General features: G+C 37.5%; 4 protein-coding genes and 1 pseudogene across 5 annotated transcripts; 3 read left to right on the top strand and 2 right to left on the bottom strand.

The window, feature by feature from the left end:
• Positions 1-3,764: 3,764 nt before the first annotated feature.
• Positions 3,765-21,979, bottom strand: LOC140139878 (sodium- and chloride-dependent neutral and basic amino acid transporter B(0+)-like). Its single transcript, XM_072161640.1, has 14 exons — positions 21,775-21,979; positions 17,465-17,612; positions 15,803-15,934; positions 14,944-15,147; positions 14,100-14,244; positions 12,926-13,058; positions 12,471-12,605; positions 12,152-12,255; positions 9,572-9,696; positions 8,031-8,143; positions 7,248-7,379; positions 6,459-6,683; positions 5,302-5,466; positions 3,765-4,115 (listed from the first exon to the last, which is right to left on the bottom strand). The coding sequence occupies exons 1-14, from the start codon at positions 21,787-21,789 to the stop codon at positions 3,894-3,896; spliced, it is 1,998 nt and encodes a 665-aa protein (XP_072017741.1). The 5' UTR covers positions 21,790-21,979; the 3' UTR covers positions 3,765-3,893.
• Positions 21,980-24,544: 2,565 nt separating this feature from the next.
• LOC140139874 (sodium- and chloride-dependent neutral and basic amino acid transporter B(0+)-like) lies at positions 24,545-47,491 on the top strand. Of its 2 annotated transcripts, XM_072161634.1 has the most exons (13): positions 24,545-24,904; positions 27,862-28,021; positions 28,791-28,922; positions 36,448-36,790; positions 37,387-37,519; positions 37,742-37,876; positions 38,572-38,675; positions 39,300-39,424; positions 40,529-40,641; positions 41,291-41,422; positions 43,031-43,246; positions 43,747-43,911; positions 44,823-47,491. In XM_072161634.1, exons 1-13 carry the CDS (start codon positions 24,842-24,844, stop codon positions 45,108-45,110), a joined length of 2,109 nt encoding a protein of 702 aa, XP_072017735.1. In that variant the 5' UTR covers positions 24,545-24,841; the 3' UTR covers positions 45,111-47,491. The 2 variants fall into 2 exon arrangements, with proteins under 2 accessions (XP_072017735.1, XP_072017736.1); XM_072161635.1 differs by lacking the exons at positions 24,545-24,904; positions 27,862-28,021; positions 28,791-28,922 and adding an exon at positions 28,935-28,992.
• Positions 47,492-62,600: 15,109 nt separating this feature from the next.
• Positions 62,601-79,164, top strand: LOC140139579 (uncharacterized). The gene is made up of 13 exons (XM_072161283.1): positions 62,601-62,799; positions 68,812-68,900; positions 70,234-70,423; positions 71,117-71,264; positions 72,304-72,439; positions 75,033-75,158; positions 75,551-75,676; positions 75,845-75,970; positions 76,369-76,494; positions 76,922-77,047; positions 77,451-77,576; positions 78,614-78,739; positions 79,142-79,164. The coding sequence occupies exons 2-13, from the start codon at positions 68,813-68,815 to the stop codon at positions 79,162-79,164; spliced, it is 1,467 nt and encodes a 488-aa protein (XP_072017384.1). The 5' UTR covers positions 62,601-62,799; position 68,812.
• Positions 79,165-88,354: 9,190 nt separating this feature from the next.
• On the top strand, positions 88,355-118,938 carry LOC140139873 (WD repeat-containing protein 76-like; annotated as a pseudogene).
• A 5,757-nt stretch (positions 118,939-124,695) lies between these two features.
• LOC140139872 (uncharacterized) lies at positions 124,696-128,002 on the bottom strand. Its single transcript, XM_072161633.1, has 3 exons — positions 127,503-128,002; positions 126,187-126,330; positions 124,696-125,346 (listed from the first exon to the last, which is right to left on the bottom strand). The coding sequence occupies exons 1-3, from the start codon at positions 127,887-127,889 to the stop codon at positions 124,927-124,929; spliced, it is 951 nt and encodes a 316-aa protein (XP_072017734.1). The 5' UTR covers positions 127,890-128,002; the 3' UTR covers positions 124,696-124,926.
• Between the last annotated feature and the right edge of the window lie 5,721 nt (positions 128,003-133,723).

Here is a 133,723-nt window from a genome sequence, read left to right as displayed (position 1 = left end):
TTTTTTGCTCTTCACTTTTTCAAACCATTCAAAAAAATCTGGGTCAACAAATAATAACTTCCGTCGGCAAAAAATATTTCCGTCGGTACATTTACAAAATCCGGGCTACGCCACTGATTAAGCTCATATTAACGAACCGATAGAATTTTAAAAAAATTAAGAAAACGAGTATAACGGGCCATTTGAAATCCACATTCCCCCTGTGGACGATTTAGCTCAAGTCTTTCCATTTAAAATACTCACTCGTGGAAGATATAGATAAAGCATTATACAGAGGGTATGGGTTTCAAAATAACCCTAGCCAGTTTCATTTGAAAAACATACTCCCTCTGTAAAAGAAATTCTGAACTCTTCCACACGGGTATGGCAAATTTCAAATGGAATGACCAAATTAGGGTGCAATATTGTATTAAAGCTTAGTTTTATATTGCATGTATAGAAGCTTATAGAGTTTTATATAGCATTCCTTATCAAGATCACTTTATTTTTGAAATCCGTAATAAAATGTTGTACACAAAGACTACAATGTTTATCATGTTGATAGTAAATACCAGAATTAGCCCAGTCAAGACATACAGTGCCTGTAACATAAAGAATTGCTTGCATGAATCTCTAAAACCTCCTGAACAACATACCATAGATAATATACATTTCATCTTGTCAAAACCAAAAGTTATTTACTGACAAGGAATTTCATATATGCAGTCCGTGGTACTCATGGGGTCTCTTTTGTCCTTTGGATGCACCAACATTTTTCTTAAAGTGGTGTGTGGACGTACTGCAGTGGCTATGCCGTGTTTTCTGAAAATGCGAGTGGCTGTTTCTGTCATTTTTTCAACATAAGGTATGATCACAAGTCCTTTGCTTCTTTCCGTGGAATTTTTGGGCTGGTGCGCCCTCTGTTGGTAAACAGAAGGTGGAGAGAAAAACATCACTCTGAAGATGATCATCGTCCAAGATGGTCGAAACTGTCAGGTCAGTAAATAACTTTTGGTTTTGACAAGATGAAATGTATATAATGAGTTTCTACAAACCTAATGAACCTCTTCAAGAACATACCAAGAAAAAAGAAAAGTTAGAGGGTTATTTTCCTTTTAGATGTGGCACAATAACGTTAGTTTAGTGGAAGGAATGTTCTGGAAAAGAATGTCTTGGAAATTGCATACGATGAACAGGCGTCTACAGAACAGTCATGCAAATGTGTGGGGTAGGCAAATAATAATCAAATTGTACACATACATTTCAACACAGGTAACTTTATTTATACTGAAAGACATGGTATAATAACTAACATAGATAGTATTCGAACACCAATGTCGTAGCCAAGCGGGGCAAGGGGGTAGCTTCCCCTCTTGTGAGAAGTCCCCCCTCCCGTGATATGCTGGCCGCACTAATAATAGATTTGTAGGTCTTCTTTGTACGTTTTAGCCCACTTTTGACCATTTTCGTCAAATTTCCCACTCCCCTTGAAAGTTGCCCCCCCCCTCTGAAAAACCTCTTGATTACGCAAATGTCTTACACAATATGAAGTGCTTAATAAAATAATTTGTAGAAAAAATGTTATTGCGTAATGTATACACGTTCATTCCTGATATATATATATACGAGCGTACATCTGTGACATTTCTTGAATTGGTTATAACATATACTTTGAGATATGTTACGAGTTCAAATTTAAGAAACACAATTCCGTTTCTTTGAAAAAAATGATGAATTTATAACTTACAACAAAACATCAACGTTTGTTCCATCTCTTCATAACATGCCGCTATCACGAATTCGTGAATAGTTTTGTCGCATCTGTGCAATACTTGTTTTATCTAGCATTTTGGGCTTTAAAATGAGGTAGATTAAAAATTCAAAATGAGGTAAACGAGCCAATTGTCAAAACTTCGTTGATGGAGTTGTGTAATACATGACTTGATAGGTATAGGCTAACTTTGAGTATGAACTTTTTATAATTATAATACCCAAATTTGTATTGAAATTAGTTTGAGTCACCAAAAATTTACCATTTTACCACAATTCGCTACTTGCAGGTTCCGCCATTATGCACTATGTGCGGGAGAGCCTCGAACTGGCAGCATACATGAAAGGAAGAATTATGTAACCTTACACAGAACGTTATGACTAGTTCAATTCCCATTCATGTATGCTGCCAGTTCGAGGCTCTCCCCGCACATAGTGCATAATGGCGGAACCGTGCAAGTAGCGAATACGTACCTTTGCATGAAACACCTCATATATTACTTTAATAATATTACCGAACGAAAAATTATGTTAAAAATTGGGCGTTCCAAAAAAACAAGAGTTGTCATTCATGAAATGGACTATTCAAGTTGAAATACATACACCCCCTATGGAAGACATGATCTCAATTATGTCCCATACAAGGGGTGTAAATTTTAAATAAGTTACCCATTCAGGTATACAACTCCATTTAAAACTCCCTGTGTGGAAGCTTAAGGTAAATTGTCTACCATGTAGATGGATGGATTTCAACTACAATAGCACAACTCTCGAAACAGATTCATCAGGATCGTTCATAGTTCAATAAAATAGAAAAGGTTCTTTTTCAGATCCAATTATGCTGGTACTTACTCAGAAATATTTCAATTCCCATCAGGAATTTTGATCACTCTGTTGTGGTGTTTCTAGATGTTTGATGATACGGCAACACTGTTTGTTCTTGATCATGTTAATGACGTTTCCAAACTTCCTGATTGCCGTTTGTTGATGAGTTGATCGTAGATTTTGTCGAGTTTCATCAAACATCTAGAAACACCACAACAGAGTGATCAAGATTCCTGATAGGAATTGAAATATTTCTGAGTAAGTACCAGCATAATTGGATCTGAAAAAGAACCTTTTCTACTTTATAGAATAGCACAATACTCTAATTTTCATTAATAGTATACAACAGCATCCAGGGGCGGATCCAGGAATTTTCAATAGAGGGGGCGCCGAGCCAACACCGCCGCCGCCACGGCTCGGCGCCCACACAAAGTCAGGCGCTGCTCTGCAAAAATACACAGAGTCAGGCGCCGATCTGCAAAAAATAGAGGGGCGCGCCCCCTCTAAATCCGCCACTGCCGCCATCCAATGCCTGAATGGCCTAACTTCTGAAGATAGTATTTCCTTCAATTATTACCGGTATATTATATGGCGCTTAATACCTATATTATATGGCATATGGCACGTAAGAAGAGTTGAAATGCTGCATCAAATGTGTGGGAAAGGGGAAGCTGCCCCTGTGAGAAGTCTCCCATTGGCCTTTCCTCTGCCCATCTTGATATTTATGATTTTAGACCTTTTAAAAAACCTTTTAACCCATCTTGACCTTTTTTCTACGTTTGCTCACATGACGGTTATTTTGCCCCCGGGGGCACATCAAAAATTTTGGTGGGTATGCTCCCCCAGAATTTTGAGGTGGTGGGTCTTTGGGAGCTGATGGCGTACCGGTAAAGGGGTCTTTCGGAGCTGCGAACCGGGCTGCGAACAAGTAAAATGGGGTCTTTTGGAGCTGCGTAAAGTCAAAATCAAGGGTCTTTCTTGGCTTTCTGGTTGAAAATCGCCTGAAAAAACAAGAAATTTGAGGAATGAGCAATTTTTGGGTCTTTTAGAGCTGAAATTATCAAAATCAAGGGTCTTTTGGAGCTGTATTTTGGTCAAATATAGGGGGTCTTTCGGAGCTGCAAAACCCAAAAAGGGGGGTCTTTCCGGGGGAGCATATCCGTATGGTCATTTGTGTTGAGTGCCCCCCCGGGCCTTGCCCTCCCCGCCCTTCTGAAAAAAATCCAGGCTACGCCACTGAATGGATGGAGTGAATTGTGTAACATTAAAGCAGGGAAACCCACCACAAACTGCATAAAAAATAATGCCATATAAAAATATCAGCCTATACATATTGAGCAAAGAGCTACGGTCATTCGTAAGCAATATTTTCTAGTCCAACTTCTCCATCTGGTGTGTAGTGCACAGGCATTGCTCCAGGAAGCTTTAGCGCACCACCCATTAGTGGTACCATGAGCCTTGTGTACTTCCCAAGCCTCGTCTCGGAATTGTTGAAGAGCTGGTCCCCAGTTATCGGTGGGTGATGACATTGCCTTCCAACGCTGTAAAACAAAGTAGCAATATTGATCTTCATTATTAACTAAATGCAAACTATAGATGGTGCTATTTATCCTAAATCAGGTTTCTTTATTTGCAAGAGTTGGGTGATTAATACCGTCATTAAAACAGCGGGAATAGGTGAAACAAGCAACAAGGACATTTTATAAACATATTTAATCAACAATAAAAGGAATTATTTGTATTAAAAGCTTGAAAGGGTAATTTCCAGTAACTAAATAGCGCCACCAATTTTGGCATTAATACATACATTTTATATCCGAAAAAGCTTTAAAAAATACTATAAAAGTGAATAATTTTGTAAAAGAGGGGAAATTAAAGTTGAGAACGACTCAAAAGCATTTGTATACATTAGCACGACATCACTTTTAACTGTTTAAGCCTAAAATTTGGTTATACATGATGTTTTGTTTGAAAAGCTAATAAATGATCCCATCAAACAACCGTGTGCACCAGGGACATATTGCCCCATATCCCTGCTTGCACGTAATTTCAAATAGCTTCAAATGACACTAAATTCCGACGTAATTGGTAAGCATGGTAAGGCGAAGAACTAGTTGTCCACGTCCAACTTTGTCTCGTCAGTACAGACATAGACTGTTACCATATTCTTGTTTTACTCTTTAGACACATATGCGGTGGGGTGTTCTTTACGAGCGAAGAACATACCGCTTAGAGCTGCTTCGGGATTATTCACATACCACTGTGGTGACCACTGATGACTTGTAACATATATCACTTATAGCTAGGGACAGTTACAGTTTATTCAGATGGGAATGAGCTACCTAAATAATCTTGATGCAAAATAACCGGCAAAATAACTAGAAAAAGGGTGTGGTTGAAGCTTGCTGTTCCAATGGTTGCGGACACGCGACTCTTCCCAATGTTCAACTGGTGCATGGTCATATGCTATAAACATACAAATTTACCATAATAATAACACCGCCCTATAACACATAATAAAGCTCGTGTGTACTTGTGTGTAAACTTTAAAACGAAGCAATTGAGCTAGCAGCAAGAAGGCCCTACTTGCAATAGCTGCCCTATAGACATTTGACAATTCTGTATTCTGTAGCCTATTATATATTGTACATATATGACACCTGGCAGCTATTGCAGATTGAGCCTTCTTGCCCTAAACCCTTGAAATTCTAATAACCACAAACTAACCTGTTGTAGATTTCCTTCAGCTCGGAAGAATTCATACACCATTATGACGGGTATCCATACTACACAGCTAACAGATATCAACCAGCCTATGATACGGGCCCATACTGGGTATGGTCCATTATATTCCGGTTCCTCCCAATTCAAGAAACTGAACATCAGCACAAACTAGGAAAAAAAAGACAACGAAAACATTGAAAATAAGCATTATATTTGGTATCAATGAAGTCATCTAGTATACATATCCTTAAAAGTTTTGAAAGCAGATTTTGAAAGCTGACAGCTAGAATTTCTACTAGTGTATTCATACCATATGGCATTATTGACTAGTTAGCAACAGGTGGGTGGATCTATACAGTAGAGTTCATTTTTGATTTTCCATTTTAGGTAGACCTATTTGGTGGGTCTTATATTTAGGGCTGGGTGACCGGTGACTGACTTTTTAAAAAGACGTTTACAAGACGCGCCCCACTGCTGTTCGTGCGTATGTTAGACGAGGAATGCATCATATACCAGCTGCATGGTAACCAAAACAAATCAAAATAGTGACCATTTAAAGTCATCTCAGGACCGCGACACTCCGTATCCGGCACTTGTTGGAAGACATCTAGTACAGCAGACAGTACATGTACAATGTGATTTTCTCATTTATAATTAGGATTACGTCATTGCCAGAGCTTGTTTATTTGTTCATTAGAATGATTGACAGCGGTGGGCGGACTTATACTCTTTGTTTTGTGAGCGGTACAAAAATGTGATTCTCTAATTAATTATAGGTCAAGGTAGGTCAATTCGGACCGTCTCTTCCCCAGACCTCTATGTAGGACTCGATGGTATCTTCTCATTACACGTTCGTAGTAAGACTTGGCCGGCGACGACGCTTGCGAATTGCCTGTCTTCAACTGCGGTATAGCATGGTATAGGCAGTTTGTAGAGACTGTCTTATCTCATTATTATAGTATCTCTGGTCATCTGATGAGGAGGTGATATCATGAGCCTGATTCAGGAGGGCACCGGTCATCATTTGGCAGTTTTAAATGGAATTCCCGCATTTTGCACTAGGATGTGTAAGAGTTCCCCGTTCCTATGACGCTACGTGTGTGCTCCTATTCTATTGACATTGTGCTCATTTGAAAGTTTACAACACAAAATAGTCTTACCATTAGAATGGCTGGCGTTATCATACTCCACATCAATGGCCACACTTTAAATGGCCATCCTCCTAAGAAATCTATATAAGCATCACCAACCATAGACCTGATGTCATTGGTGAATCGTTTGGCACCATAAATCCATGATATTCCAACAGATTCCAAGATGGCGAACACGATGATTGGAAAGCCGGCTGAGTAACTGTCTAGTAGCGATGCCCAATAACCTCCCGCCTGGAAAAGAAATATCGATTTTAAATATTACCCCTATGTCATTTACAATTCACGTTTTTAGAGCTACCTGACTAAAGATTTTTTGTACTTGCAAGGTATTGCAGATGATTGAGCTATTTTGGAGATACTTCATTCAAACACCTGCGAGCAGGGGCGTAGCAAGCGGGTGGACAGGGTGGACGAAGTCCATGGGCCCCGACGGTTCCAGGGCCCCGAGCAAAAGAAGTTTGTTAGGGATAGGGCTGATAAAGGAGCTGTTAAAAGGACCCCGCACTGCTCCTTGTCCATGGGCCCCGAAGCTCTTGCTACGCCCGCCCCTGCTTGTGAGATTGTTTGGAGCGGTTCACTGAAAATGGTCTATGAACGTTATCAGAAATATTCAAACGTTGTGTCTGTGATTTTAGTCTATCTACCCCGAGTCACCGGCACTAGCTTTGAAGTTCAGCGTGTTCTACGTTAATTGATCCATATTTGCCCGGCATATTTGCGGATCCTGCTCTCAGGTGGAGCATCATTGCTTCCGCTTATTCTGATCAAGCTAAGACGTTTTATCTAGAAACTTACATTGGTGACACATATTAGACCTATGAGGTAACCAACAACACAGGCGCAGAATGTAACCTTTGTCTTATGCTTCCGTAATTTATCTGGATAATCGTCAACTATTGCGGTAACTACTGATTCGATGATTACAAACTGTAAGAACAAAGACAGATAAATGATTAGTATTCATATCTTGTGCCAAATTTATAGCTTTTTATATTTTAAAACTCTAAAAATGGTATAAGCAAACAAACAAACAGAAGAAAGCAAGTGTCGAATAGTGAAACGAAACTTTATTTTAGGTATGTGCGGGGTATGTTTAGACGTTTGGTTTGTGACTGTGTGGATTACAGGGTTGCCGCTATACTACGGCCAAAAAGGATCGAGTCCAGTTAAATTGGATCCGATAATCTGCACAATTTGATACCTGTAATGTCCCAAAGAATTATGTGTCTGTGGACACAAATTCTGAGATGGTCATCAGTGTCAAATTATGGGGTCCAGTCCAATTGGACCCAAGTTTACTGTGCATAAAGACTAAAAAACACAAGAACACTGATTGTGGGTGTGTGTGTGTAACGTGATTGGTACCGTATGGGACTATAATGGGTGTGAGCACGGGGTGGGCATACGTACATAATTTTGTGATTGTGTGGGGTGTTTTCTCAAGGCTGTTGGTGGAGACGAGATATGAAATGAATAGTACAACTCATGTTAATGTTATCACTAGAATTTACAATCGATTCTGTATTTAGTCATGTGTTTAAAAAAAGGAAAGGGCAAGATCATGGTTGCCGTGCTTACCTCACTATCGAGTCCTAATGTTAGCAACATAAGGAAGAACAGAATAGCCCACAGTGGCGAAATGGGCATGCGCGCTACGGCCTCCGGGTAAGCAATGAACGCTAACCCAAAACCTGCAGGAAAGGAAAACGAGAACACGATTACACTTCAAGTATTTCTACGCGTACGCCGTCGATTATCACAGTATCGGCGCAACAGGTCTCTGTGTGAGTGGTCGAGCTTATCAGATGTGTCTCTGACTTCATCTGGACTCACACAGAGAACGGTTGCACCGGTACTGTGATAACCTTAGCCTCGGTTCGAGGCTTCTGGGCTCTGGGATGGTGTTCCCCCCCCCCCCCTTTTTTTGCTTCTCGATTTATTTTTTATTCTTGTGTCTTCATATCCTGTCCACTCACCTTTGATCTGTACATGATAATATCAGATTACTACCTCTCTTTGTTGTCATGGTTCTGAGAAAATAACCAGAGAAAATTGCTGATTCCAATCAGTTTTATGTCTTACTCACAACACTGTTAAGTTCTCAGTGTATTATAGGCTCCTTCTAATTCTTTCTTGTTGCCCTAGTTTGAGGCCACCAGAAAGATCACTAACGGAGCCAATTATAGATTGAGAACTTCTTGTAGTTGAGAGCAGTTTAAGTGATGAAAATTGGGATCAACAATTTTCTCTATTATACATATACACATCCCTGCCTGTTTAAATCATGGCAAGCAGGACCTCTGGAGATCAGAGGTAGGTGGATCGACAGGACAACACTTAGAGAGATCAGAATAAAAATAAATCGAAGCAAAAAAAGACAAATGAAAGACAAAAAAGAAAAAAAAGATAAATATATCAAGAAGCAAAAAGGAAAAAAAACTATCCTAGTGCCCTAACGCCTCGAACCGAGGCTATGATAACCTACGGCGTACTCTTTGATATACCTTGAGCACATGGATAGCCTTACAATGAGGGTCCGATTTCCCCTAGGCCACCAATACGCCATACAATAGGCAACATAGCAGGACTAAATGGGATGTTTTTGACTACAACTTTACACATGGCTTTTAGCAACGCGATTCTCGAGCAAAATCTTGGAGGGAATCCGCTGTGTAAACTATCTTGAGGATTCCAATTCCTATTTTGTTCCCAAATTCATCCCCAAGAAATTTAGTGGAATTCCCCGATTTACCCTAGTGGTCTTCGAGTGCCGTGTGAACATACCATTTTGCTATTCTCGAGTGCCGATCTTAACCTATATAGATAGATGACAGTAAGCTTCCAGTTGTAATTCCCGAACTGACATCAACAGGCATTGCAAAACGGTCTTCAATGGAGTCGTGTTGGCACGCAGTCTGGAATTGGCTTAGGAATCACAATAACTCTCGAGTAAGCCAATCCTCGAGATTTCTATGACCGTCTGAATAAGCCTTATGACAGATAGGCCCGCAGATAGCAAATCTCAGATGGTACTAAAATGTGGTGATAATGAAAGCTTTCTTTAAGGCAAGCGCTAACGTAATGTCATGCGTATTAATTAATGCAGATACCATACTCACCACTTTCAGCCACTTCTGACACTGGAAGATCCAACTCATGCGCCATAAATCCAATAATGGAAAAGATGACAAATCCAGCCAGAAGACTTGTACAAGAATTGATAGCGGGGACAAGTATCGAATCGCTGAAAAGGATTGGTGTTTAAAACAGGTAAAAATCAAATCAATATAAATTTTGAACAGGGCACAAAAACATTCCGGATTCAGACTACAGAATCAACGTGAGAGGCGCATCTTTGTTTAAAAAGGTGTGATCGTAGAAATTATTATACAGGATGAGGTTTTTGTACAAGGACGCTGTACACGAACGTGTGACGTCATTATTTGATGCGACTTTAACTCTTGTATCATCGATACTCCTGAAACAAATTGACGTCACGCGTTAGACCAGAGAAGATGATAAAAGAGGAGGTCGCTCGCTGCCCACATCAAATAAATAATGTGTGCATCCGCCTATTGATGGAAATAATGATCTAATCCGATTGATCAACTAATACGATAAGTGGCTTTGCGAGTCACGACTGTCTAGCTCTAAACAGCGCATGCCCGGATATCAATTTGTTACGTCAGTTGACCGCGAAATATAATTTCTGTATTGTTTGGCATGACCGACTGCTAAGGTTGACCTGAGATCCCTGTGAAAAAGACCCTCATTTTGGATCCAAATAGCATTTTTGGACACGTTTGGACACAAAACGGGAGTATATGGAGAAACTGACACGAGTTTGAATTACTGATTACACTAGTTTTAAGTTTCCGTAAATTGCCGCAAATATTCAAATGCTTATCATTTAAATTTCTTTTCCTTTGACCTTATATTAATTTTACTGGAAAATTAATTATGCCTGACTTTCCATAACGTAACAAAACTTTTGTTTTTTTTAATGGGAGTTGAGATATATATGATGCTTTTTCACTCGTTTAAAATCCTGGTCACCCTGGTTAGTATTATTTTTCTTTAAAGAAAAAAAGCATGATTTGACTGCAAAATTGGGAATTTAACGATGTACTTCCGTGTGTGGATTATTTTCTCCACTAAGCAGTCCAAGAGAACGCCAAATATGGATCAGGAGTATTACATAATAATACCCTGCTATGACAATAGCTGCACTTAATCGTATAATCTCCTTATGTGGTTAGCATGGATGGGCCAGGAAATCCACAAGGTCAGCCAATGTATATATACATGTATTCGGTACATGTGCCATATCTTTTACAATGGGTGATAAATTTCTGGTTTGTTTTATTTCAAAACGCAACATTCGATATTCTAAAGCTTGGTCCAAATCCAAGAGAAGAACCAACTCTAGTAATTTATGTGGTTTCAAATTATATCAGATGTTGCCTTTTTGATAGAAATTGTGTTTGTTGATGTGCACAGTTTCCCATTAGATCATAACATGCTGTTGTACATCCAAGGTCAAAGGTCTTTTAATCCATATTTGGCGTTGTTCTGGGACTGCTAAGAGAACTACCGAATCAGTCGTGCGTGTGGCGGATGAACAGATCACCACAAAGGAAGTTTCAAGTGGTATTTTAAGTACCCCAAACAAAGAAAAGTGAATGGAGGTTAACTGTGGGTAATCGGATTATATGTTCGAGCGATCTCCTCTTTTCTCATCTTCTCTGGTTAGACGCACAAAATCCTAATTCTGTCTATTATTTATAAGGTTAATATATAAATTCGTATCACTTGTTTAATGATATGCATTTATTAACTTATAATAACAAGAAAAAAACTGCATCGTAAAATATCACTTGTGTTGTTTCAGACTACAAGAACGTAACAAAAATTTCATCCAACACTAGAGGTTATGAAAATGTCAAAAATGAAACTAAAACTAGGCGACCCGCTGTAGTGGGTACGCCCAAAAGTAGTTTCAATTGCTCAGATCCATTGCCAGTGAATAATCATGCAATTGAATACCTAAGAGGAAGAAGAGCCCAACTCCATCTCCATAATATTCCCAATATTTGTGGAAGAAACCAACTCCATGGAGTTGGGCCTTTCTTCCATGTAAACCATGATTAAAAGGGCATTTCGTGATCCACAGCCTCATCCCCCACTTTTCTCAAAAAAGTTGAGATTTTTATATCACTGGAAACCTCTGGCTACATGATGTTTATGTACAAAATATTTCTTGCAGATTAATTCGTTTAGCAAAGATATCGTGAAATTTGAATTGCACCAGAACGAAATTACAACGCATTGTATGGAGCAGTGTAATACACATAATCATGCATAACTCGCTAACGCAAAATCGGAATCAACTGAAATTTTGGGAATAGGTTTTTTCGTGGATATCTAATGAAAAATGACATAAATAGAGGATGCTAGGATCACGAAATACTCCTTTAAGTGTACTTGGAAGATTATTTAGAGAGTTGATTTGTTCCCTTCTTTCACACACAAGGATGCTGGCAGTCAAATGCGATGCCCAGGTGTAACTCATTTTTTGTAAAATGGTGGAGTTGGGCCCTTCTTCCTCTTAGGTATTCAATTATTATCGTTTATTTGAAATGTATTTACTCGATCCACCATTCCACCGTATATCTATAAGATATTTTGTTCAAACTCACAAGTAGCAATTGTTGTGAAATTTGTTATAAGAAGCTAACGTCAAGAGACCACCCCAGGCAGCACTGAGTGAATAGAATATCTGTACTGCAGCATCTAGCCAGACCTATAGACGAAACATAAAATAGTCAGAAAAGATCGTTTGTAAAAATAATGTCTGATGTCACAAAGACATAAGTAACAGTGTAAATTACTGACCAGTTTATCATTAAAATCGTAATTTTGATCCACCAGTCTTTCAACTGCTACGCGCGATCATTGTGCCGCCATGTTTATTGTTTTGAGATCGGGGCCGAGGGACTCAGGCTAGATTCTACTTACACGTGACTCAGCGAGTTGAGAAACATCAGGTGTGATGAAGAACTTGATTCCTTCGTAGTATCCAGGAAGAGTTAATCCACGGACAAGTAAGATGATGAGAACCAAATACGGGAAGGTAGCAGTGAAATATACAACCTGAAAGAAACAAATAAATAAATAATGAACTCACCTCGATTTGATTAATATGATGAGACAAAGAAGGACTATGACCAAGGCAGGAGGAAGGTAAAAAAAACCGGTCGTTATTAGTTTCAGTCTGGTCGTAATTGGGTCGGTCCTTCATGTAGTTATTTCGTGTAAGCTATTCCTATATCCTAGTATTGGAGACCAAAATTAAAACGACTAGTGTTGACGTTCTGTCAACCAGGCCGAAAATGTCGCACTGTGCAGGTTAGCAACCAATCACGCCGCGCCTTTGATCTGACGTCAGACGCTAATTTGATTATAAATACTACCTTGCCAGATGACTTGATTCCCTTGATGAGACACAGGAAGACTATGATCCATGCCAGGAGGAGAGTCAATGCCAGCTGCCACACAATGGTACCAGTCTCATTCATACTAGGGGATTCACGTAGTACACCATTTCTGAATGAACATGAACATACAAAAACTCTATTAGTGGTGACAGGTTAGATATAAAGAGCCAGTCTCATTATTGCGGGTGTGCATGGTGTGTGAGATCATGAAAATGTCCTAAAAATATATTTTTCTCATTTTCTCTTTCCTATTTTATTCCCGGGACTTTATTCTCTGTTTGTACGTTTGTTTATCGTCTCCTCCAGGTTTATTATTCTTTCTTCATCATCCTTCTTTGCTCTTCTTTCCGTTCTCCTCTTCCATAACAATTCTAAGTGCGATTTGATATTTTATTTGCTATAGGTTCAATTGGCCGCAACAGATTGTCAATGACACTAATGAATCTGACAAAATAGTAATAAAATCATACCGTAGAATTCCGTCCACAAGCATGCCTCCAAATGAGTGTTGTTATTGTTGTTTTTTATGAAAGAGCAGGGGCGTAGGCAGCTTTCTTGGTCAGGAGGGGCAAAATAAAATTTCGGGGACACAAACGAAAAAAACTTGCAGTTGCATCATACAATTTTATACTGGTTTTGTTTTTAGAGAGGCTTTATTTATTGGGACGATGTGCCGGTGTAGCGCGATAAAATTTTGTACTTTGCATTATTTTCGCTCATGATTGGGATGAAAAGGGCTTTAATGTGACAATGTTTTTATATTTTACACTATTTTGGCCCATGATCGGGGTAAATTTTGGTGGAAAAGGGGCTCCTTGCCCCTTTTCTTTTCCTTTGCCCTCCAGATTTTCTCTTTCATTTTTTGTCAGAGGGGCACTTTTTTCTTTCATTTTTTGTCGCTACTGTGAAAGAGGCGAAAGGCAGACACCATCCACAAAAACAATATCTGGAGTTTGGGCAGCTGTTCAACGTGTATTTAATATTGTATGACCAATATTGTAATGTTTTTTGGAGGGTGCTGCCTTTTATCTCTTTCGTCAAAAAAACACCACTCATTTAGGGGCATGTATGCGTGCAGACAGAATTCTACGGTATATCATAAAGACACTACATTTTGGCCCGGCTTTTTGGTTTTTTGAAACATACTCACATCCAAAATTCTTCTACGGATCGTTCACGACCGTCACCCAGTGGATCCATATAATTTGAAATATCATAACTTCCATTGGGTAAAACAGATACTTTGTAGTAATCACGTGATGTGTCATTCAATGAATCCAACGGAACACACGTACCTTGAAGAGAAACAGTGGAGCAGATGATTGATATTGTTATAGGGTCAAAGGTCAAATGCAGAAATAACTAAGTTATGAAACTGATATACCAATGGAACTTATGGAAGGTACAAATTCAAAACGTGCAACCCTATTGGTAGCACAAAGAGGTACGGGGCAACCTACTTTGCTGCAAACTATCTACAGTTGCATCAGGTGATAGGCGAGGTTTGCTTGTTATCTATTGACAAAAGGCAGTCTTCAGTGAACAACTCTTTCCAGATCCACCAAACCTTTAAATTTAGCAGATAGGCGCTAGGCGAGGTCTACTTGTTCTGTGTTGACAAGTGGCAGTCTTCAGTGAACGGCTCTTTTCAGAGCCACCAAACCTTTTACATTAGTAGATAGGCGAGATCTGCTTGTTCTCTGTTGATAAGGGGCATTCTTCAGTGAACGGCTCTTTTCAGAGCCACCAGTAGGCAAGTGGTGGCCTATCACATTCTTAGTAGCTCTTAGTTACTTTGTCCTGAAAAAGTCAGAGCTACTCCTGACGAAAGCTTGACAGTTCTAAACTTGTCCAACGGCAAACCCAATAAAAACTTACTAATTGTTATGAAGTCCCGTCGTAAAAGCTATCCCACAACCTATTGGTTTATACACATCATGCATCGCTTGTACCCTTTTTACTCATTTATTTTTTTCTGATGAACGTTTACATACCATTATTTACGATGATGCTGGTTTTATTTGCAACACAGTCGTCAAATAGGTCACTACAGTATATGCTGTTCCATGAGTGATTGCATCCAACCCACGGGAGCATAGAGGTGAACGATGAGAAGAGGTAATACAAGGAATAGGTGATGATGATGTTATATGAGATACCACCGAAGTAGTTGGCAAGGAGCATGCCGTAGCCAATACCTGCAATAAAGGTTAAAGGTTCAATCAGCGATTTAGTCATTCGGAAAATCGCAAAAATCATCAAAATTTAGTGTTTGCGCCTTTGTTAGTGTGTTTTTGAAAAGCCCGCCTCTTCCAAACGCACCTTCGGATTCTGAAATGGTTACTCAAAAAGTCTGGTTATTTCAAGTAGATTAAATTGTATGTCTGGAATAGGCAGGCATTTGGAAAACACCAAAAACGGACGGGTACCAATGATTTTGATACACCCTGTAAACCCTCTTCTAAATTGAATGCAGCTGTGCAATCTCAGAATTGCTTGAAGTCAAAGTGCCCTAACTTTTTTAATTATTCACACACGATATACGGTATAAATGAATATATTTTTAGAAAGGAAATAAATCGTGGAATCCGATTATAAACACATTTGGTGTAAAAACAACTGTTTGGAGAAAATCACACCTACAAAAAAACAAAAACAAAAACAAAACATTTTTGACAACATCAAAAGAGGGATTCTTCTACAAATTATGTAGAACAGTCACGCCACTTGCACACATGCATTGTTATTACCCAGTGTCTATGGGGTGTACAGAGATTTGGGGTCAAAGGCAATTACGGGGTCACTTCCGGTATAAAACGAAATACCTTCAAAAAACATATATTTAGTACAAACCTCTCATCATTGGGACCGATTTCCAGGCAGTCACTGGTCCTTCACTGCAATACTGTCCAAAGCTTATTTCGAGAAAGAATATAGGTAGACCAGCAAACACCAACATCACAAAGTAGGGTATGAGAAATGCACCTGTCAAATGAAGAAATAATGTTTTTAATAATACGGATTCACCAACATTTGCTCCCGCATTTGCTCCCACCAACTTGAAATTTTTTTAAGCGACCTTGTAAAATTTTTGCTTTCACCCATTGCTATTAATTTTGACCAAATCTTATGAAAATCCATCATCTTTACTTATTTGACCTCAGATGACCCCGGATGACCTTGGAATCAATCAAAGCTTACGATCGTAATCGTACAATTCGTCGGTGAGGTACAACTTTCTTGTCATTCAAGTTATTTAAGAGAAAAGCATAGATGTGAGTATTTGAAATATGTGGAAAACATGCAACTTCTGCATCAAATTTCATAAATGGCTCAATTTTCTTTTAGACATAAAAGTACCTCACATTAAGGGATCTAAAATGAGCGTTTATTGCGTTTCTACAGTATTTTTGTGGGACATGAGAGCACCTCAGACCTATCGAATTGCATTCTGAATACGAAGCATGTCTTTCTGATATCAAATAATTTTCATTTTTGAAAATCACAATATAATACAAATTTTATGACAAATTATAAAAATTTGATATTTTTCAAATTTTTGATATATAACAGTCCTCGAAGTAAATTATATAAATCTAATGTTATATTCTTAAAGTGTATGTAGCAGGGAGGAAAAGCCGACAGTCAATTGAAAATTTTGACCTTTCATATTGAAGATATGGATTTTTTTCCCAAAAAGACCTAATTTTTGTTGGTGTTTTGGGAAAAAAAATCCATATCTTCAATACGAAAGGTCAAAATTTTCAATTGATCGTCGGCTTTTCATCCCACCTACATACACTTTAAGTATAAATCATCAGATTTCTAAAGTTTACTTCAAGTACTGTTAAATATCAAAAATATCAATTTTAATGATTTGCCATAAAATGTGTATTAAATTGCGAATTTCCAAAAATCAAAATTATTTGATATCAGAATGACATTCTTCGTATTCAGAATGCAATTCGATAATGTCTGATGTGCTCTGATGTCCCAAAATAAATACTGTCCAAACGTTCATACCCCAGCCCTTAATGTTTATCTTTTCAGTCTATGTTTCACACTTTAAATCAACTTATGGGGCCTTACCTATTTTAGTTATACCCAACTTTATGAGGGCACTTACATTTTTGCGCTACCCTTGAGATACATCTGACTCATTTAGCTTTGACAAGGGTCCAACCGAAGTGCATCTCTCTTCTCATTCTCTCAGAGGATTACTAGCTCCCCCTTACTGTGAGACAAATGAGGTATAAAACGCCTTGCCCATAGTGTACAACACGTTGCCGCTAGAGGGAATCGAACCCACACCTAAAGCTAAAGCGATTATGAGTCGGACCCTTCAGGGATGGCTATAAAAACTCAACTGCCGGTTGCCCGCCGGTCCCGCCCGGTTGGAGCCGGTTCCTATTGTTCTAAACAAAACAATATAACACGGTTCAACCGCTTTCAACCGCCGGTCGACTGAGTTTTGAAAGCCGCCGTTACCCTTTCCAACTTTAAATTGCAGCTTACCTCCGCCATTTCTGTAGGTGAGGTATGGAAACCTCCATACATTTCCTAAACCGACAGCATAACCAGTACACGATAGAATGAAATCAAGTTTACTGCCCCAATTACCCCTCTCTTTATTCTCGTCATTGGCGTACTCCTTGATTTGGACCTGTTTTAGCACAAATGGAAGAATATCAGCATTATAATTTTTCACGTCCCTATCCTTTTACATGTTCCTATTACTTTTCTTCAAAAATATTAGCAATGACAATGACAATTAATGACCATGACCAATGGTCAATATCAACTATTTTTGTTATTATGATAATAATAAGATTAAGGTACAAAACTAATATGACCTCTTTCCAGGCTATTATAGTCTGCAACATTAACAGCAGAAAGCTTTGGAGCATATTACACATAAGAAGGTACTTGTTAAAAAATCTTCTTCTTTTTTTGAGCAATATTAGAGAAAGCTACAATGTTAAGAAAATCACTTTTGAAATTAAAAAGGCATTTTTCTTGAACAATTGCTACCAGTAGAGAAAAATACTATTTTATCCACATCTTACGAAAAATGCACTCTAAACAAGAATATGTCTTTAAAAAAGACAAGTTCACGGATCAGGTGTATAGTACATGTACTTTGAGCTACTTTGGTCTAACATTCAATATTCATATCTGACCTACTCTGCACTTATTCAACAATAAATAAGTGATATGAGGCTTAATAATGATACCTGCGTCTTGACTCTGGAAAACAATATTTTTTTAAAACCTCATTTTGCATTTAGTTTTTTTAAGCCACCTCGGGAGCCACCTGCAGGATCTCGTTTTGCATTTAGGTTTTTATTTTGTTGCAAAGTAGCAAAACTTTCTTTATATATGGCCCAATTCGTGCCTGGAAAAGGCTATCCCCTCTTACAACCTATCGACAGGTCTGATTTCTATAATGAGGTGTCACCGGGTTTGCAAGAGATAATAATACCAAATCTAAACACCATGAAATTTACCACATCACGACCAAGCTCACATTGGGCGCTCCATTCCTTTTTAAAGGATTTTTTATTAAGTCACCTACTAGGAAACAAATTTGGCTATAACTATGAAGAAAATTGTATCTTATCACTAAAGTAAACAAATTACACAGCTTGCTCTTGCTAGCTTTTGTCAGGGTCAGGGATATTTTGTCTCTTTATAGTCCTGCTTTAATATGAACACCAATATTATACAGGTTTATACACATGGGTTATTTATACAAGAGTCAATAAACATTCAATTAACTATAGATAATGGACTTAGTTTTGTGCAATGTAGTAATTTTCTGAAGTAAATCGTCTGCTGCACAGTTATCTATACAGAATGATATGTTTACTTTGTAATTAGTTATGTGTATTGTCAGCATGTGATGGCTATAAGCCAATTGCAAACATGTTTCTAAAAAAGGCTAAAAAATCCCTACACTGGATAGACTCTTTTCCGGGTTAGGGCTAATTAGTAAGTTGTCATGTGCGGCAAGATTAGATAAAGGCATACAAACTAGGGTATGAGATATTAGGAATTATTTCCTAGACTCTTAACCACAGGGCTAGTGGGCTACAATACCTATTCATGACACATGATATGTAAGGGATAAACTGTGCATATGAGATGTGGGGGAAAGTGGCATCATTTCACTGCCGTGAAAAAAGGCACGTTTCTGGCCGAAATCTGCTTAGAGTAAAATTCATAACTTTGAAATCACATAGTGATAAGGGACCGTTCAATATTTACGAGGGTGAGAGTTTTAATTTTTCTTTTGATGGGGGAATCTGAATATTTTACTGTATGAATCATAATGGAGAAGGAGGAATGTTACGTTTTAAGTGGAGAAAAGGGGGAAACAAGGGAGAATCCAAAAATTTGAGGGGACGCAAGAGGGTAATGGGAACTTTTTTCAAAACTGTGACTCCCCCATGGCGTAAATTTTGAACGGTCCCTAATATGTAGTAAACACTTTGACCATGCCATGTCACTATACATTTGGGTGAAATTGGGTCAATTTCATCCATTTTAGCTAAATTATATTATTTTCGAATTGCCCAATAGCTCCGAATAATGCAAAAATTCCCCTGTCAGGATATATTTCGGTGCTGCTCGATTCCCGATTGCATATAGACCTATAGGACACTCCTGCACTATCCGAGTATTCGGCTATTTCACCGTCCCGCAAAAGCTCGCAAAGTCTGGCAAAACCAAAAGAAGCTAAAAAATACTTTGCTATTAATTACAAATTGAATGTAAGCCTAGGTCAGACATTTAATGCTAAAATACAATTTTAATTGAATAAATAACCTTCTTGAAAACTATAGCCTATAGTTATGACGTGAACAAAACGAAGGACTTCAAGACCTGCAAAGTTACAATGTAGGGGCTGTACAATAATCCCTGGAAAGAATATTTTGGCAATGGGATGTTTTTACACAATAACATGCTCAAAAAAGCTTAGGAAAACAGTATACGCGTACGTTCAAATGCACAATATATCCTTTAAGTTTGCAAATTTGGGAACCAAAATATTAGGCATAGCCTATATGATTGAAGGAAAGAGATTTTTTTTTTTTTTTTTAGGGAGAGGCCCGGGGAGAGGGCAATAATTTGTTGGCCAAAAGGGGGGGGAGTAAATTTTGGCACGCCGTTTGAAAATATTACCCCCAGCCCTTATGCGTTTATAAATGTATTGGCCTCCGGGATTGGTCTACTTTCCATACGGCCAATGCCATACATGAAGTCAAAACCCTTGGCTAAGTTAAAGCTGCCACAAACAAAGTTTGTATGTAGGCGTGCACGTGATTGGGACAAACCACAGAATTCTGTGGGACAAACACATTTACATTTCAAGGTCACATTAAGGTACTTTAATACGAATTAATATACCTTTATTGTGTCCTATGTTGAATTTTATGAGCATGATAATGCATTCCATTATATCGTCATATTTCTTCACAACTTGTCAAAATGTAATTTCATCCTTGGAATACTATGCACATTTTTCATCAAATGAGTGTTTTATGTAAAAATTCTTGGCAAGTAAGGCTTAAATAATTAAGATGAATGATTTGGCTCTCGTGGTCAGGGGATGTGTTCCTATGTTGCGCAAAGCGCGGAAGCCAAACTATTGGAGTTCCAAAACAAGTCAACAATGTCGGTAACAAAGGCTGGACCCTTTTAAAACAATTTAAAATTATTAAAGAAAAGTGGACACAAAATGTGAAAAAGTGGACACCGCATTATCACCGGAATGTCCTTACTTTATTGTTTTAAAAATTTAGTGAACGGAGACGCTCAATATGCATTGAATTTACCTTAGGATATGAACGTCACCATTCATTAAAATGTTAAAACTATTCAACTACAGACAGTTGGGTGAAAGTACAGTGTCTATTTTTCAAATTTTGTGTCCACTTTTCTTTAATAATTTCAAAATGTTGTAAAAGGGTCCAGCATTTGTTATCAACCACACTTGTTTTTGAACTCCAATACTATTGGCAATAGTTCTTTGGCCAAAAAAAAAATACGTTTACACATTAGCTAATTTAAGATTGACAGCCTTACTGCGTATAGGTAAATCTAAGCCATCATGCATACATTTTGAATTAAATACTATCTGGTGGTAACTCTAAGCCATCATGCATACATTTTGAATTAAATACTATCTGGTGGTAACATGGTGTTACAACATAATTAAAACTACTGTAAACATGGTAAATAATATGCTCAGTTCTCTTACCCCTGCATGTCCCGTTCATTTGAACAGTGGAATTTGTTTTAATTGGCGACCATCTTGATTTTTTTTTACTTGGCCTTGTAGGATCTAACATACAATTCCAATGGTATATATTACCACGTTTATTATTTTAATACCATCTTTTCTATCTCTGATATTACATCTCAAACAAGTCCAAACTGGAGGTGCTTGAGAAGTCGAGTCAGTCATGGCAGATCATTGTCGAGCTTATACACACCAAGTCCATGTAGAAATAAACGATTTCATTAATATAAATAGTGTGATATAGTTATATTTGTAAAATGGAACCGACTATCTCACAATCATGAAAGATGTTACAGTTATATTTTCAATATAATACGTATCACTATCAGAACCATGACAACTACCTGTGGGTTAATTAAAGATAGTATCAAATATCGTATTGCTTAAAAGTTACAACGTATCAGTATCAAACCGTGCCGCCCAAAAGTGCATACACCAATCATGCCAATCGATCTAATAGTTGGAATGGTTGATGGTAGACCGAAATAACGAAAAAACACAAAATTATTCTACAACTTACCCCGTCTTCAGCCATGTTGGACTGTCCAAAGTGTTATCTGCCCACCTTAATGCATAAGTTTGTGTCCACTTTAGTAGCTGACCAATGACCACTCAAGCAACAAAAATACAAAGAGGGCAAAAGTTATGTCCAACTTTGGTGAACCACAGCCCGTTGCTTTCTAATACTAGTTTGTTTTGTCGCCGAAAAAATTGACCAAGAAGATTTTCCTTTTCACAAGATTATTCCAAAATGACCGCTTTCGAGCTTAAGTGGCAAAGGACACTATTTCCTATTGTTAAAGCGACTCCTGCAAACATAAAATGTTTAGTTTATGCATACTCAAACAAGTAGGCAGTTCCCAACCCGTAAACTATTGTACTTTAACAACTTACAAACTTCCACCATGAGTGTTTTCACGATGTTCTTTAACGCTTTACTTGCTGGTACAGATTTGAAACCAGATTTGAAATAATTAAACCAAATCTGAAGAAGTGGCGCAACAATTATTATACTTGGTTATTTTGTTTTTGCATCTATTTGAATAACTAATATCAGCATCAAACATATTGCTTTAGTTTTTGTTCGGTTGTTTACGCATAGACCCACTTCCATGGTCTATGGTTTACGTCACATGGCGGTGACGCAATTATTGGACCCGTGTCGTGGAATAATTTGCGCAGATATTTGGTAAAAGCAAGAAACCCACCTTGTGTGTTTTCTGAGCAATTGTTAGAATGCATTGAGTGGAACGAAATCTTTAGGTGCTTAAGATTTAAATCAAAATTATGACCTCAGATTATCTTGAAAATACTATGATTAACATATAAATGAGTCATATTTTTCTCCAAAACGAAGTTCTCCTGAAATCAGGTAATGTTGTCCATGTCCAAGACGTCCTTCAAGTCACCACCATACTGTAGTCCCGTTAATTCTATGGGCTATTCCATTTAGAATTCACACTCCCCCTGTGGAAGATTTTGGCAATATCTCCCACAGGGGAGTATGAATTTCAAACGGAATGAATACATTAGCAGCTCCATTTGAAACTCACTCTCCCTCTGGGGAAGATTCAGGTTGAATCTTTCTCAGAGGGTGTGTGAAATTCAAATGGAGCTGCCCAAAGTGCTTATTTCATTTGAAAATCATACTCCCCCTGTGGAAGATATTTCCAAAATCTTCCGCAGGGGTAGTGTGGATTTTAAATGGAATAGCCAAATGAAACAGCAAAATGCAAATATCACAGGATCAAGTTCCCAAAGTAGGCCAGCCAGTGACACTGAGAAAACAATAGGTTGGCATTGTCTTGATTAATTGAACATTGGTAAAATGTGCTGAAACAGGTGTCGGAGGTCTAGATACCAGCTGAGCGAGGTCTGGTTGCATGAATGGGGGTCTTTTACATCCAGGGTCTGGATTTAAATTATTCGCATATTAAATTTCTGTTTTAATTTGAATATTATAAAGTTAAACTAGTGCGTCTTGGTAATCCATAATACTATACTAGCTGCAACAATATGATTTAAATGTCATAGGTCTACCAAAATAGTGTTTGATAACTGATAATTAAAATACTAATTTTTATCGTTATTGGACCATTTTTTTATTGCATTTTACTAGGCCACGAAGCATTAAATTTCTGAATTTTTCAAATGACTAAAATAAAAACTAAGTTCCAATAACTTGAGAAATGCGCTAAATTTTAAAGCTACGCGCGCGGTCTCATTTTTTGTTGTTTTTTTGGCCTGAAATGAAAAAGATAAGGCTTCAAATCTCTTTTCTTTTTCAAGATTCAAATATGCGTCAAATCCATTTATTATTATAATAATAATATGGAAATTTAATATAACTATTTAATATATTAATATGTCCGTCAGAGTCGCTCACTGCGCAACAACAGAAGTATGAGTTAAATGAGAACATGATGAACATCATAATTGTCAAATCAGGTGAACAATAAATGTGAAAACTTAGTAGAAGAACTTTTTGGGAAATTGATTTGAAATCCGTGGTAAGTTTTTGATTACATTCGCTTGTAATTGCACAGCAAGTTAAAAATATTTTTAGGAATTTTATGCTGTTATGCAAAACCAAACAAACAAACAACAACACAAAAATTAGAATCTGTCGTAAAATGCGTTCCTTCCAACTTTTATCATCATTTTTATCATTTAGATTAAAATAAATAATAGTTTTATTCATCAGTTTTTTATTTAGCGCATAGACGCTAGTTAATTACACGATGCGCTCAATTTATTGTTATAATTATTATTAATTATTAATCTATTTATTTGTCACTTGGTCATCATGATATTCACTAATATTTGAAGAAAAAAACCTAGACAAATGTTGAAACTTTTGCATTGCCAAAATCAAGAATAAAGACACCAACATAAACAATATGTTCTTTAGATAACGTTTGGTAATTTAGAAGTAATTTATCAACTTTGCTCACAAGTCAAATTTTGTTATTTATCATCAGGTGATTCTTTAACACAATTTCCAGAAATCAAATTCCCATTTATTCACGTCGCACTATTGAAATAATATATGAACAAAGGCCTTCTGGAATCGAGTTAAGCATTCCAATTATTAACATGACAATAGCGAGACCTCTCGCAATGATCCCCGGCTTTCAATCATGCTCAATTAATTCTACCCGTAGGGTATATTACTGGTAAAAGAATACGGGAATCAACAAAAGGCAAAAATATAATAATAGTGGTTTGTTCGATAATGCGTCACTCCCCATGTATTTTGAATACAATTTATCTTGGTAGAAAAATACACATGTATTTCTGTGGGTTGCAAAATTCAATAGTCGGCCATCGTATTTACTGACCCGGACAAAATTGACCTCTCGCCGCCGCATTCCGTTAATATGTTTGCATGAAAATCACGGAACCACTGTATTCTTATAATTTAACTGACCATGGTGGTATGAATGTTTTAAGCGTTATATATAACAATACATGACTGATGGCAAAAATGAAAAACTAAACACTAATGCAATCCATAAATATTAGCGATTGTCTAATGCATGTATGACAGTTATTAAATTTTAGTACACGGAAAAGGTAGTTCAATCATGACGGCCTACGCATCGTCTACAGGGGATCTAACAGCAGCGCCTAGTGCCTCAGAATTCAAGGTAAGAGTTCAGGGATTTGTTTTAGAAAATTACGTTTCATGGTTGTTTTGAAATATAATTAATTGTCACATTTTGTTAGCAGAGTATTTTCGGTAAATCTATTCGAATTTCCATTGCATATTATAACGGTGTAGTACCGTATTTTATATGAAATGCTATCAGCTGAAGATAGCAAAATAGCTTGCATGCCGTATGACGGACTTGACGGGTTTTTTTTACAATGCAGTATTGTATTAGTATTGTATTGTTTTGTCATGCAGCAATGCCATCGCATAATAACAGCATACCCTTGTGCCATACAAAGCTCAATAGATGGAATTGAATGGGCAATGACATGCATATTATATCGTAAATTATATTGGTGACAGTTTTTCAATACTCCCATCGAATGTGAGTCAGTATTCAACACGCCCAATCGATGAGACTGAGAGTTCTCTTATTCATAATACAAAACGCATTTATGCATTTATCTGTAATTAGACGTGTAATTAGGCATAACTGACTACTATCATCTGAAGATAGCATGCAGTGACTTGGTGTCATTATATCACATCAAATGCTTTTGTTATTACCTAATTCATTCATAATAATGATGTAAACAACCGCAGCTCTGTCATTTAAAATATTGTTTTATTGTGTTATAAGAAATAATTTTTAGCTATCAGGTGAAGATAACATATTGATATTGTTCTGGTATATTAAAGCTATAAGCGCTATCACAAGATTACAAGAAATTGGTATAGGGTATATTTTTGCCATTTTAGCAAATGCAAATTGCTATTTTAGTATATCACTAAAGCAGAGTTCTTCACATGCACACGCAAATTATGTCATAGCATGACTGTAATGGTGATTTTACGTGTCTAAAAATAGTCTTACAATGATCAATGCAATTCGATTACTTAGTAGGCTATATAATACTGATCCTCAAATTAAAAAAATATCACTTTTATGACTGCAATGATGTTGTTTAATATATCAATTTGAGGACGTATTTACGAAAGGAAATCAATTCTTCAAAGCACATGTGAAGATGGCACGATCCCCATTTGCGTAATTCTATTGAATCGTCTATGAGTTCAAGGTCGCAATTTCCACCTGAGATAATATGCTTCTGAATGAATATATATATATAGTATATTTCATTCATATGGAAATAAACAAACAAATAACGACAATTTTTATATACACATGGCAACTCAGTTTTGAAAAATATTAATCATGTTAATACTTAAGGGTAGGCTACCGGTATACGATATATTGTTGGTCGAAGCAGCAAAAAAAGTAGTTCGCAGCATCTTGCGATGGTAGTGAGCTTTAGCAAAAATTGCATTGCTCAATTCATAGCGAGCGTGTAGAAGAATTCAAATATCACAGATATACTTTTGTAGGTCATGTGGTTCTTGAGTTATGTTGTAAAGAGTGCTGAAACAACAACACTTTTGTAAAAACGTATCTCATTAACAACAATAAATTAAGCAAGTTTTCAAAGTATATGATTTGTGGCATGAACTTTTGCAAAACACCAAAGTGTTATTTTTCAATAATATATTGATTCAGATAATAAAAATTTTTTGGCTGCTTCGACCAACAATACCTCGTATACCCTTAAACTGAAGAGCTGACCTGGTCATAGTCACCTTTTAAACCTGTTCAAAAACAGAAAAGTACAAGAATTCAAGTCTTAACGCATAACTATAGATCTTAACCGATAACCCCTTCACCTCATATTTACATGTTATTCCTTTTAAAATAATTTGCCTCAGGCAAAATTGAAAGGCTATTTATTATTGTTTGTTTGGAAAATGCTGGCGATTTTCACTGAAAACAATTTTTGAATGAATGAAAGTTGCACTGTAACCTTTTTGACAACGAAATTTGCACGTACAAGAGTCGGGCTGTGTCGTGTTTTCAAATCGGACGGAAATATGGAAGGGTTTGTTTGCGCGCAAAAAACTCACAAAACCCAATGACCCCATTTATCAGACTTTTATGTTACATGTATATAGAAAGCATGTTGTCAAGGTTAAAAGACCCGGAACAAAAGCACACAAGAATAAAATAGTTCACAGTCATGACAGTACTAAATTTGTTTGCATACAAAAGAAATGCATATCAGTATCGCTATAAAGTTTTATGCAACCGCCAAATTCATGTTATAAGCCGTTATATATACAAAACTTTATTTGGATTTCTATGGTAATTTATTTGCACCCCAGGTCTGCCGCAAACACATGGTGCTATTGTTGTAAAAGATGATCTTACCACGGTTATAAATATATGGAATTTGTTTGACTTAAATATGTGAGCTGAAATGCATGTTAACTGAAGCAGTTAATGCACTCGGCGCGTGTTTGAAACCGATACCCGAAAGATGGCCAGCGCGGGATTAGGCCTCTGAATATTTCAACATTACCCTAGATGTGATGTAGCTAACTGTGGTCTTCATTGTATTCCAAAAAGTTGCTAATGCTGATCATAATAATAATAATAATAATAATAATAAATTGAATCAGTATCATGGTGATATACTGATTCAAACCATCATTATTGGTAGATAATAAAAAAAAAAGTTGAGGGCTCTTAAAATTGGGTCTTGCCTCCATTTGGTGCTCATTTTAACCTAATTATAAACCTACACAATCTCACAAAAATCCCAAGGATAACCATAGATCTATACACTTTCATGTCATTGTGAACAAAAACAAGTTGCATACCGTATCAATTTGTAAGCGCTCTTTAGCAAAGTCATACTAGTTCATTGAGTTTACAACCGTATGACAAAACAGGCGAAAATAGTAACTTCTTGCACAAGATTTGCAATTTAAAGAGAATTGGACATTGTTCATTAAAATGAAGCTAGTACGGTTAAGTGTGTTATTTCATTTAATGACATAAAATTTGAAAGATCTTATAAGGAACACATGATGCTTATTTTAATATAAATTATTATACAGAGTGAAGTCGAGTTACTTGATGCAGACGATGATGGGGACGAGAATAAGGAGAGGGGGAACTGGGGCAGCAAGATGGACTTCGTTCTCTCGTGTCTTGGGTATGCGGTTGGTTTGGGTAACGTCTGGAGATTTCCGTACCTTGCGTACAGAAATGGAGGTGGTAAGTGGTTTGTTTGTCTGTTTGTTTGTCAACATATTTATTGAAAGCTATACCAATTTGATCACATAGCATGTTGTTACAGATATGTTTTCACAAATTTCATGCTGTTTAATATTTTTAAAATAGAAGTTCAACCCCATACCACCTAAGCGATGAAATCAAAACTCCATCACCGGTTTCAACCGGCGGCTATATCGCGTTCCATTGTTTAGAACAATAGAAACCGGTTTCAACCGAACGGAACCGGCCGGACTACCAGCGGTCGATCCCCGGACGAGTTTTGATTTCATCCCTAACACTAGCACTAATGTTCATGGTGATACAAGGTATAGGCTATACAATAAGCATTTTGGCGCAAATTACTTTTAAGCATTTTGGCGCAAATTACTTTTAAGAAGAATTTAAATAGCTCGACATGCATAAAAAGTAGTCCTTCAAGAATGACTCTCGGCTGACTCGGCCATCGGCCTCGTTGTTACATACACATACATACAAGGCATTTATAGGGCGCCATTTCATTAAGCCCATTGCGCCAAGATAGAACACTAAACATTTGAAAGGCAAAATAAAACAGCAAACTGAAACAAAGCCACCAGTTGTTCGCCCCCCCTCCCATATAGCCGAGGTCATTCTTGAAGGACTAATAAAAAGGGGCTGTAATATGTTACAAAGGATTTTGGGAAGGGGATAGGTATCCTCTCAATAAATCAAAGCATGCACCATATGCATAATAACGATCTTGTATTTTTCACATGTGGTTTTCTTACAGGTGCCTTTCTCGTGCCTTACGTCATAATGTTGGCATTCGCCGGATTGCCTTTGTTTTTACTCGAGGTTGCCTTTGGTCAGTACTGCAGCTCAGGGCCAATCACATGCTGGCGATCAGTGCCTATCATGAGAGGTAAGTGCCTTTGGTCAATACTGCAGCTCAGGGCCAATCACATGCTGGAGATCAGTGCCTATCATGAGAGGTGAATCTTCCTTTGTTTACTGTTAATCTTTCTGTTTGTCTCCCTCTCTTTGTATATAGGTTATCGTAATGAGAATAGGGGCCTGTGCGTATGAATTTGTGTCCCCGGGATTGGCTTTATATTTTGAATTATTGACCAAATAATGCCAAAATACAACTTTTTACCATTTTTGACTAAAAGAAGTCATATTAAGTCCAAAATTGGACTTATTTTGTCAATAATTCAAAAATAAAGCCAATACGGTATCCGAACAATAAAAACACTATGTATAGATTGCCTTTTACTTTTTTTTCAATAGGCAAGTGCACAAGTTTGAGGCAAAAAATGTGTGTTTTGATTTTCTTTGAAATTTTGTTGCTTCTGTCAACTGCGTGATAGTAGATTTACCAGATCTTGCAATACCATTTGTAAAATGCTCACAATCGACATTTGGGATTGGTGCGTCTTTGCATGTAGAATGGAAGAACATTAAGTTTGTCTAACTGAACCCAAATTGGTAATGTTACCTGCAAGGAGTGGAGAGAGATCATAAGGAAGAGGGGGAACAATAAGAAAATAATGGTTAAGTAGAAAATGACGAAGATGAGAATGAAGATGAAAATTAAGAACTGAAGAAAATGCAATGAGATGAAAATGATGACCAAGAAGAACAATAGCTGCCCAAGTGACCCCTGGGTCATCCAAAGTGACCCCTGGTTCATCCAAAGTGACCCCTGGTTCATCCAAAGTGACCCCTGGTTCATCCAAAGTGACCCCTGGTTCATCCAAAGTGACCCCTGGTTCATCCAAAGTGACCCCTGGTTCATCCAAAGTGACTCCTGGTTCATCCAAAGTGACTCCTGGTTCATCCAAAGTGACTCCTGGTTCATCCAAAGTGACCCTGGTTCATCCAAAGTGACCCCTGGTTCATCCAAAGTGACCCCTGGTTCATCCAAAGTGACCCCTGGTTCATCCAAAGTGACCCCTGGTTCATCCAAAGTGACCCCTGGTTCATCCAAAGTGACCCCTGGGTCATCCAAAGTGACCCCTGGTTCATCCAAAGTGACTCCTGGTTCACTCCAAATCTTGGTGAACCCGCACTTTTTTAAGCCAAAGTGGCCCCTGGTTCAAACGCTCTTATTTTCACCCTTGGCCCAAACTGAATTTAACTGATGGGCACCAGCATGGGTTTAAAAGAATGCATTCCTCCTGTCATTATAAAAAAAATATTATGCATTATTGTTGTTAATGGGAAATTGCGTAATACTAAAATCCAGGGTATGTAAATGTCATGCATAATGATCTTGATTTAATTTACTTTTCAATTAAATGTACTGATTATTTGATATGCTTTTACGTAATAATAAAAATTAAATGTAGTGAAATAGCATCGCACAATACGATAATGTTGTTTTAAGGGGTTGTTTGGAATGACAGGTGAGTCAGGGGTCAAAAACAAAATTTTTACCTTTTTGACCTCAGCACATGTGTATGTATGATCTGCCATACAAAAATTAAAAAAACAATACCTCAAAGTATCATTTTTTAATGTTTTTTGTCATAATCACGCTTTTCTACAAATTTCATCTGTTTGTACCGGGGGCGTGTCTGTTGCCAGGTAGGCCTACATGACAGCATAGACACACGTTACAACCTTGAATAATAATACAGAATGACGTTATATTCTTCTTAACCTATCTTAGAACTGCCTATTATTTCAATTGTTATACTGTTCTGGTTGGTTTATTGCATATACTGTATAGAAATTATGCAATATGACGTCGAGCATGACAGAGTCATCTTCATTCAAATAAAATTCAGGTACCCGTAAGGTACCACGGAGCAATTCGCATGATAATACAATAAAACAGATGAAAGGTATGAATGGTTGTGGAATCGAATTGCAGACCTGTCCCTCTGTCACCTTAGAACTGCATCTCGTAGGCAATGGTAGGTAATAAACCAACCGGAACGATATAACAATTGAAATAACAGCATGTCTTGGTCTCAATTCAAGATGTGCAATTTGGACACACCTACTCGTTGGCTGATTTATACTTCAACAGTTCCTCAAAGTGATATCAGAAAAGCCACTATCTCATTGTTCATTGGCCCGCAGTATGCATCGCCCTGGGCACTCAACTTTAGAATTGATGGGTATATGTGCCTACATTTTGTACAAGCGTCGCGAAGTAGGCGCATATCAGTACAAAACGTTGGGTGTTTTTTTTATAAAAAAAGGGTCAATTATGTACAATCAAAATGAAAAAGGGGTCATTGGGTATAATATTTTGAAAACTGAAGGTGCCTGGTCGTCGGGTATAGTCGGCTTCAAAAGAGGGGCATATATTGACAGGCACATACCGTCACCTCTAAAGTTGATGCCCCCAGGTGCTCGCATTATATTTTGTTCATGGCTCGGCTTTTAAAACTCCCACACATCACAATAAGGCTATTGAAAAGTGTATAGAATAGCTAATGATAGACTGGTCCCTGCGATTAGTCGCGGACCCGAGCGACAATATAGTAAACACATCGAGTTTATAACACAAGTGACAGTAGTCGTGAATTATGGAGGGTTTCATTGAACTTCTACCAGCAAAATATGGAATAATACTAACACAAGACACCAATCGAGATGATGATACCAGCCATAATGGAAGGCTTGTATTTGACCTTCTTATGAATCCAATTTCGTGGCGAGAAGTTAAAAAGGTAATGTATATTTCAAGAAATTTGGGTTCAAAAATTCCGTATCAGCTCGTATCATCAATTCCGTAAATATGGCGTATAGAGGCACAACTTGACAATAAACTGAACTATTTAAACGTAAAGGACGCACTGGATACACATAAATTTGTGTTTCCTTGCTGGCGGAATAGTTGTAAAACTCTTTTTTGTCAAAAAAGTTGGACAATTTATGAATTATGATTGGCAAAATAGCGAAAGGAAATAGACTTTTCCAACCATGTAAAACTACACTGGGTTGTTGACATGGTCGACATACATTAAGACATACGCATGTTCCTAAAGTAGGAGGTAAGTACTATAATTAATTGTCTAAAGTGCTCAACATACCAGCAAAAAGTCATAGGGTCATCAGAGTACAGGGACTTTGTGAAATACTGGGTACAAAAATAAAGTGCGTGAGCCGATATGCAACATCAAATATAAAAGCCGATTTACATAATTTCCCATGACCTTACAGAAGTGATCGTGCTCAAATATAAAACTATAGAGTTTGGTCCTTGATATGCACCATCAATTGTGTACTTGTGATCAATATTGCTAGGCAAACAATCACAGCAAACATGCCAAAATCCTCCCATTTCTCCTCCATTTACACACATACAAACACATCCCTTAAGGAGTTGGTCAGCTTAGAAGGGGTTTAAGATTTGGGCATATGAGCGGACTCAAATTTTGGTTGCCATAGATTTTCAAGCAGAATCGCGGGTCAATGGTCATAGTCATGAAGTCGCTCAACTTTTCTCTAATAATACTAGCCATTGGTTTTAGCCGACAGTCGCAAGAGCAAACGGAAAAGTCGGTCAAATTTTTTCACACTGAACCGTTAATTTCTATAGAAAAGTCGCCCAACATTAGGTTACCAATAAGGGCTCCCAATAAGTGATCCCTATTAAGCGCCCAAATAGGCATACCTCTGATAAGCACCCCTACCACGATACTGCTGAAGGTCCATGCCCCAGCTAGCTATGTATGGTGCGATGGATAATTCATATAACACTGTGTCGTATTTGCTTTATTAAACAGTTAAAGGATGACTCCGGCAATCACAACATTATGCCTTTTTATTATTTTTTTTTTATTACTTATAATCTTTATTCAGGGTAGGCCCGAATCAGCTAACCGCTGGTCTTACCCGGGGCCCTGCAATAATACATATATACAAATTTAAAACAACATAGCATAAAATATTTAACTTCAACCACCATATCAACATAACATATCAACCATATTATAACAACAATATAATAAACTCAATACAGTGAGGCAACCTGCATAAGCACCACACAAAATATTAATTAGTGCTGTTTAAAGTGACGTCTCTTATACATCTCCTTAAAAGAAAGCAAATTTAGAGAATTTCTAACACATAGATCAATATGGTTCCATACTTTAACACCACTATAACTAAAAGAATGTTTAAAACACTCGATATCATAACCATTATTGAGTGGTGGAAGAGCTAGCTGACCAGAAGTAGCTTGTCTAGTATTACGATCATGGTTATCACTTACAAAATTGAACTTCTTAGATAAGTACTGCGGTGCTAGATTATGCAGAGATTTATATACCATAAGTGTTTTAAAATACTGATTGCGGACTGAAAGCCGCTCCCATCTAAGTTCATTAAACATGTAATCCGAAGGAGTGAAAAAGTCAACACCTAAAATAATTCGCGCACACCGTTTCTGTAATACATCAAGTTTAGCAGTGTCATTTTTAAAGCGACCATACCAAGCTATGTTACAGTAATCAAAATGTGGCTGGACTAAAGCTTTGTAAAGAACATTAAGAGTGTTTATATCCAAGTAAGGTTTTACACGACGTAAAAGAGCAATCTTACAAAAACCTTTTGGATAACGTTCTTAACTTGCTTATGCCAATTCAATTCATTGTCAATTAAAACACCCAAACATTTCATATTATGTACACTTTCAAGTTCACAACCATTAATCATAACAGAAAAATCATTTCTTTGCACATTCTTAAGTTTAGCACCTGTACCGAGTAACATAATCTTAGTTTTGTCAGTGTTGAGAATTAATTTATTATTGTGCAACCACACCATAAGGGCGTCAATATCAGAACTTAGTTTGTTAGAAATGTCACTGACATTATCACCATCAACAGACAAAGTGGTGTCATCAGCGTACATAGAAATGCTACCATGCTTAATTACATCACACATATTATTGATAAAAATTATAAACAACAAAGGACCGAGTATACTGCCCTGAGGAACACCAGTATTGACAGCGAGTGACTCAGAAATGGACCCTTTAAAAGAAACTTGTTGCGTCCTATCCGTTAAATAGGACCTAAACCACTTAACAGTGTTCTCGGTAGAACCAATGCCGTGCAATTTATTTAACAAAATATCGTGATTGACCGTGTCGAAAGCCTTACGAAGATCTATAAAGGCGACTCCAGTCAGTTTACCTGAGTTCATATTAACAAGCCAACCATCAATCATATCAGTGAGAGAAGTTTCAGTGGAGTGAAATGGTCTAAAACCTGATTGATGCTGATTAATTAGGTTATGCTCACTGAGATAAGAGTAAACATGCTTATGAACTGCCTTTTCAATTATCTTACTAACACATGATAAAATGGAAATTGGCCGATAGTTGTTGGTGTTATTCAAATCGGCCCCTTTATAAAGAGGCACAACTTTAGCAGCCTTCCAAGCATTTGGAAAAATACCTGTACACAAAGACATATTCATTATGTAGGTTAGACTGTCTACAATGACAGGCCTGGCAAGTTTAAGTAATTTACAACTAATATCATCAAGACCAGTTGCCTTCTTAGTATTCATACTAAGAATTTCATTGTTAACAAACTCACGAGTAATATATGGTAAATTGAGTTTAGGTATTATTACCTCAATGTCATCCCCACAGTCTGAAATATCATCAATATTATTAACACAATTTGTATTTACATCATGGACTTCAACATTATCTTCAACATTATCAATCAATTCATTAGCAATATTGGCAAAGTAAGTATTAAACCCATTACACATGTCATCATTAGAAGACAAAACTTTACCATCTACAACAATAGATGACGGGTTTGCAGATGATTTAGATGGAAGGATATCATTCAATGCTTTCCACAGTTTATTCGAATTACCAGCACCTTGACTTACAGTATGATTAAAATACTGCTTTTTAGAAGATCTTAACATTGCAGTTACTTTATTACGGCAAGCCTTGTATGCATCCCAGTCTGATTTTTCACCAGACCGTACAGCTTTTCGATGCAAAAAGTCACGGGTTGACATGTTCTTTTTAATATTACTGTTAAGCCACGGCGAGGGAGTAGCTCGAACCCGCTTAGTTTTCTTTGGCATGTGTTTGTCAACAACCTCATTAAACATATATTGCCACAAATCAAAAGCATCATTAACATTATCACAATTCTCAATATCATACCATGGAACATTTAATAGATCATTAATGAAAACATTCTCCTCAAAACATTTGTAGGAACGATACTCCATTGTTCTGTGAACACCTTTTATCGGCTTGGCTTTTCTAATTCCATATATCATAAAATGATCACTTATAGCTGTTTGGATTACGCCACAATTAGTAAACAATTCAGGTTTGGAAGTGAATAACAGATCAATTATTGTACTACTATGATCCGTAACCCTGGTTGGAAGATCGATCATCTGCTGCAATTGATGCATATCAGAAACAAATTTCAACTCATTTACTTCTCTAGAATTAACATTAATAGTAAAATCACAGTTAAAATCACCAAGGAGAACAATTTCATTGTCTCCTGAAGAAACATTAGATAACATAACAGATAACTTATTAATAAACTCAATATCTTTCCCATTTGGATTATATACGGCACAAATAAATATACTTCGTCTATTAGGAGGTGATAATTCAACACAAATACATTCAATATCTTTATCAACACATAAATCATCTCTCCTTGTAAAATTAAAAACATCATTAATATACAAAGCGACGCCTCCTCCACCTCTGTACCTGTCTCGCCTCAGCAAATTATAACCAGGAAGGTGTAATTCATTGTCACTTATTGTGTTATCACACAAGGTTTCATTGACACAAATTATATCAAAAACATTTGTACACATGTGACGAAATTCGTCAATCTTACCAATCAGGCTATTGATGTTGATATGCCCAAATTTGATACCTTTAGAATGAAAATGTGGTATTTTGCCATGATTGAGTTGAACATAGGCAGACGAATTAGTAATATTACTGGCAACTTCAGTAACAAGGTCAGTATTATTTTCTTTAGTTGTTACAGAACATGAATTGACATAAAGATTATCATCATCAATATACATAGTATTATTATTTATACGGTATGATAAAAAAAAATAATTATCAAGCACGAATCACGTGGTTTTATTTGAAAGAAACTAATATTGACCATAAAAACGCATTAATACAGCCGTCTCTCAACACGTGATATTTAAAATTCCCGGGCGCCGAAATTTTCCAGTGCAATGACGTCCCATCCCAGTAATACAATGAAGGCTGAGCACAAGTAACCATGACGTCATTGTACTAGACAATTTCGGGGCGGGAGTTTTGAATATCGCGTGTTGGGAAGCGTCTGTTTTTATTCGTTTAATGTCAATATTATACATATAAGGCATAATGTTGTGATTGCCGCAGACATCCTTTAAGCTAAATTAACCGTCAAACTTAACTTTATCCTTACATGCAGGTATTGGATACGGCCAAATTTTTGTCGGTGCCTACGTAGCTATCTACTACAATGTAATCATCACATACACCATATATTATTTCTTCGCCTCATTCGCACGTGTGTTACCGTGGGTCGGTTGTCATCATGACTTCAACACTTTGTACTGCAGTGACCTATATCAAGTATGCGTCGACGCAGGTGGAATAGTGACTTTTAATGGCACATGCGTACAGCTGTCAAGTCTAAGCAACTCGGAACTTGGTGCTTATAACATTACTAAAAACTTTGGTGGATATAACACAACCGGGTATTCAGACCCACTCGAAAAAGATAGGGTATCAGCGAGTGAAGAATACTGGAAGTAAGTCAACCCTTATTGAAAAATACAAACTTTCCTTAAATCTTCCCGCATCCGGTTAAGAAATTATGGAATAAAATCTTTTGATAAACCATCAAAAACCCTGTGAGAAACAATTAATCTGCCTGTTCTCTATTGACAAGGGCAGTCTTCAATGAACAGCTCTTTTCAGAGCCACTAAACCTTTAAATTAGAAGATAGGCGAGGTTTTCTTGTTCTCTGTTGATAAGGGGCAGTCTTCAATGAACAGCAGTCTTCAATGAACACCAAATCTTTCACATTAGCAGATAGGCGAGGTCTGCTTGTTCTCGGTTGGCAAGGGGCAGTCTTCAGTGAACGGCTCTTTTCAGAGCCATCAGTAGGCAAGGGCGTCCTACATGTCTCACTCTTAGTACTTTGTCCTGAAGAAGTCAGAGCTACTCCTGACGAAACATTGACAGTTTCCAAACGACGGCGAACCCGTTAAACAAACCCAATAATTGTAATGAACTCCCGTCATAAAATCATATCAAAAAAAATTAATAATAATTCATTTCTTTAAAGTGTGTTTACGTCTGATGTATTAATATTTTATTTTACCCTTCTTTACCCATTTACAGGTATTCTGTTTTACACGAATCACCCAATATGAATGAACAAAATGGTGTGGTGTGGGGATTGGCTCTAAGTTTATTAGCTGCCTGGATACTCATCTTCTTTTGTTTGATCAAAGGAATAAAATCATCAGGCAAGGTGAGTCTTCATCTCTAATTTGTTGTGGTTATTCTGTCTGCTGTAGTACAGCATATTCTGGCAACTTTTGCGGGGTTTTTTTCTTTCTCGTATTCATTGTTTCACTACATTTCCCAACATTGTGATGAACTATTCTATTTTTAAGTACTAATTATAACCTGATATTTTCCTGCCAAATTTGGCAAAGTTTTATTTTTTAAATCTTTGTTTACTTATTTTCAGGTGGTGTATTTCACCGCAACATTTCCTTATCTAGTTCTCGTTATTTTACTGATTCGTGGTTTAACACTTCCGGGTTATGAAAAAGGAATCAAATTCTTCGTCACCCCGGATTTTAAGCAGATTGGCAACGCGCAGGTAAGAACACATTTCAACTCCCTTAATAGTCAAGGGACTGAGCTTGATATTTTTTGCACGGTTGTGTAAAATATCGCCCGTCCGCCCGTCCGAAACGGGCTACTTTGTTATCGGATGTGCTATCGTCCAAACCAGCTCGTCCGAGGCCACAATTAACCTTTTTTTTTTTACCCTTTTAGCATTAAAATTGCACATTTTCGCGCGCTACACGCGTATGTCCCGGTAAAGTTATTTTGTAGCGGGTCAGTTGAACAATTTTGCACTCCACCTAGAAACTGTGCCCGGTACATCACTGATAACTACAGTATATAGCGCCAGAGTACATGTACCAATACATGATAAAAAGTAGAGGTTACCAAAGTTTGATAATAAAAGATGGACAGGTTACTTTTAGAGACAGGCCTAACAGATTGTTTTAGTTTTAGAAGCAACCTGTCCTGCAGAATAGTTGCTTTATTGTGATTTTTTTACAATTTTTAATTAATTATAAGGAGCAATGAAAAACAAAAGAGTGGGAAATTTGTAGTACGTCTAATCTTCTGTTGAGATCCCAAAATTTGAAAATGCACAATAATGATGTCTACCAACACTTAATGAACTAATTCTATAATAATGAACTAATTCTATAATATTGTTTAACTGTTATTTGTTTGACTGAGTGATTCATTGTTTGATATGTTACATTTTCCCAATAGGTCTGGTTGGATGCTGCCGTTCAGATTTTCTACTCATTAAGTGCTGCTAGTGGTGGTCTAGTGACTTTGTCTTCTTATAACAAATTCAAAAATGATTGTTATTTGTAAGTAATAATAATATTATTTTAAGTGTCCAAAATTGAAAGCGCATCAAAAATGAATTTCTATCTTGCCTTCGCCTGTGATCAATATGTCCCTTCTCACTTGTGAGGGCACGGTGCAGTGGCGCAGTTGTAAAGATTTAAACTCGTAATCGCGTGGTAGCTGGAGGCGTAGGTTCGAATCCCTGCAACGCAAACGTGTTGTGCACGGGTGCAAGGGTAGCACAGCCTGCACAGGCTCTGTGCTAGGACTCTGATGATAAGATATCCCAACAATGCTCTCCACTCGCTCTATTCAATGGGCGAACGGAGCTATATAATAATAGTTCTAGGGTATGGCCCTTTCCAGGGGGCGCTTTATCTCACTTGCTTCACCTCACCCAGTTGTAATGGAGAACTGTAAGTGGATAATTACACAATTATAAGTACTGAGCTGCGCTACGTATGCGAAAGGATACACGCCTATAAATACTTGCTAAAAAGACACATGGTTGAATCATATTTAGGGTCTATAATTTCTTCTTTTTTGTAATTTTTGTAAAAAAAACCCCAAAATAAACCAAAAAACAAAACAAAAAATATTGTACCCGGGAATTGGTGAGAGCTTACCATTATTATTCATTGCAGTGATTCCCTCTTCGTGGCTGTGGCCAACTGTTGTACAAGTGTGTTTGCTGGGTTTGTCATCTTTTCAATCATTGGATTCATGGCACATGAATTAGGGAAAGAAGTGGATGAAGTCGTCGACGCTGGTAAGAGAAAGAAAATATACCAAATATGTAGCGCAAGAAAAGATATATGTGTAATAACTGATTTTTGTCATTTGATATTTGAAAGGTGTCAAGTCTGCGAGTAGCATAAGCTAGTAGATTCTTCCAGGAGATTTTTTTTTCGGTTTTGGAGTGTCCCTGGACCTAGAGCTAAATTCATGGTTGAAGTATACCATGTGTCGAAAGTCCGTTCCGCCTATATTCCGACTTCCCCTGGAGCATAGCATCAATATGGAAGTACCCCCTCTGTTTATTTGCCTTTGGGCTACTAGCTGCAATGAACCCTAAGGTTCATTGCAGCGAAAAAATATGGTGGCCGTTGTTCTAGAATTTCAGAGCTAATTTTGTATGTTTTGGCAGATTTAAAGGTCTGCAGACCTTGATTTTCAATGGAATAACCGAGGTTTGCAGACATTCGGTGGTTATCGACCATAAAAAGACAACAACTTCAAATAAATTGCTAAGTGACATTTATATTAATCCAAAACAATAACCAGTAACAAATTAATATCAAATTAATTTTGTAAGTTTAATTTAAAGCATGTTAAAATGGTTTTCCTATGGGGGAGGAACAGACTTATGACGTATACTAATAAAATGTTTGTGTTTTTAATATGCAAACTGATAATTTGTGTTCATGCCATACTCTAATAATGATTTTAAAATGCATTGAATTTGTATCCATTTTGAAATCATTGGTAGAGTATATCATGAATACAAATTATCACATGCATATTAAAAACACATTTATGTAGGTCAACCATGAATGATCCTAGCATTTAGTTCTAAGTCCAGGGACACTCCAAAACCGGAAAAAAGTAGTTAAGACTGCAGCAATTTTACTTGAGCTATTGGGTGTTTTGATCAAATTCTGTTGCTGAGGCCCAGTAATATGTCACATTCCTCTTTAAAAATAATAAACTCGACTGCTCGAGGCATTTGACACTTTCAGTCTTTCTGAATGCTAATATCTGAGTATTGAAATTGTACACATCGGAATAAATTTATTTTGAATCATGATATAAATGTAGCTCCCGTTCTGTCATTTTTCTTCTTCTGATTTCCTACATTGCTGTCTTTTTCCAGGTTTTGGGTTGGCTTTCATAGCGTACCCGGCAGCTGTGGCACGTATGCCTGTTCCAACTATTTGGTCTTTATTGTTTTTCTTCATGCTTCTGACATTGGGTCTCGATAGCCAGGTAAGAAGGTGTATTTTCTTAAATTGTATTTCCGATTCCAGTACTAAAGTGTACCCTGTTTTGCCAAATGAAACATAGCCTAATCCTAATCCTTTAGTCATGTTAGTTGGTCCTATCTGGCAATTGGCAGGCTGACACCAGAAAAAGATTCGGAGCGGGGGTGATCTCTGAATCAGATCAATCTACCAAACACCAATCCATTAGAGATGTGTGTACTGAGCGCGCCTTCACAGGAGCGACTCAGTTCTTAGCCAACTACTTATTTATTTTGACTTCAACCAAAATAATATATATTGCAATACAGTTTCCAATATCCCCAGCAACACAGATTAACATTTCTATGACGCATTGTAATTTGCCGACGAACGCATTATTTTGCCGACAATACCAAAACATTTTGCGGACATATCTAGGTATTGTGGGGTGTCTCACCCCATACCTTTTAGCCCTATACCCACCTTTTAATGCACTTTTAGAAAGAATATATAATTAATTCTAAAAGCTTCTATAAAGCTACGACATTCACATTGCTTGCTGCCACAATTCTATCTTTTGTAGCATTCAGTCTAGCTATGAATATTCATGTTTTGGCTATGAATATTCATAAGTTTAAGCTATGAATATTCATAATGTTTTCTTATCTCTTCAGTTTACAATCATGGAGAACGTAGTGACGGCAATAGTAGACGAGTTTCCCGATCAACTGCGCAAACGCAAAGTATGGGTCATGTTGACCGCATCTGTTATTGGCTACATACTCGGATTGACGTGCGTTACGACGGTAAGTCTGAAGTGGCGGCGCGGCGCCAAGAACAAAACCATACCGAAAATTACACTAATTTGGGGAAACATGTCTTTGGCAAATATTCCAATTTTGGTATCATATGATAGATCACATTTTTTCTAATTAATATCCTGAAATCTGAGGTTCAAAATCGTAAATTAAAAAACCGTCGATTTCTGGTAAGCACATTATTGATTTATTCCCACGCAGAGTGCCGGTGAGGCCATCAACTATCACTTCAACGAAATCGGGGTATGCAGGAAAATTATGTAAAGGTTACTAAAAGCTTACTGCTGTATAATCACATTTTGGCATTAGTCCTGCTATGTGCACGCTTTTATGCAAGGGAACTTACCGGAACTATATATATAAACCTGTGTATACACTCAGCAATCTGGGAAATGCTCAAATTGTAATTAATTAAATCATGTCAACCATAAAAACTCACTTTTTGGTTAGATATTATCACAGACGTTGCGGCCAAACCTTTTGGCCTTCAGCTGGGTGGATGATTTTGGGTCATCCGAGGTTGCTGGATGACCAGAACCCAACCATAGGACAGATTAACTTTAACAACAATCAGTTAGCAATCCATTTTACCAGCAACGCCATTGTTGTTCGATGGGTTCTCCCGTATCGCCGGTTATTTTCAACTTGTACATGATGGGATTTGAACAGTTTGCCTTGTCGTCTTACTCCGGTTCGCCACCTTCCAAATGGTGCCGTTATGTCAATGATACCTGGATCAGAACTCGACAAACTTTTCGTGCATATCAACCAAGTAGACGTCGACGACAAAATTAAATTCTCCCAAGAAGGTCTGACAGACAATAAACGTCCCTTTTTGGATTGCTTGGTTACTATACTGTAAACCAAGATCGCACTCTCTCCATATCCATATTTTGCAAACCAACACACGTCACTGATCAATATTTGCAGTTCAGCTCTAATCATCCATTCCAGAAACTTGGTGTGCACGGTGAACACGCTTTACCACAGGGTTGATACAAAGGAGCACCAGCATCTGCGCCTCGCCTTGAAAACGTGTGGTTACAAAGACTGGGCAATTGGCAAAGACCTCAATCGTGGCAAGAAAGACACTAAACCAGCTATCAAAGGCAACTGAACACGCCTTCTGGTGCCAAGACTTATGTCACCATTCCCTATCACGGGGATGTTTCAGAGAAACTTAAGAAAATCTACCGTGATCACGGCAACACTTTCAGCCAACTAATACCTGCGGCAGTCGCTAGAGCACCCAAAGAACAAGCAACCTATATGGCCGCATAAGTGGGCGTAGTTTACGGTTTCCAGTGCGCTAAGGACCAGGAGTGCAAAGAACTTTACATTGGCGAAACCGACCAACCTCTGCAAATGTCCCAACATAGACGAGCCAGCTTAAATGACAACGATTCAGCGGCCTTGAAGCCAGTGTTCACAGTTTTTGCATTAACGACGTTGTCATTTTGGACCGTGAACCCTGTTGGTTTGACATAGAATGCCGACGTTACCATGTTTATCACTTTACAAAACTTAAAGCAAATCCATAATAGTCCTGTTCTTAAAACGTTGTTTCATAATGTATTTTTCTAATTTCTTTCTTAGACTGGTCCGTACTGGGTAGCGTTATTGGATAGCTACGGGGCTGGTTTCCCGTATCTTGTGTATGCGCTCATGGAAACCGTAGCCATCGCATGGTTATACGGCGTTAAGAGATTTGTCAATGATGTACGAGTGATGATTGGGGATAAGTACGTGAATCATCCCACCTTTTTCTGGTGGCCCATATGTTGGTGCGCCCTTACACCTGCCCTTATGACCGTGAGTATATAATGCCACTCATCTCAGCTCACTGAGAAAATAAATAAATAAATAATAAATAAATAAATAAATGTCACTTATACAGTGTGTTTCACATACATATCAAAGCTCTTTACATTTATTCCACTGTCGTTTGAACATGAAGAATATGTCAGCTGTCATACAATGCCCAAAGCATGCTCATACCTTTGGGCGGTGCTCAATCATGCCAATGGACAATATTCCTAACAGCTCCCCATTTCACCCCTGGGTAGAGAGAGGCAAGTGAGGTAAAGCGCCTTGCCCAAGTGCACAACACAATGGCACCACCGCGGCGATTGTGAGGTAGAGCCCGTGCCGTTGCGTCATCGTGCCCCTGTAACTACTCAAGTTTATAAGGGACTGTTGCTAGGAACTTATTCAATAAAAATATTAATGTACATTCTTTTTTAATTTGACACTTCATTTATGAAAATTGACTAAGAAGTGACGGAGATATTTTTATTTGTATTTTGCAACAGTTTGTCCTGATGTTTAACTTCATTAATTGGTCCGAGCCAGAATACAACGGCCCATTCCCGCCATGGGCCCGTGGTATTGGTTGGATGGTCACCCTATCAGGAATTATATGGATACCTCTTAACGCTATATGGGAAGTTTACAGTGCACCCGGAAATATCATTGATGTAAGTAAAATAGCTGAATATTCATAAGAGTTTTAAATGCAGTCGACAAATTTGTGTTAGCAGGATCTGGAATGGGAACTGATCGTCATTTATGTGTCTTTTTTTGGATCCTGCTCCCTTGTTCGCCCATTATGCATCCAGGTTCTGGAAACCTACTTTGCGCTAAAACAATGACATATTGTGAGGGCATTGTTTTGTATCGTAGTGTGCAAGCATCCGAGTGTATTTTCAGTGTGTTGGGTTGGGAGAGTTAGGTATGGTTTTTGTATATAGTGTGTGCACATGGGAGGGGGTGGAGGGTGGGACGGTTGGGGAAAATATATCAGTAATGTTGTGCCCTTTGGCGTGATGGGGCACATATTGTGGCAAGCTTAAACTCGATTGACTGTAACATCAGTCCATTACTCGGGGTCCATTAACTTGGACATTTCGATGGATTACAGCACGAAGGCCATATTATCTGTAATAGCTGCCAGGTGTCATGTTTTTAGATGTGTATAATATCGAAATTGTCAAATGTTTACAGGACAGCTTTTGCAGATTATGGCCTTCTTGTACCAATCCCTTGATTTTTGTTAGCAATATCAAACGATGTAGTAATGATGTAGGTTGAGGCTTGTACAAGAAGAGAAAAACTTGTTTTTTTGCCGAAAAGCCTGGTTTCTCGATCTACCGATAAACTAGGTTTATTGACGAAAACCTTTCTTCTGGAATCGATAAACCTGGTTTATCAAATTCGATAAGCTATTTTTTTCTGGATACAAAAGCCAACGTTTATCAGGAAACCAGTTTTATGAACAGAAAACCTGGTATATCGCGGAAAAAAGGGTTTTGCTCTTTCATTATGCAAAAAATATGCATGCCATAAACGTCCTTTTAACAACAGGTATTTTCTTTGATTGCTTTTTCAGAGACTTCGTGTCGCAGCAAATCCCAGTGAACTCTGGGGACCAGCCTTACAAAGATTCCGGAATGAGGCCGCTGAAGTTCACAAACTCAATGGAACTACAATGGGAGGTCGTGTCCTTTTACCGTCCACGAAAAATCAGCCTGCTTCCAGGCCTCCGAATGGTTTCAATGTGCCAGAGAAATCTGTGAAATATAATCCCAGGCCTTCGAATGGATTTAATGTGCCACAGGATAATCCATATCCGGACAATGGACGGACTAATCCTGGGTTTGATAGTCCTATGGCTTAGTATGTTTTGTGCCTAGATTGGGCCCATACTAGATGTTTTAATCGTCCACATGAACGAATTGCAGCTACTTGCACTTGCGCAGTACTTTGTGCGCATAAATAATGGTGCCTGTTACACTGGTTAACGACAACTTTGTACACCATCCAAAAGGTGAGAGGAGGTGGAAGCGTGGAAGAAGAGAGTAGCAGCTGCGGGAGAAAAGGAGCAAAGACATTTTGTAATATTTTTCAAATCGACAATGTGCCACAGCCTCAACAGAAGCTAATAGTGTTCTTTTTAAGTTGTTTCGTCCCAACTCTTGTCTGTCTATGATAGCTACAACTTAATTTACCTAATGTGATAGTGAGCGGGACAAGGATTATGCAACGTTTTTTATAAACAACATTTTAGTACATGACCTAATAATAATAGTAACTTATTGTAGATTTTAATACAGTATTACTTCTGACCACGAAACGTATGAAATGTTGCGCAATAGGTATATTAAAATGTTGGTATTTTGGGGCTACTCAGTATTCCAGTTGAAATCTATACACCTACTAGGGAAGACATGACCACTTAATCTTCAACACAGGTAGAGTGAATTTCAAATGGGGTATACTAGAATGGGTGCATTTGAAATCTACACCCCTGTGTGAGAGATTAAGGTGATGTATTCCATTTCAACTGGAATAACCCAATTTTCAGCTGTAATTTGCTATGAAGACGAGCCTTATGAACAAATATCATAAGTGAACTTATTTTTAAATGTTTTTTTATCCAATATAGACAGGGAGTGTCTATTTGACTGGTTTTTGGATACCACTGTAGCTGTACCATCCGGATGTACCATGACAGCCACTTGGGAATGATTAAAAAGCAAGCTATAGTTTATATGTACGCCTACCGTAAAGGTTCGTCCAATAGCGCACATCATGGGCTTCTTTGGCTTAGGGTAAATTTCACGTACAAATAGAGAGCTTCCCCTCTGAAATTTCCACCAATAATTAAGAGTTAGTGAGTGCCCTTATCTGCTGTGGGAATTTTACGGGAGGGTATTTTTAGTTTGTGCCTGAAATTCCAATTAAGTCAAGAGAGCATATGCGCCATTAGGCGAACCTTTTACTGTATTTGGAAAAGGCTGACCACGGTCACCACGTTAGCAGATTTCGAGTATTCATCGTAATTATTGTTCAAGGCACTTTGCACCAGTCCTGTTAAAATTGAGTTAAACTGATTGCAGCTATAATCATTAGACTATAGAAGTACCTTCAAGACATTCTTCTTAACAGGTTTGATTCCCAAATTAATTCTTTCCCTGTCTCAGAAATGAACATGGTGATCATTTACCAGTAAGTTCGTCATACAGCCGAGAGCAATTGGGAATCAGTTACATCGTGTTCAGTCCAGCTTTCTAGAAAGTGACCTTCACCTGAGACAATTGGTCATCAAATGTTGACAGTTGGTAACAGGTGTCATGACAGGCAATCAGTTACATGATCATCGTGTTCTGTCCAGCTTTCCAGAAAGTGACATTAACCTGAGGCAATTGGTTGTCAAATGTTGACAGTTGGTAACAGGTGTCATGATAGGCAATCAGTTACATCAGATGATCGTGTTCAGTCCAGCTTTCCAGAAAGTGACCTTCACCTGATGCAATTGGTTGTCAAATGTTGACAGTTGGTAACAGGTGTCATGATAGGCAATCAGTTACATCAGATGATCGTGTTCAGTCCAGCTTTCCAGAAAGTGACCTTCGCCTGATGCAATTGGTTGTCAAATGTTGACAGTTGGTAACAGGTGTCATGATAGGCAATCAGTTACATCAGACGATCGTCTGGTAGCTGGATGCTGGTGTTCTGTCCAGCTTTCCAGAAAGTGACCTTCACCTGAGGCAATTGGTTATCAAATGTTGACAGTTGGTAACAGGTGCCATGACAGGCAATCAGTTACATGATGATCGTGTGCAGTCCAGCTTTCCAGAAAGTGACCTTCGTCTGAAGCAATTGGTTGTCAAATGTTGACAGTTAGTAACAGGTGTCATGCTGGAAACTTTTTGACCATAGTGTATGGTGTATGAGTTATAGCCGTCTTTTCAGCCAAAACATTGGTAAAATAGGACTGATTCTTCAAGAAGTATGTAGCGTAATGACACTGTTAAATTAGAACAATAATGAGAAAAAATACGATATGTCTATATTGTACAAGGGAAACAAAATAAGAACAGTATCTTGTTAATTCTATACAATGTGAATATAAATTCGTATACTTTGTATAAGTCCATTCCCCGACGTCGCTCAAAATTGCCTTTTTCAATGGAATAATGTACATAATTATGGGTTTGATATCTAATTCGTAAAATAGAATTTTTATTGAATAAAATATATTGTTGCCAAATTGTATACGTGAATATGTATAGATATATACAGACATGTGAAAATGAAAGATGTATTTTATGGTGTTTTTATAATTGACATATATTTTTAGAATATGGTGTATTTCTAGTGCGTCTCTTCAGCTTCAGTAATCAAAGCACAAACGGATTGTTATGTGACCCGAGCAAAAAGTTAGCCCAATGTCGCGAACATTAATACTAGCCCTTTAAAAATACTACGTTTTTGCAAACCCATAAATTGAACTTCATATGGTTATTAGGTTACAGGCAATTGATCAGTTGCTGAAAACAAATTCGAACTCCTTTAATTTGCCAATAACTTAGTAAATATTCACCGTAGAAATGATATAACAGGGTTAACTATCATAGCAATAGGTCAAAACAATTTTATCGCACAGCACTAGTAGGTTCACGCGGTACCTCTGTATTGAACCATAGATGTCAAAGAACAGGGATAAAGACCAGCTCGTAATTCTATATATAGAATATTCATATCATGTTGATCACTCGCACCTGTAATATTAGTATCTTTGAAAAGAGCGGTATTCGCTACTTGCACGGTTCCGCCATTATGCACTATGTGCGGGAGAGCCTCGAACTGGCAGCATACATGAAAGGAAGAATGATGTAACCTACCACAGAACGTTATTACTAGGTTAATTCACATTCATGTATGCTGCCAGCTAGAGGCTATCCCGCACATGGTGCATAATGGCGGAACCGTGCAAGTAGCGAATTGTATCGATCTATGATTGCAGACATATACAGGTGCAACCTGCTTGCAGTGCAGGGCGATATATTCAAATATTGTTTTGACCCATTGCTATGAAAGTCAATCCTGTTACGTCATCCCTTCTACGACGAATTAGCGACATTGGACTCTGCCGTCACTTCAACTTATCATGAAAAAGCAGATGTGACTTTTCTATTCATAATGAGGGTTTGGGGCGATTAAGTCCTATCTGCAATAGCTGCCAGGTTCATATTTTTAGATGTGTACAATTAATATAGAATGCAGAAATTATCAAAATATCTATTGAACAGTTATTTCAGATAGGACCTTCTAACCCTAAACCCTCGAAAATATGAAATATGTGCCTCTAATCGTTTATCAGAAACTGATTTCGAGTTTGGTAAACAATTTTATTCCACTCATTACACCTTGTTGTGATGGGAAGGATCACGTTTGGAGGGAATTCTCCCAGTGAAGTTTCACCATATCTGTGAAACGTCCAAATTAGAAGTAGGCCTATGCATGTACTTTCATAATATAGTTTGATCATCATATAATCTGCGGGCCTCACATCGCGGATTAATATCAATATATTTTATTTTGAGAATTGCCTCGTGACACCTCACCAGAAGCATCACAAATTATCAATTGAAGTCCTGTACTTTGTCTACTTTATTTAACACGCACAATAGAGACCAGAATAGAACGTGGGTCTACTTTTCGGCGTATAGTGGTAAGAGCCTAACAATTCCCGCCGATTACGAGCTGATCAAAGTATAGTGCAATGTTTCTTGTATCTCGTTAAACATATCAAAACAATGGTGAAAATTAATTGAAAAAGAACATCCCACCAAACGTGACACTTTCTGCATTTATAGTAATATTATATATGCTAGTCCGATATTATATAACTATGCAGGGTTTCAGTGATATTCTTGAAGAAGTTCATTAGGTTTTGTACAAACTCATGATAGGCCTAATGTAGAACAATTTAAAACTTATTCACACGAGCAATAGTAAAATTTCACTTACGAGTGGAATTTTCGTGCCTCATCCGAGGTCACTTCTTCAGCACTGAGTTGGCGTAGTACTGGAAGACGTACCGCTACTCGGGACACGTGATCTGGGCAATGAACCCAAACCACTTGACCCGAGTAGCCTCTTGTGTAGGCGGCTGGTAGGGGTGGCGTCCCTGATCTTTGTTGAGGTCCGGTTCGGAGGCTGCGATGTACACCGCTTCCTTAACCCCTCGCTGCACACCACTCCACGCCATACATAAATTCTCCCAGTCACATTTCCCAAATATGAAATTTTTAAAAAGTAAATTTTAATTTCACTTCTTTTAAAGTTTGGCAGAGGCGGGGTTCGAACTCACGGCCCAGCGCTTTGGCTATACGACCAGCGCCTTAGACCGCTCGACCACGAAGGACTTGATAGTGTCATCGTGAAAATTTAAACATATAATATTAATAAATCGCAACTTCATTACTACATCATATTTTGGAATTTTATCTGCTTAAAACATTAATGTGTATTTATAATAAAGCTACCATTATTTATATTGTTGAATTCTCAAGCGCATAAGAGATAATTAATACGAGGGTCCTATGAATAGGTCTACATACACAATACATAAAATCGATTTTGATATCGGCCACGTACACCACATTTCGCCATAATATATTCTAGAAACGCTTGCTGTTAGAATAAGAAAAATTTTAATTGTAATTATTGCACAGGTCACGGCGACCCTGTGACCTTTCCGGAAAAAGCCGAGTGGCAGGTTTTTCAAATAAATATTTTCTGTGTAAAAACTGTACCATCAGATAGGTAATGGAATATATGAATATTAACTGTACATCTATCACAACAATTTTTGATAACAACTTGCGTCACAATTGATCTAGTATAGAAGGTAGATAATTGATTTCAATCTTATATACGCCATTTTTTTTTTGGAATTAAGTGAAAATTAATTCTGTAAAAACTGTATTTTTGCAGCAGTGCTGCATTAATTCTGAATTGGCTGGGTGTTACTATACTGAAATTTTCGAATGTGAAAGGCATTTTGTACCACTGAAGTTTTTCGTACACATCGATAGCTTTATTAATATAAAGATTGACTTTTGTAGAATTTTGGTTGTGTATCCATTGATTTTATATGCGATTTCATTGAAAGAAGTGTTTTTTTTTTTTTTTTTTTTCAACAACACACTCAACCTGGGCTCCTTGCATGAGGAATATTAGCTACAAGCATTATCTGAGCATGCGTCCTGTCAATTTCTACTCTCACACCCCTGATTTAGCATAGGGATTGGGCTCGTTTGCATATGCATGAGTTCGTTGAGTTGGTCGTAGCGTCCTTGGAGATAGTACATTTCTAGTAAAATGGTATAGATGAGTTTATAGTCAAAATGCGTGATGTATTTTAGCAGTTTAAACGTAGGCCTATGTTTTTGTAAATGTGCATAATTTCCAATCACGTCGCAGATGGCAACTATCACAGCACAAGTAATAATTTATCCTAGTGTATTGCCCCGGTAGAATACCTTGCATATGCCATAGACAAATTTTGATAACTTGGTTGGTAGACAGAGATGACGTCAGTGGTACTGATTTTGGTTTAGATCTGAAACCATATTATACCTCAGGTTTAGATTGAGAAAGTATAGGCCTACATATCAAGTAATTATCTGGTGGGAATTGTTTTATTGTTGTATTAATTGTGGTATACTGAACCCGACAACCACATTTGAAGAAAATAATTATAACTATGATTAATTTTATCATGGGCTATATTTTTGCCGGCGGAGGAATATGGATTTAGCCTGGGGAGTTAGCTTTCAAAAACTGTATCACGTGTCATTACATGTGGATGGGATGGGTGAAGTTTCGTGTTACCAAAGTATGGTGTGTTACCATTACAACAACAACTTACTTATTTACATAGTACATCCAATCACAGCGTGCTGATCTGTCTAAAGTAATAAACAAAGGTTGTTCACACACAGGTTGTTCAGTCGCACAGTAACAGTGCATGCACGTCATTAGAGGCGCTGTAGTTTAATATGGATATGCAAACGAGATGGCCGGTGACCGTGACTCAACTGTAAATGATTATTCTTCGGGACACCTTGACGGATTTTCCCGCAATTGACACACCGTGCTGTAAGCATGGTAAAGTGAACCTGTAAAATGTACCAAATGCAGTTTTGATATTGCGGTACATGTCAGCTATTTTATGCAATTTTCGGCCGTTGTTTCGGCCTACAGTTTGTTTAGAACTTCTTTGTTGTGGACCATACTATTTTGTTTTTACGAAAGTGATAATTTCTCCATCATTTTGTTTCAAGTTGCTTTATTTATTACTAAATAGCCTATTCGGTCGAGAAAGGCGCTATAACTGATAATAGCGATATTAGCGCTCTTTTTTATACTAGACGCAATTGCGCTATTTTGTCATTCGTTTCTACACATAATTGCGATAATAGCACTGCTATTATCAAAAAGTGCTAATTTCGCTATTATCAGTGTATTTTTTTGACTTAGAAGAAAATCAGTTTGGTGAAAATGGCTCTTAGACAAAATTGCGCAATTATGCAATTTTCACTTTACCCCACCACTCAAGTGATAATAGCGCTATTTCGCTATTTTCAAAAATGGCCTTTAGACAAAATTGCGCAATTTTGCAATTTTCACTTTACCCCACCACTCAAGTGATAATAGCGCTATTTCGCTATTTTCAAAAATGGCCTTTAGACAAAATTGCGCAATTTTGCAATTTTCACTTTACCCCACCACTCAAGTGATAATAGAGACGCAATTGCGCTATTTTGTCATTCGTTTCTACACATAATTGCGATAATAGCACTGCTATTATCAAAAAGTGCTAATTTCGCTATTATCAGTGTATTTTTTTGACTTAGAAGAAAATCAGTTTGGTGAAAATGGCTCTTAGACAAAATTGCGCAATTATGCAATTTTCACTTTACCCCACCACTCAAGTGATAATAGCGCTATTTCGCTATTTTCAAAATGGCCTTTAGACAAAATTGCGCAATTTTGCAATTTTCACTTTACCCCACCACTCAAGTGATAATAGCGCTATTTCGCTATTTTCAAAAATGGCCTTTAGACAAAATTGCGCAATTTTGCAATTTTCACTTTACCCCACCACTCAAGTGATAATAGCGCTATTTCGCTATTTTCAAAATGGCCTTTAGACAAAATTGCGCAATTTTGCAATTTTCACTTTACCCCACCACTCAAGTGATAATAGCGCTATTTCGCTATTTTCAAAATGGCCTTTAGACAAAATTGCGCAATTATGCAATTTTCACTTTACCCCACCACTCAAGTGATAATAGCGCTATTTCGCTATTTTCAAAATGGCCTTTAGACAAAATTGCGCAATTTTGCAATTTTCACTTTACCCCACCACTCAAGTGATAATAGCGCTATTTCGCTATTTTCAAAATGGCCTTTAGACAAAATTGCGCAATTTTGCAATTTTCACTTTACCCCACCACTCAAGTGATAATAGCGCTATTTCGCTATTTTCAAAATGGCCTTTAGACAAAATTGCGCAATTATGCAATTTTCACTTTACCCCACCACATAATTGATAATAGCGCTATATCGCTTTTTTCAAAAATGGCCTTTAGACAAAATTGCGCAATTTTGCAATTTTCACTTTACCCCACCACTCAAGTGATAATAGCGCTATTTCGCTATTTTCAAAATGGCCTTTAGACAAAATTGCGCAATTTTGCAATTTTCACTTTACCCCACCACTCAAGTGATAATAGCGCTATTTCGCTATTTTCAAAATGGCCTTTAGACAAAATTGCGCAATTTTGCAATTTTCACTTTACCCCACCACTCAAATGATAATAGCGCTATTTCGCTATTTTCAAAAATGGCCGTTAAACAAAATTGCGCAATTATGCAATTTTAGTTGCCCCTATGTTTGGCCCCTTCCATTTTGTTCCATTGCAAAGTCGTTGATGAATATTTACGCGGTTACTTGGTGTGTAGGCCTATTTTTGTCATGTACAAATTTTTTCAATGTGTGTGTGTACAATTTATATGCAATGGAAATAAACTATATTGCCTTTTGGTTTGGTTTCAGTGTTGAAGGGGCTGTGTAATAATTGTGACAGGGTTCCTCTCCCGGGGGAGTTGCCAAAGGCATGTAAAGAAGTCTATCTTAGTGTCGTCATTTGGTTTTCTACCGTGTTTCTAATTCCTTCCTTCCCCTTGCTGGATATGGTTATGTCGCCCGGGCCCCCTCCCCTCTGGCACATGCATAAAGTGTTCGCAAATTGTAGCAGTAGGCCCAAATAGTCTTGATCTTGATTTATATTGCAAAGGGGGGGGGGGGTGAAAATGTGCATAGACCTTATTCAGTGTTTCTGTAGGCCTACTGTTTAATCTTGGTGTGTGGATCTCTGGAATGTGGAAATTCTATAATTTGGACGGGTTTCCAAAATTTGGAATAAATTTGTAAGGGGCTGTGCAATATGAAAGGCCCTGTACAAAGCATTAGGGATTTTGCAATGTCCCCTTTCAGAACCGTGACAAGTGGGTAAATGCAATAGATGGAAAAACCCGTTCGGCTGCTGCATGTATGTTATTAAGAAAAATAGAAACACATTTTGGCCGTAAATCCCCAGATGTGAAGGAAATGCGTAACCATCAGACCTAACACGTCAGACCTAAGAGTTCACACTTTCTTACTTGACTGCGGGGCTCTTCCGTTTTGGTCCCACTTGGAGCACGTTCTCGAAACGTTTCCGCTGCTGCGTGTATGTTATTAAAGAAATGGGCAGTTCAGTTTCTTTCTTACCCTGCGGGGCTCTTCCGTTCTGGTCCCACTGGGAGTATGTTCTCGAAACGTTTGGGCTGCTGCGTGTATGCGTAAACGTTGAACAGTAGAATGAAGAGGTAAAGTGAAATTCTCAAAATTTCTCAATAACAGTTCGCACTTAAACTGCATAAACATCAATTTCTTAAGAAAGACCTAACACATCAGACCTAACAGTTCACACTTCCTTACTGCCCTGCGGGGCTCTTCCGTTGTGGTCCCACTTGGAGCAGGTTCTCGAAACGTTTGGGCTGCTGCGTGACAGTTGTTAGCGCAAGTACGGTTCACAGTTTCTTTCTTGCCCTGCGGGGTTCTTCCGTTCTGGTCCCACTTGGAGCATGTTCTCGAAACGTTTGGGCTGCTGCGTGTATGTTATGAAAGAAATTAGCAGTTCACAGTTTATTTCTTGCTCTGCGGGGCCCTTCCGTTCTGGTCCCACTTGGAGCAAATAGAAACACATTTTGGCCGTAAATCCCCAGATGTGAAGGAAATGCGTAACCATCAGACCTAACACGTCAGACCTAAGAGTTCACACTTTCTTACTTCCCCTGCGGGGCTCTTCCGTTTTGGTCCCACTTGGAGCACGTTCTCGAAACGTTTCCGCTGCTGCGTGTATGTTATTAAAGAAATGAGCAGTTCAGTTTCTTTCTTACCCTGCGGGGCTCTTCCGTTCTGGTCCCACTGGGAGTATGTTCTCGAAACGTTTGGGCTGCTGCGTGTATGCGTAAACGTTGAACAGTAGAATGAAGAGGTAAAGTGAAATTCTCAAAATTTCTCAATAACAGTTCGCACTTAAACTGCATAAACATCAATTTCTTAAGAAAGACCTAACACATCAGACCTAACAGTTCACACTTCCTTACTTGCCCTGCGGGGCTCTTCCTTTGTGGTCCCACTGGGAGCAGGTTCTCGAAACGTTTGGGCTGCTGCGTGCATGTTATTAGAAAAATTAGCAGTTCACAGTTTCTTTCTTGCCCTGCGGGGTTCTTCCGTTCTGGTCCCACTTGGAGCATGTTCTCGAAACGTTTGGGCTGCTGCGTGTATGTTATGAAAAAAATTAGCAGTTCACAGTTTATTTCTTGCTCTGCGGGGCCCTTCCGTTCTGGTCCTACTTGGAGCAAATAGAAACACATTTTGGCCGTATATCCCCAGGTGTGAAGGAAATGCGCGACCATCAGGCCTAACACGTCAGACCTACGAGTTCACCCTTTCTTCCTTGCGCTGCGGGGCCCGTGCGTTCTGGTCCCACTTGGAGCACGTTCTCGAAACGTTTCCGCTGCTGCGTGTATGTTATTAAAGAAATGAGCAGTTCAGTTTCTTTCTTACCCTGCGGGCTCTTCCGTTCTGGTCCCACTGGGAGTATGTTCTCGAAACGTTTGGGCTGCTGCGTGTATGCGTAAACGTTGAACAGTAGAATGAAGAGGTAAAGTTAAATTCTCAAAATTTCTCAATAACAGTTCGCACTTAAACTGCATAAACATCAATTTCTTAAGAAAGACCTAACACATCAGACCTAACAGTCACACTTCCTTACTGGCCCTGCGGGGCTCTTCCGTTGTGGTCCCACTTGGAGCATGTTCTCGAAACGTTTGGGCTGCTGCGTGCATGTTATGAAAAAATTAGCAGTTCACAGTTTCTTTCTTGCCCTGCGGGGTTCTTCCGTTCTGGTCCCACTTGGAGCATGTTCTCGAAACGTTTGGGCTGCTGCGTGTATGTTATGAAAAAATTAGCAGTTCACAGTTTATTTCTTGCTCTGCGGGGCCCTTCCGTTCTGGTCCCACTTGGAGCAAATAGAAACACATTTTGGCCGTAAATCCCCAGATGTGAAGGAAATGCGTAACCATCAGACCTAACACGTCAGACCTAAGAGTTCACACTTTCTTACTTGATTTGCGGGGCTCTTCCGTTTTGGTCCCACTTGGAGCACGTTCTCGAAACGTTTCCGCTGCTGCGTGTATGTTATTAAAGAAATGGGAGCACGTTCTCGAAACGTTTCCGCTGCTGCGTCCGTTCTGGTCCCACTGGGAGTATGTTCTTGAAACGTTTGGGCTGCTGCGTGTATGCGTAAACGTTGAACAGTAGAATGAAGAGGTAAAGTTAAATTCTCAAAATTTCTCAATAACAGTTCGCACTTAAACTGCATAAACATCAATTTCTTAAGAAAGACCTAACACATCAGACCTAACAATTCACACTTCCTTACTTGCCCTGCGGGGGCTCTTTCGTTGTGGTCCCACTTGGAGCATGTTCTCGAAACGTTTGGGCTGCTGCGTGCATGTTATTAAAAAAATTAGCAGTTCACAGTTTCTTTCTTGCCCTGCGGGGTTCTTCCGTTCTGGTCCCACTTGGAGCATGTTCTCGAAACGTTTGGGCTGCTGCGTGTATGTTATGAAAAAAAATTAGCAGTTCACAGTTTATTTCTTGCTCTGCGGGGCCCTTCCGTTCTGGTCCCACTTGGAGCATGTTCCCGAAACGTTTGGGCTGCTGGGTGTATGTTATTAAGGAAATTAGAATCTGGAAATTGCAAAATGTAGGGCAAAATTGCGCCATTTTGTGGAAATAGCGGAATAGCGCAATTATCACTTGAATGAGGAGGTAAAGTGAAAATCTGAAAATTGTGTCATTTAGCGCAAAATTGCGCAATTTTTTGGAAAATAGCGGAATAGCGCAATTATCACTTCAATAAAGAGGTAAAGTGAAAATTTGAAAATTGCGCAATTTAGCGCAAAATTGCGCAATTGTTTGAAAATAGCGGAATAGCGCAATTATCACTTGAATGAAGAGGTAAAGTGAAAATCTGGAAATTTGAAAATTGCGCAATTTAGCGCAAAATTGCGCAATTTTGTTGAAAATAGCGGAATAGCGCAATTATCACTTCAATGAAGAGGTAAAGTGAAAATCTGAAAATTGCGCAATTTAATTGCGCAATTTAGCGCAAAATTGCGCAATTTTTTTAAAATAGCGGAATAGCGCAATTATCACTTGAATGAAGAGGTAAAGTGAAAATCTGGAAATTTGAAAATTGCGCAAATTAGCGCAAAATTGCGCAATTTTGTTGAAAATAGCGGAATAGCGCAATTATCACTTCAATGAAGAGGTAAAGTGAAAATCTGAAAATTGCGCAATTTAGCGCAAAATTGCGCAATTTTTTGAAAATAGCGGAATAGCGCAATTATCACTTGAATGAAGAGGTAAAGTGAAAATCTGAAAATTGCGCAATTTAGCGCAAAATTGCGCAATTTTTTGAAAATAGCGGAATAGCGCAATTATCACTTGAATGAAGAGGTAAAGTGAAAATCTGAAAATTGCGCAATTTAGCGCAAAATTGCGCAATTTTTTGAAAATAGCGGAATAGCGCAATTATCACTTGAATGAAGAGGTAACTTAGTGAAAATCTGAAAATTGCGCAATTTAGCGCAAAATTGCGCACAAGTTATTGTCATAATTGCGCTATTTTCATTGAGCATTGTGAAAGATTCATAATTGCAATGTTTAGTTCAAAATTGCGCTAATTTCAAAATGGGGTTGATAATTGCGCTAATTTGGAAAAGTTATTATCATAATTGCGCTATTTTCATGGAGCATTTTGAAAGTTTCATAATTGCAACGTTGAATTCATAATTGCGCTAATTTCAAAAGATGGTTGATAATTGCGCTAATTTCAACAAATTCTTATCATAATTGCGCTAATTTCAAAGCCTCACATTGATAATTGCATATTAGCAGTCAGTGTTGCTATTCTGTGTTAATATCGCTATTGTCAGTTCCAGCGCCTTTATGATTCGGTCTGGGTATTAAATTGATAGGCCTAATGGCGCAGTGTAAAGGACCATGCGGTTATAAGTTGAGACTCCCAAAAGACTGACGGCGTGACATTTTTCTTGAACAAATGAAATGATAATGATATTTTCAAAATGAATACTTACACCCCTCATAGGGGTCTATGTAAAACAGTCAATTATCAGAATTGCAAGTGTAGTCTAAAAGTGACAAAGAGATATTGTATTCTCTGGTTTGGAATGAGTATTTATGACTGAAGGCAGTTTAAGCAGCTAATTAGCACTAATTAAACCTTTTGAATAAATAATTAGGTCTGTTAATGAAGTAAATTTTGATCACCCTGTATACATAGAAGCAAACATCGCACCCAAAATAAAGTATATTTCTGGTTGGCTTTTTCAATTCAAGCTCTGTTTGATTTTGTGGTCCTCAGATTGAGAAAATATTCCTGAAAAGAAAAATATACCACATGTTCCTTAAAAAGTTCATTTTACACACTGTATATCGTCTAGTACACCCTGAATATTGATTTCGAATTTTGGTCAGTTTAATCTCTGTTCTTAATGCTTTCCAGAAATAGGCCTACCTGTAATTGGTTCATAAAATGATATAACTATTCATCGCAAAATTGAAAACAATGGCCATACCCGATGTCAGTCAATGGTATATCCAAACCACAATATGAACCTGAAGACTCGTCATCAGACTTAGACACTATCCATGCTATCAATGAGGAATTGCTATTACCCCATACCACAGTATTATGTTTATAATCATTCCTAGGCCTTATTAAAGGCTCAAATGCATACAACTTTTTAACTCATTTATGTTAAGTACAAACTTGAGAATAATTATGTTCTTCATTTTAAGTAAATGTCATCATATGTTATTAAGTATACCAAGAAATGAACTAAGTACTCAGCATATAAATTAATTTGTGCCCTCATTGTGGGTTTTTAAGACAAAATAAAATAAAGGAAACAAACATCATTCTCCTTTTTACAGTGTCGTTTCTAAAAGCTCATTTTTAAGCCAAATGTCCTCTCAGTGAATGTGAAATCCAACATTTTTTCTTCATTCACTGCGCCGTCTTTTTTAAAGACATTTCTTGTTTTAATGTAATTTTCACATTAGACCCGACAAAAGATTACCGTTTTGTTGTTATGATAATCTAATCTTTTGATTTTGTAAATAAAATTAGGGGTCTAATGTGGATTTAGGATGCAAACTGGAACAATCCAATGCCTTGTCAAAATCATTTGCTTCAAAATGGAGTTCGGATGCACTTCGTAATACAACTTCCGCCACTGCGGGAAACCACATGCACAGCAGAGCACATGGCCGATATCAAAATCGATTTTATGTATTGTGTATGTATGCCTATTTATAGGACCCTCGTATTAATTGTCTCTATGCGCTTGAGAATTCAACAATATAAATAATGGTAGCTTTATTATAATACACATTAATGTTTTAAGCAGATAAAATTCCAAAATATGATGCAGTAATGAAGTTGCGATTTATTAATATTATATGTATAAATTTTCACGATGACACTATCAAGTTCTTCGTGGTCGAGCGGTCTAAGGCGCTGGACGTATGGTATACGTGATACTAGCCAAAGCGGTGAGCCGTGAGTTCGAACCCCGCCTCTGCCAAACTTTAAAAGAATTAAAATTAAAATTTTACTTTTTGAAAATTTCATATTGGGGAAATGTGACTGGTTGAATTTATGTATGGCGTGGAGTGGTGTGTCGGCCACGTGCTCTGCTGTGCATGTACTTTCCCGTAGTGGCGGAAGTTGTATTACGAAGTGCATCCGAACTCCATTTTGAAGCAAATGCTTTTGACAAGGCATTGGATTGTTCCAGTTTGCATCCTAAATCCACATTAGACCCTAATTTTCTTTTACGAAATCAAAAGATTAGATTATCATAACAACAAAACGGTAATCTTTTGTCGGGTCTAATGTGAAAATTACATTAAAAAAATACAGTTTTTACAAAATTAATTTTCACTTAATTCCAAAAAAAAAATGGCGTATATAAGATTGAAATAAATTCTCTACCTTCTATACTAGATCAATTGTGACGCAAATTGCTATCAAAAATTGTTGTGATAGATGTACAGTTAATATTCATATATTCCATTACCTATCTGATGGTACAGTTTTTACACAGAAAATATTTATTTGAAAAACCTGCCACTCGGCTTTTTCCGGAAAGGTCACAGGGTCGCCGTGACCTGTGCAATAATTGCAATTAAAATTTTTCTTATTCTAACAGCAAGCGTTTCTAGAATGTATTATGGCGAAATGTGGTGTACCCTCGCTGAAACCACCTGGCATCGCTGTCCAACACCTTGACCTCTCCAGGGTCAAAGGAGTGTCTAGCAGATTTCATATGTCCTCCAACCGGCGAGGGCTCTCTTTTGTGTTCGGAAACCCTTTTTTCAGTCTCACCTATATATTGTGATGGACAGTCTTTACATTGGATTTGATAAATGGACCCCGTACGGTCCAGTGTCTTTACTTTATCCTTGGGCGACACCACCATACTCCTGATGGTGTTCGAGGGTTTGACATGAACAGTTACACCAGCACTCCTGATTTTCCTGTTAATCGCTTCAGTCCCCGGGCTTCAGTCACTCCTTGAACGTAGGGTAACGAGACGTGATAGGCCTAATTGATATAAATTTCCTCTTTTCAAAACCAAAAGTTCTATACTGACCTGCCAGCATCAACCATCTTGTGCGATGGCTATCAGCATACTGATATTTGATGCAACTTTTGTCCACCAACGGATTCCATGAACAGAGACGAAGGGCATATTATCTTACTCACGTGTAGGCTACGACCAACTTCTGGGCGTTACTGCGACCTCCGCGTTGGTAGACAGAAGTTGCATTGCATCGCCAAACATCACCGTGGGCCCTGAAAGTTGTAAGCGACAGGTGCATAAATAACTTTTGGTTTTGACAAGATGAAAATGTATATCATGATATTTTAAATAAAATTTATACACATTTTATATACATTAAAAATCTGAATCTATATGTTTTATTATAACACAATGTACGTAACAGAATTCTGTCAACATTGTTTTTAAGTAAACACACCATTAAGATGATAATAAAAAATACAAGTAATAATGTATTGAGTAATAATATTGGCTTCATTTTTAGTTTATTAGCAAAGAATGTGTTTGTTTATTTATTTGTTTATTTATTTATTTATTATTTAACCTGGGGTGACCAATCAATGCACTGGCACTGTTCTCCCTTGGTTCCCAGGTGTTCTTATTTGTGTTTTTCAAAAAGGCACTTAATAGCAGCAGGGTCGTCATTTTTTTTGTGTTGATTTTTACAGATTTGTTCAAAAAATCAAATGTTTTTCACTTAAAATTAATATTTTATTGAAAGACTAGTCTTTAATTGATATCTAACAGGTATCCAGAAGTCAAAATTGACAAATGCCCCCTAATTGAAGAAGCATTATATTTAATATTTAGGGGATTTTTAAAAACTGAAGGTTAAAAAAAAAAAAAAAAGATATCCGACCGTCCGACCCAACTTTCCCATTTTCCCACTTGAGGGCAACACAACAATATTTTTTTTGGCCTTATAATCAAGTGCCTTTTTATAAAAAAAAACAACTTAATGTGTTATCTGTTATAGCAATCCAAAATCAAAATCTTAGGAAATTTTCTGTTTGGACACAATAATGACATTCGACCTCTCTGCTCATCATGACTCCAGAACGATATATCATAGATAGGTCAAACTAATATTTTTGATTTCTTACGACCAGATTATTAGAAAATTATTTTGGAATTGGTTTTAAAATAAAATGTGAGCAACTTTTTTTCGGAATTCTGGGATTGGACAAATGAAGATCTTTGTTTCAAAACCCCTTACATCCACTTGAGCAATTTTGAGAAAACATCACAAAATCATCAAACAAAATAATCACTAATATAAGGGGGTCTGCAACAAAGGCAGTTTTGGCGGGATGCTAATCCTACCCAGGCATGCCGCCAAAACCTGCTTTTGTTGTAGACCCCCTTATATCAGTGATTTTTTTATGTTTTCTTAAAATTGCTCAAAAGGGTTTTTGAAACAAAACTCTTCAAATAACTATCACAGTATCAGTGGCTAGCGTAATTTTTCTAATAAGTGACCCACAAGGATATGTATACATGCCAATGTCAAACACGCAATTCAAAGGAACTTCCCATTTTCAGCATTTATCATAATAAAATACCTGTTGCTTGTATCACCTTGTGATAAAGTATTCCCCGGTATTTTTGGCAATTCCTACACCCAATGACCCCGTTTTTTCAGCAGCCTACACTGAACCCCCTTTTTGAACAATAATTAGTCACTACGCGCGCATTTCAGCAAAATAAACGAGTTTTATCTATTTTTACTGTAAAATTGGATAAAAAGCTATTTTTGATTGTCAATGATGTGAAATTTTCGGCGCTCACATACAAAATCACCCCATTTTTGACGTTTCCAAATGATCCCCTTTTTCTGAAAATTTCTACACCGATAGTCCCCTATTTTCATACGCTGGTGGGCACAGGTACGTCACCTTCATACTCGGAAATATTACCCAGCATATAATAACAAGCGCTGATGTCTTGAGTCTATTCCACTGACAGAAAGCTACAGACTCCAACAGTTTGTGAAACAGGCTGCATTCCCAATGATTACAGTCGATATCACTAACAGAAAAATTATTCGGACAATGCATAATATTTTGGCATTCCTTCAACATCATACGAGAAGCCACGAGTGCTAACTGGTAGGCATCGTTAGTTTTGGAATAAGTTCACCATTTTGTAGAGAGAAATTGTGGCCAATAACTAAAATCGACTATCTTGGATAATATAAACAACACAAAACGGAATATATCTGTATGAGACGTTTGGAGGTAAGTTCATCATTTTTCTGCTTGAAAACAGCCTGCGAGCAAAATTGAACTTCTTCAAACAACGCGATATCCTACATTATTAACATATATTCGCCATGTAATCCGATTATCACCATGTCAACTGGATCATGCTTTTGAGTTCTACACCACGATTGAAATGATCGCAACACAAAGTTTATGGCATGTACTATCAATTCCAACAGGTGCGTGATCCAGTTACTAGGGAGTTACGTAACCACTTCGCTGGCGAATTTAGAAGGGCTTCGTCGACACTTTTACTTTAGTTCGTTTAAAATTTATCAATTACCTGGCGTATCACTGGTAATGGTATCTTTGGTTTTAATAAAAGTGAAGAGAACTATTTATCTAGGTCTTTGGTTAAAAAAACTGATATTGTTCAAAAACATAGAGACTTCCGCAAACGACCTTTCGCACCTGTGAAAATATTGTCGGATAAAAGAGCCCATAAAATTATGAACAGCAATATCCAAAACACATTATCTACATTCCAAAATGAAACGATTTTCAAAAACATCATCACATTTTCCCAGCAATATTGCATGAGTTTAAAGTGGCTAAAAAAAAGGGAAATCACAACAAATGTTTATTATAGCCTACATATAGGCCCTATATAATGATATAAAAAATACACCCAGAGTTTCATTTTAATTGTCATTTGTAAAACTGCGACATTAACTTTTCAAGACATATTGAATTAATTTATCCGAAAAAATTGGAGGGGAAGTACATTCTTCCTTGTCAGTCGCGCGCCCGAAGATGCTCCATGCAGTCCTTCCAAGGTTGCAGATGTGGACTGCTTGAATACCAAATACCTCTATTATAGTTAGACTCGCCGAGTCTCATGGACGCCGTTCCTAATTATAGTCATACTTGATCCAGGAAGATGTTGGTGGTGGCTGCTTTGTGTGGTGTGGCCAGTGGCGTAGCGTGGGTCATCACATTGGTGGTGGTGGTGGGGGGGGCACCGACCATGATGGGGGGGCACCGGATCTGATGGGGGGGGGCACAAGACGTTTTTCGGCAATTTTCCTATGGGATCATCCTATGGGGGACACGTACCCATTCTAATTCAGGATTCTAAATACCGGTAACTTTGCTTGTATAGCTGTCTCAAAGGTGTCACAATATGCAGAGTAAGATATTGAATTCATTGAAAAAAACAATGGGTCCTGTTATTGTTTAGTATTCAAATTCTGGTTGGGTTTTTTCCCCAAAATTATATACTAAATTATTTGCGCGCAGTTTCTGACTACATCGATTTTATTTGCTCCATTTACGCATCATTAATATTTCATTGGTTGCTTCGTTAGAGCTATGGGTCAAGTGATGATTAATTAATTTATTCGTAATTATTTTATTAATGTGTTTCACTATTGCAAAAACTACAGGTAGGTCTAGTCATAAAACATTCAGTATTTCTATAATGGCAATACAATATATAAATCGATTGATTCAAAATGTTTACCAGTTCAAATAGATGTGGTGTGATCAAACAAAATCAGTCTGAAGTCGGGATATTCAATTTTTATTTTATACTTTGATGTATAAAGCATTTGCGAATGTAAATTTTGCAGAAAATCCCATTGAAATTGGGCAAATTGTTCCAAAGATATAAATGGTAAGTCCAGATGAACAGTTTGATATTTAATATTATTTTGAGCAGTTGAAGCGTTTCCAAAACAATAGGAAAGAGAAGTAATTATTTCCTTTATTCTAATATATCTCAAATACAATATTTCCGACTTCCGACTGATTTTGCTTGATCACATCAAAAATGTGTAATGATTGAAAATTCGCTCATTTTGACAAATCAATTTATGAAATAAAACAAATTATTAAAACACTTTTTATTTGCTATGACAACCCCACTTTACGATAAATGGGCTATTCCTGTTAAAATCAATACGCCCCCTATGGAAGACATGACCTTAATCTCCCACACATGGGGTGTAGATATCAAATGGAGTCACCCATTCAGGTAATCCCATTTGAATTTCACACTCCCTGTGTGGAAGATTAAGGTTATGTCTTCCACAGGGGGTATATGGATTTCAACTGGAATATCCCAATAAGATCAACCAGTCTAGTATATTGCAAAAAGCATAATTTATGGTGTATCAAATCAGTCAATACTTGGAATATAGAACACATTGCAATGTGAGTTATAAAACATTCACGGTTTAGAGAACTATGGTCAGAGTATGTTCCTGTTGTTAACATGGGATGATATACTCCTCAAACTCCAGAGGACAGAACAACCAGCATACTAATTTATTCCCATGCGAAATTCTACTTTGATTGGTTGATGAAATAGATGAGATATAACTTGATATTTTTCCAGAACTACGTTGTCTTGATACATCAAAGATATCATTGGCTGGTGATAACATATTAAAGCTTTTAACTTCAAATTGCCAACACGGTACGCAGAACTTAATTAACCTATCCGTTGCGACAAGTTCAATGGCGTTTTGAAATATCACCCGTGGAAGCATCACCGGCTTAAATTATATCTTTTCCAGGTAAGTATGATAAGGATAATGAACTGAGTGCAATGCATTCGTCAAGATAATCGCACGCGCCGTGGAGTTATTGCATTTAGCTCGAGAGCCGATAGGCTCAAGAGCTAAATGCAATAACTCCATGGCAAGTGCAATTATCTTGACGAATGCATTTGCACAAGTACATTATCCGTCATACACTTTGAGTGTAGGCCTATTAAAACAATAGGCAATATTAATTGCTGCATTCATTATAGTAGTTTTAATATTAGGGAAAATATCTTACATTTTAAAAACACCGTCAGGACATTGACCAGCTACGTAGCATTTAACTGGTAAAGAAAATCAATCCCTGTATAAGGTAGCTATCAATGGTATCGATTGCGCCATACGTCATACTTTAGTAACTTATTCACGCATGGTTTGTAACCAATTGACTTTATGTTGTGATCATTTAGAGCACTGAACCAGTTCGAAACGATCGATTTAGATGTCCGACTAGTACTACGGTGAATATCAACTGGACTTTATAGCTCTATAATTTGAACTTTAAAATCTACTTATTCTGTTCTTATTATCTATATTAAAACACACGACATTGGGATTTAACAATTTGTTCAGTATTATCATAGGCCTTCAAACACATGTGTATGGCCTATGGTATTATAAAGCATGATCATGATATTATGCGCTAGTGTGTGTTTCCCGGGCCCGGCTATGTTATTTTAGATATAGGCCTACATGTATTTCATTTGTAAAATGCTGAATATTTTGCAATGGTGTCATCTTGTATAATTATGATCCACCTGTTTTTGTCTCTTTTTAATTAATAGAAGCTCGATTATTCTCATTTGATGTTTGATTTATTTGAGGTCATTAATCATAATTTATGACAATGATATTTGCACGAGCGATTGCCGAATAGGGTACAACTCTACTAGTCTTATTACAAGACTGCCCTACCCCAACCCTAAACCCTAACCCTAAACTCCGTAAACGAGGACTGGACTCAAGTCTAGCGAGTTGCACCCTATTCGGTAATTGTACCCTTTTATAGAACACCGTTTGTAACTATACCATTTTAACACCACAGAATGTATATTCGTACTTTTTTGATGGTATATATATCGAACAGACAATTATATAGTTATGTGACCTCTGTGTCGAAAGCGCCACCTAACTCTACTATATGGTTATGTGAAAGTAGTATTTCTAGTATTTGAGCGTGCACGTATTATCTAGAATCTATTGTTTAGCGTGCAGATTTTAGATAATGCATTGTTTAGCGTGCAGGTTTATATAATTTGGGCTGTGAAGGGTAGTTCGCGAAAATAATGCACGGGAGAAGAATACATAACGATGAATAGAAACGGGCACTAGAAGTGTATGCATCGACAATTTTTTAAAACTTTTTTTCATTTTTTTTTTTAAATGTTAAATGTTTTTTTGTGTGGGGGTGTGTGTGGGGGTGGGTGGGGTGGGTGTGTACTCTTTATTGATTTTTTATTATAGAAGTATAAATGTGCTTTAAAATTATGACATTACTATGCAAGTGATAACCCCATGCAAATCAACCTAATTAATATGACAAACTTGATGTTCGAGTGGACTCTGAGTGTACAGACATGCAATTGAAATTTTTTAATAATTTCCATTTTATAAATTTCTCATAACAATGTACCTAGAAATTTTATTTATCCTTCACTTTTCAGCTATTCGTACACATTTCAAATACAGGGCTGATCCATTTGATATCAACACTCTCCATGTGGAAATTTATCAAAAAGTCTTCAACAGGGGGATTAGAGAGATTGCGATTTCCAAACGTAGCGTCGAACGTACGTGGAATCTATTCAAAACCACTCTCCTGTGACGGGATTTTGAATAGATTCCACGTACGTTCGATGCTACGTTTGGAAATCGCAATGTCTCTAGGCCTATTACAAATTTCAATGGAAGGAACATTACCGACTCTATTTGAAACTCATCCTCTTTCTGTGGAAGATTCATGTTGAATCTTTCTCAGATGGTGATATGAAATTCAAATGGAGCTGTCTAATGTCCTCATTCATACTCCCCCTGTGGAAGATATTTCCAAACTCTTCCACAGGCAGTGGCGTAACTCCTATGGGCTCTGGGGGGCCGCGCCCCCGGGCACCCGGGCTAAGGGGCACCCTGGCCAGGCCTGGATACACATGCATTTCGACACGATAATACTTTGTTATAGGAACGAAGTGGACACCTTTACCTACCATGGAGAGAATTAATCTTCATTTGGGTGCCCCCCTCAACACAAAATTTTCGCTCGCTTCGCGCGCGGTGCACCTTAACTTGTCATTTGAAAGACCGAAATTCAACTTGATTATACCAAATTAGTGGTATTTAAGCCTGACATTTCGCGTGCCCGCGCGCAATTGTTTTAGGAAGAAGGGGTATTTTGTACTCTTGCTCCCGGGCGCCACAACCTCCAGCTACGTCACTGCAGCTAGTGATAAATCTTGAAAAGTAAAGCCATTGGAGGAGATGAAAACATTTTTTTTTTAACATGAAGTTCATTGAAAGATGAAATTAATTTGATCGGAAACACTACTTTTTTAAAAGTTATTCGGTAGGTATATATGGCTTTCAATCAAGGGCATATATAGCAAGCTTTCTTAGTCGGGGGGTTAATATTTGAGGGCAAAAACGAAAGCAATTTTGCGCTTGCATAATTTTGACCCGGTATTTTCAGAGGGAATTACACATATACCGGTTTTCTTAGAGAGAGTATGTACATTTAAGTCTTTGATCTTCCCAAAAAGGCTTTATTGAGACAATGTGCGGGCGTAGCGAGCAAAATGTTTGTATTTTACGCTATTTGGGCCCATGATCTGGGTGGAAAGGGCTTATACTTTGATCAGCTCCTAATCGGCGGGCCTTATAACATCGCGGATTAATATCAAAATATTTTACTTTGAGAATTGTTTTGTCACACCTCTCCAGAAGCATCACAAATTACTAATGCAAGTCCTATACTTTGTCTACTTTCTTTAACACACAAAATATAGGCCGGACAGGTCAAATAATGGCTCTCTTAACGTGGGCCTACTTTTGGCGTAAAAGCCTAACAAGTCCCGCCTATTACGAGCTGATCAAAGTATAATAGGGACATTGTGCGAGCGAGCAGCGCGCAAATCTTTTGTATTTTGCACTATTTTGGCCCATGATCGGGATGAATTTTGGTGGAAAACGGGCTTCTTGTCCCTTTTCTTTTCCTTTGCGTTCCCGATTTTCTCTTTCAATTTTTGTCGGAAGCGCACTTTTCTCTTTCATTTTTTGTCCGGGTTGGGGGGCTTTGCACCATGCACACCATTGGTTAGGGGCACCCGATCTACTTTCGCCCCCGGGCACCCTGAACCAAAGTTACGCCACTGTCCACAGGGGTAGTATGGATTTTAAATGGAATATACATGTATAGCTCTAAACGTGATGTGCTTTCTTTCTTTCTCAGCATGGAGAGGAGCCAACTTGGAATTGCTATCTTCCTTATACTAACGGCGTTTGCTAATGTGATTTTAGCACCCGGGGTTTTAGCATCAAGTAAGAAGTCATCTCAATCGTGCAAGTATAATCAGGAAGCACAGGCCTACATAGGGAACGTTAAAACAATTTATCATTAAATAAAAACATAAATTAATTATGAGGCCTGGGGAGGGTAAAATGGGGAGGGGGGGCAAGATATTTTTGACGAGCCGAAGGTGGGAGGGGGGAAGCAATTTTTGGCACACATTCATGGGGCGCCTTTTAATTAAACGTTCTAAAAAGGCGTGGGAAAACAGTACGGAAACGTTGCAAATCGGGATCCAAAAAATGTTCAAGGGGGGGGCAAAGATTGCTTGGCGGACCGAGAGGGGGCGAGCAATTTTTGGCCGGCCGTACGAAAATTTTCACAATGCACAATTATTGCATAGGCGTAGATCCCGGGAAGATCCCGGGGGATAAATCCTCCCAATAGGGGGATGGTCGGGTCCATACAATCATTCAACCCCCCACCCCCCATGTTGACGCCTGTATGTGGATTTCTGACCAAATTAACCTCATATTTGGTCATTTTAGTTCCAAAAGTGCAAATTTTTCATTCGCCAAAAATATTCACTACATTTTTTCACTATAAATTTTTTCCAACCCCATCCCCCCAATGTCAAAAAGAAATCTACGCCACTGAATTATTACACAGCCTCTCACCTGTTCCAAAGGCTTACGATATGAGTAACGCTATTGCAACGATCGCACGTTAGCGCACATTGCGCACGGTGAAACTGCGCCGTAACGATGTCACGACGACACGCACATCGTTATTGCGCACGTGGACAATGTCACGATGATACGCACATTGTTATTGCCATAGACATACAAACTTGTTTGTCTGGGGTTATTGCGCAGTAGGCCTATACTTTATTTATTTATTTATTTTTATCTAAGTACATTCGGGTAATGCATGCATATCTTAATACTAATTATGGCGTGTCCGTCCTCTGTCCGCGCGCTATCGCGTGCGAGTGGCTCGCTAACGCGTGCTCGCGGTGCGTATAACGCGAGCGCGCGGTGCGTATCGCGTGTGCACGGTGCGCTATCGCGTAGTGCTGCGGAGTACCGACGGGCGCAGTGCGAGCATCGGAAAGCATTACAGTGACTAACAGGTGCATCTCATCGGACCAATAGGCCTATTTTAAAGACATGATTAACATACCCGTTTGCGTTCACATTTCTCCCGATTGAATTGACGGCCTACATCCAGACACTACTAAAATTTCGGGAACCGCGAAATTTCGAGAACCGCGAAATCTAGTATAATATTAATTTTACACCTTGTTCTATACAATTTTGCTTACTGAGCTATGAACACGATACTATCTTTGTTTGTTTCTTTCAGCTTGTCAGACAGAATTAGATATAGACGATAGTACCAAAATACCAGATGGAAATTTTCAAGCATCTTCTGTAAGGCCAGATTCGGGACCTTGGAGCCCACACCGGGCAAGGATAAATGCTGACAAATGTTGGCAGCCTGATTATGATCAAGCAGGACCGCATTGGATCACTGTAGATCTTGGTGTAGTAATGTAAGGATCATTATTATAGTTGATAGCTTTTCAGATAGGCCTAAATATAGACGAATCCAATTTCACGCATTCCTGCTCCTCAATGGCAGCCATTAGCCGCGACGGGTACCCAACTATCCCACCTAAAATGTGAGATGATGCGGCCTTGAAGGGTATTATAAACTGCATTCTAACACCCGTGTAACACGTAGACAAACGAATGATGACAGTTTACAACACAAAAGAATCTAACATCGAATTTTAAGCGGGTTTAATCCACCCAATTGGGTACTCACAACACCTGTTTGGTGCATGCGGGTATCCAAATATGGCCGACCAAAGCCTGACCATGACTTGGCTCGTTGGATTCCTATATAAGATGGACCATTTCAGGCCAAGCTGCAAAACACATCCCAGACTGGTTCTATTTTGGAAAATGATAGGCCATTGAATATGGAATCCTACATATCTGTTAACTCTTTACTGTGTACCATGGTAACTAGACATCTCAAGTAGTGCAAACTATTCTTTTTCTGAAACCTCTAAGCGAGGCAACCAGGTGATAGTAATAGTAGTAGTAGCAGCAGCAGCAGCAGCAGCAGCAGTAGTAGTAGTGTAATTATTATTTTTATTAATTATTATTAGTGCTTTTATTATTAATTATTATTATTGTTGTCGTTGTTGTTGTTATCTTTTTATTACTTGCTTTTATAGGTGGGTGTCTGGAATAAAAACAAGGGGTTTCAGCACGAATGGAAGTCCAACTTCCGGCGGTTGGATTACCGAGTATAAAATAGTAGGGGGTCAGCATAATGGCAGTCCTGCAGGATTTCTAGTATCACAAGCCAGCACAACGTCGCAGGTATGATAACATAGGCTTAGGAACCGGGGATGGGGGGGGGTATAGTTATAGGTGAAGTTAAAAAATTGTGATAAAATAGAGGGAAAATAGGTGTCTGTGACCTATGTTTTGCAAAATTGTCTGCCCAGTGGCGGGACCAGGATTTTTTTTCGTGGCCCACCAAAACATTTTTTAATTTTCAGCCCCCCCCCCCCATGTTGAAAATCTTCCTAAGCCAATAGGCCAATGGATGATATGCATGAGACGAAGATGGGATCCGCATATCCATTTATAATTAAGGTGTCCTTCGACCGTTCAATAATTATGAGTCCCCGACAAATTTCCAAACGGCGTGCAAAATATTGCTTGCCCTTCCTCCAGCCCGGCCAAAAAATCTTTGCGTCCACAGCTCCTTGCATATGCCAAATGTTTGCAAATCTTAATGGTCTAAATACAATAATGCGAGCGCATCGACTCGGGACAATTTACATTTCTGTTTTCCTAAGCTTTTTAGACCACTTTATTTGACAGGTGGCCATCATGCGCGTATTTCGGGGTGGGATAAAAGCAGGGGGCGGCAAAAATGAAGGGGCGGCGGAAGAAGAAGGGGCGGCAAAAACAGGGGCGGCAAAAACGAAGGGCGGCAAAAAGAATTAGTAAATAAAAAGGGCTGAACAATTTGATAAAGCATAAAAATTGTGAAAAAATGGTATACTATACTATCAAAATGTGCTGCTTTTAGGGCGCTTGCGCCTGAAATCCCTTTTTTTTTTCTTTTTTTTTTGCTGTTTTTTTCAAACGACCGAGAAAAAATAATTGGGTCAACCTTTTCGGGCTGTTGAGGAATGGGCGGCAAAATTGAATTATCTTCAGCCCCCGGGGTTGGGGCGGCCACGGTACGCCACTGGCCATGAATGTGTGCTAAAAATACTTACCCCTTTCGCTTGTCAAAAAATCCTTTCCTCTCAATTTACCCATTCTACTCCGCCCTCATAATTACTGAACAGCCCCTATTAATGAGTACGACAACGCCTTCTTCTCTGTTCTATCAACATTCCAGTTTGTTGGTAATGTCGAATCGCAGACCCTCGTCACCAAGATGTTTAGTTCACCCGTTGCTACACAATACATCAGCGTCGAAGTTGTAACATATAACAACAGGTGTTGTTTCAAATTCGAACTACTTGGATGCCCAGGTATGTTAAATTGGCTAACATGTCACATTATAAAGTATATAAAAGCTCCCTTTGCCAGTTTGAACAGTTATGATAGTTTGTTTCTTAACGCATTATTGAAACCCATAATTACTTTATATTGGTATTTGAATCAATGGGAATCATTAGGGATGGCTTCAATCGGTCGACCGGCGGTAGGGTTTTGAAGCAATCCCTAAATACACGGATTTAGGGTTTCTCTACTGGAAGTCAATTTGTGCCGAAATTCCTTCCCACAATGCAATATGCGTATTGCATAACAAAGAATATTGATTAACCTCCGAACTGTATCTATTGTTATGCAAAACGCTGATTGCATTGTAGGAATTTCGGCCACAAATTTACTTCCGGTAGAGAAACCCAAAATCCGCGTATTGATTCCGATTTATTCAAATGCAAAAAGAAAACTAGAGCGATTCTCGGCTTTCGCGGTTCTCGGCTTTTGCTGTACTTAGCTGCTATTGGTGTTATATGCCCGGGGGGGCACTCAACTTTGGAAGTGACGGTATGTGCCTGTCAATAGACCCCCTCTTTTGAAGTCGACTATACCCGATGACCCCCTTTTTTTAAAAGTCATACCCGATGACCCCCCTTTTTTTGGTTGCGACTACCCAATGACCCCCTTTTTTCTAGAATAGCATCATCAAAATGCAACAAAAAAATGCCGAAACTGTCAAATTTTGCTCCATTTTTTTCAAAATTATGCCGAAATTTTCAAAATTTTGCTCCATTTTTTCAAAATTATGCAGAAATTTTCAAAATTTTGCTTTTTTTTTTTCTACTACCCGATGACCCTTTTTTAAAATCTTATACTCGATGACCCCCTTTTTTCAAAATATTGTACCCAATGACCCCCTTTTTTATTTTGTTTGTACCCAATGACCCCCTTTTTTAAAATAACGCTTTGTACCCGATAGGCCCCTACTTCGCGACTCCGGTAGGCACATACCCGTCACTTCCAAAGTTGAGTGCCCCCCCGGGGTTATATGTAGAGGCGGGTATTGTTTGGAAAATCTGTGTGGTTTTAGTTGGTTGTACATTTCTGTTCAGAACCTTGTGTGGGTGGACGAGTCGATGGGTGTGGGAAATTGGTGATCTTGTGCAGTTAGATGGTTTGGTTTTGAATAATATAGAAACGATGGAGTTGGAAATTGCTATGAAAGTGTTTGCAACAACATTTAAAGAAGAATTATAAATATGTAAATGGAGACAAAAATAACATAATATAATGTTAGAATGTTATGCAAGTTGCAGATATTGCTGCCCTGTTATGTCAATTTATGGTTTTTATTACAAGGTGTAAAAACAGAAGCGGTACAGTAACTACTTACAAAGGTTCAAAAACATAATTTTGACGTTATTTACGCCTTTCGGATTGTCATGATTGTGTTGTTACCTGAATAGGCCTTTCAGGAAGTAATACAACATAATGCATGGACTGTTAACATGGTTAAAGAATATATGAAAATAACTTGAACTTTTTTTAAATTATGCAGGTAATTCCCGCCTGTTTAATTTTTTGAGATGCTTTAGAGTGGTTTCTGAGATTTTGTCTTCCTCCTTTTTCACTTCCTTTCCAGTTTACGTCCCCGGCATAGCTATTGTTGTTTCTGCTATGTTTTTGGATTTTTCAGTAAGATAACACTCCTTCATTGTATCTTCCAGTGCATCAAACTTGTTCTGTATAGGGCTAACTGGAACTCTAGTGAATGTTGATGTAGCTTTCCTAGGTTCAAATTGGCATTATCTTGGCTCTTTCCGGTTTCATGTTAATGCGGACCTTAGCTCTTATACTAATCTGTTATCACTGCCTGTGTTGAATTTGATGAGAACAGATAAATCTGTAACAATGTGTTGCTTGTCTGAGAGGATGAAGTCAATTTCATTCTTGGTTTGGACTTTGCCATGTCCACTTCAAACAGGGTTTCTTCTTAAGCATGTTATAAAGAATGTGTTCATGAATCTAAATGCTTTGTTGACAACAAAGTCTAGAAGTTTGTCTCCTCGGTCATTCCTTTCGCCAATGCCATAATTGCCAACTACCTGCTCTCCAGCTCTCTGGGTTCCCACCTGGGCATTAAAATCTCCCATTATGATTTTATGGCTTGCTTTGTCTTGGTTGAGAAGGCCATTAATTTCTTCATATACTTCATCAACTGGGTCACCTTACGGCTTGTGGTTGGCATATCATAGATCTGGATGATTCTCAGTTTCTGTTGGTTTGATAACTTGATGATCATCTGTGCCACTCTATCAGATGTGCTCTTGTAGCATTAGCTGTGAGGTATTTTCTTATGATGAATCCTACTCCACAGCCAGCGCCATCCTTCTCTGTGCGTCTGTAGCATATTGTATTCCCGCTTTGAAGATCATATGAAGCTTTTCATTTTCGTCTTACTTCGCTAAGTTCGCTGAGTCCAGTGATCATGATGATGTCCCATTTTATGTTGTCTAGTTCATTATCTAGTTCGCACAATCATTCATCACTCAGAAGGGACCTTTGTATGTTCCTATAAGGTGAATTCCTTTAGGAAGCCTGTCTATTGAAAAATATATTCAAAACATTTTTATACAGATGACGACGAATGTGCTTTGCCTGCTGATAATAACTGTAACGCAAATGCTGCTTGCACCAATACCCCTGGTTCCTTTACATGTGCATGTAATACCGGTTACAGTGGAGATGGAGTAACATGCACAGGTAAGTCTATTTTATACCATCGGTTGTGTCATTTTTCTTACATGTTCTTCCTTCTGTCAACACTTGCATTATTTACTCTAGCACTCACATACTTTGACCAATTTCGACTTAACTTTGTCACAAACATCACTGACAATGACCATACATGCCACATGACACTCGTAGGGTCAGATGTCACACAATTGTCAAAATCATACTCAAATGTGTCCAAAAAGGTTGAATAGAACAAATTATAATATGCCAAACCGGTTTTTGAAGTGGTCAAGCGCTTCTCTAACCCAAGTTCCTCGTCATATTATTCAGATTTTACCACAGGCACGATAGTCCTACAATTGGTCCGAATTCCTAATTCTTCAATTTTGAAAAACATTTTATTCAAAACATTTTTATAGATGACAACGAATGTGCTTTGACTGCTGATAATAACTGTAACGCAAATGCTGCTTGCACCAATACCCCTGGTTCCTACACATGTGCATGTAATACCGGTTACAGTGGAGATGGAGTAGCATGCACAGGTAAAGTCTATTTTATACCATCGGTTGTGTCATTTTTCTTACATGTTCTTCCATCTGTCAACACTTGCATTATTTACTCTAGCACTCACATACTTTGACCAATTTCGACTTTGAAATTATTTCTAGTCGTCCATTTTGAAAAACATTTTATTCAAAACATTTTTATAGATGACAACGAATGTGCTTTGACTGCTGATAATAACTGTAACGCAAATGCTGCTTGCACCAATGCCCCTGGTTCCTACACATGTGCATGTAATACCGGTTACAGTGGAGATGGAGTAGCATGCACAGGTAAGTCTATTTTATACCATCGGTTGTGTCATTTTTCTTACATGTTCTTCCATCTGTCAACACTTGCATTATTTACTCTAGCACTCACATACTTTGACCAATTTCGACTTTGTCACAAACATGACCATACATGCCACATGACACTCGTAGGGTCAGATGTCACACAATTGTCAAAATCATACTCAAATGTGTCCAAAAAGGTTGAATAAAACAAATTATAATATGCCAAACCGGTTTTTGAAGTGATCAAGCGCTTCACTAACCGATGTTCCTCGTCATATTATTCAGATTTTATCACAGGCACGATAGTCCTACAATTGGTCCGAATTCTTAATTCTTCAAAAAATTATTTCTAGTCGTCCATTTTGAAAAACATTTTGTTCAAAACATTTTTATAGATGACAACGAATGTGCTTTGACTGCTGATAATAACTGTAACGCAAATGCTGCTTGCACCAATACCCCTGGTTCCTACACATGTGCATGTAATACCGGTTACAGTGGAGATGGAGTAGCATGCACAGGTAAGTCTATTTTATACCATCGGTTGTGTCATTTTTCTTACATGTTCTTCCTTCTGTCAACACTTGCATTATTTACTCTAGCACTCACATACTTTGACCAATTTCGACTTAACTTTGTCACAAACATCACTGACAACGACCATACATGCCACATGACACTCGTAGGGTTTAGATGTCACACAATAATATTGTCAAAAACACAAAATCATACTTAAATGTGTCCAAAAAGGTTGAATAAAACAAATTATAAAATGCCAAACCGGTTTTTGAAGTGATCAAGCGCTTCTCTAACCCAAGTTCCTCGTCATATTATTCAGATTTTACCACAGGCACGATAGTCCTACAATTGGTCCGAATTCTTAATTCTTCAAAAAATTATTTCTAGTCGTCTATTTTGAAAAACATTTTATTCAAAACATTTTTATAGATGACAACGAATGTGCTTTTACTGCTGATAATAACTGTAACGCAAATGCTGCTTGCACCAATGCCCCTGGTTCCTACACATGTGCATGTAATACCGGTTACAGTGGAGATGGAGTAGCATGCACAGGTAAGTCTATTTTATACCATCGGTTGTGTCATTTTTCTTACATGTTCTTCCTTCTGTCAACACTTGCATTATTTACTCTAGCACTCACATACTTTGACCAATTTCGACTTAACTTTGTCACAAACATGACCATACATGCCACATGACACTCGTAGGGTCAGATGTCACACAATTGTCAAAATCATACTCAAATGTGTCCCAAAAGGTTGAATAAAACAAATTATAATATGCCAAACCGGTTTTTGAAGTGATCAAGCGCTTCTCTAACCCAAGTTCCTCGTCATATTATTCAGATTTTACCACAGGCACGATAGTCCTACAATTGGTCCGAATTCTTAATTCTTCAAAAAATCATTTCTAGTCGTCTATTTTGAAAAACATTTTATTCAAAACATTTTTATAGATGACAACGAATGTGCTTTTACTGCTGATAATAACTGTAACGCAAATGCTGCTTGCACCAATGCCCCTGGTTCCTACACATGTGCATGTAATACCGGTTACAGTGGAGATGGAGTAGCATGCACAGGTAAGTCTATTTTATACCATCGGTTGTGTCATTTTTCTTACATGTTCTTCCTTCTGTCAACACTTGCATTATTTACTCTAGCTCTCACATACTTTGACCAATTTCGACTTAACTTTGTCACAAACATCACTGACAATGACCATACATGCCACATGACACTCGTTGGGTTTAGATGTCACACAATTGTCAAAATCATACTCAAATGTGTCCAAAAAGGTTGAATAAAACAAATTATAAAATGCCAAACCGGTTTTTGAAGTGGTCAAGCGCCTCTCTAACCCAAGTTCCTCGTCATATTATTCAGATTCTACCACAGGCACGATAGTCGAGTCCTACAATTGGTCCGAATTCTTAATTCTTCAAAAAATTATTTCTAGTCGTCCATTTTGAAAAACATTTTATTCAAAACATTTTTATAGAAGACAACGAATGTGCTTTGACTGCTGATAATAACTGTAACGCAAACGCTGCTTGCACCAATACCCCTGGTTCCTACACTTGTGCATGTAATGCCGGTTACAGTGGAGATGGAGTACCATAGGCTGATTTTTTTCTTACAGGTTCTTCTAACTGGCAACCTAATTTGAAGTTTCAGTAGTCCATATTATTCAGACTTGCAAAGCACCGTACGAGTCTGTCTCCGCTCCTTCTCCCCTCTGTCTTCTCTCATTTCCTCTCTTTCTAATCTTTCTGTCTCTCCCCCTCTACTATTCACACTTGTTTAGTCTGTCAGTATTGTTGCTTTTTTGTCTTTACATGGGTTTGTCATATTATGAATTATGATTTTATCTTGAGCAAGAAATTGGCCAAGAAATTAAATCAAGAGAAAAGTTAATATACTTTGTTTATAGGCTACCCTAACGCACTTAACCTTATAATATAGACGCTATTATCATTGGCAATGTTTTCAAAACCTTATCACTATCAATCATCATGATCGTTATCGTTTGTTCCATATCGGCTAATACATACTAATTCTTGAAAGAAATTTTGGTAGTCTTTTTGAAAAATATTTTATTCAAAACATTTTTATACAGATGACGACGAATGTGCTTTGGCTGCTGATAATAATTGTGATACAAATGCTGCTTGCACTAATACCGCTGGTTCCTACACATGTGCATGTAATGCCGGTTACAGTGGAGATGGAGTAACATGCACAGGTAAGGTTATTTACCTAGCTGGGGGGGTTTACAACCCCCCGAGCTAGGTCCTGTTTTTCTATCCGTTCTTTCTTCTTCTTTACCTAGCTGGGGGGTTTTCAACCCCCCAGCTAGGTACTGTTTTACTACCCGATCTTTCTTCTTTCTTGCTTCTTCTTCTTTCTGGCAATAAATTTCAAAATGCTTCTCCTCCTACATGTTACACCCTACAATTACGTAACTTGCACATATGTATTGGCTATATCCAGTGCCCATAGGGTCCAAACAGAATTGGGGTAAATAGTCATTAAGGGGGCATTTCCCGTATTTACCCAAATACCTTCAAAATGCTTCTCCTGTCACATATTATATAGTACAATGATGTCATTTGCATATATGCATCGGCTATACCCTATACCCTAGGTCATGCAGAGGTCAAATTTTAGAAATGAATTTCCTGGACATCTGTAAGGGGTACGGGGCTCAGACTTGGTGATAACAAACTTAATGATCAGGGGGACATTTTGGAACACTTTGCAGGGGTCAGGTCAAAGGTTATCTGGGGTCAAATCTTATAATTTCATTTTCTGGATATCTGTAAGGGGTATGTGGCCCAAACTATGTGACAACAAATCTCATGATCAGGGGAACATTTTGCAGGGGTCAGGTCAAAGGTCATGCAGAGGTCAAATCTTATAAATGTATTTTTTGGACATCTGTAAGGAATACGGGACTCAAATTCGGTGACAACAAACCTCATGACCAGGGGAACATTTTTGGAACATTTTGCAGGGGTCAAATACCTCCACAACACCAACACGCCCCAGCTAGGTTTGTGGTCTATGACCACCATTTGCCACTAGTTCTTCTTTCCTTCTTCTTCTTCTTTCTGGCAATAAATTTGAAAATGCTTCTCCTCCTGCATGTTACACCCTACAATTACGTAACTTGCACATATGTATTGGCTATATCCAGCGCCCATAGGGTCTAAACAGAATTGGGGTAAATGGTCATTAAGGGGGCATTTCCTGTATTTAACCAAATACCTTCAAAATGCTTCTTCTGCCACATATCATATAGTGCAATGATGTCATTTGCATATATGCATCGGCTATACCCCACGCCTAGAACTTGCATACAGAATTGGGGTCAAAGGTCATTAAAGGGGCAAAATCTTACAATTGCATCATCTGGACATCTGTAAGGGGTATGGGGCTCAAACTCGGTGACAACAAATCTCATGACCAGGGAACAATTTGCACGGGTCAGGTCAAAGGTCATGCAGAGGTCAAATTTTAGAAATGAATTTCCTGGACATCTGTAAGGGGTACAGGGCTCAGACTTGGTGACAACAAACTTAATGATCAGGGGGACATTTTGGAACACTTTGCAGGAGTCAGGTCAAAGGTTATCTGGGGTCAAATTTTATAATTTCATTTTCTGGATATCTGTAAGGGTTATGGGGCCCAAACTTTGTGACAACATATCTCATGATCAGGGAACATTTTGCAGGGGTCAGGTCAAGGGCCAGTTGGGGTCAAATCTTTGAATTTAAATATGTGGATATCTGTAAGGGGTACAGGGCTCAAACTTGGTGACAACAAACTTGATGACCAGGGGAACATATTTGGAACATTTGCAGGGGCAGGTCAAATGTCATCTGGGGTCAAATATCAAAATTGCATTTTCTGGACATCTGTAAGGAATACGGGACTCAAACTCGGTGACAACAAACCTCATGACCAGGGGAACATTTTTGGAACATTTTGCAGGGGTCAGATACCTCCACAACACCAACACGCCCCAGCTAGGTTTGTGGTCTATGACCACCATTTGCCACTAGTTCTTCTTTCTTCTTTCTGGCAATGAACTTCAAAATGCTTCTCTTCCTACATGTTACACCCTACAGTTACATAACTTGCACATATGTATCGGCTATGTCTAGTTCCCATAAGGTATAAACAGAATTGGGGTCAAAGGTCATTAAGGGGCATTACCGGTATATAACCAAATACTTTCAAAATGCTTCTTCTACCACAAATTACATAGCACAATGATGTCACTTCCACATATGTATCAGTTATACCCAGTGCCTATAACCTGTACACAGAATTGGGGTCAAAGGTCATTAAGGGGTAAAATCTTACAATTGCATTATCTGGACATCTGTAAGGGGTATGGGGCTCAAACTCATTGACAACAAATCTCATGACCAGGGATCATTTTGCAGGGGTCGGGTCAAAGGTCATGCAGAGGTCAAATCTTAGAAATACATTTTCTGGTCATTTGTAAGGGTATGGGGCTCAAACTCGGTGACAACAAACTTCATGACCTGGGAAAAATTTTGAATCATTTGCAGGGGTCAGGTCAAAGGTCATCGTAGGTCAAATCTTAGAATTTCATTATCTGGACATCTCTAAGCGGTACGGGGCTCTAACTCGGTGACAACAACTTGATGACCAGGGGAACATTTTTAAACATTTTGCAGGGGTCAGGTCAAAGGTCATCGAGGGGTCAAATCTTAGAATTGCATTTTCTGGACATCTGTAAGGAGTACGGGACTCAAACTCATTGACAACAAACCTCATGACCAGGGGAACATTTTGGAACATTTTGCAGGGGTCAGATACCTCCACAACTCCAAAACGCCCAGCTAGGTTTGTGGTCTATGACCACCATTTGCCACTAGTTTGTGTTGACATCTCAACGCATCGACAAATTATGAAACTGTGGGTTGCTCGTCCTCCACCCACACAATAAATGCTATATCAAATCGTTCTATCATTATACTCATAATAACTCTATACTTGTCTAAATAATTTATATGTAACAAAGAACTAAGAACTTTAGCAGGTCTAATTTATACTATCAGTTTATCATTTTTGTTAAACTTCCATTACTTGTCCTAATTTATATTTTTGTACTGTGCTCATTATAAATTGCGCTATTCACCAAGTTAACAGAGAAATGGTTTTAGGTATTGAAAGAGTTTGAGGCAGGTCAGGGACTTTCGGTGAAAATGAAATATAAAGAGAGAGAGTGGGAGTGAGAAAGAAAAAAATGATATATTATAGAGGGAAGAGGGAGAGATAGAGGAGAGGAGAATACAGATATATAGAGATGGAAGAAGTGAGAGAGGGAGTGAAGGGAGTGAACGGAAGAGGATGAGATAAAGAGAGTAACCAATGTGAGTTAATTGAAAGAAAGGACTGTTTTCCTACAATAACGGCGACCCGGGAATGGCGACCATCTTTGAAGTTGCACACTTAATTGCAGCCGGAATAGAGCATACTCTCAGGTAAGCATTTATACATTATGATTTTATATCTTGGTGTATAATTATTATTAATCCATTTGGTAAAAAATTGGTAAAACAAAAGTACAAAAAACAACAACAAATACTGGCACTTGCGTGTGTCATTTCAAACATGATGTTTCATCTGATGCAATTAGCCTTTTCGAGATATGGCGGACATTATAGGATGGCGCTGCACGAAGTGGGTAAAGTCTTTTGAATTTGCCGGGTTTTACCCAGATTGAAGACTGCCCGTCCTTTTGTGTACGCCAAAGGCTAATCTCACATGACCAATGGACCTGAATCAGTCCTGATGGTGTCCTATTGTATCGGACGAAACGTCGTGATAACAAAACGTAAGTTCCTGTATTTGATTTAATTTTGTACTTTTGCTTTGTATATTAGTTTTATTTGGGATTGGTAAAATCAAATTTCACGATATCTTTGCTAAACGTATTAATCTGCAAGAAATTTTTTGTACATAAACATTATGTAGCCAGAGGTTTCCATCCAGTGATATAAAAATTTAAGTTGTATTAAGATGTTTATTTTATTATATTCTCTGTAAAGCGCCTTGAGGTGTTTCGTAAGGCGCTATATAAATGCAGTTTTGTTGTTCTTGTTGTTGTAAAAATCTCAACTTTTTTGAGAAAAGTGGATGGATGATACTGTGGATCACGAAATGCCCTTTTAATTCTATATTATTTTGTTATTTTTACTGAATAAATTACAACTTAACCCTCGTCATTCTGATGACGGAAATGTGTTTACTTACAGCCCCTAATTATTTGTCCAAAATTTATAATTGTTTATAATTTTCTATCAATTATTTTATATTTATTAAAAATCACATAACAGCCAATGGATGAATTGCATAACATTTACATTAAAAATAGCATTATGAAAATATATACATTATAATCAAAACACTCAAACATTAAAAACATGAAAATAAATAAGAACACATCAGAATTGCACTTGACTGGATTTGGAACAATATCAAAAAATGACTGACAAGGAAAAAAAACCAGAAAAACTAAATTGCTTTCAGGAGGTTGGCGAGAAAGGGTAGGGGACTGTATTGAAATCTGTTGGTCCTACATCGAAAAGAGCTAAATGCAACTGTGTCGCCTTTATGCATCCAGTGATGCCAAAAATAAGTTTCAAAAATGTCCTCACGTAATGTTGCTATGACAACGTCAATATATACTGGTAATTTGTGCCTTTATTGTATTCAATAGTGTGTCAGTTTTCGATCCACGAATTAAATATGTATCGATGTGACGTTAAGACATTTGTTTACAAATAACCAGACTCATTAACAAATAATTGAGAATAAATAATACATAGAAAAAGACTTGACAAACGCAGTATTTTAATCGCAGATAATTAAATAGTGGATGTGTACAGCTCACCTTTTCGATATCAAATATGACGCATGATGCTATTATTCAGTAGATATCACAATTTGATTATGCATGGTAGATAATGCTATCTTCAGTAGATAGCATAATTTAAATATGGTGCTTAATGATATCTGCAGAAGATAGCACAATTTAAATGTGGTGCATAATGATATCTGCAGAAGATAGCATTATTTAAATATGGTACATAATGCTATCTTCAGTAGATAGCATTATTTCAATATGATGTATAATGCTATCTTCAGTAGATAGCATGATTTAAATATGATGCATAATACCTTCTTCAGTAGATAGCTATATTTAAATATGGTGTCTAATGCTATCTTCAGTAGATAGCAATATTTAAATATGGTGCATAACGCCTTCTTCAGTATAGTAGATAGCATGATTAGAAAATGGTACACAATGCTATATTCAGTAGATAGCAGTATTTAAATATGGTGCATAACTACTTTAGTAGATAGCAATATTTAAATATTATGCATAACGCCTTCTTCAGTAGATAGCATGATTTAAATATGATGCATAACACATTCTTCAGTAGATAGCACAATATTCAGTATAATATTTTCCAATTTAAATATGGTGCATAATGCTATCTTCAGTAGATAGCATGATTTAAATATGGTACATAATGCTATCTTCAGTAGATAGCAATATTTAAATATGGTGCATAATGCTATCTTTAGTATAGCAATATTTAAATATGATGCATTACACATTCTTCAGTAGATAGCATGATTTAAATATGGTGCATGGTGATATCTTCAGTAGATAGCACAATATTAAGTAGATATAGCCCAATTTAAATATGGTGCATAATGCTATCTTCAGTAGATAAAATAATTTTAATAGTTTTTTTTATTATTCAAATATTATTTTCCATATTTTTTCTACGTCAGTCAATTTGCACATACAATAATACAAACACATATACATGTACATCAGAATGTCTTGACAACATACAACATGGGACACAATGCTATCTTCAGTAGATATCACAATTTAAATATGGTGCATAATGCTATCCTCAGTAGATAGCATAATTTAGATATGATGCATAATGCTGTCTTCAGTATATAGCAATATTTAAATATGGTACATAATGCTATCTTCAGTAGATAGCATGATGGTACATAATGCTATCTTCAGTAGATAGCACAATATTTAAATATAGTGCATAACTTCTTTAGTAGACAGTAATATTTAAATATTATGCATAACACCTTCTTCAGTAGATAGCATGATTTAAATATGGTGCATGATGATATCTTCAGTATATAGCACAATATTCAATTTAAATATGGTACATAATGGTATCTTCAGTAGATAGCATTATTTAAATATGGTGTATAATGCTATCGTCAGTAGATAGCAATACTTAAATATGGTACACAATGCTATCTTCAGTAGATAGCAGTTTTTAAACAATATTCAGTAGAAATAGCACAATTTAATTTTGGTGCATAATGCTATCGTCAGTAGATAGCATGATTTTAAATATTGTACATACAGCTATCTTCAGTAGATATAGCAGTTTAATGGTGCATAATGCTATCTTCAGTAGATAGCAATATTTAAATATGATGCATAACGCCTTCTTCAGTAGATAGCATGATTAAATATGGTGCATGGTGATATCTTCCGTAGATAGCACAATCTTCAGTAGATAGCGTGATTTAAATATGGTGCATGATGATATCTTCCGTAGATAGCACAATCGTCAGTAGAATTGAACATGGTGCATTATGCTATCGTCAGTAGATAGCATGATTTAAATAATGGTGCAGAATGCAATCTTCAGTAGATCATGATTTAAATATCGTGCATAATGCCTTCTTCAGCCGTATATAGCATGATTTATATGTGCGGCATAATGCTATCCTCAGTAGATAGCAATATGGTACGTAATGCTATCTTCAGTAGTATAGTATAATTATCACATAACTATGATGCGTATAATGTAATTTTTGGTAGATAGCACAATTTAAATATGGTGCGTAATGCTAGCTACATTATCTTCAGTAGATAGCACAATGTTAAATAAGGTATACATAATGTATTAAAATAGATATTAAAAAAATGCTAAGCTACCAATTTACATACAAAAGTTTTGCAGAATGTAGGCCTATATAAAAGGTATATTGAGGCGTAGACTGGCCCCCAGTCTCGGTTCGGTTCCATCTCTGGATAATGTAACAATAAATAATTACATAATGCCCTATGAAAAAATATGCCAAAGTCCTGTAACACCCCCCCCCCCTTATTTTCTTCAATGCCAAAAACCCATTCCTCTTCATCCACAAATCGACGCCGCCACTAATTACACCCACCACAGTCAACCATGCATCAATATACATAAGCAAAATGTAGAAATATACTCGTATTATAAGTGAACGCGAAAGTCCATTGAGCGCTGATTCCGACGGCCCCCAGTCTCGGTTCGGTTCCATCTCTGGATAATGTAACAATAAATAATTACATAATGCCCTATGAAAAATAATGCCAAAGTCCTGTAACCCCCCCCCTTATTTTCTTCAATGCCAAAAACCCATTCCTCTTCATCCACAACTTACACGCCACAGTCAACCATGCATCAATATACATAAGCAAAATGTAGAAATATACTCGTATTATAAGTGAACGCGAAAGTCCATTGAGCGCTGATTCCGATTGTATTGGGTTGATTTTTAATGCTATGTAATCTACATTACCAGTCGTTCTCCATGGACCCGAGGGAGGGTCTAATTGAGGCGAGGAAAGACAATGTGTGTCCACGACAGAATGCGGACGTGTTGATTTACAACAAGGGAGGAGACGGATGGAACGTTGGAGTGTAGAGACGAATAAGGTCTGCCTGATGGACTAATTGGTTAAAGCTACGATGTGTGTTCGAAGACTTTAAGATGCAAGCGGAACGCAAGTTGGGTAAGGAAGACGGTAGCAAGAGGCATGTTACCATTTTTCTTGTACTTCCTAGCAAAGACATGTCGTTTTTAAAACGTTATAAAAAGGTTATAATTCGGTTTTTGGTGTCAGTAACAAAGTTTTCATAACTTTAAATGTCGGGTTATAAAAATTTATAAAGTTCATAAAATCGTTTTTAAAATGTTTTGTATGAAATTAAAAACACACTACAACGTCATTTCTAAAATGCTGTCACAATATTATTGTAAAATATGTTTTGCGAACATTTTTTGCCAAATATTTCGTCCGCACATAAAGAACATTATTGCCCGAAACAATTTTGCATTTATTTTGTGAATGCAAGAATGTGTCTCCCATGTGGGATGAACTATGTTTTTATATCAACAGTGTCTTTTACATTTTCCAAATTTGATAAAATGTTTGGTATCAGGGATACCTTAGAACATGACCTGTGTATTAACTTCCTTTTTCTGTGCCTTAAATTTTACATTCATAAGTGCAGATTTAAACAGACTAACCTTAGTTTCAATGCTTTTCTGAATATGGTCAAATTGAAGCAGAAAATTGAGTAGGCCTATATAAAATTGCTGAAAGTAAAGGTATACTGCGGCTCCATTTCAAAAAATGGACCATTGATCTTGAAGCATCTTAAATTGTTGTCCTTTTCTTCAATTTTTTTTTTCAAACTGATTATGGCAGGATCAAGATGGGTGTAACCAAGTAATGTGTGCACTTGTTTGACACAAGACTGGTGCTTGTGTTTTGTTGGTAAGAGTGAACGTTCTCTTTGTCCATCGTCTTTGTCTCTTTTGTGATTGTCCTTTGTACCTGTTCTTAAAAATTTTGACTATAATATTATGTTTTAATTCATGATCGTTGGGAACTGGTGGCCCATTGTGTATGTTTTTTCTCCCTCCACCAGTTCCAAGAACAGGGAATAAAAAACTTCAAAAAAAAAAAGAATAATAATAATAATAATAATAATAATAATAATACCCTTTATATGCCCTTGGTATAACCGTCGACATTTAAGTATTTCCTAAAGCAACCTTTCTAACTAATGTCAAAACGATTTGTGTTTGCTGGGTTGTATCTCCATCCAAAGCCTAAACGGAATGTTGAACAGTTTGAAGATCTGTCATTCACGCTTTCCATAATATCTATGACTGCAAAATAAATAATAAATAATAACATTTCTCTACGCCTCGTTATAACCTGTAAGAAATTGGCATGGAACGAATGAGTAAAAGTTCTGTAGTAGGCCTACTAGTACGCGGTCTGGTCCATGGAGGCCAAAGGCGACAAATTTGAAATTTTGAAATATTAAAATCATATTTTGCCTTCATGCCTGTTTACTCAAATTAGGCCTATAGCTAACTTCAAATAACATGATAAAATGCACTTTTGTATTTCCCAGTATTTTCTCGGTCTCACTTTGACAGTCAAAATTCCCAGGTTGGGAATTGGTACCGGTATCTATTAGGGGGCTGGCATTTTCTTCGGAAGGGGGGGGGGGGATCCCAAAAATACTGGGGGGGTCATAGAATTTTCAGACCAAAAATAGGGGGTTATAATTTTTTAACACCCAAAATAGGGGGGGGGTTATAGAATTATTAAGGGCTGGTGACTTAAAATTTTCGCGCGCGCATTCTTTAACTTCGCATTCGAAATGTGCGTACAATCTATGCAAAATTTTTACATGCTCCGCGCGCCTTCTTTACACTTACAATAAAAATTTTACCGCGCTCCACACACTTTTTTCACTTTTAAGTTTTGACTCGCTCCGCGCCTTAGTTCCGGCAATGAATAATTTTTCTTGAGTCTGTGTAGTTGGAAGGGGGGGGGTCATAAAATTTTTCGACCCGCGATAGGGGGCGGGTCGTAAAAAATTTTGCCCGCGATAGGGGGTCATAAAAAATTGACTCCGGTCACCGACATATTTGGGACCCCCCTTCCGAAGAAAATGCCAGCCCCCTTATTAGGCCAGGGCAGCTACAAACTGAGTTGCTGTGTCAAGGAGCGACTGGATAAGAGACTAATATTTCAGAAGTCGCATAGTGCATACCAAATTCATTTTTCTTCTTTCAATTAGGGGCCATTGGCACTAGAGATGATGCTATTAAAAGGAGTTTTGTAATGACCCTATTTTGCCCTTACATAAATTCAATAATAACGCGCCAAAGTTACGTAACTTTGACAGTCCTGAAGTGGAATGAAAACGAAGCTCATTGTCTAAATTGTGAAACACACCAAACACCGTGATGATTGGGGCATCGAGATCAAGTGGAGCAATTCCAACACATTCTTTTTACCTTACTTCTAAGATCATGCCGAAACGGAAGGTAGATGATGTGAAACCGAATGATGGGGAGCTTGTTGATAAGCTTACCGATGTCGATGATAATAAGCTTAACAAAAACATGCCGTCACCGAAAAGGAGAAGGGTTAGTGGTAACTTATTTTGTCACGTACATTCGTCTTGTTGCCACAACTATGCAACTCTTGAATTGTGTATCTATTAAAATAACTATTATTTATAGTATAATGTTTTGTGCATGTCATTGCACATGTTGCATACATGTTGAGTGTACTGTATTCAAGGAAAATCTGAGGTGCATGTAACTTTTATTTTCTAAATCAACCCCTGAATATCCTGAGGACATGGAGGAGTGCAGCTCTAAGGGCTGTACAATTATGTGTACCCCTGGGGTGGTGTACTTTCAAAATGGTCTGGCAAACATCTCCTCCCCCCAGCCATGCCAAAATTTCTTTGCCCCCCCCTTACACAATAACATACCGGTATGCAAGATTTTGGGGAACCCAAATTAAAAACCTTAAATTGTCTTATCATAACAATGCAAGTGTTTTCCTACATCTTTTTAGGGCATAATATACATTGTGCCAAAAATCGCTTGTCTCCCCATTTGACCTGCCAAAATCGATTGACCCCTTTTGACCTGCCAAAAATCGATTGACCCCCTTTCAACTTGCCAAAAATGCTTTGCCCCCCCATTTTGACCTGCCAACAAATCTTTGCCCCCCCCAGCTATAAATTCACCAGACCGGTGACCAGACGATTATTAGAACAGTCCAGATGTTCCGTCACACCGAAGTTACTTAGTTTAATGCTATTATTTTATTCATCTGTAGTACTAGCTGTATCATGCGGGGGGGGGGGGGTATGTGTGGCTAATTTTGTTATTTAAAAAAACAATGACAAATTCACAATTTTTCAAGAAAATTTAGAAAAACAAAAAGTTCTGAGACTGAGACCAAGAATGAAAAACTGTGTTTTATGTGACAGTGTGTGTTTTATGTGGTCGGAAATCGTGCAAAATTCAGACCCTTTTAATATCAATTATCATTAAATTATGATACCAGTAACAGGTATGTCCGATTACATTTTGCAGGTGTCAAGACGGCTACAGAATGCCAAGTCTGAAGAAGAGGAAAAACCTGAAATTAAGAAAGAACCAGAGCCACAGCAACCAACAACAGATGAGGAATCTGACTCAGATAACTCGGTAAGATCTGATTTCAATTATTTAATACCATTGGTGGGCATTGCCAAGGTTTTCCATGTCGCGATATCGTGGTAGATTTTAGGCCATCAACAATTCACATATCATTATTCATTATTTGGCATCATTTCATTATTTGCCTATTTGTACAGGGTTATAACAATAAATACAACATTCCAAATGAATTACTGCAGCAAATCATCTACATTCATTTTGCTCATATTATGAAATCAAAATCTTTAAAATATATTACTATTATTGGAAGCGCATATAAAAAAAATGCTCCGAAAAGGGACGAGGGATTCCAAAATATCCATTATTTAGCACATGCTCTACGGGACTGCTGCAAAACACTGCTAACATATAACTGACAAGAAAACAATTTAAAAAAATTGAGATTTGAATGAAAATAATTAAAGTTTTGGCCAGTTTTGAAAAATGACGAGCGCTCCAAGAGGAAACTATGAATTCATTGCTGTTGACCTTTTAAGACCCGCAACTCGAACACTGTCCATGTTTGGCCTGATTTCCGTGCAATTTTCGACTCAACTAATGATTGAGATAATATTCAATGGATTTATGGAAGAAATTGGGTACGTCACAAGTACTTTATCATATAATTTAAAAAGATAAAATCTGGTAAATATGACCAATTTGAAATATTATTGCCGACTTTATTCAGCTTTTATTTGGGAGTTATTGAGCCTCGATTATCATGGGGTCATCGATGAAGCAGTGAAAATTATCGCATCTTGATCATTTATATACCGTATTCGTCCGAGTATAGTCCCACGCTCGAGTATAATCCCACCCCCATTTTCAAAAAATTTCAGAAATTGTACAAATTTTTTTTTTCGGTTTGGAATGTCCCTGGACCTAGACCTAGATGCTAGGATCATTCATGGTTGACCTAAAAATAAAAAAAATTAAGATATTTTGTATTTTTAATATGAAAATTGATAATTTGTATTCATGTCATACTCTATTAATGATTTCAAAATGCATTGAATTTGAATGCATTTTGAAATCATTAATAGAGTATGACATGTAAACAAAGTATCAATTTTCATATTAAAATACAAAATATCTTGAAATTTTTTTTGTTAATTTTTTTTTAGGTCAACCATGAATGATCCTAGCATCTAGGTCTAGGTCCAGGGACCGGAAAAAAATAAGTTGTTTTTTTTTTTTTTTTGTATAATCCCACCCCCCAATTGTGAAAAATGTTCACATAAAAAACGGGTGGGACTATACTCGGACCAATACGGTAATTTTATCATGATATGTTGCCAAGTGCGATATTGCACACCCTTAAATCAATTGATGTATTACCATAATTGTATCATTAGGAAAGTTTTAATTTGAAAAAGGTTATGTTCTTGGTAGCACATATTTTTCAAGCAGCTATGACAATAGATATGTTTTAAAGCTTGTTTTAAATAGATTTCAATTGTTGAATAATCGTAAGAAACTTTGAAAATTACGACTTAACTCTGAGTTCGTCATCGTGGATGATCACATATAATTTATATTTATATATAATGCATTTTTACTTTCTTGTATCAAAAGGGATATACCGTATTTCGTCAAATAGTCGCCCCCCCCCCCCAAATAAACGCCCCCACCACTTTTTTTCAACCAAGATGTTTAAAAAATGCCGATATTTCCATGCCATCTTGTGTAGTAAGCTTACCAAGTTTTTCGCTCCCCACATGGTCGATAATAGCGTCAATAATTGGCGAAAATCTGGATTGGAAACCCGGAAGTAAGCAGAAGTCAGTGTTTCTAGTTCATATTTCATCATTTTAGCGTTTTTTATCGTTCTAAAATTGACCTTGAATAAACACCCCCCCCTTGGGAAAATGTAACACCCCCGAAGGCGTTTATTTGACGAACGGTACTCAACATTCATAGATGGGGAGTGGGAGCTACAATGTAGGCCATTCAATCAAGGGTAAAAACTCTTATGATCATCTGATGATATCGGGCCATCCTCATTCAGAAGATGAATTTGTTTTTTGTTTGTTTACCTTAGATGGATGATGATGGCATCTCAACATATGAGAAAATGAGACTGAAGAACATTGAAGACAACGCCAAATTCTTTGCCTCGCTGGAAATTTTCAAGGTATGAAGCAGTACAAGTATTTACAGGCCTTGTCATCTAGATTTTAAAGGCGAGTGGTTAATCACTCGCTAGCATGATGCTAGGCGAGTTGTCAAATGTTCACAAGATTTATATCGCTTATTTGGATGTAGGCCTAATCAAGTAGAGCTTTGGTATTAAAACGGTAGTTGCGTATATAATTTTGACTTTCTCCGCTTGGTGGGGGGCACCGAATCGATTAAATGCTGAATTGACTGAATGGTTGACTTTGGGAGATTCGCAGCGAGTGATATTTAGTGTCAATGGTGAGTGAATAATCACTCACTAGAAATCGAGCGGAGATGAGCAAGAGCGATCACTAAGGCTTGTACAATGTAATTGGTAATAAATACTGTGTTTGACTTGGGAGGTCTGTTTATACAATGCTTGTCAAAAGTGTTGGGACACTTTCAATAGGGTTAGGCTTTTAAAAAAGCTATTGTCTCAAAGCGCCCACAGCCCCACACATTTGTTTTTCTTAAGGCGTCCATTTCAGCTGGAACTGCAAATTTATTTTTTTATTTCCTTCTTTTATTTTTTTTATAGTTTTTTATCGTAAATCAAGAAATATTTTGAAGACAATTTAATTGATTAGAATTAGGTATAAAGCAATTGATATCAATTGTAATTCACTTCTGTAAACGAAGTTGCTGTGTACTTTGAACACTAGCAAATGACATCTAAATTCAAAGTTTTAAAAGATCAGTTAAAAAAAATCTTAAAGCAAAGATAAAAAAAAAAAAAATGCATTTCACATTTATGTTTTTGAAACTGCCAAGCACTTTGAGACATTGCATTATTTGTTTAGCCTTACATGTATGATCTCCCATTCCTCGACCAATGAATCATGCACAACTTAGTAGCAATTTAAACATGGGTTGGTGGGGAAGGGGCAGGCATGGAGGGTAGGAAAGGGTATAGACTCCCACACAGTGTCGACTTCCTATTCGATAAATATAAATTTAATACTCCGTTGGTGAGCGACGGGCGACTGGTATTTCACCGAACGCAAGAAAAGGAGTTCTATCTGATTGGCTAGCAATCGATCGCTTAGGTCGCTTAGTAGTCAACTACAAACTCAAAACTGAGCATCGCTTTTCAATTCGATTGAAATCGATATTCTATTATTGCCGTAAATAAAGAGAGTGATAGTGTGTCAATAATGTACATTGTATTGCAGCTGGATTTTACATGCATTCTTTTATATAAATTTTTTCTCAAAGAGTTGAATATGATCAAAATTTTTACTCAGGATTTCAAATTTTTTACCCGCAAATTGCAGTTAAACATGTCCACAGCAAAATACCGGTCCTCACTAATTAGTGTATTTAATTTCCAGTTAGTGTATTTAAGATAAAACCTGACAACAAATAAAATTTTCTTGCAATAGAAATATCATATGGGATACTGATATGGTACTTGGTAGGCCGCAACCGCCACAACGTGGAGCTGCTACGCGTAGCGGACTTTTTGCTCCGTGGAGCCAAATTGACCAATCATGATCATGTTACAGTTTTTCATTACTCGGAGGTAAAACTGACTAATTATGTACGACTTACTCATTTCGTGAAGCTTATTTATTCATTAAGAATTTGCCAGTCGAAAGCGTCACGTGGTTGCAAGATATCCTCGGTCACGAAAGTTATGATTCAAAAAGTAGTTTATGAAAAGTACGAACTGACTTATTATTAAGATGGACATGCACTCATAAGAAACTCATACAGTATTGTACATAACTATATAGCTAGGCAGAGTGGTGGTAAAAACTATGCACACAGTTCTGCGATCTGCAGTGTATCGCCGGGAGCTAATTTGTATAACTTGCGCGGTGTGGCCTGCGGAATTCGACCTTCAGCAAACTGCAAACCAGTTCGGATTTACTTTATATACTAGTAGTAGGCCATACATACTGTAGTTACTGTCCGCTTTTCCTATACACAATACTCAGTGCGCTCACCATTGACGCGTGACCTCTACAAATAGTGTATGTTAGAAGTATAGGCCATTGCCTAGTTGACGCCACTACTGTGTAAAAAATAACCGCCAATATTTAAAGTATTCTCTGAAATTCTAGAAAATATAGTTTTGTAACATGTCCTAAATTTTAGCTAATTTAGGTGTTTGGAAATATTGGTACTTTTGTACCAAAAAATATGAAGAAATTATTTCTAAACCGTGTTAAGTCATTAAGCTTCTCATTTTCAAGAACGCTGGTTAACAATAAGCAGACTATTGTCTCATTTCGTAAACAAAAGCCCACAGTATTGTTACCTTATGCGTTAAACTTTATAATCGTTCACCCAACTGAAACTATAATACCAGCTCATTGCTCATTGCACAGGTAAAACAGACACAAGTGCAGTGTGTATTTAACCAGAGAAGATCTGATGTAACATAGTTGAGCCGTTTTCATTGAGTGTTATCTTGGTTTAATAGCTTTTAATAGGGTTTAAGTCCTTCAAGGTCGTGGTGAGTTCTACTGTAGACATGACTGCATCATGATTATTTTTAAGTCAACAACATTCAACAATATGATCACCGTGATAGTATGAGAGTATCAGTACCGTGGGTGTCAGTGATCCTGGCCTGACACAGTAGACAAACAAACAAACAAACACGCCACACACATGACACATGCATGCAAGGTAACATTGACTATACACTAAGGGGTGGTGCAATAATTATGTGTACCCCTGGGGTGAATTCTCAAAATGGTCTGCCAAAAAAACGCATGCCCCCCTTTGGCCATGCCAAAAATCTTTGCCCCCCCTTTCGACGTGCCAAAAACCTTTGCCCCCCTTTTGATATGCCAAAAATCTTTGCCCCCCCCCACACATGCAAGATTTTGGGGAACCCAATTTAAAACCTGATAATTGTCTTATCATATAATGCGAAGAGCGTAGCAGGAAATTTTGCATATTTGAATGTGTTCCTAACGCTTTCCTATGCCTTTTAGGGCGTAATGTAGAAACGGTACCCAAAATATCTGTGCCAAAATTGCTTGCCCCCCTTTCGACCTGCCAAAAATCGCTTGACCCCCTTTTGACCTGCCAAAAAATGCTTGCCCCCCCTTCTGGCCTGCCAAAAATCTTTGCCCCCCTATAATTCACCCCGGGGTACACATAATTATTGCACCACCCCTAATCAAACAATGGTATTGATCCTGTACAACTGGTCGTGGTTTATTTACAATCGATTCATTTAAAATCCCCATAGTAAACATTAATTTTGGCAAGAGTTTTCTCTCTCTGGAACGAGGATGCATCCACTGGCTCCGGGTAATGAAAAGATCTAACATGATTGGTCAATTTAGCTCCGCGAAGCGAAAAGTAAGCTACGCGTAGCAGCTCCACGTTGTGGCGGTTACGGCCAGCCATATATTGATCATGCGAAAATCGTAAAACATAGAATAGAAACAGGGTGGCAGGCGCTCAAAATCTCAAATTGTATGCTTAGCCTGAGTTGCACGGCCTATCTCGAATAAAATCACCATGCGTAGTTGTTGAAAAACGTGAGGATTCATCGTACTATCACGGCAATTTTTAACACGAAGATATAGGGATGATGACGGTGTGTCCCAGAGGTCTTAGGTTGGGCATAAGCCAAATCCTGATAGGGTAAGGGTTGAGAGTTATTAAGGTTGTTCTCTGTTCAGCTTATATTTGGTGAAAATTATTTGGATTTTGTTACTCCGCATGTCAATTAAGTCCCTAATTTACACATGTGTAGGTTCCCAAAAGGGAGCACCAATTAGCACCGAACTGCGCAAATAAAATTCTATATCAATACACCATGTTATGAGTCTCATTTATTTTCAGTAATTATATTGGGGAACAGTGTTTGGTTAGAATAGGTTTGGGTTATATATATTTTTTTATGTCGAGCATATCAGGCATTAGCAGCTGAAATCTAGGAGATAACGCTGAAGAAACTTCGACCAGGCACAAGTGACCTGGTGAACGAAGGTAGTCTCCGTGAGATAGCTGGTGGTCAGGAATTTTACAGGACAGTCAAGTGTAGATAACAATCGGGCTTATCACCCTGATCGGAACCGATTGTAACGAGGTCTTTGTCATGGGTCATCTGCCCCTACATTACCAGATGAGCCATGGGGAGAGGGAATAATTTTATTGTTGGTCCTGCAAGGGAATTGAACCGGGACCTCTTACACCAAAGCCAAAGACCTTAACCAGTGTGCCACGCTGCTCCATCGCTTTAGGATTAGGGTTATGATTTGGGGTAAGATAATGGTGAGTTTTAGGGCTCAGGACTAAGCCCAAATGTTGTATATTTACATTGCAGGCGAAGGAAGACTTGTCTATTGCCAGTGGAACAGCAGTAAAGAAAACCCCATCAAGAAGAGGTCTCAAAAGGTATTTCAAGGGTGGTCAACAAATTTTATAGTCCATATACCTTCCTCGAGACAGTAAAGTGAAATAACATTTTGAGGTTTTCTGGAACGCTGTTAATTTGTGCTAGAATCTGCTATGCGAGTTGGATTCCTTGCATCATTTTCTTTCTGAAAATGTATACCTTTGTATACGCCTCATTACATTTAATATATGGTCATTTTCACTGTAAAGGGTGTAACTTTGGATTTTCAACATTTTGATCCGTAGTGTTCTAATAAAGCCACAGAATTCCATGATTTTTGGCCACATAAGTCATCTAGTTAGCAGCTACATAATCAGCTTTGGGAGTTACTGCGTTCAGTTTTGCCATTTTGAAAAACTATAAAAAACAGTAACATTTTGTAAAACCCTGTGTTTTCTTCAGTTAGTTCATGGATAATTTTTCTTATCCTGAAAGTACAGTCATATGTTCAGTAAACACTGCCACATTAGATTTAATTGTGAACAGCCCTGTATTTTTGAGAACCGGACTTTTTCATTTTCCGTTAACAAACTTTGTGGGTGTAGCTTTGGTTCATAATTCTTGGTTATTTCTTCACTTCTTCTTGATTCATAACAGTTGTTATCTTAACTTGAAATGGGTAACAAAAATTAGTCGATTTGCAAGCTTTTAAAATTTTTATAAAATCTTGACTTCAAAGAGCCGTTTTTCCGTTAACTTTTTTGATGCCTCCGAAACAAACGGTTCAGCAAGCTTGTGCAAATATAAATAAAAGAGCTCATCCAATCTATTTATCAAAATGTAGCAAAGTAGATCCTCAAGTCACATGTTTTTAAATCATGGAGATATATATCACCGTTTGAAAATGGGACCCAATACAAACTTTCCGTTAACAATTGAAGCCTCCGAAACAAATGAAGCCTCCGAAACAACAATAAGATTAATTATCATCTATGCATATCTAAATTGGTGTGTTTCATACTGATATCTGCATTGTAATTATTACTTGATATGTGCAGAATGTCATAAATTAAATAAATTTTGACATTATGGTTAATGTTTGAAAAATATACTGATACCCAAAAAAGCCTGTTTCGGAGGCTTCATACACATCTAAAAATGTAAGTACCCCAATGCATCCAATCCTTTTAACTCTATTTAAATGATCAACATACAACACAAAAATGCTATTTAGCAACACCTAGTCACCCTTCATTGTCACTAGTTGTTCAAATTAAATGGCTTTATGTTCCGAGCCATGATAAAATGGTCTAATTTTCGGTCTCTAAGCCCATTTTGAGTGTGCGATTTCATATCTAATAATGCAAGACCCTAGAAAAGTTTTTGATTCTTTAATAATATTGAGTCCCAAAGATTAAGAATATCTAGTTTAAAGAAATCTACCACCTATCCCACATTGCATTTTCTCCCCTTGAAAATGGTTCATTTTGGTCAAAAAATGGTCTCGAGCGATATTGGGGGGCCCTGTCCGACTATGGGGGTCACAAAAAAGCTTCAAATGTGCCTGAATCTTGCCCTGGGCAACTAACGAATGCAACTACATCAAATATACACTAATATTGGTCTTTATTTAATCACCCTGGGCCTCTAAAAATGACATGTCAAACTTTGAGACTTTTCAGGGGGCCAAGTTTGGGCCCCCGTAAAATATAAACAAAAGCAATGACAGAGCTTGTTGTTTTTTCTTCATCATGTGTATCACCAGTTTTACCAATCCACCAAAAAAGAAGGTCATAGGCAGTAGATGTAAGCAGATATAACACATTCAAAGTGCCTTTGCATTTTCTTTAACATAGAAAAGCCCCATTTTTGGCCTTGACGGACGATCTTTGACGAGCCAGAAGTAGAAAACGCAAGTGAATTAGAATTTTTCCTTTCGGACTTATCTTAGTTAAACTTGAATGCACCTTTATACCAAATTTGAGCAAAATCTAAGAGGTATGGTGCCAAAATTATTGAACTTGGCTGGAATGACTCAAAACATGGTATAAAATTTAACTTATATCTGTTGACTTACTTTGGAATGGGATTTCACATGTATTCCAGCTTTCATGTCATAATTTTCGGAGGTTATGTAAAATACATTTTTTCTTAGATTTTAACCAAAATGTTATGGAAATGTCAAATTTTTTATTAGAAATCAAAAGATTTAAGCCTTGAAACATTATTTTACTGGAATTTAAGTTGCTTCTATGCATGATTTCAGTAAACAGAAACATATTTAAGTGGTTTGAAATTTTGACCCTAAAAATCAAAAGTTACACCCTTTACTGTGAAAATGACCATATCTGAATTACTGATTCAAGGAAGGTATACAGACTATCGCCCAAATTGTGTTTGTACTCATTTTAATGTATTTTTCATGCTGATTCCAAATAATATTCCAAAAAATTTTCAATTCTCAAATTTTTGAATGAAAGAAAAATATGAAACTTGTTGTCTGCAATCAACACTTGCATGGAGAGAGTCAGGGGCATAGCCAGCTTTTATTTATTAACCATATTTAAACAGGGTAACCTACTCAACAAATATTACAATGTTGATTTTCAGTAGGGCCCTGAGACAAACATATAAAAGCATTAAATACACGTAGATTATACATTATTAAAAACCATAAAAAATTGAGCTTACATAAATATTACACAGCATTAAAATACCTTATATAAATATTATACAGCATGAAAACCAAGTTTTTGTAATTAAAAATAATTCAAAAGCTACACTAAGTATTTAAAACATATGACATGTATGAGCTGCAGAATTAGTTGTGCTACAATTTCAGGTCTTCTTTAAGTTTCTTTTTGAATTGCATTAGTGAGTTGACTTGACGAATATCTTTCGAAATAACATTCCATAATACGCTACCTTTGTATTGGAAAGAGCTTTTACCATAATTTGTATTGCACTTTGGAACATATAGATCGCCATTTACACTACCTCTAGTGTTAACAGAATGAATGATATTAACTGGACGAAACAGATCATTGAGGTAGGAGGGTGCAATTTCATTTTTAACTTTAAACATCATACATCCAGTTAAGAAAATAATATGGTCTCTTATATTCATGAAGCCTAAAGTACGTAACATGTCGTTTATATGAGTTCTGTATGGTACACTTAGTATAATTCGCATTGCCGTGTTTTGGAGTTTTTGAAGCTTATTTAAGTTTATTACACTGCAGCTACTCCAAATAGTAATTGCATAATCAAAATGTGGTAAAACCATAGTGTTGTATATAGTAATCAGTGAACTTCTCGGGACAAACGGCTTAACTCTTCTCATGACTGCAAGACTTGTACACACTTTTACGACAAATATTGTTGATCTGCTCTTTCCATTTCAAGTTAACATCAATTTGAACACCAAGATATTTAAAACATGTGACATTTTCAATCTCAACATTATTCATATACACTTTAACATGATTAATTTTACTAGTTTTAACAGGTGTACCAAGTAACATAACTTTTGTTTTCTTCACATTTGCTTTCATAAGATTATTATCAAACCATTTACAGAGTGTATTAAGATCTTCATTTAGGTTATTCTCTATTTCCTTAACATCTTTACTACAAACATAAATCAAGGTATCGCCGGCATACATGTCAACAACTGAATGTTTTAGATCATTTGGCATGTCGTTAATAAATAAAAGAAATAAAAGTGGCCCAAGTATAGAGCCTTGTGGAACTCCTGATGATATAACATGGGGCACAGAAATGGAATTATTAATAGAGACATATTGGGTGCGTTTGGTGAGATATGTTTCAAACCATTTTCTTTCATTATCTTTAACACCCAATGCGTGCATCTTTTGAATAAGCAGTTTATGATTTACCATGTCAAAGGCTTTACTTAAATCTACAAAGACTGCTCCAACATAATTACCATTATCTATATCTGTACTTTATTTATCAATCGTTTTAAGGAGAGCTGTACAGGTGGAGTGTTGTTTACGAAAACCAGATTGACCTTTGTACAAAATATTGTTATCGGTGACATAATTATATAACTGACTATGTACAATCTTTTCCAGTAGCTTAGAGCACACAGGTAAGATAGAAATGGGCCTGTAGTTGGAAAACTCATCTTGATTACTACCTTTATAAATGGGAATGACACGAGCTATCTTTAAATCATCTGGGAAGCAACCTTGTTTAAGAGACATATTGAATATCTTACAAAGGATAGGAACAACAGCTTCTTTACCATATTTGAGAAGTTTTACACATATGTCGTCTAATCCACTAGCTTTCTTTGGCGAGAGAGAATTGAGTTCGTCCATAACTTCCGCATTTGTGATCTCAATAAATTTAAACTTAGTGTCAACACCATACCTTCGAACATTATTTGAGTTGTTATTATTTACATCACAAGAATTTGACATACCAATGTTCGTGAAATGTTCATTAAAATCGTTAGCTAAGTTAAGATCTCCCTTAGATGTTGACGGAAGAGTGCATGTGGCAGCACTACCTTTCTTACTTGGAAGCAATTCTTTAAGTGTTTTCCACATTTTCTTTGTATCTCCAGCAGAGCTATTGATTTCATTGGTGAAATAGTCTCTCTTTGCATCTTTCATCATCTTATTTACTTGATTTCTGAGAATTTTATATTCATCCCAATGTTTATTTCCAGCAGCACCATTAATTGCTTTTTTGTGATGATAATCCCTGTCATGCATTTTCGTAAAAATATCATCACGGTTTTCTAACCAAGGACAAATGTTGTCCTTAAATCTGATAGTTTTAATAGGAACATGGCTGTCACAAACCTTGGTAAACTTACTTACAAATGAGTCCCATGCTTCATTCACAGGCAGAGTGTCATCAACAGACCAATTAACGTCATTTAAATCATTCACAAAACCGGGAAGCAAGCTGTTAATGGATAGTGTGTTTGCTACAAAGGGGATGGCAGGCTTGGGGACTTGTATTTCAAGTTGTGTATATTCAAAATTCAGCTTAAAAACTTCAAAGTGTAACAATACCATTTAATTCAAAAATCATTTTGGTGTTTTTTATTTTTATCAGAGAACCGACACCCAAAGAAGTGTTACCAAGGAGACCGAGGTCACTTCGTATTCAGCGCATCGATCCCGGGGGCTCACCACTTCCACCATTACCAGAAGTAGTTCAGCCTGAGAGAAAATATGTAAGAAGAACCGATATACCAGTTTGCCGCTTTAGTTTTCCGCTGTTTGTTTCTGGTTATGTTTTTCTTGGTCTTAGATGTAATTCTCCCTGTTTTCCTTGAGTCTTTTCAAAATTAAGTAACAGATCCAGTAAATCATTTTAGATCCAACTTCTGTCAGTGAAAAATATATCCAGCCCCTTTTTACGGTTAATAAAAACATGGTGGATGCTCACAGTGCAATCATCTTGTCTTGATGTTATGTGATCAAAATATTTGGTTTTTGCAATTCTGAGAAATACTGGCATGGGGCTATTCCAGTTAAAATCCATACATCCCCTATAGAAAACATGACCCTATTCATAGACTGTGAAGACTTGACAGTCATGTGTATTGTAATTCTTATAAGTTTCACATTAAAGGAGGATTTTGTGATCCTAGCATCCTCTTTTTATGATTATTTTTCAGTAGATATCCGCGAAAAAAGCTTATTCCCAAAATTTCAGTTGATTCCGATTTTGCGTTTGTGAGTTTGCATGATTTAGTGTATTACTCTGCTCCATAGGCCACTGTTGTAATTTCGTTCTGGTATACCAGAACAAAATTTGGCGATATTTTTGCTAAACAAATTAATCTGCAAGAAATTTTTGGTTCATAAACATTATGTAGCCAGAGTAAAGTGGAGGGATGAGGCTGTGGATCACGAAATGTGGATCACGAAGTTTTAATCAATTATTATAAAACAATTATAGTTTGCCATGGTAAAAACATATATTCACCATTGCAATTTATCCCACAATATCTGTAACTCTGACATAGATATTGAATGAGTTTAACTTGCATTATCTAAGCCCTGGTCTCAACGTCATGCATGCAGGGAGACTCAGGGCACAACATTCCATTGGTTTGCGACTGATTAATGCAAAGTTTTTAATGCAATTGAGTGGACGAGAGTTGAGTTATTGACCTTTTTTTATGGTAAATCGATTCAGTGGCAGGTTTGAAGACTATCTTGTCTTTGTGTTCAGGCGAGACGATCATAGCTTCAAAGGATATGCGACAGATGACCGCCCATGTCTTCATAGTCTATGCCTAAATCTTCTGTACAAGTGGGTGTAGATTTCAAATGGAATTACAGTCAGTTACCCACTCAGGTAACCTCATTTGAAATTCACACTTCCTGTGTGGAAGATCACAAATATATTTTCCATTATGGGTGTTAGGATTTCAACTGGAATAACCCATTGTTGATAATGTCAATGAAACACTATTGTTTTTTGGTTGTTTTTATATAATTTAGAGGCAGCCCTCTGAGGCCATTGAAATGGTCTCTATGAACGTACCGGAGGAGAGTAGGGAGAAATACTCAACAGCTTTTGTCAAAACAATGAGAGACTTAGCAAAATCTCCCAAACCATCAGTGCCAAAATCTTCTGATCTACAAACATTCTGCAAAGCTTTTCACAAGATGAGGCTTGCACCTGAGAGGGTTGCCAAGGTAACCAAGGATCGCATCTTCTCTGTCGCCATACATCCATCCAAGAGGAAGGTTTTGGCTTGTGCTGGAGACAAATGGGGAAAGATTGGAATGTGGGATGTGGTAAGTATTGATTAATTGATTGATTGGATAGGTAATTGATTGATTGGTTGGTTAAATGATTGATGCTTGGTTGCATGCTTCATTGAATGGTTGATTGATTGATTTAAATGATTGATTTAAAATGATTGACAGATAGACAATGATAGATTGATAAATCACTTGATTATTGATTTCACAAAATTGCATATATGTGACCTGATACCACGAAATGAGCATTAAGTTGCCAGTTGGTAGACTCAAGACACCCTGGCTGACGACTGAGTTGATGTTCTTTGTTTGCCATGCACCTGTACAAACCATTAGTATGTCCTTCGAGAGTGGCCCATTGGGTCCCCATTCACTAAGGACATACAGACATACTAGTGGCTTGAGCTAGGGCATGTAAAAACAACCAACTTGGGACTTAACACTTGTTTCGTGGTAGCAGGTCACATAATATCTTGAGTTGAGAAATATTTTTAATGCATGATTATTATAATTGCATCATATTATACACTGAGTTATGGGATGAATCTTGTGACATAATGTGACAATTATTGTTGTTCAAAAATAGTGCTTATAATTCAAAGTGTTTGGAGTCGGAATTTGAAGGTTTGACGAACAGGATTTCCAAACTTTTGCCAGAAGACGAGGACTTACACTGAGAGTTTCAGTTGTTATAAAAAATAAAGCTAAGAGCTGCACATACCTAATTAAAATAAAGCCTGTTTACAAATAAGGCGAGAATTGGAATATTTCAGAACTCCCTTGCTTGCTTCATTCATGTTTTTAACCCATGAGAACTCCTGCTGATTGGCCAAAAGCAAGTTGTCATAATATAAATTGGACCAATCAGCAACATTGTTAGAATAATTTCTCCACGCAAAAAAAAAATGGGGTGAATTATTTGCAAAGCTCCATTCTGATTGGTGATTAAAGGAAAGATATTATGTAATTGACCAATCAGAGGCAATATGTTAGATCGGCAGGTAGTGCTCAAGATAAGTGTTGGTTGGTTTGTGTGACAAACAAATAGTCTCACAGCGTCATCATCCCTATATCTTTGTATCAAAAATTGCTGTGATAGTACGGCGAATCCTCTCGTTTTTCAATAGCTACACATAGCGATTTTGTTCGAGATAGGCCGAGCGACTCAGGCTAAGCATAGTACGACTATCATGTGAGACACGACCAAGTTCTATTCTACAAATTGTAATGATTTGCGCATGCTCTAGTATCCCATATGGTGTTGCTATTACAAGGAAATTCGGCTCTGGATACATTTTTACAGCATTTTTGGCGTAACGATTTTTAAATCGCAAGTTAAAATTGTGATATATTTAATTTTGAGAATTACAATTATATAAAAAAAAAAAAAAAGCCCATTCACCTAAAATCCAGGTGCTTGTATTGAATATTCGATCACACATGTAAACTTTCTTTATCTATGTCAACAATAGAATATTGATTTCACCAACAGAGTATGGAGCTATGAAAAAAATATTTATAATACAGGGTGTTGACACTGTGAGTCTTTTACTTTGTAGGTCATACAGTTTAGCAGGTTACAGTTCTCTACTAATTCTTGTTGTTGTTGCAGGAAGCACAAGGTCACAGTGAAGATGGTGTACATTTATTTGAGCCTCACACCAGACCAGTTAACGTCTTACAATTTGCACGGATAACCTCAATAAGATATACTCAGCAAGCTATGATGGCACTGTTAGATCTTGCGGAGACTTTGAGACGGGAGTTTTGATGAGGTAAGTTTCCAGTGCTATGATAATCATTCCATTAAGTTGATGGAAATGATCTTGTATCTCAGTTTCAAAATTGCCGCCTGTGGCCCCCATGGACCAGATCGTGTCACACATTATGTTCTTTTGATGATTCAACAAGTATCTTCCACTGAGGGAGAGTGAGTTTAAAATTGAAACTTCCACAGGGGGAGTATGAATTTCAAATCGAATGAACACATTAGGCAGCACTTTGAATTTTATACACCCTCTGAGAAAGATTCAACCTGAATCTTCCATGCAGAAAGAGGATGAGTTTCAAATTGAACTGCTTATGTGTTCTTTCTATTTGAAATTCATACTCCCCTGTGGAAGATATTTCTTCAATCTTCCACAGGGGTAGTGTGGATTTTAAGTGGAATAGCCCATTGCCAGACACCAATGCACTGGAGTCTAACACCCAGGTCCGTAGCCGGGATTTATTTTTTCGAAATTGTGACCTTTTTGGACTGGGGCGGATTTGGACATTTTTGGACAAAAAAGGCATAAAAAACCTCTATTTTTTCGCTCACTACACTCGTAAATGAGATTTTTTGGGTCAAGAAAGGGGACTTTTTGGGCCTTTAGCATTTGGGGGGGCTGCACCCTCCTAGCTACAGGCCTGCTAACACCGTTTCTCCTCTCTTTGCAGGTGTATGCTACTCCAGATGACGACGATATCTGGATAACTGGTTTTGATTTCCTCACACCAGATGGGTCACAGCTCCTGGTCTCACAGAATAATAGACTGGGTTTTCTTGCTGTGGTTGATACCAGGAAAAGGTAAGGAAACATGAGAACACTTCTTCCTTTGACGGGGGAACAGGGTCTTAGGCAGGATTTGAAAGTTTGTGTGTGTAAATTCAAGAACTTGGGTGTGTATATTTAAGATTTGTGTACAAGTTAATATAGGCTGTGTAGGCAAAAACTGGGTGTGCAAATTTGGGTGTGTAAAACACTCCCTACACAGCTGCCTGCCTAAGCCCTATAGGATGAATAAAGTAACAATTAGCTGAATGACTGAATGTATGTGCATGATATGGGCAATTGCCATCAAATCAAACAATGTAAAACAAGGTAAAACATGTATTCTCACACTATACCAGCAACTGCAGATAGCAGTCTAACAACAGTGGACCATCTAACCATGTTCATGTACTAGACAATAACTTAACATTTTCTATGTTATTAATATTTAAAAAAAGTATCATTGAGATTAACAACTAAGTCAGTGTGGCAAATATATTCATTTATCTTCTGTGGTCTTTTTCAGGTCCAATCCTAAGCAGGTCTTTGAAGTTCATGACAGGAATGTGAAGACAGTATCGTCCACCCTGTGAAGAAACATTACTTTGTTACAGCAAGTAGTGATAGGTATGTAGAATTATCTGTGGTCCACCCTGTGAAGACACATTACTTTGTTACAGCAAGTAGTGATAGGTATGTAGAATTATCTGTGGTCCACCCTGTGAAGAAACATTACTTTGTTACAGCAAGTAGTGATAGGTATGTAGAATTATCTGTGGTCCACCCTGTGAAGAAACATTACTTTGTTACAGCAAGTAGTGATAGGTATGTAGAATTATCTGTGGTCCACCCTGTGAAGAAACATTACTTTGTTACAGCAAGTAGTGATAGGTATATAGAATTATCTGTGGTCCACCCTGTGAAGAAACATTACTTTGTTACAGCAAGTAGTGATAGGTATGTAGAATTATCTGTGGTCCACCCTGTGAAGAAACATTACTTTGTTACAGCAAGTAGTGATAGGTATGTAGAATTATCTGTGGTCCACCCTGTGAAGAAACATTACTTTGTTACAGCAAGTAGTGATAGGTATGTAGAATTATCTGTGGTCCACCCTGTGAAGAAACATTACTTTGTTACAGCAAGTAGTGATAGGTATATAGAATTATCTGTGGTCCACCCTGTGAAGAAACATTACTTTGTTACAGCAAGTAGTGATAGGTATGTAGAATTATCTGTGGTCCACCCTGTGAAGAAACATTACTTTGTTACAGCAAGTAGTGATAGGTATGTAGAATTATCTGTATGTCTGTCTGTTACATTTACAACAGGCCAGTCGTGTCCTTTGAGAGAAATATATAACTTTTCTTCTTCAAATTATGACTCAACACTCCAGGTGAAGAAAGGCAAGTCAGGTAGAGCTCTTTTTGAAATTCCCTTACACAGGAAGGTGTGCACCATCCTGCAGCTTTCCTGCGCTAGCCTTCTTTTGTTAAAATCCTGTGTGATTATAACACTGCAATTAGCCACTTAAATTAGGAGCGCTTTCCTGGGTTGTGCGATGAGCCGTAGTCAAGAGTAAATCTTCCCATTCGTCATGGACCACTACAAAAGGCAGGGTGTATCACTGATGCATATAATCCATCCGTTTTATGACCGAGCTTTCCTGAGGCGCGCGCTTAGCGAGGGGAATCCTGCCTTCTTTCTGTGTGAAAACGTGGTAGGGTGTGTGTGCAATGCTCTGATGTCTGGAAATGTCATAAAAAGATCATGAAATATGATAAGATTTCTTTGCCCAACTACTGCACAAAAAGTAATTGCACAGACTTACAGTTAATAAATAATTTGATCAGAAAATGAATATTTCAAACTCGCTAACCTTAATTTCATTCCATTTTTCCTGTCATTAGAACTGTTGCATTATGGGATATGCGTAACATGAAGGAGAATGGCAGGAGCAAACCAATCGTCAGTCTTCCTCACTTCAAAGTCGTCTCGTCAGCTTATTTCTCGCCAATCACAGGAAGCAAAATACTCACAACATCAGGTGATGACAAGATAAGGTCAGTGCATAATTATTGATTACATCATGGGCTGTGGGAGGGGACCCATGCATCAGTGAAGAAGCGTCATAGGGGCACGGGGGGGAGGCATGCCTCCAATCGATTACAAAATTTATAAAATCCCATAGGAAAAGTGCCAAAAAACTGCTTGTGCCATCCAACCCCCCCCCATCAGACCCGCTGCCCCCAATCATGGTCGCTGCACCCCCCTAATATGATGACCCACACTACGTCACTGCCATGCATGAAGATTATTGGTGCTAGATAAGACACAAAATTTGTGATGTAGCTCATATGTCATGCTCATGACCAGGGGTCCGATGTCACCGTAGTTTGGAAATCAAGAAAGCTAGCTAGAGAAAATCACAGGTAACATGATATTCTGTCCTTTTTTTATTTTTAGGTTCAATGCACAGCTCAGTGGTTATAAGTGACCAGGCTTATGATCTTAAGGGGGTACTACACCCCTGCCCAATTTTGTGCCTATTTTTGCATTTTTCTCAAAAATTATAGAGCATTGATGACAAGTTAGATATGTATATTATAGGGGCAAGGACTACAACTACTGCAATGGAAATTTTATTTTAGCACAGACAACACTTAGTGGAGTTACAGCCAAAAATGAGGGAAAACCAATATTTGATCAATAAATCAATAACTACTTGCCTTGAGTTGCTGAATTTTCATTGCAGTAGTTGTAGTCCTTGCCCCTATAGGTGAAGAGAGAATGGCCAAAAACTGCTCTAAAAAGGGGAACTGGCAACTACCGTCCTACCAGCTAATTTTAGTATTTTTGTAAAGTATGGGTCCTCACCATCTCCCAGATATAAAATTGCCCAAAATATCTGTGGGGAACATGCTGGAATGACGTCATCAAAATGGCACCCAAAATTACAAATTCTAGCACACCATACTGGAAATGGCTTTATTTCATTAGTTTTTGAAACATTTTGAGTTACTTAAAGTTCCAATATGTTATATAATCAATTTGTAAACATACCTTACTTATCTAGAATTAATCTAGACACATAGGAACATCAGAAATGATAGAGGCGCTTTCAATATGGCCGCCAATTAGCCAATTATGAAGTTCACATGATTTAAACAGATAAAACATGGCAAAACTTACTCCCTTTTACTTAATATGATATTTATATACTTTGCAGATGTTTGGTATATGGTATAATGCTCTATTTATCCCATATAAACTATTTCAATTTGCACATTATATTATTTATTAACCAATATCTGATTATGGGATTATTAAAATGTTTAGCTTAACTATTATTTGGATGATAACGACAATATACATACTTAAAAACTGTAATCGCACTATTTACAATTAAAGTTGCAAACTAATAAAATACAACAAGGTTGCCAGACAGACACCCCCCCCCCACTCCTCACCCCCACCCCATACACCCCACTCACTCACATCCCCTATACACATTCACGTATAATCCAAACGGAACGGATACATTTCTTTAAAAGTTATTAGCCGAAATAATTGTTTCCGTTTATTTAAGCTAACGGGTAAAGGCTGCATTATATACCAACATATACTTGATCAACTTTTCTGAAATAGGAGAAAAAGAGGGCGCAATGAGGGGCCTCTTTGTTATTGGGACACACTGTACATGCATTTGCGGTCGTTTGCAGACCTCCAGAAACCAAGGACGGTCTCACATTGCAGAGTGGTCCTCGGTTTGAATGTGAAGTGCGAGTGTGTGTGTCCCCGTTTGCTGGCAAACACCTATACACCCCATACACAACCACTACACACAACCGCGTGCAGCTTTTTACAGTTGCGTTGTAAAATCTTTCTAGCTAAGAAAGCTGGATGAAATTGCCGAGACTGACCAGATGGGGAATAACGAACATTACGGGCATATGAAGCGACATGGGAGTGGATTCCACCATCATTAAGGATACCAAGAGTGATAGTGCCATCATTTGCCTGACAATAAGGGGATCTGATGTGCTTCGATGGACATGCCACCTTCTTGATCAATATAGTGGTACAATGCAACTTCGCAGTGGCACAAAGTCAACCACAACAAAGTCACATGAACAAACAAAACCAGCAATGATGACAAAGGATGAAGCCCATACCCAGCAAATGCTTAAGCATATGGGGCATATGGGAGATAACAGGACAGATCCATTCGACGTAGAGTCACAACCTGAATTACTAGTCGATTTAGGCAGTGGTCTAGTAGCTATTTTTGAAATCAGCAATTCCCTGTTGAATGCTGTGGATAAAGGCGAATGATGATGAGTGACTTATGACTCATGAATGTTTAACATAATATACAGAACTTCCAAGGCGTTGCAGAAGCCTTCCGCAAGAACATTACAAAGTTGCTTGAAACTGCACAAGAGGTACATGTTGTATTTGACCGCTATGATGAGGAAACATCGCCAAAAGGTGAAAGAGGGCCAGCAGACAAGGACAACGGCAAACACAAGTATCCGGTTGAAGGGGCTCGACCACTTCCATATGGAAATCATTTATGGGATTGTCATCCAACAAGTCACAAATGGCAAATGGTTAGGCTACACATCTGCTCTTACAACCAAATGTGTGATATCTGCAGATTTGGTTGAAGTTTAAAAGTTGTTTTCCCCATGAGCTCCATTCAATGGACTTTGACAAGAAAATGAATTCCATGAATGCAATTGGAGGGATAATCATTCAATCACCAGACACTGATGTAATGGTTCTCTTAGTACATTACATGCCACGGATGCTGAGCAGTGCTTGAAATTTGGATGCAGACTGGAAGGATTACTAAAACCATTAACCAGCGGAGAATGATTCCCATTCACATTGCTATTGTCAAATTGTCAACAGTTTGTGGTGTATTACCTGCAGTCCACTTTCTCACTGGCTACGACACAGTGTCGTCATTTTTTGGCGTAGGCAAGAAGAAACTGATGCAGACAGAAACAACAAGATTCAGACCCTGCGCATCAACAGGCATTGAGCAGGGAAGCTCATAATTTGCTAATTGGCGGCCATATTGAAGGCGCCCTCTATCATTTATAATGTTACAATGTGTCTAGATCAACTGTAGATAAGTAGATAATTTTACGAATTGGATATATGTTTGACAAACTAATGAAATAAAGTCATTTCCAGTATGGTGTGCTAAAATTTGAAATTTTGGGCGGCCATTTTGATGACGTCATTTGTTATAAAACAACATCCGTGGCCAGTAAAATAGTTCGTTTGGGGGAAATAGAGCATTATACTACCTGACAAACATCTGCAGTATATATCAATGTTAGTTTAATTTAAAAGATCGTTTTTGTCATGTTTTGTTCTAAATAAATCATGTAAAATTAATAATTGGCTAATTGGCAGCCATATTGAAAGCGCCCTCTATCATTTCTAATGTTCCAATGTGTCTAGATCAACTGTAGGTAAGTAAATAATGTTTGCGAAGTAAATATATAACATATCTGACCTTAAGTAACTCAAATGTTTGATAAACTAATGAAATAAGGTCATTTCCAGTATGGTGTGCTAAAATTTGGTGGCCATTTTGATGACGCTCATTTCAGCATGTTCCCCACAGATATTTTGGGCAATTTTATATCTGGGAGATGGTAAGGACCCATACTTTCCAAAAATACCAAAATTAGCTGGCAGGACGGTAGTTGCCACTTCACCCCTAAAATGAGTCTCAATCTGCTGGCCTACTATAATATACATATCTTAATTGTCACCAATGCGCTATAATTTTTGAGAAAATGCAAAATAGACACAAAATTGGCTAGGGGTGTAGTACCCCCTTAAGGTTCTAGTAACATGGAACCTCAGGCTATACACCACTTGACATCATTGTTTATCAACAAAGGCTAGGGACTGGTCTATCGATATGCTTGAAAGAACCGCTACCCTGTTCAATGGTTTTCGTGTACTATATGAAATGTGGTGGGCGATTTAAAATGCACATGCCCTGAGCAAACTATGATGTGTATGCACACTGCAAGAACATTGAAAATTACCATAATTCGTGCGCATATTGCCGGGCAATGAGGTCACATGTCATGTGTTCTAAACTTTTTGCTTCACAGATCAAAATGGGTACAGACATATGCTGGGAAGCTAACAGAATCGTTGTGTGGGAGGAATGGGATATTCCAATTGAAAACCATACACTGCCTATGGAAGACATGATCTTATTCTCCCGCATAGGGAGTGTGAATTTCAAATAGGGTTACCTATATAAGCGACTCCATTTGACATCTACACCCTCTGTGTATGGGAGATTAAGGTCATGTCTTTTATAGGGGGTGTATATGAAATTTCAACTTTCGAATAGCCCAATAGCAAACTCTGAGCAACATTGGGCTATTCCAGATGAAATCCACACTACCCCTGTGGAAAATTTTGGAAATATCTTCTGTAGGGGGTGTATGTTTTTCAAATGTAATTGGTCAGGGTTATTAATTTTGAATCACATACTCCCCCTGTATTATGGATTAACCTATATCTTCCACAACTGGAGTTAGTATTTCAAATGGAAGTTACCCAGTTGGCTATTGTATTCAAAACTCATACTCCCTCTGTTTAAGACTTTAGCTAAGGGTCTGTTGCTATTCAGTAGCGAGCCAGGAGTGTGCTAGCACTGTGACCAAAAAGTGAGTTGGTAGTCGGGAGTTGACAGTTAACCATGTAGGTGTTAACAAGTCTTAAAAATGGCATGATTTCCATAGGCAAAAGAAGTAACACTGAGAACTCGTCTTATTAAACACTAAGGCTCGGGCCAAGATGATCTGCGTGATTGTTCTTGGCGCCCACAGAAATAAAGTAGTGGTACATCGACAGTCTTAATTAAAATATGTTGTCTCATCGCCTTTCGATTGTGTGTTTCTCCAGATCAAGAAGAACTCGGACCCAAAAGGGATGTAGGCCCCGTTCGCGTATTTCTAATATACGTACTTCCCCACGACTGGTGAATTCCTACACTATCCTTTAAGTTCAATGTAAATGGTAAAATCACTATTGTTTTACCTAATATAATTATTTATAATGACTCTTTTAATTGCAGGATATTCACCTGTACCGAAAGCGGTGATGTACTGAAAGGCGCCCAGATCTTGTCAACAGTAAAGTAAGTTATTTATTCTTTCCTCGAGTAGGCCAAGGAAAAAGAAGAAAAAAAATTGTCCTTGACCATTTGAACCTGGGACCCCTGGGTATCTATACTAGAAATTTCAATTGAATGAACACAGCTTTTAACAGCCGTGCACGATCCAACCACAATCGTATATCGCATATTTCAAACAACAATCCGAACGCACTACCTTAAATACAATAATAATTATTATAATACTAACCAATCACGAGTGAGTTGTCATGGTTGGAATCACTTCCGCATTATGCATGCACAGTCGCACACACTGGCGTACATAGCGCACTATGTTGGACACTATTATTGGAAAGCAAGAGCCATGCGGACTACCAAGTTGGGTATCAGATGCAACCATCAGACTTAAACTTGAAAGGGATGAGGCCAAAAAGCGGTACTCCATTTCAAAGTCTCGTCAATCTAGAGAAAGATGGAGAAACTTGAACACCAGCCTTAACAACTCCTATAAATCTGATGAGCTTGCTACCCTCAATAAGCAGATGGAAGACCTGAAGCTGGCCGACGAGATGGGGAATTATACCACCACCTGGAAAATTATACACTCGCTTTCTGGGAAGAACTCAAGGAAAGGGGTGAAAGTCAAAAGAGAGATGGATCAGCTCCAACCAGTGACCATGAACTGCTTGAGGAATGGAAGGAATATTTTAGCTCACTCCTTAACAACGACAGTGGCACAGCAGCTTCAGAACTTCCTGCACCAGCTGTTGAAGATCTTCCTATTATCACTGAGCCCCCAACTCGTGAAGAAGTAGTCAAAGCAATAGCAGCCATGAAGACCAACAAGGCAGCAGGATTGGACTGTGCTATAACTGCAGAAGCACTTCAGGGAGGAGGGATAGCATGATTGATATGATTCTCGAATTCTGTATGGAAGTATTCTCAACGCTGACACCACCACGTCAATGGGTTACTGAATGTAATCATTCCTCTACCAAAGAAAGGTGACCTCTCTCTCATGACAAACTACCGTGGTATTTCGCTTATGTCCATTGCCGCAAAAGTGTACAACAAGATCCTTCTGAACAGGATCCGACCCCACATTGATCCTTTATTGAGAAGCAACCAGGCTGGCTTTAGATCTGGTCGCAGCTGTGCTCAGCAAATACACATTTTGAGGAGGATCATGGAAGGCTTCAAGGAGTACCAACTTCCCTTAACAGTCACTTTTGTGGAAAAAAAAAAAGCCTTCGACTCCATCAACAGGTCCGTCATGTTTTCAGTGCTGCGGCATTATGGAATACCAAAGGTTGTGGTCAATGCCATCCAGGTGCTCTACAAAGACTCCAATAGTGCCGTTATGGTAGATGGCAGTATCTCAGAGCCTTTCCAAGTAACAACTGGAGTGCTTCAGGGTGATGTGTTGGCACCATTCCTGTTTATTATCCTGGTAGACTACCTTCTGATGAAATCAACTTCTGGAATTGACGCTGGAATTGTTACTTACCCACTTCGGTCAAGCAGGTATCCTGCCAAGATGCTGAATGACCTGGATTTTGCTGATGATATTGCCCTGCTGGAATCTTCCATAGACCGGGCCCAGTCACAGCTTACTAGGACTGCAACTGCAGCAGCAGATCTAGGCCTTGTAATCAGCGCACCTAAGACAGAATATATGACTGCAAACTGTAACGCCCAACCAGCACTTGAAGTCTATGGTAGTACCATCAACCATGTCACAGACTTCAGGTATTTGGGTTCCAAGATGGGCTCTAGTGTTGGAGACCTAAAAGAAGAAAAGCACTAGCCTGGGCAGCTTTCTGGAAACTGGAGCGCCTTTGGAGAAGCCCGTCCCTGCCAATCGAAACAAAAATCAAGCTGTTTCAGACAACGTGTGTTACTGTCTTTCTGTACGGGTGCGAGTCATGGGTAATTACCAAGGACATGGAAAACAAGATCAATGCATTTGCAACATCTTGCTACAGAGTCATGTTAAACATCAAGCGTGTGGATCGGATTCCAAACGAAACCATCTACAACCTGACCAACACCACTCCACTGGTTGCCAGAGTCAAGATTCATCAACTCAAATTTCTCGGCCATATACTGCGTCTTGAAGATGGCGAGCCTGTGAAAGAATATGCACTTTATATTCCACCACATGGGAAGAGGAAACCGGACGGCCGCGCACACTGTACTTACAGTATGTCCAGCACCTCCTGGGAGATACTGAAGGATGCTGCAGCCAAACAAAATTGTTTCGCTTGCCCAAGATCGCATTAGTTGGAGAAAGCTTGTAGTCGCCTGCTCCGCAGCCGACTGATGATGATGTTGGACTGAAGCAGTGTATTTCATATTCTGCCCAGCAGCGTGTCCGACTGAAGGGCGCATCCCATGATTTTCAGTATTTGTAACATATTTTAGTTTACAAACAAAAATAATGATATCTATCATCCTATGTACATACTAGAAAAATACTGGTTTTATATAGTTGTGAGAATACTGATATTAAGAAGTGTAAGGTTTGCATGCAGGTCTGTGATTCAATCTTTCTCTACTTTGATTGCATACTTTTCAGACATAACAACTTTACAGGCAGATGGTTGACTAATTTCCGTGCAACATGGCATCCGGCCAGAGAGGATGTTTTTGTCAGTGGAAGCATGGCCAGGCCTCGAAAGGTAACAATTTATCATTTAAAAAAGTCATCATGAGACTCATGGAAGAACATAGAATATCTTAAAACATCCACTGAATTTGTAACATAAACAAAAAAAAGAAATTAAAGAAAAATCTCCAGATGAAAAACTACTAAATAAAGGGCTTGTTCTTGCCTGATGTAACTGAAACACCAAGAAATAATGTTCAGAGATGTAAATGCCACCAAGGTCATGTGATGTCCTAGATCCCAAGAAATGTAGTGAATTGGTCATTATGTGTTTTATGCTTTAAGCACTACTACATATGATTAAAAGATAAGTATCTAAAAAAAAACTGGGAGCAAGTAATAGTTGTGCACTGCATGTGGTTATTTGTTTCTTTCAACTTCCCTTGACAACTGTTGGTGTTTTCTTTCAATCTAACAATATGGATACAAAATGTTTCCCCAAAGTGCAGTCTCCCCTCCCATCAAAAATTACAAAATAAAAGCCAAGTGTTAAAATTGTTGACATTTTCCACTGATCTTTCCTTTCAGATCGAGATATTTGACGATCATGGCCGCATCGTGCACAACTTCTTGGATGAAGAATCGTTGGGGTCCGTGTGCTCTATCAATGCCTTCCATCCCACTCGCGACATCTTAGTAGGCGGCAACTCTAGCGGAAGACTCCATGTCTTTATGTGAGCTGATAGCATTCCATCTGCTAACAATGCCTTCTCTCTGATTTGGGACATCTTGGTTGGAGGTAATTGAAGCGGAAGGCTCTATGTCTTTATTTGAACTGGTAGCATTCTATCTGCTAACAATGTTGTGCTTGGAGTGAAGACTGTTCTTACATGAACTGGTTGAGGTCTTTATTCTGGCCTAGTATTTAACTTTGATAGCAGTTGATAGAGTGTATTTATGTGAGCTGTTTGACGCCTACCTTCTGGTGCAAAAATGAGCTGATAGCTGATAGCATCTATCCACATACAATGTTGTGTTTTGACTGTTTTTACGTGAACTGGTTGAGTCTTTGACATGGCAGAAACTTTGATTGGAATTAACCATTTTTAATGAGCTGGTAGATGTATGCCATAAAGAAAAAAAACTATTGGTGCGTAGATTGAATCTCCGACATTTGCTTAAAAAGTTACCTTTTTCAGAGTCATTGAGCAGCGACGTAGCTTGCGACACCATCACGGCGTCTTCATTCAGTGTAGTGATGTTTTGAAAAAGGTATCTTTTTAAGCAAAAGATAGATATTGTTGGTGTCTATGGTTTTACACCCAATGCCATATGAAGCCAATTATGGGTTTTGCAACAACCTTTTATCTCTAAAACTTATGGAGATAATTTTCTTAATCTTTGTGGAGACACAAAACAATACTCCATATCGTCATTGGGCGGGAAAACCTCATGTACTTTTGGCATTTGAACATGGATAAAGCCTTGTAAGTGTAGACTTTACATGTGACACGATCTGCTCCATGGGGGCCAAAGGCGGCAAATTTGAAACTGAGATAAAAGTAAAAATGTGCAGTAAAAAAACAATTAAATACATAAGAAAATAGGCATTAAAAAACTTTATAACTTTGGAACCGAGTATGCTAGACCTTTGGTATTTTCAGTAAATGATAGCCTATACACTCAATTTTCAAAAATGCCTCCTTTGGCCCCCATGGTCCAGATTGTGTCACATATTGAATGGTTTGCTTCATCCATGTTCAAGTACATATGTGACCATCCAGCACAACTGAGCCCTGAAGTCGCCAATCATCATTTTGAGATATTCAACCAAAATATTCTGCTTGAAATTAGCTTTAAAATGATGTATATCATGTCTATAGTACTTGACATTTAAGTAGTGAAAAATCAATAAAACAGTCAATAAATCCTATGTTTCCTATTGTTTATTGTTAAGTTCAATGGAGCATATCTCAATAGTGGCACTGGCGACATCCGGGCTCAGTTGTGGAGGATGGTCACATATGAGGTTTTTCCCACCCAGTGAATGATGCACCACAGGGCATTAGAAATAAACGCATCCCAAAAAGAAAGTATCCAGTTTGATTTTGGTCCATAAATCAAAGATGGGGTCTTAAATCAATACCTACTAAAAGTATGGTACAGATGAATTTATTCCGCACAGTTTGATACCTCGTTTGTCCAAATCGATGCAGAATTCATGACACAGTGACCTTTTAAATGTAATCACCTCAATTTTAAAAGTTGCAGTAATCGCTATTGATGTGGTTTTCCTGCTTCTCAAGATTCTTCATAAAGGTACACAATAAATAACAGATGGTATAAGACTGTTTGACTTCACTTCATGTGTTTTATTCAATACAGATACTCTTTTACTCCTTCCTCAATGTTTTACTCTTCACAGTCAATATCTGGTATGTCCTTCTGCTGCATCAATGACTGCCAAACGGACATCTGCGGCGCATGCGAGACGTCTGATGCGCCCTGGCCTTGATCTATCGCTGCCCATATTGAGCATGTTGAGTAGCAGGACCAAATCAGTAGAAATTTACTGCAACTTTTAAAATTGAGGCGATTGCATTCAAAAGATCATTGTGTCATCAATTCTGCATCGATTTAGACAAATGCGGTTTCAAAATGTGCGGAATAAATTTATCGGTAACATACTTTTGGTAGGTCTTGATTTAAGACCCCATCTTTGACTTATGGACCAAAATCAAACTGGATACTTTCTTTTTGGGATGCGTTTAGCTTTAAATTGATTGCAATGATAAAGTAAAGGTCTCAGGGGCCTACACTGTGGAGTTATTATAATGTATGGTACCATTGGGTATGCTCTGTGGAGCCAATTACGGGTTCAGGTACAACCTTATGGAGATGTGTTTGCTCCATAAGGAAAAAATGTGTGTGTGATTTCCATCAAGTATGGACCATGGAGTTTACTCCTTCCGTCCGACTTCCGATGTACTGGTTGGTGAAAGCTTGAGTATTGAATGTCTGAATGGGAATACAACCATCTTAAGTTGGTGAAAAGGAAAACTTCAAACACCTCAATCCAAACTAAAAGTGTGTTTCAGTCAATAACCATGCTAAAGTTTGTTCGGCTTATATAAGGCCGAAATTATTAGGCTTTTGTTTAAAAAATCTGGAAATTTACTCAAATTTGGTTACAAGTAGATCCCAAATATTCCTTGCATCATAAGGATTCAGAGTTTGACCTATCTACGACTTATCGTTCCTTAGTTATGAGCAGAAAGGTTGAATGTCCATCTACAAATATGTATCCCTCTAAATGAGGTTTTTTTTTGACGAAATAGGTGAAAAGCAGACACCCTCCACAGAAATATTACAATTGAGATTGGTGTTTGTGAATACATGTGAAAAATGTAATATAGTTGCATAAACTAATAATAATAATAATATTTAATTCTTATATAGCGCAATTACATCAAAAGAACTCAATGCTTTACAAAACATGGAATTAAAAAAAGCACATACATCCAAATTATGTTTTAGCGGAGGGTGTCTTCCTTTCATCTCTTTCATCAAATTTTATGTCATCTCATTTAGAGGTATTGCAGATGGAATTCGGTGGTAGTCATTCATATCACAAACCAATCAAATTTCTTCAAAAGAAAAATAGTATTTATTAGTCATAATATACATTTCATCTTGTCAAAACCAAAAGTTATTTACTGACCTGACAGTTTCGACCATCTTGGACGATGATCATCTTCAGAGTGATGTTTTTCTCTCCACCTTCTGTTTATCAAGCACGCACTCAAGAATTGTGGCTATCCCGAGTGGACTTTTAACCATGTCAAGCGCAAGATGGAATGTAAACAGGCTAAAAAGCAAAGTAAGAACAAAAATTCCACGGAAAGAAGCAAAGGACTTGTGATCATACCTTATGTTGAAAAAATGACAGAAACAGCCACTCGCATTTTCAGAAAACACGGTATAGCCACTGCAGTACGTCCACACACCACTTTAAGAAAAATGTTGGTGCATCCAAAGGACAAAAGAGACCCCATGAGTACCACAGACTGCATATATGAAATTCCTTGTGCAAATTGTGATAATACTTATGTTGGTGAAACTGGGCGGGCGTTTTGAAACAAGATTGAAAGAGCATAAAAAAGAAACTGAGAAAGTAGCCCATAGTAAAGGAACATTTACTCGTCAAACAAGAAAACAGTCGGCTAGCGAACAGTCCAAATCTGCTATCGCGGACCATGCCGTTCAACAAAATCATGTGATTAACTGGAAAGATGCTCAAGTACTTGAAAAGGAATGTAATTCGGGAGCCCGCCATTATAAGAGAAGCCATCTGGATACGGAAGAGAGCACCGAACACAATGAACAGAGACGAGGGGGCCCATTATCTTAGCCACGATATCGACCCACTTCTGGGCGCTGGTGCGCCTCTGTTGGTAAACAGAAGGTGGAGAGAAAAACATCACTCTGAAGATGATCATCGTCCAAGATGGTCGAAACTGTCAGGTCAGTAAATAACTTTTGGTTTTGACAAGATGAAATGTATATTATGAGTTTCTACAAACCTAATGAACCTCTTCAAGAGTATTTATTAGGATACAGAATGACCTTTTAATGTTTAATATAAGCCTTGCCCTGGCCTAGTTTGTGTGAAAAGTTTTCCTGAAGAATTCTGTGGCAGCAATGAGTTGATAAACTTGGTCCCAAGCCACAAATTCCTATTACAAGAGCCCAAACAAAGAGCTCTAGCATCTGTTGTTTACATACAACATTTGTAAGTTTCTGTTTTCACTAAACATCATTGCTGCTTGCACTTTCTGTTTGGAGACCTTTATTTGGAGAACCTTAATATCTCATGCTAGTTATATTTTTGTTATAATCAGTAGATCAATGTATTATATTAGTTTCATTCATACAACTAGCCAAACCATTTATGTGTACTTAGTATTATTTGTATCTTGTCTTTTCAGTAGTTATGAGAGTAGATCAGAGGAGAGAGAAAACAGAGAGCGTACCACCAGTCAAAGTCCCCATGTATTGTATACGGTGAGTTCTCGCATATTCATGAGGGCCGATTGTTCGATCGTGCCATGTCAAACAATCACGCCAGCGCTGCATGCCTTCGCTGTTGCGTGCTTTTGCGATTACGCGATAGACCATGAAAATACGCGGTAATTGCGTAGCAGTCTCACCTGTCGCATATCATGGAACAATCGGCCCTCATTATCGGATGATGGAGAGACTTTGACTGGTGGTACGGGCTCTGTTTTCTCTCTCCTCTGTGGAGTAGATACTTCAAGTAATCATACATGTACTGTGTACAATTATATCACATAAGGGACAATGGTTCTCTTTTTTTTTACAATATGTAGTGCGATCAAGCAAAACCAGTCCGAAGTCAGACACTTTCAATTTTCAGTTTTCTACATGATTATATGAGGCATTTGCAAAGCTGGATTTTGCAGAAAACCCCATAGAAATTCAACATTTAGTTCCAAAGATATGAACAGTTGAAGTGTTTCCAAAACAAAAGACGGCAAAAGAAATTATTTCCTTTGTTTGACTGTATCTGAAAACAATATTTCCGAATCCCGAATTGATTTCGCTTGATCACATCATATGTATGATTATAAACAAAAAAATAACAGAGCAAGCAGATAATGCAATTTTTACTTACGATGGCAAAAGAAAAGATCTTACCCAGCCGTTATAGATATGCCTACATGTATAATATATGAGTTTAAACCCATTAATTGTTTTTGATATTTAAACACTAGGAGAAAAATAATTAAATTACGATGATTTTGACACAAGCAGGAGTGGGAGAGACCAGATTTTAATGTTTCTAGATATTTTTTTTTAACTTCCACATTTTTTTCTACACATGTTGCATACTAAAATATGTATGGTTTAAATAATTTCAGATTTGTTTAGCTGTTACAGACCCTCTGTCGCCAAAAACAGATATTTTTTCCAGACACACTCTCAGTCCTGGTCAAGTATGTCCATGTTCATTTTTGCAGTAAATTGAATAAATTTGAAGTCGGTGCGAAGATAATGGCGGGTTTTATCCACAATGATTGTGTTTAATAACCATTGGTCACAGCAAATACAAGTATACAACTTGTAAATTCAGGTTTTTTCTTATAAAACACTAATAATGAATGAAATTTGGTGAAAAATGTTAAAATATTGCTATTACATACAATTCTGAAACTATATAGTCCGTCAACTCAGAATTACAAAGTAAATCTGTGGCATCGGGAATGGATGCTTTACGTCACACATGTTTTGCGTGTTAAAGATGTGACACTTTTAGTATTTATGAAGCGCACGCAAGCACTTTAAAAAGTGCTTGATGCGCTTCGCCAAGTACAAGTTGGCGCCATAAAAAGAAGCATTTACACACTATGCATTGTGCCGAAATAATTATTCTCATACCTCCAATTTCCTAAGTCTATTTACTTTGTACTTGGTTGACGGACTTAAGGCATCTGTATATAATTATAATCCCTTTTATAACAAGTTCATTTTTGTAAGGTCTACTCTTATTTCTTATTATCACTTCATCATGGAAGAATCCTAATGTTTATGAAAATATCAGGCAACACAATCAAGTAGGCTTAGAAAATATGTGCATTTTATCAACATTTATTTTGAGATTCTCAGCTCGGTAAAAAAGCACCAAGAGGGACCACAGGTTGGTTTAAATTCTTATGGTACTTTTTAAGGCCACTGGCCCCATATTTATTGTCAAGTATTCATACCAAAGTGTATATTCAATGTATAGCCATTTCTCTTACGTGTATCTATGCCAAACATCCCAAAGTGTACATTCTTTAACATTTCTCTTATCTATTTATAGCATTTTATAAAACTTTTTTTGTATTTTCAAATAAAAGAAAGTGTATAACAATTAACATTGTGACACCGACTGGTTCTGCTTGTCATTTGTTTAAAGCCATATTATAACATATGCCAAGGAGGACACCCTTAATATTTTTCAAAATTGTTTTTTTACACGGTTATATTGTACTTGCCAACATACCCTGCAAAAAATCAAGACCTAGGTGCTGTAGTTTTGTCAAAATCCGAGATTCTGATAAAACGTAGGAACCATCATTTTATTATTATGATGATGGAAATATTTAATGTTCGTAACACAGTACGCACATGGTGTGTGGGACCGTGATCTACACAACTAAGGATCGTACCATAATACAACGGAACTTCGGAAGGAGTGTTTAGTTTAGTTGTTCGGCTCAACAGTATCTGACAGTAAAAGCTAACATTTCATGGCAAGAAAATACTGATCTATTTTGTATGAAAATGTTATATGGCTTTAAGGGCTGGGGTATGAACGTTTGGACGGTACTGTAAAAGTCAATATTTTCGCGAGAAGATATTTTCACGATTTTGAAGATTTTGTCAATTGTGCGAGAATTAAATTTCGCGGTTTTGATATTGATACAATAGAAACCTAATGCAAAAGGTTATTTTTGCGAGTTTTTATTTTCGCGATTTTATGTCCACTTTCTGAAATTCACGAAAATAAAAACCTCATGAAAATTTCTACTTTTACAGTATTTATTTTGGGACATTAGAGCATCAGACATATCGAATTGCATTCTGAATACGAAGAATGTCATTCTGATATCAAATAATTTTGATTTTTGAAATTGCAATTTAATACACATTTTATGGCAAATCATTAAAATTGATATTTTTGATATTTAACAGTACTTGAAGTGAACTTTATAAATCTCATGATTTATACTTAAAGTGTATGTAGGTGGGATGAAAAGCCGACGATCAATTGAAAATTTTGACCTTTTCATTATTGAAGATATGGATTTTTTCCCAAAACACCAAAAAAATAGGTCTTTTGGGAAAAAAAATCCATATCTTCAATATGAAAGGTCAAAATTTTCAATTGACCGTCGGCTTTTCCTCCCTGCTACATACACTTTAAGAATATATCATTAGATTTATATAATTCACTTCGAGGACTGTTATATATCAAAAATTTGACAAAATCAAATTTTTATAATTTGTCATAAAATTTGTATTATATTGCGATTTTCAAAAAATGAAAATTATTTGATATCAGAAAGACATGGTTCGTATTCAGAATGCAATTCGATAGGTCTGAGGTGCTCTCATGTCGCACAAAAAATACTGTCAAAACGCAATAAACGCTCATTTTAGATCCCTTAAGTTGTTTAAAAATGAAAATATGGATGTACTCTTTTTTTTCTTTTTGTTATTTTTGTTCCCCAGTCAAAATCCTATGTTTAGCCGAAAAATATCAATTTTGGCTCGCATATCATAGTGGTGTCATTGCTGTCATATTTTGGTTCATTGTTGCACATCATTAGGGAACAACCCAAAAATATATATAATGGTGTACGGTACTATAAACGAAAGTGCTTTTTTTAATAAGTTAATTGGACATTTTGACCACTCCCCTCCCCCCTTTGATAGAAGATGTCATCAAACTTGGTTTGTTCCAGTATTTATTAGCATATACGACATTTAGAACTGTATAGCAGGAAATCTTCACAGGGGTTACTTTTTGCGGTTGAACAGGCAGCCACAAATTCTAACCCCTGACGTATTTACTACACATAGTACTTAATGTGAATATATTTGGGAATGCAAATTGAACACCCACTAAACTGTCCAGAATTGATAAAATCACTAAAAAATTAACCCAGCAAAAATATACAGTATTTATGTTAATAGCACATACAGAGAAGGGCTGTAACAAGTGTTACAAAAAGAATTGCCTTGAAAAATGAGGTTTAAAATTGAAGCTATGATTCTGATCACAGATCCTGGATCTGATTTACCTTTCATCATGGATTATATATTATTGGAGGCAGCGCTGGAGGGACTCAAACCCATAACATCCATTCCATACTCTAATTTCTCTTTTTATTTAAACACTTGAGAATAATAATTTTGGGTGATATTATGTGTGGAGTTGTGAATTAGCCCACAAAAAAGTTGCTTGTTTGTAACTTGTACACAACCTCTCCAAGATGGTTGGTCTTTTTCAAATTGGATCATTTTCAAAAGGTACACAAAATTTTAGTTAAATAAAAGCACCTAATAAATAGGTGTGAGAATTGCAGTAATTGTTATTTTATAACAGTTGACAAAAAGGTGTTACATGTAATATTATCAGGGGTGTGAGTGACCACAGATAAAAATTTCTGAAAAAGTTTGAAAAAATTTAAAAAGCTCGCTATACTTTTGTACAGAAAAAGAGATAAAAATCAAGATCAAATAGTCTGAATTCAGATTTTAATCTGAACTCTCACACCCCTGTATTATATAACATTTTCTTGTGAATTCAATTCAAAATTCTGAAATTCCCAAAAATAAAATTAAAACAAAAATGTCGATATTTGTACAGTAAAAACCTTTCCCCATGTGTGCAAGATAAGAAACAAGTCAAGAGTGAGGAAAAAACATTTTGTTCTTAAATGGCCTTATTTTTTTGGCGAGACCTGGATATCATAAGCAGCAAAAAGTCCTGATCTTAACACCTGCAGCTCCAGAGTAATGTTTTTTAAGAGTTCATTTTGAGTTTCCAAGTGTCTATTTTGTGTATCCATCCTTTGTAGTTTTTGTCTCTGGTACTCCGTCATGTCGTGATTGATGTTTAATTGTGTGGTTTTTCGTTTTTTATTGATCAACTTCTTTCTCGCTGTGAAATTGTAATTTGCTGGTGACGGCAAGTTTTTAAGACTTGGCTTTTGCTGTGACTCTGCTGGTGCTGTTGATGACAGTGCTGTAGATGACAGTGCTGTAAATGACAGTGCCGTTGATGACAAAGATGCTGCTGATGTTGCTATACTTTGAGGTTGTACTGTTGTCCGGTGTTCTGTTGAGGTTACTTGCACTTGTATCTGAAGAAGAAAAAAAAATCACCCAAAAATCACATAATCAACATCAAAACAATTTACGATTAATTCCTGCACTTACAAAACAAAACTAATTAAACCAGTGATTTTCATCACTAAAAGCGACACCTTCACATGTTTAAAAGATAGAACATTGACATCTGTTGATAGACCAGTCAGACTAGGAAATATTTTGTGTCCTTTTATAACTGAATTTCTTTTACCAGGGCATTCAAGAACCTAAAAAAGGGAGGGGTGATGACCAATAAGAACTACTTGATCACTACTGCTAACCAAAATTGCATTATAAATTTAACATTTTTACAATGTGTTGTCATTTGCTGACAAGTGCATTAGTTTCCAAAAATATTTACTTTTTGCAGACAAATGAAATCTAGGTATGGGTCTCACAGTGGCAAAGCTATGCCCCCCCCCGTGGTATGCTGGCTGCCCTGATATGTAAGATTTGTAGCCCTTTCTTGTACATAATACTTTTTCCCACCTTAAAAGTTGGATTGCCCCCCCACACTCCCTTTGCCTACCCTCTAAAAAATTCCTGGCTCACCCATACCCTCTAGATATGTGCACATAGTTACTTATGGAACAGGGGCCTGGTCATGTTAACATCTCTAAACGTTCGTTCATGATTCACTGAGTTGCGTTACCCGCATTGCAGTCTCTTCCTAAAATACTGCACTGCAGTTTTGCAATAAAAGTTATTTTGACAAGATTTGCAGTGGGTTGCGGCAGAAAATGATCAGTAACACAACACAGATGCAGTGAAGCATGAACAGACCTTAACTGTATCTAGACAAAAAGCATCTTGTTTATTTCTTTCAAACTTACTCTTTGTTCTGGAACGGTCTTGCCTGGAATAACTGTAATTGGTATTGACACCATATCATTCCCATGCTGTCCATTGGTCTCTTCGCCTTCAGTCATTATTTCTATATCATCCAGGACATCAGCTCCATCAGACACATGTGCATTCTGTACATTCAATCAAAAATAAATATTTACAACAAAATCAAAATTGAAATTAAAGAATGTGTCCGAGTCTGTACAATGTGTGGTACATATCCGAGTCTGTGTTTTTGTATAAAAACAGCCGCTAAATCGGCAGACTGATGAAGAACCTATCCTAGCCGAAAACTGTATTGGCATGGCACAGATCCGATCTGTGCAAGACTTGCTTGAGAAGTCTAGCCAAGAATTTGCTCACCGATAGCTTCACATTCTTTCTAGGCTAGAGACCATTGCATTCAAAATCTAGTCGGATTTGCTGAAGCATGACACCATGTTAAAGCAATGGAAGTTCAGAAGTAACCACTGTCGATCACGACAGGCGATTGCATCAAAAATGTTGTTGAAATTACACTTCAGCAAAATTTTAGACTGTCCAAATTAAGCAAATCTTGCTCTAAAAGATACATTTGACTCATTGAAATAATTTTCATCCAAATTTCAACATTAACAGAATAAATAACCTCCTGTGCAAAAAATTGCACTGCTGTCCGACCGAAAAACCAAAGCACTCTAAAGTCTTATTCAGATTCCCTTTTACAAATTAAGCGTACTGCTAGCCGTCCAGCGCGTATTATTTGCACACGGTCCAATGCACACGCTTGACATCGCGCGCGTATACGCGATGGTTAAGCTGTCAAATGAAATCTGAATAAGACTTTAGCATCGAATGCGTAACTATCGTGTGCAAATTCGCGTAATGCAAGACTAATAAAACCTGCCAACTACTAGCTCGTTCACGTAGCGGTTTCGTTGTCCCACTGGCCTACTACTAAACGTAGATTGCCAGGCGATCGGAGTGTTATCGTCAGAGCACCTCGGACTAGCCAACTACATGCATGGTCATGGCCTGGGCAAAGTCATGGTCTTTTGGAATTTGCAGGAAATAGCTTTTCTGGAGCATTCCACAATATCCAAGAGAGCTGTTTATTTAGACTTGAGAATAGAATGTGAGAGGAGAATGGTCAACTAAGGACTGGAGCTGGATCTGGATCTGAATGCTGTACTCCGATTAAGCAGGACAAACCTACATCACATCAGAGGGAGCTAAAAATAACTCTCCTATATCAGAGAGCAGTTGAGAGTGATTGCTCTCTCCTCAAAAGGCAGTTCCTGTAGAAGAAGAGAGTGTGACCTACCTGTGACTGTGAGTCCCGTGAGTGTGGTATTGCTGCAGCCGCTTGATCATCATTGGGTATGTTGGAACACTCGAACACTATTTGCTCTGTTGTAAGCATGTTCTGTTCTGTCTCTGCTGAGTCAGACATGTCCGAGTCTTGTCTTTGCTCCACCTTTGCTTTTATCGGTATTCGAGCTTTGACCCCATTCCTGGTAGAGACCGTTTTAGATTCCGGATTAGGCCGATGTAAGTCATGGAGTTGACAATGTCGCTTCACACTACGTAAGCTTAACCCCCAACGATTGCCGTATTTCTGGACGAGATGTTCAAAAACTTGTTGACGGGTTTTATTTTCGTCTAAAACGAGTTTTGCAATTTCATCATGAAAAACGTTTAGTGCTGTCATTCTTGCTTATTGAGTATCTGATTTGTTCCTTAAGCTTGTGAAGATATCGCCGTATCTCGTATTCGAACGAGTTAGTGGAGCCGAATTTTGCACCCTTGACACTGCGTTATATACCAATGTCAACACACAACATTAAAAATATTGTGAATAATAATTAGATGACATCACGTATAGGTTGCAACTGCGTACGGTACCTTGGCTGCGTGCGTACACATAATCAATCATTTATTTATTTATTTATTTATTTATTTATTTATTTATTTATTTATTTATTTATTTATTTATTTATTTATTTATTTATTTATTTATTTATTTATTTATTTATTTATTTATTTATTTATTTATTTATTTATTTATTTATTTATTTATTTATTTATTTAGTTAGTTTTTAGTTATTTATTTAGTTAGTTAGTTAGTTAGTTAGTTAGTTAGTTAGTTTTATTTTTTTATTTTTTATTTTTTTTATTTATTGATTGATTGATTGATTGATTGATTGATTGATTTATTTATTTACCGTATTTATTTATTTATTTATTTATTTATTTATTTATTTATTTATTTATTTATTTATTTATTTATTTATTTATTTATTTATTTATTTATTTATTTATTTATTTATTTATTTATTTATTTATTTATTTATTTAAGCATGTCATAAAATAAAAATTAATAGATTGTTCCGGTAGGCTAGCCAGGAGGAGTCAGGAGCGCGAACACATTTATTTATTTATTTATTTATTTATTATTTATAATATGACGGCCCAGGGTTTATGTTTGTACGATAGGGTAGATACCGGTAGGTAAATAAAGGAACTGAGAAAGACTAAGAAAAAAGACAGAAAGACTAAGAAATAAAGAAGGAAAGAAAGACTAAGGGGTGGCATTTTCTTCGGGTGGGGGGTCCCAAATATACTGGGGTCATACAATTTTGGAATAATAGGCGGGGTCATACAATTTTGAGGACCAAAATGTAGGAAGTCACAAGATGACCACAGATAGTGTGTTTATTTTATTCAAAAAGACTTTCATTTTAGCCTGTTGAAAGGGTAAGGTGGGTCATAAAATGTTTTGTTACCGAAATTTACATTTTTGTAAATTTGGGACCCTCCCCCTCCTCCGAAGAAAATGCCAGCCCCTAAGAAAAGAAAGAAATAAAGACTAAAAAAAAAAGGAAAGAAAAGAGGAAAGAAGAACTTGAGAAAAGAGAAGAGAAAAGACTAAAGGCAAAGAAAAAAAAAAAGAAGGAATGAAAGACTAAGAAAGGATGAAAGAAAGAAAAATAAAAGAGAAAAGAAAAGAACGAAAGAAACAAAGAAAGGAGCGGAGAAAGAAAGTGAAGGAAGAAACAAATAATTCATAAATTAATCAAAGAAACTGAAGAGTAGGTCTGAAAGACATCACATCAGCTTGAGTATCTCAATAAAAATTCTACGATTGCCTATACTATACCAGCTTATACCAAACTTTGCCCTCCCTGTTTTTTCTCAGACATTATAGCCATAACGTTACGATCTTTTAATTACCTAGGTGGGTTTACACCCACCTAGGTATTGAATTCAGATTTTCTTCCGCTGGCAACAGAGACTCATCTATCAGGGCACAGTTCTTGAACCCCAATATATTTGTATATTCATTGAATAACCTTTGACAAATCAGAGTCTATGGACAAATTTGGGTACAAAAAAACTCATACTCTGTAACAAATTCAAAATGCTATGTCACTTGCACATATAATCATGGAAGTATACTATACTAGAGCCACATCCTGGTGATAGTCTACTGATAGACCGTAAATTAAGTTGGGGGAGGTGGACCCTTGACCTTTGACACAACTCCTGCTAAATGTTCCAAACTGTTCCCTGGTGATGAGCTTTGTTGATCAGAGCAACTTAAAATTAGACTTTGACTTGACCTTTGACCTGGGATGACCTTTGCGGGTTAATACTCTCCGGGAGTCAGGGATTATTTTCCGCAAGTTACAGCCCAATTGGAACAACTTCAAATTTGACCTGATCTTTGACATCGGATGACCTTTGCGGTTTTAGACTCCCCGAGTGTTGAGGATGATCATTTTCCCCCGAGTTACAGCCCAATTGGAGTAGCTTCAAATATGACCTGACCTTTGACCTCGGATGACCTTTGCAGTTTGGTAGGGATTATTTTACCCGAGTTAAAGCCCGATCAGAGGAACTTTAAATTTGACCTGACCTTTGACCTTAGATGACCTTTGCGGTTTTATACTCCCGGAGTGTCTATACCCGAGTTACAACCCGATTGGAGCAACTTTACAAATTGCATTATGGGTAAACAACCACTTCACATTGCATTATGGGTAGGCTTACACAACCACTTCCATACCCTTACCAACAGACAGAAATGACAAATCTGTACCATTTGCAGCAATGAATTCTGGGTAGACATTTCGGTGCATGCATGTGTTACTTGAACTCTTTAGTGACTGCCAGAGGTATGTTTCCACTTCTACTGCAGTTGAACATAAAAGTAAGTCCTGCATAAATAGTTTTCACTCTCCTGACCTTATAACCCACTTAGCCATATTTCTGCCAACTCACTCCCCTAGAGTAAAGACAGAGATATCCACAGACCCACAGACCGAGAGCTCTGTGTTAGTAGTTTGATAGTGAGCATGGTCAGAACAGAGATCAAAAGTAGAATCAGACTTGCAGCTGGAAGTTGATTCCCAATTGGGTAATAAAACCACAGCTTGCTGCAACTCTAATTTCACTGACCTCCAAGCAGGTGATGTCAGCCACTTACTCCGATTTCACCATTCAGAAGTTCACTGTTGTTGTGGATATTATAATGTGCAGATGATGAGCATTGATCATGTTGAGCTAGGTACTGTTTTGCTATCCAATCTTTCTTCTTTCTTCTTCTTTCTGACAATAACTTCAAATTGCTTCTCCTCCTACATGTTACATATACACCCTACAATTATGTCACTTGCACCACACAGACCCTAGAAAGTTCTATGGTCTGTGCTTGCACATATGTATCGGCTATATCCAGTGGCCATAGGGTCTAAACAGAATTGAGGTCAAAGGTCATTAAGAGGGCATTTCCGGTATTTAACCAAATACCTTCAAAATGCTTCTTCTGTCACATATTATATAGTACAATGATGTCGTTTGCATATATGCATTGGCTATACCACACGCCTATAACTTGCATACAGAATTGGGGTCAAAGGTCATTAAGGGGGTAAAATCTTACAATTGTATTATCTGGATATCTGTAAGGGGTGTGGGGCTCAAACTCGGTGACGACAAATCTCATGACCAGGGGAACGTTTTGCAGGGGTCAGGTCAAAGGTCATGCAGAGGTGAAATTTTAGAAATGCATTTCCTGCTAGGAGTACGGGGCTCAAACTTGGTGACAACAAACTTAATGATCAGGGGAACATTTTGGAACACTTTGCAGGGGTCGGTCAAAGGTTATCTGGGGTTAAATCTTAGGATTCACTTTCTGGATACCTGTAAGGGGTATGGGACTCAAATTCAGTGACAACAAATCTCATGACCAGGGGAACATTATGCAGGGGTCAGGTCAAAGGTCATATAGAGGTCAAATCTTAAAATATCTTTTCTGGACATCTGTAAGGGGTACGGGACTCAAACTCAGTGACAACAAACTTGATGACCACAGAAACATTTTGAACATTTTGCAGGTCAAAGGTCATCTGGGGTCAAATTTTAAAATTGCATTTTCTGGACATCCGTAAGGAGAAAGGGACTCAAACTCGGTGACAACAAACGTCATGACCAGGGGAACATTTTTGGAACATTTTGCAGGGGTCAGATACCTCCACAACACCAACACGCCCCACCTAGGTTTGTGGTCTATGACCAACATTTGCCACTAGTTTAAATTTGATTCTAATAAACCAAACGAAAAGAGACCCTCGCAAGGATGAAATAATGAAGAGGCCCAAAACCAAAGCCTATACTTTGGGATCATCAGTGAGTCATAGTGCATGCAATACTCTATGGGCCTAGCGCCTTAGACCACTCGGCCACTTGTCTTATTGTTATGCATTTGAAACTTATTTGAACATATGATCGCAACTTCAACATAGGCCTACCACGTGACAAGCAAAGGCAGAAAACGTACCATATTTTGGAATTTTATTTGCCTAAAAACATTAATGTGTATTAATAGCGCTCAATTGTTGAGAAATCCGACAATAAACATCAGATTTCAATCAGATTTATTTTATTTCCATCAAAAATTACAACAAAATACAATAATTATAAAAAGTACAACACGATGGAGGAGGTACAACGATAAGCGAAGCCTGTAAATGCTGCACCCCCTATATAATTAAATTACACAAATTAAAACAGAACAAAAACAAAACGAGGATCTGTAGCCAAACAATTTAAAGACAAATATAATGAATCAATCAATTTAAATATAATATTGTACTATAATCATGAGTATTTAACATTTACATATAGCAAATTACAAACGCTGATATAAAGCATAAAAGCAATGATAAACAACTTTGAGATGACATATTAAGTGGAGGCAATGATTTAACAGAATGATTAACAGAAATATTACACTATAATAATGAAGCAAAACATACTTGGATCTACTTGTCATTCAGGAAGGCATGTACTCCTCTCTTAAAGAGAGAAATGTTGGTAGCCTGTCTAATCTCATAAGGTATTTGATTCCAAATTTTTGGACCATTTGAGACAACAGTACTTGTTTTGTGCAGTTGGTAATTATGCTTATTTCTAGTATTATAACTGTGAATATCCTTAAGACTCTTAAACATAGCATCAAATGATTTTGGTAACATACCTTGGGTATACTTATACATAAAAATAGACAACTCTTTCTTGTACATATCAAATATATCAAGAACATTGTATTTATCAAAACGTGGTCTTGAATGGCTTAAATACGGACTATGAGATATTATTCTTAAAGCTCTGTTTTGTAGGTTAAATAATTTGTTCAGATATGCCTTGTTTGCATTTCCCCAAAGTAAAATACCGTAATTAAAATAGGGTACAACTAGTGAACAGTAAAGGTTGTACAAAGTTTGTTCGGGTAAATAATGCTTCACCTTGTTCAAAACGCCAATATTTCGTGAAGACACATTACAAATATTAACAATCTGTTTCTTCCAAGAAAGATTTTCATCAATAGTTAGACCCAGGAATTTGGCTTCTTTAACACGAGTCAGTTTACAACCATCTAAAGATATTACAATATTATTGTCATTGATTTCCTTGGTTTTGGACACAGTACCTAAAAACATGAGATTTGTCTTTTTTGCATTGAGTGAAAGTTTGTTAGCTTTGAACCAGTTAATTACCTCCCTCAGCTCATTATTAATTACATTACAGAGTTCATTAATATTATCATGTGAGTAGAAAACAGTGGTATCATCAGCGAATAAAATAAATGATAGTAATTCAGATGTGTGAGCGATGTCATTCATATAGATGATGAAAAGCAGAGGACCCAATATTGATCCTTGTGGAACGCCACATAAAATCGGTTCATAAGATGAGACTTCTGAATTGTATGACACATATTGTTTTCTCTCAGAAAGGTAATTTGAAAACCATTGAGATGTTACTCCTCTAAAACCATAGTGTTCCAGTTTGCTTATCAAAATATTATGATTTATGGTGTCAAATGCTTTTGACAGGTCCATAAAAATACCAGCTGTGTGTTTCTTTTCACTACTTGCATTTTCAATGTCACATACAAAATCCAAAACTGCCATATATGTGGAATGGTTGCTTCTAAAGCCATACTGCTTATCATACAAAACATTGAACTTATTTAAAAAA

The sequence above is a fragment of the Amphiura filiformis genome, chromosome 18 (assembly GCF_039555335.1).
Source record: "Amphiura filiformis chromosome 18, Afil_fr2py, whole genome shotgun sequence".
NCBI lineage: Eukaryota > Metazoa > Echinodermata > Ophiuroidea > Amphilepidida > Amphiuridae > Amphiura > Amphiura filiformis.
This window is presented reverse-complemented; position numbering and strand designations above follow the sequence as displayed.

What these genes read in the sequence shown, in the direction of transcription:
- LOC140139874 (XM_072161634.1), top strand. Translation starts at nt 24,842, where the DNA reads ATGACGGCCTACGCATCGTCTACAGGGGATCTAACAGCAGCGCCTAGT. An exon ending in CTAGTGCCTCAGAATTCAAG is followed by an intron (nt 24,905 to 27,861) that starts GTAAGAGTTCAG and finishes ATTATTATACAG; the next exon opens with AGTGAAGTCGAGTTACTTGA. An exon ending in GCGAGTGAAGAATACTGGAA is followed by an intron (nt 36,791 to 37,386) that starts GTAAGTCAACCC and finishes ACCCATTTACAG; the next exon opens with GTATTCTGTTTTACACGAAT.
- LOC140139872 (XM_072161633.1), bottom strand. Translation starts at nt 127,889, where the DNA reads ATGACAGCACTAAACGTTTTTCATGATGAAATTGCAAAACTCGTTTTA. An exon ending in CACGGGACTCACAGTCACAG is followed by an intron (nt 126,331 to 127,502) that starts GTAGGTCACACT and finishes TTGAATGTACAG; the next exon opens with AATGCACATGTGTCTGATGG. An exon ending in AGACCGTTCCAGAACAAAGA is followed by an intron (nt 125,347 to 126,186) that starts GTAAGTTTGAAA and finishes TTTCTTCTTCAG; the next exon opens with ATACAAGTGCAAGTAACCTC.
- LOC140139878 (XM_072161640.1), bottom strand. An exon ending in GAATCAAGTCATCTGGCAAG is followed by an intron (nt 12,606 to 12,925) that starts GTAGTATTTATA and finishes TGTTTCTTTCAG; the next exon opens with GTTGTATATTTCACTGCTAC. An exon ending in GTCTAATATGTGTCACCAAT is followed by an intron (nt 6,684 to 7,247) that starts GTAAGTTTCTAG and finishes TTTCTTTTCCAG; the next exon opens with GCGGGAGGTTATTGGGCATC.
- LOC140139579 (XM_072161283.1), top strand. Translation starts at nt 68,813, where the DNA reads ATGGAGAGGAGCCAACTTGGAATTGCTATCTTCCTTATACTAACGGCG. An exon ending in AGATGGAGTAGCATGCACAG is followed by an intron (nt 75,677 to 75,844) that starts GTAAAGTCTATT and finishes ACATTTTTATAG; the next exon opens with ATGACAACGAATGTGCTTTG. An exon ending in AGATGGAGTAGCATGCACAG is followed by an intron (nt 77,048 to 77,450) that starts GTAAGTCTATTT and finishes ACATTTTTATAG; the next exon opens with ATGACAACGAATGTGCTTTT.